At 36.5% G+C, this 144,179-nt stretch overlaps 1 protein-coding gene across 1 annotated transcript; it reads right to left on the bottom strand.

Moving 5' to 3' along the window:
• Positions 1–94,684: 94,684 nt before the first annotated feature.
• LOC149775337 (protein CFDP2-like) lies at positions 94,685–95,191 on the bottom strand. Its single transcript, XM_089943464.1, has one exon. The coding sequence runs from the start codon at positions 95,189–95,191 to the stop codon at positions 94,685–94,687; it is 507 nt and encodes a 168-aa protein (XP_089799590.1).
• Positions 95,192–144,179: the final 48,988 nt, after the last annotated feature.

The following is a 144,179-nucleotide window of genomic DNA, read 5'->3' as shown; positions in this document are numbered from 1 at the left end:
AAATTTTGGTGTTTTCGTCGGGACTCGAACTTAAATTCATTAGAACATTTCATTACTATAACTTTTAATTTTTAATTCGTGGATTAGTCTCGGATTTATTTTGGATTTGTTTCTTAAAACTGTAAGTTCTTTTTCTCATTGTTTCATTATTTTTCCAGGGGAATAAATGATTTGTTAAATTTTACAAAGCTTGTTGTTTTCACATTTTCTTTGTTACTGTTTATTAGAGCCTAAACACGTAACAGTATGTTTATGTATTTGTAAGTATGATGTGTGTATAAACACTCATACCTTTGCGTTGGATTGTAATCGAAAAGCGGTTTCTGGATAAGAGAGGTGTGTGTTTGGATGGTATTCAACAAGCGTCATATAATTTTATAGTAGCTAGAAACTTTAGCTATATGAAAGTATAAGCCAATACAACTTTTCAATGCTCCAGCATTTCACAAACGACAAACCGTCAAGCGGGTACGGTTTGATTTCATCCCTTTTGAAAGTGTTGATATCATGCAGATTATGACGTCATACTACGCATGACGTCAAAAATGATGGTAGACACAATATACAACTAAATTAATCTTTCCATATTCTTTCTTTTATAAATTCAGATTAATTACATATCCAAAACGTTGCAGACACTCTATTTCACTTTACTTCGTTATTTCTACATACGGTTGGATTTTCATTTCATGTCGATAAGACCAAAGTGGGTCGGGAAATATCGGCTAGGTAGACGTTTATTTAGGTCAACTCAAGATTGCATCCTACACGTACAGTGCGAAAGTGTAAATTTTTATATTTCTGAGACTGTTTTCTTATCGAAGAAGAGAAATCAAGTGTATAATTAAAGTTTATACTCACTTAAGTCGAGAAATGTCAGGATTTCATTATATGCTTGTCTTTTGTTATTGGCCCTGTCTTCAAATCGAAGAATCAAAATCTGATGTCTGGGAAAAACACGTAGCCAGTCTTTGATGAATATGTAGTAAACGCCAAGTCTGAGGAATCGTTCCTGTTAAAAGACGAGTATTTGACATTAATAACTGGACGTGTATTTACTATCAAATTATCCTGCCTAGTGAATAATTTCGTGCAATCCAAACGTCGTTGAGCGATGCTGTTTAGAATGCATAAGTTAAATATTTGCGCCGGACTGAACCTTGCGACTTAAAGTCAGGGCGAAAGGCGCTTTTGAAAAGGGATTATTGCAGAGAGAAGCATTCACATTATCATTACTACTCTGCATTACCTGGAAAAGCTATTTTATATAATGCAACATAAATTCCCGTCTTCCTTTATAATAGATATGTTGGAATTTTAAAACTAACAATAGCACTTTTTGGATATCTTGAATTATTTAAAGTGTTGTTCCTAGAACCACACCTTAACTTTAATACTACTACTACTACTAATAGATCTACAATTACTAGTACTACAACTACGACTAGCATGTATCTTTAATTCATATCGTGTGCTTGAATTTTCTTTGTAGTTGAGGGTTGTAGATGGAGTTTTTGCATATCTGACGCGATTATAATTAGTGAACTAGATGTTTACTAAAAGGGCTATGCACCATTTGGCCTTTGTTTGGCCCAAATATTCAGAAAGTTTCCAAAACGTTGTTGATCTGAAAATACCATGGCCAAAAGTTGTATCAACATTCGAAACAATTAAAATTACAAGTAATTACAATTACAATTTATTTCGCATGACGTCATAGGTATGTGCTCATAATGTCACACTTTGCTATAAAATAGCCATTTTGTACTAAACTTTGAGCTATTTTAAACAAATTAAGGTGGTCCACTTGCGGCAACCAAATTTATATTTTCACCAAACTTAAAGTTATGCGTGAACAACCTTTTACAAGAATATCGTTTTGGTTGCTGCTTGCGGACCATGTGAGAAACGATCCAGTTTGAGTGCATCTGAGTTCATTGGTACCTTACATCTCTACAATTGTATTAATTACATCTAAACCGACGTTTCTGCTGCAATGAACGTATGCAATTATTTTGATAGCAAAATGACTATATTTACACTGAAACAGTATTACAATACATATGGTATAGTGAAACTAGTTACTAAACATTCAATTTGGTTCAAAAACGGCATATTTTGCCATATTTTCTGCATTTTCAAACGATCTCACCAACTACCAGCGCAATTTAGAGAATGTTTTATTTTCTAACAGAAAATACTTTAAAAAATCTAACACATATGCAAATTTCAAATGTATTCTCATTTCCGCTCCTGAAAAAGAAAATAAATTAGACAATCCGTACGCCTAATTTTAAAGCCTCTTTCAAACTTAGCTACACACACACACACACACACACACACACACACACACACAATTCCTACATGTTCGTCAATGTCTACAAGAATACTTAAAAAGTTTATATATAGCAACTACTGCATTTAATCGTAGTGCGCAAATATCATATAGAAGTAATACGAACTCTCAGTGCATATACTATAGGCCACCGTCTTTTAATGAAATAATAGCTCTAACAACTATGTACTATGTGCACTTACGCGGAGGTAATTTTAAACGTCAAAACCTATTCAGTCAGACTTTTTTTTATTGCCGCCGAGTTCGCGCATTGTTTGAGATTTCTTTCAGTCTTCGGCATTTCAACACACGCATGTGTCGATTACAAACGTGACGGTCCTAATCGGATATCTTCTTTATTCCTCATACGACCTAGGATTTCAAGCAAGTACAAAATTTAAAGAAAGAATTGATCGAGTTAAAGGTACTATTGTTCCCATTTGTAAACTTTCAAATGTTAACAAGACAGGGTGCCACACAAGGAGAGCAAGAATAAACGTTACTCTAAAAAACGCTAAAGATAACACTATTCATTCAGAAATGTGAGGCATACAGCATGAAAAAGAAAAACAGGGAAAACAGATTCTAGCTGCATGCTTGATGAATGAACACGTTTTGTCCCTATCAGCTGACCTTGTTATATCGAATGCAAAAACAAAGACAAAACGTTTACGAAAGACAAAATCTGATATTGTGATGACAAATGTGCATATACTCGACAAAAGTTATAAGGTATCTATTAAAAAGTAAAATTTCTTATTTTGAATGTTCTGGTAAAGATTAGTTTTAGAATTACCGTTCTTAGGATGGTTTTGTCATTGGTTAAGATTTTCTTGGAACCAGCCAAAAACATCGAGCATAAATCAAGAGTATGTAATACGAGCGTAATCGGGGAGAACACGCATATCATTTCTAAATAAGGTATAAGATCATTTACTATCCCAATCATACTTTATCTGAAAAGAAAACCTGTTTGTTCAAATTCAAATATGGTTTTATTTCCTAATGACTCTAGTGGTGAGATCGCACATGCTCGTGGACAATGTTTCATGTTGATACTCGTGTTTTCCCGGATTGCGCTCGTGTCGTTGTAATTTACCACCGATGAGCTTCACTAGTTTTAAAAATACATTAACCAATTGAATAGTCAGTACACAGAACGAAGGCAAAATCAAAATAATTTCGACAAGCAAACATAAAACGGAACCTTTGAATGTTTCAAACTGACACTGTTGTTTTTCAGTTGAGTACACAAATATTTTTAAGAAACGACGAAATTATGCAAAATTAGTCTGTATAATTTCATGCAAAGAGCAGTCTTGCTTGGAGACGTTTTTATGATTGTTTTATTTTGTATGTCTCTGGCTCTTAGATATTTATTATGTTCGTTTTTGTTGCTTCTGACTTCCATTGTAAAGTTTGGGTATTTTACCTTAAATGGAACTTCCCCGTGTTGATACGCACAAGTTCTAATTGATGCTGTTTGGCAACACTTAGTAAAAGTGGAAATTTGTTCCACCATCGTGGTATGGAAATGATCCAGGGACACATTAAATAATCTTCTTACCCAGCTATTAAAATGATAATCTGAATATGCCCTGGAAGTACAAAAGAAACATGCAGGTTAATATTTTGACAGTACAAGTATTTATAGGTTGCTGCATTTGTTTGGGAAAATATTAACACATTTTTCCGAGCAATAATGCACAACGTTATGAGTGCGATGTTAATTAAAAACAGACTTCATATTCTCTCATAAAAATGAAGCAGCTGTTTTAATATATACTCATTTTGCATTTCTATCTATAGCTGAAAAAGAAAAAGAACAAACTACAGGAAACAATGAAAATAAATTTATAATGGATTTCAAAGTAAATACAGAACTGTAATTTTAACAATACGCAGCATCAGTATTAACACGCACACAGCACCGCCCTGTGACATTTTAACCGGGTCGCGCGCTCAGTGATTCGTTTAAACAAATCTCGTTTCAGTCTACTTAAAATTGAAGTTTAGAGTCATACTGTGAATGAACGCGCATTCAAACAATTTATGCAGTTGGTCTGGAATGTTTTTCTGTCGATCCAACTAAACTCTGATTTCTATTTATGATGAACTGGACTTCTTAGTTGGGTCAATTGCGTGCGACGTTTATATGACTAGAGGGATTAACCTTAATGTATCTGCACAGGTGTTTCTATTCTGGCTTTTAATGTTTGGAATGATAATATGGGGACAAATTAATTCTTTAATGGAAATTGTCAAAACAAATCGCAGGATTTTATATTGTCTGCTTGGGAATATCACATTAATTTGATTTTGAGTGCAGGAAGAAGAATGTGATTTCTGTCGAAAATATTGTCGAGATTACTGTATAAATTTGCGGTGCTGTCAATTCTGATTAGGACATATAACTTATAAAGTACATTTTGATGAAATTCAAGATGCAAAAAGGTAAGTATATTAATTACCATAGTTGTTAACAGGTAAAGATATACGTTTATGTACTGTCACTTGTATGCTGTTTGTTGGAGAGATCCCAGTTATTTATGTGATTTATATGACATCGGTCGCTACTATAAATCCTTACACTGTGTCAAAAAGTGAACCAGGGAATATAGAAATACTTGCGGTGTTATTACATGGATAATAATGAATAATGGATATTGATAGCGAGATATATACTGATGTCAATATATTCATTAGACGTTGGAATGTTGCCGAAGGATGTTTCATTCCAAATGCACTTTATACTAATAAGATCCATTTGAAGTTGTGGAATTTACTAGAATCCTTTTAGATGGTGAAACTTAGTGACCTATTTCGCATGTTCAATTCTGTCAATGCAATAAACTATTCTTGGCATTGAAAATGAATCCACTTTGGTTACACTGGTGACGTTTATATACTCAGTACAGATGCGGAACTTATTATTTGGTTTAGGCACAAGAATGCATGGTACACTTCAGTTACTTTTACTTCGTTCTATAAAATCATTCTCCAGTAAACACTGAATTTCTTTTTCCAAATATTCCTGCTTCAAAGGATTCATCCTATAAGGATGATGTTATATATGTGTGGAATCTGCAAAATCAACGTCATTATAGATTTTAATTATTCAAATGGAACATCATAAAACAAGTGCTCATTTTGGTAGCAGTTTAATCCATTCCTGTTGTGGTAGATATGAACGTTTCTGGTCAAGATTGTTTGATAATTCTGAATTCCGAAGATTGGTTGAATCAGAGTTACTACAGTCCGTTTGCATTTCGTCGTTTCTATCCTCAGTGTGGGATAGGTACAACTAATTTATTGAATACGTAACTTTCTATTTCTATACAACTGCTCCTTTAACATATCTGTATGGAAAGGTTATTCCTATTTTCGCCTCCTAAGTTGGCTAATGATATAATTTAATTCATCTAATTTCCTTTCGGTTGTGTAATGACGATAGCAGTTAACCCGAAAAATTAGGTTAGGCAAGAGAGTCAAAACTTTATCACAAGGCTCAACACCAATTTGATTTCGAGTTCTGTCCTACCTTAATTTTAGTTTTTGACAACTTATATCTGAAATCGCAGACATATACAAGGATATTAAGCATTGAATCTGGTTTGAAAGAAGTTTCTCTTTTAATAACTTCAATAGTCCACGGACTGTATGTTCAAAAACTAGTTCAAAATGATTAAAACACAATGATTCTTAGAATGATTCAATAACATCAAACAACAACAAACGAAAATATTCATTTCAATCCTTTCCTTTATCAAAGGAAGTTTGAAGTTTGTTCTTCACCTTTTGATGAAATCTTTCCAAAGCTTCTTGAACTTTCATGGTGATAAGGCAAAAGATTTAAGTTGTTGGATGCCCAATTTGTGCTTAACTTTTTGGAAAAATCAAGGCATAAAAATTCACCCTTCCTCAGACTGGACAGATTTGAGAAGGCCAAAAAGTGTAAAAACTTGACCAAAACGTTTAGCATGGTTTTAGTTTTCATATTTATCAAAGGAATTTGCCTCTGGAATACTTGTGGATGCACACATTATGGTCAATAAGCTTTGGTTGTTTGACTCGGTTTTAGATAAGAGACCGACCCAGTCTACCATAATTCTACGAAATGGTTCGCTAAATGCGGGAATAGGTTGCAGATGAATTTTAGATATTCTAACATTTGACAAGTATGACAAGATCTACAGTATTTAGAAACATTGCTTTAACGTTTCGGCCATAAGAAGGTTTAAAGATCTTGTGATAAGGTTTACTGACTCCTAAATGACTAGCCAATGGAGTTTGATGGGCTAGACAAAGAATTGTATGTCTATATTATCTTAAAACGACAACTTGATAGGTCACTACCTGTCACCAGCCGGTACCTCAGCTGATCACATGTTCTCATAAGGACCCCAATTTTCACAAATTAACAAACTGGTACTTGTGTGGCTTCAGTTTCACAAGTAGTTCTCTGATAGAAATAGGAGATCTCATGATTGTGTTCATGTTCGACAAAGAGTGGTTTTGTTTTGTCACCATACTTAGAATAGTTAAAAGAGGATCATTGTCATCAATACCTATTGTTTGAGCAATACCAGGGGCAGCAGTGACTAATACATGTATCATCTTGTCATTGCTTTCATTAGAAGTAGACTTCTCAGACAATGGTAAATTACCTGATAACAAAAGACTCTGAGAAGTTCCTGCGTCCCTTAATATTTTAATAGGAATATGCCTGGCAGAATAATCAAGAAGTAATGTAGTGCCTTCTTATATTCATGGTTCATAATTCTCCAAAACAGAATTAGACAGGGGCTTGTTTAACCCAACACACATATTTCTGTAAATATATTAACGTGACCTTGACCTTTGCATTAAAAACATTTTGGATAGGTCTTTATTTTGCTGATTATCTTGTAACCTGTTGCGATCAGAAATAACGCGCACTTTCTTCTTATGTCAAGTACACGTAGGAAAATATATTAATTTCGTATCAATCTTGTCAAATGTTTGATTGATAAAGGTTCTTCCAGACTGAGATTTGTAATCACTCGTTTTATACTGAGATAAACGTTTATTTAAAAAAAAACCTGAGTGGTAGACTAAATAAATATATGAAACTTTTTGAGTCAAGGAATAATTATCAGCTGTTCGAGCAGCATTATCCACCTTTACTCATCAAAGATATACCTTGACATCACTATGGATGGAGTTCTTCAACTCCTCAATCAGTATGAGCTTTCGGAGATTTTCGTAATCTTTGTCAACCTTCTTGGGATATCATTACCTATCAAATAGTTCTTTTTCCATTATAGGAGTAAATAATTCGGAAAGGCAAATATGTCTTTAATCTTTCTTGCTCAGTGCAAACGTAATGTATAATTGCACCTATTTCGTCATTAAATGCTTGCGCTTTAAAGCTGCTAGTGTTCAGTACCTTTTGCTATAGCCAGTAGCAAACACTAGCGTTTGATGCATCCCTTTTATCTCCATTCCACGATATATCGATAAATATATGGATGGACAGATGGATATTACACACCACTCGAAAATGAATTTGGTTTCACTCACTGGGGAACAATTTACCGCTTACTAGCATAAAAGGTTACACCGCCATCAGAGTTTTATCTCCACTTACCTCTCTATAGGGTTTCCCAGTATAATTATAAGTTTTGTTTTGGGGTTCAGATGGAACAGTATATCAGCGTTGGTAAGGTTAGGTTCCTTCTGGGTCATATTGGTGCTAAAGAACAAGTACTGTTTGTCACCCAGCATTCGAACTGACCCGTCACCTGTATTAAAGAAAGCACCATTCACATTAAGTTGAATGCGTTTAACGTTGACTGCACAACACGCTCTAACAACTTAAGCAACGAGCTATCTACGATTCAGGTGTTGGTTTAATGTAAAGTTTCTGTCCAGTCTACGTCAGGATTAAACATTAAACTGTGTTGAAAACAATAAAGACAGTATTTATTTGTAAACAGTGTAAGAATGCGCTGTACTAGAAGGGCAAATAATTTAATTCAGCAATAAGTGGATACGATAAATGAACCTTATGGATAACAGTGACGTTTGGTGAGTGACCAAGTACCCTTGCATATTTTGGCATTTGTGAATTGTGATGCACTCTATCAGTCTGTCCGTCGGTTTGTCCACTCATTGAGAAATTACACCTTTTATCGCAGATAAAATTAAATTAATTGATTATGGTGGTATATATTTGTCCATAAAGTAGCAGGATATGTTTTAATACGAATTTTGTCACACATTTATATATGAGAAGTTATAGCAGACACACTGAAGGATGGTCAGCCGTAAGTGGGTTAGCATGTGGATGGTGAAATATCCTCTTTTTAATAATGCAGCAAAGTAGGTCGTAAAGAAATAATGATAGGAAAAACGTTGAGATTTTTGTTGGTGAACAATCGAAGTAGTTCGAGCAAGTGTTTCGGAGCAATCCACTCATTAGTGGAATCATCCTGATATCCTAGAAGCCCATATGATAACTGTTGTTTTTTAATCTGTCATCAAAAGATTTGTTATCTCTGTGGCTGACGTAATCAGATATTATGAATGAAAAACAGTAACATCTGCGAAATTATGTCTCACAAGAATATCGTAATCCCTAATTCAAATTATGATGAAATGTTTCAGTTAAGACAAAGGCTAAGCTAAATATTTGAGCCATGAAAAAATAACAATTATAAATAATAATTATTCTTTATCTGGTAAACAAAACTTAGGTTCATGCTTTAGAAGTAAAACAAAACAAATAAATACAGATACTTCCAAATTGTGTAGAGCCACGCTATTCAATAGAATAAATTTACTGATCTTAAAATATTCACGTTTTCTTAATTGCATTCGAGAAAATTATAACCGAATTATATACTCAATAATTTATCTGATTGAGCTGAGAACACATTTTGTTATACATATTCTTGTATTCACCTGTGATAAGAGGGTGGTAATCACATTCCTTCCAACTCTCCTTGCAAGGAATTCTAGAAATGGTTGTGCCAATAGCTGATGTTGACCGTGATAACTCATCCAAGTACCTTTCGAACGTCCAGTAATCGCTTCCTGTTGCTAACAAGAAATTTATTTTATACTGTATCACACTAAGCAGAATGGGTCATATTTCAATGTGTATCGGTAAAATTTGCGTCTGATAACGATTTAGAGAGAAAGGGTTGAGTAGTACTAATGAATTCAGTAAAATTTCAATTTGTATAATACTGACTATAATGATATGTTAAATGAGCTACATTTTTCCACTATAAACGCGTGATCTTGAAAACGTGAAAATAAATCCAAAGAACAGCAATATATTCATGTAGATATGATATCGCCTGATACCAAGTCGGACCACTCCAGAAAATTACTCGCTAAACCTATACTTACTCAAAAACAAATGTATCATCGTTCAAAATGAAAGTTGTAAGTAACACTTTACATATAAACTTTCAAAGGATAATTTGACATTAGAAATTTATTGCTGGTTTTAAGTCTTCCCAAAAGTCCGGCGATTATCATTCTTAAGGGTAAGTAGGCTATGCTAGAATAGAAACATTTTACAGCAAATTCATTTTGGTGGTATAAGCATATTTTCCTAAATTATGGATCTCTTCTTTGTCCGTAGTTATATATTGTACTACATACCCTAAAACTACAAGGTGTGTATTTATTCTCAATCAAAAGACAAATCCATCTCCCAAAACCTTGGCGGACATCAAACATGACTCAAGATCAAAACTATAGTCCCTGCATTGGTTTGTCAAATCCTAATAAACCTCATGTGAATCTAACGTAAGATGAAAGAGGAACTCGCGGAGACGTATTTGTCAAATGTTATGTGCATGTTTTGGTAAGAAAGGCATGCTGTTGATTACTTATACATAAAACACAATAATGATAATTGTGGTTCGAGGCCTGTTAGCAATTTTTTTTTTTAGGTGGGCGTCTTTGATCTCTCTTTCTGAGAGAAGTACTTATGATACAGAGCTGAGACTTGACTAAGTTGTGGTCCGGACATTAGGCACTTGGTTTGTAGTCAAGTTTCAAAACATTCTGCAATAAGTTTAAAAATTTATTTTAATTTTGTAATTTTGTTGGAGCAGTCAACTTGTTACATGATGAGGTCAGAGGTAATAACCCTTATTCATGCTTAGAGTCTTTAGCATCATTTGCATCTTTTAATCCTGTTAAAATAATGGAGGGCTGTGTCAAGAAATGAAGGGAACTAATGTTGATACAATGTACAAGGAGTTAAGTTACAATGTTTGATCTAGACCAGGGCTGTAAAGTCTGAGTCAGCAATAGATGGCACGAATATCTAGCAAATGACACCACAGACTCAGTCCTGTGGTCTTTAATGATGACCGGATGGAGATAAACAACCTGGAAGTGTGTCTTCTCTGTTATATCTCTCTGCACTTTTAGAGGATATAGAAAAAAATTGAAGGAGTGAAAAGATGTTTTTGCAAGGAGCATGGTGAATTTTCTCCTTGCCTAACTGCATTTAAAGATGTAGAATAAATAGCAAAGGTATCATATTCAATTAATAACATCTATCAATATTATATTTCATGCAGGAATATAACATTCATACATGTTTGAATTATCATAACATTGAGACACATTGAGCTGACGAATTTTAATTTTAAATGTTCATAATGTTATTCTCTTAAAGCGTTGCTTGACAATAGTCCATAACTAAATATCCTGTCCAGAGAATTGTCCATCCTCACATTGAATATATGTCAACTAAATTATACATTCCTTGAAACCTGGTTGAGGGTTTCGGATCCTACTGTCCGTTATTGTAATCTGAAAGACACATATTTAACTGCTTACATATCAAATGTTCATAACTCTTTTGTCTGTCCTTTTCACAACATCTGGTCTTTATTGATAAGTATTTTAAAACTCAGATTCCATGTCCATTTGATAAAGTGCATGTTTTGCACGCGATGAATGTTGCACTCCAGAATTCTCACATTGTGTAATATATGATCTCCCAGGGTTGTTATTCAATTTGTAAATGACTAAAGAAACGCTACCAATAATATTCCTAGAACAGATCACAATGTGGCAGCGAAACAAATCAGTGATCTGTTAACTATGTCACATTTCAGAGTATATGTATACAGTTTAGTTGCTTCAAATTCTGATCTACACTGTTGCGTCTTCAAAATTTCAAAACGTAACACTTTGTCACATTCTTGCATGTCTAGGTCAGTGATTTTGTGCAATCGGAGTTACATAAAAAGATACCACGAGTTCATGGCCACTCGTCCACCTCACACGACAGAGTATCTTGCATCCCGTGAGCAGTCTCCACTATAGCATGGCAGAGTAGATTCAAGAACGTTTGGTACGTGTTTACTAAGAGTAGTCATATCTCCTGCATGCTGTTTCAAATACTCCTTTACAGTCATGTAATGATATTTGATCTACATTTTGCATCCTGGCTCAAGGCCTTCTGTGTTTTTCTTTTGTTCTGTACGACTTTTTTAAGAATCATATCCGAGCTAAAAATGTGTTGTTACAGTGTCGAAAATGATCTTCTCCCAAAAAGATCTTATCTTGCCGGTACACGTTTTACATGGGATATGGAGCTCAGAGGCCATCGTCTATTTCTTGACATTGTTTTCAATCTCCATCTGTGGCAGTATACTTTATAAGTACACCTTGGAGAGGAAGCTGACTATTTGTTACTTTTGATCTAAACGAGATAAGTTTGCTGTGCATTCCGAACGACCACCTGGGCATTGCACATCCATTCCTTTTCCCTTCAGCCTTGCTCTAGTCGATCAGAGATTATTCCGGAAATAAGCACACATGATAAACTTTTTGACAGTCATACTTTCACATACGATTCTAATAGCTTGAAAAGCATTCTGGTCGGACTTTATGCAACTTACTATGTTCGGCGAATTGTAGCTGCCATATACTCCAATGTTTATGGTACCGGGTTCATTTCCACGCTTAACATTAATACCTTTCGATGATTCAATTATATGAGCCACATCCCTTTCATTTAACCCTGACACCTTCTTTGCCACATTATTAAATGTCGTTTGCATAATACTTCTGGTAGAAGGTGGCATATTATCGTAGCCATAGTACGTCGTGCATTGTGTGTCCTGAACACCGACATGAAGTCCAATTTTAGTTGCGACTGGGTTTGGTGTCTGCTTGTATGCCTTCGCTTCCTTAATCAACTCATATCCAGGTGTTGTAAAGTCACACTTTACACAGTTAAGTATTATTTTCTGGCAGGCTCCCCATTATGTCTCCTTTGCATTGATTCACTATCTATATCTCGTATCTGCAAAGTTATGACATTATGTTGTCTTATTCAGGTATGACTTGGTACCGGGGAACAGGCTGCAGCAGTTTAAGCGTTTTGGATGCACTCTCATCGTCTAGTGTTGATACAGAGGCTCCATCACCACTTGATTTGAGTAGTCGGGAAAATAGGCTTCACTCATTCTGGCGGCAGTCCTATGCTGTGTTGAAATAGTTGCTGGAGATGAGTTCTTATTGCGCAGAGTAATGCCCTTACTTAAAGGACAATAACCTCCCTGGGTCTATATTTTTCTGCTCTTATGGTTGCATTTTATCGTTGTTTTCAGTGCTACAGTTTGCATTTATCTTATAATCCTTGATGCAGCTCCCATATTTATACGTACGTTTTCATTTACTCTCAGCTACCCTGACAACTAGGCACATCCCCGATAATATAGAGCACCTTGTGAGTTCGTTATGAATACATTTCCTTTGGGCACCCAAATTCAGTCCGTGACTTGAGAGACCTTTGACACTGCATTTGCATTGTAATTATGATATAGTGATATACAGTTGTTGAAACCATATAACATTTGATGCATGTTAGGTTAATATACCTATTTAGTTTGTGTCAAAATTTATTTAAGATATCTTAAATCTATAAAATCTTTTATACGTTGAACATACACATAACAGCTACTTACGCATGTTTCTGACTCTTAAAACATAGTTCTGAGCCAAGATTTAGTAGCAAGTTACTAAAAATAGTGAAAAATACTACACTGCATCTTTTTATCTGGTACAAACTAGTTCAATCCAGAATCATTTGGCAAGGAACAGTAGTTTCATGAATCAATTTTTGAAGATGACTGTTCTGAATTACATATTTTTACTGTATACGTGAGAAATGGAGAATACATTGTACAAAACTGAAAATGTTTACTTACTTCATTATTTACTTATCAAAAAAGAAGAGATATGCTTAAGTGCGATCGTCATCAAAAGGGTCATTGACAAAATCTCACATGGGAAAGATAACTCTCTCAGTAATAATTTTATGTGTTTATTACATTTTAATCATTTATATTGCCTCTTTATTAAATTGGAAGTATTTTGAAAGAGAAGATAACACGTTTTAGAAACAATGGAACAAATGCTTATATTGAACTATTTTTGATAACTTTCAATTACTTTTGTTTCATTGTTCTTTTTTTATTGTTACTTTTACTAAATCTATATGACACATTTCGTCATTCTGAAGGAAGCGATAACCCTTTCACTTTTAATTCTGATCTTTGCTACTAAAGTTATTTTATATATTTATTTTGAAAGGAAATAAAGCGAGATATTTCTTTCATTTTTGTTTTGGTAAAGTTTTTTAAATTAAAACTTTTGTGCCTAATGTATGGTAAACGTCTTGATATCATGAAGGAAATATAACTATTTTAGAAGCAACGGACATACTTTTAATATTTGTATTCATTTTTTTGGCATTGATTTTCAGTTAATTTGACTTATTTTAAAATATATATGTACGAACATGAAGTTTCTGGGAATAATAAATGCATTTTATCTAAATATAATTGTTTTGCAAAATTTGTATTAAGATAATATAGTAAATATATGGTATTTGCCATTTGTATTTACATCTCCATTTTATCGATATATTAGATTTTAGAGATTAGTTATTGGATTTTGGGAAGCCGGTCTTGGGGAAATAATCACCAGCCTGAGTACTTTTCTAATGAAGGATCCCAGCCAGTTCTCTTCCCTTTAAATAGATAGGTGGCAGCATAGAACAAAGCAGTCTAAAATTACTTCCGGTCTATTTCCTGCTTAACAAAAAAGCAAAAAATTTCTACCATCTTCATCTTGCTTTATAAAATAATTCATTCGTACGGATCGTAGATGTTATCTCGGCGAAAGAAGCAGTTAATCGATAGGAAAGCAAATATTATGCATAATCTGTCCGCACACAAAAAATGGAATGTGCACCATTTTGACACATTCATATCTCTAATATTAACTAATTCAAGGACCACTGAGTGATTGTTGTGAAACATTCTTTAGATAGTTAGTTGGCAGGAGAATTTAATGAAAATTCTAGACTTCCTCAGACACGATTTTAGAAATATACGAGATTCTCGTTATTTAGGTAAAATTATATACGCATTACTGTCAACGGTTCTTTTTCTCAGGTTGGAGGCATATGACAATAGGTTTTATCAAAGATGTTGTACTTGACAAGTATTTATGTAAATCATAAAAATGACAAAGTTTGTTATGTTACTGCTGTTTTCCTCCACAAACAAATTTTTGGTTAAAACAGGCAGATTATTATTATGACGACTTTGTTTTCTATTTAAAACGCGTTTAATCTGATATAAAGCCCATTGTTTTATTTTAATTTTATTCAGACAACCGATAACCAATATATTATTTGGAGGGACAAAAGAAGAAAACTTATCATGGTCTAAATAAAGTTGTGTGGTTCTTAGTGTGTTTTCAAATTTTTCAATGACGGTTTTTAAAAATGTACTGATTTAGAAAATTGCCATGGAATTTGTCGCAATAGAAAATATGATGTATTATTTTAAAAGGGAATTGTTTCTGATTACGACACACACACACACACACACACACACACACACACACACACACACGCACACACCTTGTTCATTGATGTATTAATCCTCTATTTATAAAAGACCTGACCATCCTTTTAGGCAAGTATTATAAATTTAAGTCCTTCTCCCCGTGACCTTTTAACTTAAATGCGTTCAACAAAGAAGTGCAACGTTTCAAAAATGTTGTTTAAAGTTTAAATACGAAACTGTTCCCACAGTTGATGTGCATATATTTACTTGTCTTATAAGGAGTGATTACAGTAATAAGGCAATACCTTGTTTGTTTGTTTTTTACTTATCAAGTTCTTCTTCTATACTGAATTGTTAATTACAGAATGTCATTCGCAGCTTCTGTTTAGAAGATTTGCATTAAGTTACACTAATAAAATTTTCACTAAGCCAAACTAGCAAGATTTTCGCTCTCACATTAATAGGAGGTTTTCAATCAGCCACACCAATCAAGAGATTTTCAATCAACCACACCAATCAAGAGATTTTCAATCAGCCACACCAATCAAGAGATTTTCACTCAGCCACACCAATCAAGAGATTTTCACTCAGCCACACCAATCAAGAAATTTTCAATCAGCCACACCAATCAAGAGATTATCACTCAGCCACACCAATCAAGAGATTTTAATAATTAGGAGATTATTACCAAGCCACACTAATTAGCGGATAAGAAAAAAAAGTTAATAGCATTAAGATTTGACATATAGTAGGACAGCCCTAAAGGTTTGAACAGAAGGTGTCCAAAAGAAGTAAGATATACTTTTTAATTAACCTGGAAAATAAGACAAATTGTAATTTTTTTTTGTCTTGTAGTGCTAAGGGTAGTATATGTTTCGATTTACTTAAAAGTGAAGTAAGACAATATTTGTTTTCAGCAATAGATGTATTATTGTAGTTTTGAAAGATTTTTATCGTTGTACTGATCAACAAATAAATTGTCCTGGAAAACGATAAACTCTGTGGGAAACCAAATATAGGGACCTGGTTTTTCTGTGGTTCCACCTATTGGAAAGATAACTGGATATGGACCTTCATTTCAAGGCGCAAGCGTCACATATTGATGAGATTTCATGAAGGCATAAGGCCCGGCCATAGGATGTGCGGGGCTCAAGGCAACATGCGGGGCTCCAAGGCAGCAAGCGATGAGCGGGCCCCAAGCAAACAAATTGCACTGCATAGTTGATTTCCTGAAAGCACGGGACCCAAGGCGGTTTTTTTTGTTCACCTTGCCCTAGGGCCGGGCCTAGAATGCATGTTTTAGTTTCGTAGTTGAGTTTAGGTCAGAGCCGTATAAATGGACACATATATAGTTGGAAAGTAGTTAACGGCATTTGGTGTTTGAGTTGAATTTGTATTTTATGGTAGTTAAGAACTGACGTTACTCGACGGAATTCGAACAAGGAGTAGCAATGCAGTTGTGAGGTTACCATGCAGTTGTTAAGCTGTGACGCAGTTTTGAAATTATGATACTTGTGGTCATGCATTGATTAAAGAAAAATTTGTTCATAGTCTTGGCGCGTTTTTAGAACTTCCAGTAGACAGCGATTGTTGTCGAGAAGTCCAAGGAAATAAGGGGAAAAAAGTAACTTCTAGCAAAGTTCACGCGAGTATTGTGTGTGTGTGTGTGTGATTTGGATTTTTAACGTAGCTTTAACAATTTTCAGTCATATCGCTAAGATGTCTGCAGTGCGGCAGTTTATAGTGATGTCTAGCACTGGGGCATCGTGCAGACATGTAGCTTGAAGTCCCACATAGTCACATTATCCTGACACCAAGCCATGGGCGTGCCTAAACTATTTGGCACCCGGGGGCGGACCCTTCCTTTGTCACCCCCACCAATAATTTTAAAATGTAAACACACTGAAAAATATATTATGTTTGCAAGATTTTTCAACAGTACAGTGCTGTCATAAGCAAATTGGAAATAACTTTTATTTTGCTAATTGTTCATTTGGTTTGAAAACTTATTCTGGTAATTCAACTCTCCCTATGGCACCCCCCTTTTGGCAGTCGTCCGGGAAGTACCGCCCCCTCCACACAGGACCGAACTCCTCGACCCATTGTACGCCACTGCACAATGTGCCGACCAGTCCTTACACTAACCTCTTAATGCTAAGCGCCTAGTGAGGCAGCTGTTGGTACCGTTTTTATAAATCTTAGGGATGACTCGGTCAAGGTTCAAATCCGCGACCATCCGCATCCAAGGCGGACGCAGTAACCACTAGGCCACCAAAGCGGTCTCGCGAGTGTTGGATTCGCTCGGTAAAGAGACCCCATTGCGGAGAACAATACTTAATAATTTTCTCTGAAAACAATGAGACGTAATTCATGTACTTTATTTTAAAATTGCTTTTTTGGAAACAAAGGAGTTTAGTTTTTCCATTTTGTATAAAATGAATATTAATTTCTTTAAACAAAAGACAGCTCTTTAGAGAAGACACATAAGTCTAAAATGATAACTACGATGTTGATTTGTTTATTTAAATTCTATTGTTATTACTAAATTTTCATTAAACTTCAAGATATGTTGGAAAAAAAACAAGAAAATCAACGTCCATAACCATATAAAAGGGGAATGTAACATGGATTTATTTGGAAAATATCTGACAAAATCTGGCATTAAACGATTGCAGAAAGATTTAATTTTATTTGAAAGAGAATACATTTAATCTATTTACACTTATTTATACTTTGTTTATTTGTATGCACATTTTAGGTATTTTCATTGATATTTTGCTATAAAAAAAGAATATATGTAGCATTTAAAAGAAAATATATCATACTTTTAATGTATCGGCAACAATTGCATCATGTTTAAAGATTTATACTGCATGTAAAAGAGAACATACTATACAGCTAATGTGTAACAAAATTGTATTTTGATAGATAATGCATTTAATTTATGCATAACCATTTTAATTAACCAGTCTTTATGAACTGTTATTTTTGTCCCTAATTTTTTAAAGCGCTAGAGTTTCTTACTACCATTGTGCAGACTGCGACTCCGACCACGCCTTTGTGAGCAGCATGATGCGTCTACAGCCACACATAATACAACGCTCCGAACCAAAAGGTCACCCTCGCATCAACACTGGGCAGTTGTCGGTCCCTTCCAAGGTGAAGGAGTATGTGTCCACCTTGGACCAGGCTCTCCATGACCTGCCAGAGCACGATGCCACAGCCAAGTGGAACGCAGTGAAGGGTGCCATCTACAGCACAGCCATGTCCACGTTTGCCAAGAAGGAACGGCCCAGCCAGAAGTCGTTCAACGCACATCTATCAAGGATGGAACCAATAATCAAGGACAAACGAAAAGCCTTCATAGCTTACACAAAAACCCAAACGAACGGACGCTTGCTGCCCTAGAAGTGTCTGAAGCACCTCTCAAAGCATCGATAGACAGTGCGCGAACGAGTGTTTTTAGCACCTGTGTGAAGGAATCCAGCGTAGTCCCGAATCTGGAAACATCCAAGGCATATACAGTGGCATCAAGATGGCCCTAGGCCCTACAGTGAAAGCTGTCGCCCCCTAAAATCTCTAACTGGAGAGAGGATTACATATCGTGAGCAATAGATGGCCAGATGGATGGAGCACTACTCAGAGCTGCACTGCCAAGAAACATCAGTAACCGACGTGGCTCTTAGCAGCATACAGAAACTGCCCATCATTGTGGTGCTCGACAACGTGCCCACCTTAGAGCAGCTCAGCAAAGCCATCGATACCCTCTCAAAGGACGAAGCACAAGGTAGCGACAGCATCCAGCCTGAAGCTATCAAACATGGGAAACCAACATTGCTTCAGCCGCTGAATGAGCTACTCTGCCTTTGCTGGGAGGAAGGAGCAGTCCCCCAAGACATGCGCGACGCCATTATTGTAACTCTTTACAAAAACAAGGGCGACCGCAGTGACTGTAACATTTACAAAGGGATCTCGTTCCTGAGGATCGTTGGCAAATGGTACGCACGGATCCTCCTCAACAGGCAAAAGCTTCGAGCGGACCGTGTGTACCCGGAATCCCAGTGCGGCTACAGAGCAGACAGATAGTTAACAGACATGATCTTCTCCCTCCGGCAACTCCAAGAGAAGAGCATAGACCAAACGCAGCTATTCTACACGATGTTCATCGACCTCACTAGGCCCTTCGACCTGGTTAGCAGGAAGGGTCTATTTGAACTTCTAAGGAAGATCGGCTAAGACCCCCCGACAAAAACTCCGCAGCATTATAATCTCTTTCCATGCCAATATGATGGGGACAGTCCTGTATGAGGGATCCTACTGAAACTTCATCCCAATCAACAGTGTCGTGAGGCAGGGCTGCGTGCTGGTGCCGACCCTTTTCTTGAGCTTCTTCTCCCTGCTCCTGTCCTACGCCTTCGACTCGTCCACTAATGGCGTATATCTGCACACCAGGTCCGACGGGAGGCTGCTCAACCTGGCACGACTGCGCTCGAAGACCAAACTGAGGTCGGTGCACATCATGGAGATGCTCGTTGCTGATGACGTGGCTCTGGTGAGCCAGACCGAGGATGCCCTCCAGAGAATGGGAGACCGTTTCGCTAATGCCTGGAAGTAATTCGGGTTCACCATCAGCCTGAAAAAGACAAACAGCAGCGCGCAAGATGTCACCACTGCTTCCTCCATCAAAAGCGACGGTGTCACCCTGGAAGCAGTCAACAACTTTACTTACCTGGGATCAACTATCAGCAACACTCTCTAGCTCTATGTGGAGCTTGACAGAAGGCTTGGAAAGGCAAACATTATCGTGGCCCGACTAACGAAGAGGGTGTGGAAAAGCAATGTGCTGACAGGGTACACTAAGATCTAAGTCTACCATGCCTGTGTTCTCAGCCCCTCTTATATGGAAGTGAGACCTGGAGGACCAACATGAGGCAAGAGCGCCGGCTCAACTCCTTCCATATACGGTGCCTAAAACACATCCTGAAAATCAGCTGGCAAGACCGCACCCCACACAGCGAGATCCTGCAGAGTACAAGTATCCACAGCAATGTACTCCCTGCTGAGCATACACCGCCTTCGATGGCTGGGACACGTCTGACGCACGGAGGATGGGAGGCTGCTAAAGGACATCCTATATGGACAACTGGCCACTGGCACCAGAAGAGTCGGCCGCTCTTTACTCCGTTTCAAGGATGTGTGCAAGGGGACATGAAGGCATGCGACATTTCACCCGATGGATGGGAAGTGCAGGCCGATGACTGAGGCACCTGGAGACTGACTGTCCGCAAGGGCATGGCAGTCGCAGATTTGAGATAAAGAAGAGTGCGGCAGCAACCACAGCAACTCATACTACCCAGTACGTCTACACCAACTGCGACAAGGACTGTCACTCGCGCGTAGGCCTGCACAGCCACAGCAGACGATGCCAAAACCCCAGAAACAGACGATACTTCAAGAGTGCTACTCGCATGGTCTCTCGAGACTGAGCCGCCAATGATGATGACGACGATTTTTGTAACTCATGTATTGCACTTTCATAAGCCGACATTCCCTCTTATGGCAAAATTTGTTTTCCCCTATTTTAGTAAATGTTAAATTTAGTGTACTTGGGACTAATTCAAGCTGATTTTTGGAGGACATGAAAAAAGTCTTTATGCTTAGCTGTGTAATTATATTTTGTGCATTTTCTATAAGAACAATATGTAAAGAAATTTAAGCTACAGTGCATGGAAGTAGCACAGATGCATACCAACATTTTGTCCATTGAGCATGTTGGAAACGATAAGAACTTCGCCTTACACGAGTCAATCTCTCAGAAGAATAATCTATTTGCAGAACGTCCCTATGAAATTTGCAAGACGACAAAATCGTCGGATATTCGAAAGGTATACCATGATTTTGCAATAGCATCTGTGTATCTCCGATAGTTATAATATGATGTAACTATAAAACCAGAGTTTTGTCCCAATTTTCTTGTATGATTTAACGATAGCATCTGAGGATGTCCGAATTTTATATTATTATTTAGCAATATAACAGAATATCCAAAATGAATGACTTAATGGTAATATTCAAGTTATCCAAAATATATTTACGTACTTAAGTGCAAAATTAGAGAATTTCCAAAATTTATGATATCCTTGAACGATGATATTTGACGATATCCGAAATTCATTATGAGTTGACGATAAAGTTCTAGGATAACCGAAATTGGAAATTCAATTCAGCGACAAAAATCCACAGGTATGCAAAGTTGGCAATATACTTTTAAAAATAAAAGTCCTAAGACTTCCAAAAATTATTTGATTTTGCGATAAAATCCGAGGATATCTGAAATAAATAATTGCTTGAATGATAGTATCCGAACATATCGAAAACTAATATGACAACTATAAATCCTAGAATATCCTAAAAGTATTTAACTTATCGATAAAATTCGAGTACATCCGATATTTATTATATAAATTAACAATTATTTTCGAGGATATTGAATATTAATTATATAAACGAGAAACAGAAAACATCCAACACTATTTTTTGACTTAAAGGGAACAAACATGCAAAACTGAAATTCGCGCAAACTTCATATATAATTTGCAATATGTATAAGGTTCATTTTCTGAACATTTGTACCTTTTATTCTTGCTCGTTCCGAAGAAATTTATGAAAAACCGATCATCTCTCCCGATCCGCCTTGAATAGAACAACGCGCTTCCCTCCCTCTGTAAAAATAGCGGGTGTGACGTTATTTGAGACATTGTACACACTGGCATTGTTGATAACGAATTATGGAGAACGCGCCCTTGGAAAACTCATCCCAGGTGTTAAGAGAAGTCGCCCCATGGTGGTCGGAGAAGTCGCCCCACTGCGCCTGGAGAAGTCGCTCCAAGGATCATATATGCTAATTCTGAGATGTCGCCACGTAGTTGTTAAGGCTTTATTTATTGTTGTTTTTCTTCAACTTAATAACTTATTAAATCTATAAAATTTGCAACTTTTCAACTTTTCCATTTTATCAGCTCCGCTTCTGTACTTAACGAAAATGAAGTGGTATCTATCCCTTTTGCTCTGCTCTTCAAATCATCACATGCATTTTAATTGGAAAAATAGAGCGGGTGTAAGCATGATGTGACATCTGCAGTTTTATACATGAAAGGGCTTCAACCTAATAACTAAAGTCATCCTGAGACGACTTTATGGCATGGACCTCTATAACCCGAAATCGACTGAATTCTTGCTGACCGTCAATAATCCAAAGGGTTATAGTATCATCTCTCTAACTGAACAATTTAATCTGATTTTTCATTGAGATTTGCTAACCATTGACGAATAATACTTGAACTCGATAAAAAACAACATTGACGCCTACTCAGGAAATACGGTCGCTACTGAGTTCAACATCATGGCTAATGCATAGAATTCGGACGGTTTCTGAAAGCTATCACGTACTACGCCCATCATTTAGTTTATTTCTTCTTTTTCATCAGTGTTCATAATTTTATTATTTCTCAGTAAAAATTGCCGATGCACAATAAACATGAATACGTTATTTTATTATAAATAACAATACCATGATCACGCGTACTAACGGGATTTTGTTATTTTAAATGCATATTTGAACTGCTCATCTTACTTGGGACATCATGAGAAGATCATCTTTAAAAACAAATTAAATGTCACATTTAAATCCTGGACTAAACTGAATAACATTTCACATGGTCCGAATCAGCTTGGAAGTTTGGAGAATTAGCCAGATATATGGGACGAATCAGTCAGTGATTTGTACCGAATCAGCCGGGTCCGAGTTTGAGAGTAATTACCACATTAATGAATAATGTTACTACATATAATAGATTTATCAATCAAGAAAGTTAACAGTAACATTTGTTTAAAAAGTTGTATCGTGGTGTTTCGGTATGTGTAGTTATAAGAAATCTAACGAGTTTATATGAACACACAGACTTTCAATTATAAGTGATTTATTTTTCTATTATCGACATTACACAGACATGATGAATGCAGAATGGGAAGGAGGTGTTTATTATACAAAGAGTGGAAAACAGTCTTGAACGTACGTGTGGAAGAAAAATGCATATTCATCCGATGCAGTTACATATAAAATCAAACGTGCATAATAAATTTATTTTGGAAACATTGAACGAAAAAGCGTAAACATTTCTTTAATGTTATTTCATTTAGTAGATAATTTTTTACTCTTCAAAGATGGAGGAAAACAAAGAGTAAAATAATTGAGGATTGTTCCAGAACTGCTATTATTCACAAAATTTAGAGCTGCGCATTGAACCATTTAGTTTCTAATTGACACTTCGCTGCACAAATTGAATACAACTCTTATACGTTAATCGTCTCAAATGACGTCACATCCTGTTTGTATGTAAGGGAGCTAACAAATTCGAGGCAGGTTCTTTCCGTTTGATCTCGGAATACAGGACAATATTTTGCATGAAATGTTTTTGCAAATACAATAGATGCAAAGAAAAAAATAGTCGGGATAGATTATATACACAAACTACTAAATATCCTTCTGTTTACAATAAAATTGTGCAGGTCGGGTTTTTTGTCCCCTTCAACAATCAAATACAATGATATAAAAACAAGATTTAACTTAAGGATAAAATCCGATGATATTGAATAGGTCTCCAGATGGCAAATTCAACATGGAGGTCTCCATTGGATATATCATACTCCCAGAATGCATTGCGGCAGGTGATATTGCCTTGTGATTCAACGTCAACGGACTCTCAAGGCACGCACGGCTTTTGGGAGTCTATTGGAAAACAAATCGGAAAAAAGAAAACAAAGAGGTGGATCGTATGTATTAATCGTGGGCTCCCAAAACACCCTATATCACCATACTTCGCCTCAAGGTGTCACACATTATAAGGTTCTTGGTGTGCATCTTGATAAATAACCTAATACGGAATGCATACAATAGACATCTAATTAATACAGTTTCCAGTACACTGTCGCTGCTGTCCAAGATGAAACACTTCCTACATATTTCACAGAGTTAGGTTTTATGAAAGCTATGTTTATCTTTACTTTGATTGTGTTAATGTCGTATGGGGAAACCTATGCCAAACTCATGTGACAGACTCCAAACATGGGCATTTAAAATTATTTCGACGTGAAAGCTAAATATTCCGTGCAAACAATGGATTACTGAGAAATATTGTCAATTAAATAAAAACACAAAAAACCCATAAAAAACAAACACCTCCCCAAGAATATGTATGAGAAAGTCTAAACGTATCTACTGCAAAATTTAAAATCAAGAGGGCTCTCAGTACATCCTAATTGCAACTATGATCAAACAACACTAAACTGATCCATAATTCAACCTTTTCGCCGTCTTCTTCAGGTAATACTTATAAACTTCCAATACAACACAATTAATAATTGAAGAAAGTTTTGCATAGTATGACCCATAAATTTGGAATAGTTTACCTAAACAAGTGAAATAAACAACTTAGTTAACCGCTCTTTTTTAAAGAATAATTTAAATACTGCATCTGTACGATTAATTAGTACATTCTTTTATTCCTCCACTATTTTGAATCCTTTCTATTCTTTTCACTATTTTTTCTCTGCTTTTATTTTTCTGTTTTGTGAAACTGTAAATAATTGTTCGTATTTGTTCATATTTGTCAAAACATTTGTATAAAATAAAAGGAAGTTATTTGATAAATGTATTGGGCTAATTTCGGGACTAAAAGACTTTATTATTATTATTATTATTATTATTACAACCACTACTATTACTAGCAATAATAATACTTTGTCTGTATGTCATCAAACGGTTATGGAGTTGTTTTGTTTCACACACGTACACAAGCACACACATGCACACACATACAGAAACACATCAGCTATTGGGCTGTTAATGATGATCTTATTACCAGATGGGCTATATGTGGATTGTACTCCACTTAAACTTCAATCCTTCCATTACAAATATTGACTTAGTGTCAGTCAATCGCACAACCATATGGCAAAAATCCCAAGGCATACTGTGCATTTGTGTATACTTACCAAAACGTCTATTGCTGAAGTAATTAACTTCTTTCTTATGTTCCCATGATATTTCAGGATGCTGTTTTAGGCTGACGTACAAGTCTGTGGTACCACATTTTGGACCACCAATTATGAAGAAATACGGCAAACAGCGGAGTCTGCCATCATCAGAAAAGAAACAGGGATTCTTAAAGTTCTCCAGAAATTGGAATGGTCCCTTAAATACAAAAAACGTATATAACATTTTCATTATGACCTTAAATTTTGCTTACAACCAGAATCTGAATAATACACATTTGTGACAACAACAACAACTAAAAGACTTATGAAGCTGATGCCAGGTAATTTTTTCTTCCCTGGTAATTAAGCGTGAATAGTTGACAACTGTATTTGTCTGAAGCTATTATTATGAAGATTTTAAAAGAAAAGTTGTCACATTTTCTCATCATAGTCAAGATCGCGGATCAAGGTAAAGGGTCCATCTTAACTCAGAACGATATCAAATCTACTGCGGTAACATTTATGAAGGTGTGAACCCCTAAAATCCTCTAATCATTTTATTTTTAAGCAAAGTCACTCCAGCAAGGAACAATGCCTTTCTTGTATATTATTCGTCTCTCTTTTCCTGTGCGAATTTTGACAAGGCTTTGTTCCTTAGTCCACTCTTTGGTATATAGTTTCGCGCAATGACTCGAAATATATTTTAAGTGCCTTCACCGAAGTTTGAATATGTGTGTGGGGTGGGGGTGGTGGTGTCTTAAAATAATCCCGCTGACTTTGAGTTATAAAAATGTTTAAATATCAAAGCTAAAATCGCCCGACTCGAGTGAAAAGAAGAATAATGAAAACGATGTCAGCATGACGCCATGAATTTATGAACCATGACCATGGCCGCCCTAACGTATATGCTACTTATGAAGGTACCAATAGGCTTTAAAGGTCAAAAGGTAATGGGTGAAAGTCATTATGAATTTAAATAGTGTGAACATTTCCATCTGATTTGGTGAGTCCTAACTCCTATATCGTCCAAAAACTTACGATTGGGTTATCTATGATTGTAGAAAAGACTTTATTATTTTGAAAATAAGAACATGACAGAGCAAGGCCGCTTTGACTAAGAGTAGTCAAATGAGTTTCTTGATGTGCTTTGCGCTTATACTTTATATTTGCATTCTCTGCAAGTGCAATAGAGCCACTGCATTTCACTCTGGAATATGGAAAACTCATCGCTGCTACAGTCCGAGGCAAATCCGAATTTCAAAATAAATCTTTTTCTGAGGTATATTTTTCTTATCGTCTATGTTTCATTTTATTGCACCGAAACATTTTTAATACCATCATCGATTTGAGAAATATTGGTAAACGACTAAACTAAACAGACATGATTTGTAATACTACGTAAGTATTACTGATGGACGTAACCTATCATCTGTATGTAATCACTATGGTCTCTCTTTAAATGCTTCTCTAGCAAACCAAACGAATGACTCGCTTTATAAGTGAGATAGCCTTAAAATGAAGGATGTTCCCAAAAGGCTGTATCGTAAAAGAAAGCACATAAATAGGGTTTATAATGATGAGCAATCACATTATAATCGATTTTCAATAGCGAAGAAATATATTTAAAAGAAATATTGAATATAGGATTAAATGATCTTGGTCGGGTGTTTATTAATGCGTACATTTTACCTAATCACTCATAAAGAAAATTAATCCCGAAGGGCTTTATGTTAAATGGTTGAGTGATTAGGTAAACTTAACACATCAATAAATACCCAACCTTGATCATTTAATCCTTATAATTCCAATTTACGTCATTTCTGTCATCATAACAGCAAATTTCATCAACAAAACATTGACTTTTAGGTAGCTCGAAGTTTTTTTTTCATTAGCCTCTTCATTGCACACTGTGGTCGGAAATCACAAAGGTGGGTAGGTGGGGCTTGTTATTATTATGGTGTAAGACGTTGGTTTAGATAAAGTTTCGCATAAAATTACCTGGTAAATGAGTATCAAAAGTAGCTTACCGATGTATACTAAGTTCTTGAGCTGTATCACGTCACCGATTATATCCAACCTGATTGCAGAAACTTCAGTCTATTCATAACAATTGGAATTATTAGTACTTATGAAACAGCATTTACGCAATTTAATAGGATGTATTATGTTACCCGCGTTATAAGAGGGGTAGCGGTATATTGAGTTGCTTTGTAGTATGAATCCATTATATTACATCATTCCCTGAACATGCAGAATGTTTGATAACTGCAAGAGTTGTATGAATTCAGTGTATTATCATCTCACTATTTGCGGAAGAAATTTTGTTCCGAACATATGTCTGTTTTGGTAGAATAATCGACTACATTTGCAATCCTCTTCTTTTCCCTTATCATAATTCTATTCATGAATATAAGTTATATCACAGCTTGAACTAGCTGAAGACTGCTACGATTAATTTAATCTTCCGTCTGGATAGCATTTTACACACCACTGGAATAGAGCACTGTTCTACTTCAAGAAAAGAAGAAATGTCACGTTATTTTAATGGCATTTGAGCATCTTGGTCATGCCTGTATATGTATTTTCTTCAGAAGCGAGGAATATTATGATTTTCTCCGGTCTTAAGGGCCATGACAGGATCTTTAAGTTTCAACAATTTTGCAAATATGTTTTAAACAACAACCTGGTTTGAATGGATGGATATAATATGTTATTTCAATTTCTTTGCATTGGTTTTAAATAGAGTTTATGACATCTCATTATGTCTTTTTGTATCAAATCCAGCTAACGTGTGTACATCCTTTGAAAATTGGTCTACCAATAAGATATTTGGAAAAACCGGATGTATAGTCTAAAATATCACGCAATGCCATTTATGACACCAAAAACGTCTTTATTCGTGAGTTATATTTTGTGATATGCTCTTATTGCATATAATACATTACTTACCCAACAACAGGTTAATAACAACATTGCCTTCTCTAAATCATGGATAATATATGGATCAAACAAGTTGAAAGTTTAATTACTGCAATATAGAAAGGAATGTTTTATCAGCATAACTTATTATCAGAAAAAAGGCTGGTATTTTTAATGCATAGAAGATGAAAATCACATAAACCATATTTGGTGGCTGCTTTAAATGACAAGTGCATAAAGATCACCATCTTCTTATCCATGTAAACTATTTTTGATGTTTCCAGATCTCTTTCTAATTCTCACGAATTTTACATGAGCTCGTCGTTGTTTCTATAGGACTTCTACCATCCGATTTGCCTGCATTCTTTACTGCTTGCGCAGAACTGTCACATTTTCAGTACAGATGTTATCCATGATGTCGGAGAATATTTGTAGTGTAATTGTGTACCCAGTAACATACCTCCATACTGAAGTTCTCATTTTTGTTTCGTGATAAATGGGCCATTGTAACATACGATGTTAGATCCATGTATTGAGTATTCTACATCCTAACATATGTAGGACTATCTTCTTCTATAAATAGTTTCCTGACACTTTTAAGCTCTTGCTTTGCCGCTTGGATATTGAATTTTATTACAGTTCTCGTATGGGATTTCATGACGACCCTATTGCCGTTCATGTGTTGCACTTAGTTGCTAGAGCCAAAATACTGACAATGACCTTTACCGTCCATTCTCATAAGCCGCTCTGTCATTTTACAGCCATATGATGACACATGTATGTAAAACAATTACACAGATATTCATGCACATTCATACAATTGTAATATATATATATATATATATATATATATATATATATATATATATATATATATATATATATATATATATATATATATATGAAGTGATTAGTAGATCTTACTCTCTTTTTTGTGCTGTATTGTGACCTTGACCAATACAAATATTGCTTTTTTGTCAGGTTTCTTATGTTATAATTTATGACATTTCAGATTGCAAGGTTGTAAAGGTATGTGATTTTAATTTATACGTAGAATACGGTATGGTTATAATGTGTGTAGATGTGTGTGTGTGTTTGTGTGTGAGAGAGAGAGAGAGAGAGAGAGAGAGAGAGAGAGAACCTTGGTCATCAAATACTGGTCAGACCAATTTATAATATCTTCAATCTTTTCACTTCTCTCAATCTGTCCCGAACGTTCAGCAGCTGACATTTCTAATGGATTTCTTAAATCTATGTGTTTGTCTGGAAGTCCTTGATGATGCAGTCTGGAGTCTTCCTGTTCACTCCATCTGATAAAGTTATAGAGTACCAGCATCCAGAGCGAGAGTATGAGAACAAAACACACTGTATGCTTCCACCGTCTTTTTATCATCATATCCAAAAATCCGTCGTACGCTGTAAAATATTAGAGGTAGAAATACTGTTGATATTTATTTAGTAAACTACAGTCTGTTGAATGAATCAAATCTCTGATTCATTTTGACTAATATATAAAGCTTTCGATTGTCACATACTAAGTAAATTTGGTATTCGTTTTCGTCTCTTTACTTCCTCGGCAGTAAAATATTTTCGTGTTCTTTGTTTCTTCCGCTAAATTCATCAGAGAAATGCTGAGTGATTATTGACTATGCAGAATTTGTTTGCTCAACGGTAGTAGATTGAACAAATAACGATAACTCACGAAAGGGAGTTAACAACCCTGATTACTCAGGACTGTAACATCATCATTGCAGTTCATAAAAATTACGTAGGTCCAGACTGTACTGATATAAAACCGTATTATTTTAATAACCATCTTTATCATGTTCATACATGCGAGAATTGATATAACTCATCCATAACGAGCAAACTTTGACAAGCAAATTTAATCATGTTTTTTCTTTTTCTTTCTACAATTGTAGTATTATTAACCGCTTTAGTGTACTTCATTATGGAAGTTCCTTTGATAACTGGCACCGACAAAAGTCGGTGGGATCGACACATTAGTAACATTACAGCAGACTATTTGTTTTATACTATCGCAACAAAAAAAAAACTTATTGCTCTTTTCAAATCTGCGACATGTTTGATAGTTTTATTTTGCTGTGACCATGTTGAGAATCCTGATGACATTGTGTATACTATGTTGGTAATCTGCTTAAGTTTTCGAAAGTTTCAACAGTTTTGTAAACATACTTTCGTGAGCGTCATATTCAGCCCGTAGCGTGGTTAATTTAGTATCTACGGTATTATAGTTATTGTCTACATATTTTGTGTTGCGGCATCTTCGTCAGATTTCGGGATCTCTTAAAACAACTATTTTGTTTCCATTCATGCTGAGTTCACTTGTCATTGTATCACCGGTGGATCGTACACGATTAGCAACACTTTTTGTAATTTCATTTCTAATAGTTGCGATTGATATATTCGAGTCTTTGATTCTATCACCGTCAGTGAATACTGGAATAGTATCCCTAGTAGCAACGAGAACTCTACGAACTATGTCATTCCATTTGATGTTACTCGTCTTTAAAACACCGTATTTATCCTGAAAAACAACAACTTCATCTCGGTCAACTCCAGAGAGGTTCATAATATCGGCAAGTTCATCTTTAGTTGCGTAGTTTGACAAATCAATGTTGTCGAATATTTTTCATGTCTTTGAACGAAGAAGATCTCCCTTAAATATATACCATACTATTTTAAGATCTATTTATATAATGGTGCACGACTTTATGAGGTGATAATGTTGATTTTGATATAGCGTCGAGTACAGCAATTGCTTCACGCCAGCATATTTGGGGATCGGTTATTGTTTCTGTTGGAAATGTTGAATACCAGACTGGAATTTTTATTGATTTCACGTAATTTAAATATTCTTTTGATGGAGCCAACCCATTCGAATCAAAATAAAAGAACTCCACGTGGATCAGTTGCGTATGCCACCCAATGAGTGCGAACGCCGATACTATTATCAAGATTAATATTACCTGTCTCAATATTGATTGGTTTGAAAGGTAAATGATCACGCATAAAACACCTATAAAATTTTATATGTTTAATTTCTTAGCAGCATCAAGTAAATCAAAATTTGACATTGGAAAGACTAACGAACTGTTCCTGGAACTCTCAGACCTTTTCCGTATCAATAAGGAGTTCCTAGCAATCTTAGACCCCGACCACGTCTTTTTTGTTCCTTCTCTTGTTGCTATCTTTAATGCCATTCCATCAGCGGTTCCAACAGCACCTAACGCGGACGCTTTTGCAAAAGCAATAAAGATATGTCTTGGTACAGAAACACCTTGCTGAGATGATATATTCCATGAAAATAAAACATTAATGTTGCTATGAACAGTATCCATGGTTACTGTTAATTATGACAACAATGATTTACCACCTGAATCCATTAAAGAAAGTGTTCTTTGTTCTTCAGCAATTGATGGAGTCATTACAGGCATCCATAACGAAAGTTTTGTCAGCATTACTTTACCAGCATCAGCTCCTGGATCTCGCCAGATAGCATCATCATCATAGCCCTTTCTGACAAGCACAGCCGTGTGTTTAGCCCCGAATATAACTTCTGTAACATTTCTGAAAAAATCCAAAGATGTGGGCTAGTGGAATTGCGCATGAAAATCTTCTACGATCACCCTTCAACTCAAGTCAAAGTCCTCGCATATTCTAGACTGTAATCTGGATTAAGGGAAATAATCATAGTTTCTACATCAACATGTGCAGTACCAGCAAAGTTGTTTGGTCGTGCTATTATAAATTGATCATGATCGGGGTCGTTAGAATCATCTTGTGAAAACATCATTGTCGGACCAGCTGATCTTGTATAATCATCAGAGTATCTTGCTAAACCTATTATTGCTGTAGCATCAATATTTTCCCCATCAATCATATACGTAGCACTGTCAAACAGTGCCATAATACCACTATAATTAACATCGTATACATTACCATCTGTTTTTATACTTTCACCTTCTACATCAATACAAGTCTCAGCGGGTAGAAGGCACCTGCTTGTCTCATGAACTTGTAATTCAATTCTTCCACGCTGATTTAGTTGTCGTGCGTCATAAGAATACAATTTATAATCAGGTACCGATTCATCTTTAAGGACTGGTGCGTCCATATCGAACTCTGGATCAGATATAGGCTTAAACATCGTTATTATATTCATTATCGTCAAAAACGTATTTTTTTCCTTCTATTTCTTTGGTATGGGTATTCCTGCTTCACCAGTCATCTCTGTTAGTTTTTGATTTTAAGTTTGATTTATTATTTTACTGACAATCGCAAGCATAACTTCAGTGCTGGCCAGTTTCATTGGTGGCTGTGGTTTTCGTCGTATTAATCGTGCTAGTCTTTCTTTGATTGCCGAGAACGCTTTACCGGCAACATCACCAATCGCGCCAGGAATTTTTTCACAAATAATATCGATAGATTTTATTCCTAGTTGTTTTGCAATCGGTATTGGTTTTGGGGATATCCTTCTGAATAAACTGTAAACAACATCGCCGAGCCCATCAACGTAAATCGCTTTATAAATAGGTAACAGCGAATTCATCACCCTGACCATTACATGTCTATGTTGAGCATTATGTACGATTCTCTAATTTATTATTTATTTATCTAATCACTGTGATAATCATCAAAGATTTCATCGATAAGAGACAGATAAACATCGATGTCCATGACACCGCCTGTAAATAATCTTCGACAAATATCAGCTGCTTCATTAATAATTTCTGGAGAATTATTTCCAGCATGTTTCCCTCCAATCAGAATTTTTAGTCGTTCTACGTCAGAAAGATCATTGTTGGGACAAACGATAAGACCACTTAATTGAGTAGAAAAACCACTTCTGGTTGCTCCTTCTTCCTCACATGTTGTTTGAACCGCTTTTTTCTTCCAGTCTTAAGGGTGATCTTTCTACTTTTGCTTCTTTAAGGTGCTGCTTCAATTCATCTCATTTTTGTTTTCTATCTTCTTGTTTTTTCCTTCTCTTTGCTTCATTTCTTTTTCTCTCCGTTTTCTTTCTTCTCTAGACTTCTCAAGTTGCAACATCATCTCTTGCTGCTGTGTAGAAGATTCTTGTCGTTCTATTTGTTGTTGCGGTGGAGGAAGTTGATATGAAGGCTCTTGCCGGGGAGGTTGTAGTCTTTGTTTTTGAAGTTGTTCTGAATACAATCTATTTATGTCGTTAATATATTCATTGTATGCTTCATCATCATTTCTAGCCTGGGGTTTGTTACAATACACACGATCTAGCCATTTAAAGTAACTAGCAGTTATAATGTTAACATACTCAGGTTTTAAAATTTCAGACTTCTGAGAAAAACTATTATATGCAAATCCTTCCTTGTAACTTTTTCTTTAAGTTCTTCAATAACACCTCCTCTAAATGTACTAATCAGTTCAATATTTTCTTTTCTTACTTAAGGTTTAGATGCAAGTTCTTCAAGTATTTCTTCATGTTGTGCGGCAGCTATTTCAGTTGGAAGATATCGTAAAATCTCTTTTGTTATTTTAGTTCTTTTTGCTATTTGTTCAGTATGCTCAGCAGTTTATCTAACTGATGGAAGATGACATTTAGTAGCCTCTGCAACTCTTTCAGTAACTTTTGCAACAGGTCTAAATAACTGTTATGTGCCTTCTGCAAATTCAACATGAGATTCTTGACGTTCTTACTAAAGCAACTGAATTTACCAAGATTAATTATGGACATTTTCAATTTTTGACAGTTTCACTATGAAATTGAAGTTTAACCGTGTCCCTAATAGTCCGTCTGGCTGCTGTATAAACAAAGGTGTAATTAGCATCACTACCGTCCCCGACCAGACATTTAGAAATACTTGCAGTACATCTATATAACAAGCTCCTCTCTCCATAAATCTAATTAATTGTTCTCTGGTCTCAAACTAATGTGTTCCTCATAGATCGACAGAAATTTGCCCCCTCACAAAATATATACTAATACATACTTATACTAATATATACCAACACTAATAGAGACATATACCAATATATATGCTAACACTAATATATACCAATACTAATATATACTAACATATATTTATACTAATATATACTACCACTAATAGATACTTATACTAATATATACTAACACTAATAGATACTTATTCTAATATATACTACCACTAATAGATACTTATACTAATATATACTAATACTAATAGATACTTATACTAATGTATACTAACACTAATATATAAACTTATACTAATATATACTAGCACTAATAGATACTTATACTAATGTATACTACTACTATATATAAACTTATACTAATATATACTACCACTAATAGATACTTATACTAATGTATGCTAACACTAATAGATACTTATACTAATGTATAGTAATACTATATATAAACTTATACTAATATATACTAACACTAATAGATACTTATTCTAATATATACTAGCACTAATAGATACTTATACTAATATATACTAACACTAATAGATACTTATACTAATATATACTAACACTAATATATACTTATACTAATATATACTAACACTAATAGATACTTATACTAATGTATACTACTACTATATATAAACTTATACTAATATATACTACCACTAATAGATACTTATACTAATGTATGCTAACACTAATAGATACTTATACTAATGTATAGTAATACTATATATAAACTTATACTAATATATACTAACACTAATAGATAATTATATTAATATATACTAACATTGACATATGCTTATATTAATATATGCTAACACTAATAGATACTTATCCTAATATATACTAACACTAATAGATAATTATACTAATATATAATAACACTAAAATATACTTATATTAATATATACTAACACTAATATATATTGATACTAATATATACTAACACTAATATATACTAATACTGATAGATACTAACATTAATATATATTTATACTAATGTATGCTAATACTATATATAAACTTATAATAATATATACTAACACTAATATATACTTATACTAATATATACTAACACTAATAGATACTTATACTAATGTATACTGTCATCTCACCTCTGTCTGCGTGGATTCGAGTCTCGGATTCGGCCAATGTGGGTATGTGAGAAAGCTTGCCAGTAGCTTCCCGTGGGTCGGTGGTTCTTTCCAGGGTTTTCCTGGGTTCTTCCTCCACCATTAATACTAGCCGCCATGTATAGCCGTGTGCTGAAAAATGGCGTTAAACCCTACAACAACAACAACAAAGACTAACATATACTAACACTAATAGACACTTATACTAATATATACTAACACTAACATATACTTATACTAATATATACTAACACTAATAGATAGTTATACTAATATATACTAACACTAATATATATTTATACTAATGTATACCAATACTATATATAAACTTATACTAATATACACTAACACTAACATATACTTATACTAATGTATACTAACACTAATATATACTAATGGTAATAGATACTAATACTAATAGAAACAGTTACCCTACCACGATACCATAATGCTATTAGCCTTTGTGGATTTTAGACATGAATAACTAATGGTTGTAAATGATTTGAACTATATCGAGTCGATATAGTTTGTATCGATGAAAAATATTGTTGCTCCTTGCCAACAATGAAAGAATATAATGTATATGATTTTTTAAAATTTTCTTATTATTGTAAACCCCAACAATCATTTAAACCATGAGAAGAAAAATATTGTAGTTTTTGGAAAGGGTATATTTGATGGGAGAAAATTATGTTAATCCAATATTATACAAATGTTTGTGCTTCTATCTGTTCAAATATTGAACATTTTCTTCCTGCGCGAAAGAACCAAGTTAACTTGGAAATGGAATCATTATTGCCTTATCATATTGGTAACCTGAAGGTACTAATTGATTGTCCGCTTAAACTATTCAATCAAACTATATCACCTCCAACTTACGTTAATGAAATGTGAATCTTTAAAATTTGTACATATGCTCTTTAAGACATGTCTTAGGTGTTAGAAGTACTCCGAATGATATATGATTTAGGGCGAGTCGGGAGGATACCCAATGTATGATTCACAAAATATATTTGCCAACGAGGAACTATTCTCTTTTTCTAAAGAGAAAGAAAACAGATGTCTGATATATCACCGATTTTACAGAGATCTGCCTATAACATTTTATCAGGGACTTATGTAAACAACAAATATTGTTGTAGTATAAAATATATTCTTGAATAATTGAGAAGTTCTTTAATTTTGGCTCAGCCATTAGTGTTCGAGTTGCAAATCATTCTAAACTCCAAATGAAGACATTTTGTCATTGAAACAAAATTAGAAACGATCATTATTGTCTCAACAAAAGGTACAAGTCTCAGTTTCTTAAAAAAAGCATTTAAATTTGGAAAATATCTGCCATACTTGTCCAAAACATGAAGTACTCGTAAAGTTTCGAGACTGTAATCATGGACTTGCAGTATCTTCGTTTGTTTGGGTTTGGTTTGGTCTATGTATGCTAAGCACTTTGAGGGTTGCATTATACAGAGGTTGTCGAGTAAAATTTAGAGTGCCTTGACAAGGGACATGAAAAAGACGGAATGGGGGGAGGCTCCTAGCAATGAAAGAAAAAACGTGTTATGTAGAAATGAAATAATTAGTGATGAATTCTGTTGTTTTTCTTTGCAGGTACCTTTTAAATTCCAGGCTAAATATTTTAAATTTTAAAAAAAATTATGAATGCAAATTATGCTAGATCGCACAAGTAAACACATATTCTTCATTCATATTCTGAAAAATTTGCTTTTCCCTAATCACCCATGACATGTTATTGTTATGGAATGTATATAAAGTTACACGTATGTAGGATGTAATTTGTACCATCTTGTTTTCTTCGTATGGGACTGATAAAACAACCCGAGACTATCAACTCTATATTGTTCTTCTCGTTCTAGTTTGTAGAGTGCAATAATTGTAACGTATATTTGACTTAATTTATATTTGATTTAATTTGATTGTTTGCAAGTTTCAAACCTTTTTATTTTTATTTCATTACATGTTAAGTAATGTTATTTTGTTTACTGGAATTTGATACATTCCAGAAATTAGTTTGACCTGAATGTTTTGTTGTAAACACCTAAAGCTGACATAGTTCCCGACCTCGATTAAAAAATCAGTGAGTCAAGTAAAAAACTTTCTTTTTTAAATCTTATTCTTAAAGTAAAATGATTTGTTTTTGTCAAGGTCATATGTGACTTTAGATGTAAACAGCCTCTATTTCGTTTTACCGGCATTGTGCAGTAATCATGTCTAATACCGATGTTTAAAGTGAATTTAGTTAGTTTGGGTTTAAAATCTTTTGATGTCAACATGTTTGTTTTGTTGTGACGAGTTTGGAGTTACATTTTAATTTGCATTCAAATTATTTGGATTCTAAAAGATTAATTCTTTTTCCTGGAAATATTTGAGTACTCATACAGAATTCTTAGACAAAGACATTTCTTTAAATTGTATTCGTAATTCAAACACCGGAACATTATTATATGTGGAACAACAAAGAACTGTAGACACAACAGCACAATACTAGCTACTGTATACGTCATCGCCTTCCAGTTTGGAGTTTTCGTCGGGACTCGAACTTGAATTCATTAGAACATCTCATTACTAGGACTTCTACAATTTAATTCGTGGATTATTCTTGGATTGTTTTCGGATTTGATTTTTAAAACCGTAAGTTCTTACTGATTTCATGTTTTACATTGCTTTTCCAGGGAAATAAATTATTTGTCAAATGTTTTCAAAGCTTAGTGTTTTCACTCTTTCTTTTGTTACTATTTGTCAGAGCCTAAATATGTAACATAAAATACTTATCATCTGCAGAGAGTAGTTTATTTTAACTAGCATGAACAAATTACATTATATTTACTTCTATTATTAAATGTTATTTTGAAAAGACAGAACATAATTTTGCATTGGGGTGATGAATTTTGTGCTGACAATAATAAATGAGCGTATGCAGACTTTTGATTGTACAGGCTGACATTTCTCATTGATTCCACCATGAATTTCGCAGTGGTCATCGGAATTCATTTTACGACCTGGCATATATCATGCTACATCGGTCCCGGAATAGTTTTATATATATATATATATATATATATATATATATATATATATATATATATATATATATATATATATATATATATATATATATATATATATATATAATACACCTTCGGGGAATAACAGATAAACATGTGTATACGGAAGCAATTACCATTTTGTGGTAGAGACCTACCTAATATACATTTCAAAGCTCACCTCCGCCCTAGTAGTCAGTCAGATTTGCAAAACGTTGGAAAACTGCCATAGATAACACATGCCAGTTTCAAATTTTATAGAACGGTTTGAAACTCGAGAATTACAATTAAATTAAGTTCATTAGTGTTATTCTCATACTCAACAGTGTTTTGTACACAATTATATTGACGTAGCGAATAATGGATACATCAAAATAATTTGTGGGGTCCTGAGAGCTGCATTTATCATAATCTAAATATCTTAATAAATATGTTAAAGATATCATTTTTAATTTAAATATCTTATTAAATATGTAAAAAATATAACTTCCATTTTTTACTATAACCTTCCCTTGCCGTATGTTTTACCCTTGCACTCTTTGAAACTTCTGTCGATTTAGCCAACTAAGGGATTTACAGGCTGTCAACATGTATGATTTCGTCCCAGCTGATGTGGATTTGTCGTCATAGTTACAGATCTATGGACGGATTCTGCAAGTGCACTGATGCAGTCATTATTGGTATTTGTGATATTAAATTTATCATTTCTTTCGACATCCAGTCTCTCCTGCTTTATTTTATTTACAAAATGCCACTTTATCAGAAACTAATTGCATGTTGGTGTGTGTGGTGAATTACTGTGAAATATCATGCAAACGAAACATACCTCAATTTCTTGTGTTATTTCTTCTGACTTCCTTGGTGATTTCCTTTCAGTGCAGATTTTATTCTTGAAATGCAGATAATTATGGATTTTTGTATGAAGCAATTGGCGTGTATACCACCTTGATTTTTTTAAATGTTAGAAGTAGTTTAATTTTTTTATTGTCATCAGAATCTCGCACCGTACCACGTACACCTTCCATGTGGTGTGAAATGAAAGAGGAAGTTCTTTTTAAATGATTTGCAGTGTAGATGGCTATCGATACCATATTTCATTACTTCCATACAGCTGACCTTTTTCGCAAGCTAATGCTTGACAAAGTTATCGGCCAATCAACGTTACTCATGCTAATAGGCACGTGGACGTTATAGCATAAAATAAACAAAGGCCGTTGACTCTGACACTGTGTGCTACCCAGGATTATAGTCATTAGCAGAGACCTCAGATTGCTGTTTTCAGGATTAACTGATAACTCCTAACGCAGATGTTAGCTTTCCATAGATACTCGGGTATATACATTAAGTAACGGTGTGGTTAAGCTAAAAATTGTGTAATATCGTGCACTTGGGTTAAAAGTGTCAAACTTGGCGTGGACATCCAGTGATATCGCTTAAACATTTCCTGTTGTGAAACCGAGCTCACATCTACTGCTGGGTTTAAACATACGAGGTGCAAGGTTTTATAATGATATTTGCTTGTAAATACTAGCTACATCAAGTGGTTGTCCTAAATAGTGAGTTTTAGGTCCACACAGACTTAAACGACAGATTTTAAAACGTATTTTCATAGACATTATATACCAAAAAACAAGCCATGTTCATGTTCAAGGAGTACTATTAATTCATATAATATTCCTTTCAATGAAGAAAAGATACAAGCCAGTGGTTCATTTAAAAACAAGATTGTTAAACATTTTAATAATAGACGGTCACTGAAAAAATCATCGTATATTCATCACTGGCCTAACATCAACACCAAATATTCTTAACGCAAATATAAACTTGAAACTATTTTTGATATATGTGCAGACTGGATACAGTATTATAAGACATGAACATTGTCAAGGGTCTATCCGATGAAAGAAGATTATTTATAAATGATAACTATTTGTCAATGTCGTAGCTTGACAAAACCTTTAGCATACGTCACTGGTATCCTGCTCGACAAAACATTTAGCACACATGTCACTGGTATCCTGCTCGACAAAACATTTTCACAGGTAAATAAAAACATTAACTACAGTATCATACATAGCCATTCCAACATATTTTACATCAGAAGTGAAGGTAACTTATGCTTCATTAATACACATGCAAAGACGATCTTTCAGTGTGTGACAATAATATTGAAAAATAGTACAGGTAATCGTAAAGATTATACTCTTTTGGAATGCACAAAGTATGGTCAACAAACCGTTACCTTATCCGCAATAGATACACATCCAATTCAAACTACGACAGGATGTGTATGTTGTGTTTTGTTCATTTCGTAGAGTATGTAATGTCAGTACCGCTATTCAAGCTCAGTCACGAAAACAGTTTCCTTCACATTTGCAAAGAGTCTGACCTTGTAATACCTGCACAGACTTATGCAGCTTTCATACTATGCATTGATTTATAGCACTTTGGTTTCCACGGAGACTCGCCTATCCCTACACAACCCTATTCTGCGGGATTGGGTAAATTTGGATCCCTTAACATACTTTCTCCCATACGCACCGAGTGCTGTATGAAAGGCACCTGCTTTGGTGAAGTATTCTTCACAGTTTGTGACGTTCTCGAAGAAAGACGCTGCCTTGCCTTATTGACTTTGCACAACCCAGTGGTTCTTTCATTCCAAAGTACCACTAACATTTCATGTAGCGCCGTTGTGTTATCGGAAATTTGAGTTCAGGCTTTTACTAGTGTCAGCAATGGATCTGTAACAACTGGAAATATATTGGATGTACCCCAAGCTGACTGTTTGCCTGTCTAAGTAATTAAGTTGTATCAGATCTGATGAATGCACCAAACATTGTCAATGCATTCGCTTTTCTTGCATTGAAAATCACCTTGTGGTGCTGCAACGTATATGTGGTGTTTGCCTACATCAACCTATACCCACACCTCAGTCACTGGAATGATTTATAAGCTAAGTTGGACACATGGATAACAACCGCGTATTTATCTTGTTATGTGTATCTATAATATGTCAATTCCATTGTAATGGTCGTCTGCTTATTCACATATTAAATTATAGATGATATCATTCTTAAACTCAATGCGTAGTTTCAAGGAAATTATCTCTACTCTTATTCACGAAAACATGTTCATGTGATTTTGACTCCAAGGTAGAGTGTTTTCTTGAAAATCCAGGATGACCTAATACCTTATTGCTGGCTGATAAATTACTGATCATGTTCACAAGTTTGAGTGCACTGCAAATGGGTCATCGTCCCTATTTCTGCTTCATATATTTGATTTTTAGCTTTCTATACAAGAGATGGTGTACTGAAATTTATATTCGTAGCATTTGCAATCAGTCTTAAAAGGCATTTTGTTGTGTTCAGTTGAGAGGAGTTTGTTTATTTATTTAATTCAATTATTCATTGGAAGCACGAAGTGCTCATATATTTGGATTTAATAACTGTTTAGGATTTACTGTGCATTCAGTTAAATACGTTTTTGATTATATCTTTCTGATCAATCAAAACTACTGTCATGTCAGCAAAGTAAATTTAATTATTTAAAATTTTATTGGAACTCATTTAGATTACTGTATACTTTTTGACTTGTGAAAGCCAATTTCGAACTATTTAGGATTTCATTCATTTTAATGTAAGTTAGTTTTAAATTTTTCACTTAGTATTTCAGGCAAAACATTATTTTTTGAATTTTACAAAGCTTATTGGTATTCGCTCGCTCTTTTTGTTACTTAGTTTATGACCATAGAGTCATAACAGTCTGGTGTCCTGCCCCTTGGTGCCCACTGTGTATCACATCTGATAGTTGCAGCATCAAGCGTGTCAGCCTTTTTTTTTGTGCGCATGGTTCAATGCGACTTTTGTCACATCTGCCAGATAAATATAATACTCGGTCACAAATGGTGCTGCATACCTCTTGATCCTCTACTTCAAATGAAGTAAATTGTTCTGATTGTATGTGGAACAATTTAGTTTTGTTTTCACTCATACGGAGGAAGCTGTGACAGTTACTGAGCATACTTATTGTTGTAGGAAATCTCATCAAGTCTTTAATATAGGAACATCTCCCAACAAGCCTCTGCCTTTTCCACCCATCCACCGAAAACATTAAATTGTACGTGCCTAGCCTAATTCTAGGTTAGAAATAGTTTATACTATTTATAATGCCTTCATAAACTGACAGTATTAGTTCTTCAGACCAATCCAAACAGAAATACAAGAAAACACCACCCTACCCCACTACAAACATTTCATTCATCGTGGTAAACGAATATTCAACTGTAAACGCGTGGGGATTGAAATAGTTTGTAAGCATATATCTTATTGCGGTAGGACATGGGTAAGATCAACGATTAAACCAGAGAGCTATAGAATTTATGCAAACCATTTGGAGCTCCAGATACGAATCTCTTCAACTTAACAGGAACATTCCCATGATTCTCGGAATCAGAGGACGAATCCGATTGGGAATAGGATTCTGGTGCCTCTAGTTTTTATATTAGATACAGATAATAGTATCGTTTGTACCTGGCATTTCCTAAAATCTAAGAAGTACCTCTTTAAATCCCGAGAAATTAGGATCACCTGTTTCCAAGAATGTACCTTTAATGTATACGTTTAAGCAAACCATAAAGTGTGGTTCATTTGCAGACATGTTATGCAGGCACTATATCAATAGTCTTTCAATTTTTTTTTTTTGGGGGGGGGTGGGGCTTTACTTGGAAACATATGTAGGCAGAAAATAAATCTGACTGTATCCTCAACTGATAGTAACATAATGCCCTTTCATAATTCCTCTTTTCTTGCTCCATATTAATTATAAATACAAGAGGACAAATTCGTAAGATTTAGGTTAATACTTAAGTACATGTATCCCTAGTGGATACATTCCCGTGTATCTTAAATTTCTCCAGACTAGGAGTGTCATAGACACATGATTTTAAAATGCTCCAGACTAAGAGTGTCATAGACACGTGATTTTAAAATGCTCCAGACTAGGAGTTCATAGACACGTGATTTTAAAATGCTCCAGACTAGGAGTTCATAGACACTTGATTTTAAAATGCTCCAGACTAAGAGTGTCATAGACACATTATTTTAAAATGCTCCAGACTAGGAGTGTCATAGACAAGTGATTTTAAAATGCTCCAGACTAGGTGTGTCATAGACACATGATTTTAAAATGCTCCAGACTAAGAGTGTCATAGACACGTGATTTTAAAATGCTCCAGACTAAGAGTGTCATAGACAAGTGATTTTAAAATGCTCCAGACTAGGTGTGTCATAGACACATGATTTTAAAATGCTCCAGACTAAGAGTGTCATAGACACGTGATTTTAAAATGCTCCAGACTAGGAGTGTCATAGACAAGTTATTTTAAAATGCTCCAGACTAGGTGTGTCATAGACACGTGATTTTAAGATGCTCCAGACTAGGAGTGTCATAGACACGTGATTTTAAAATGCTCCAGACTAGGTGTGTCATAGACGCTTGATTTTAAAATGCTCCAGACTAGGAGTGTCATGGACAAGTGATTTTAAAATGATCCAGACTAGGAGTGTCATAGACACGTGATTTTAAAATGCTCCTGACAGGCGTGTCATAGACAAGTGATTTTAAAATGCTCCAGACTAGGTGTGTCATAGACACGTGATTTTAAAATGCTCCAGACTAGGAGTGTCATAGACACGTGATTTTAAAATGCTCCAGACTAGGAGTTCATAGACACGTGATTTTAAAATGCTCCAGACTAGGAGTGTCATAGACACGTGATTTTAAAATGCTCCAGACTAAGAATGTCATAGACACATTATTTTAAAATGCTCCAGACTAGGTGTGTCATAGACACGTGATTTTAAAATGCTCCAGACTAGGAGTGTCATAGACACGTGATTTTAAAATGCTCCAGACTAGGAGTGTCATAGACACGTGATTTTAAAATGCTCCAGACTAGGAGTGTCATAGACACGTGATTTTAAAATGATCCAGACTAGGAGTGTCATAGACACGTGATTTTAAAATGCTCCAGACTAAGAGTGTCATAGACACGTGATTTTAAAATGCTCCAGACTAGGAGTGTCATAGACACGTGATTTTAAAATGCTCCAGACTAGGTGTGTCATAGACACGTGATTTTAAAATGCTCCAGACTAGGTGTGTCATAGACACTTGATTTTAAAATGCTCCAGACTAGAAGTGTCATAGACAAGTGATTTTAAAATGCTCCAGACTAGGAGTGTCATAGACACGTGATTGTAAAATGCTCCAGACTAAGAGTGTCATAGACACATTATTTTAAAATGCTCCAGACTAGGTGTGTCATAGACACGTGATTTTAAAATGCTCCAGACTAGGAGTTCACAGACACGTGATTTTAAAATGCTCCAGACTAGGAGTTCATAGACACTTGATTTTAAAATGCGGTGGATTCTACTACTCAATGTTTAAAACTAGGAGGTCGTTTACTGTTGGTTGTCTTATTGCAGAAACTTTCATACTGTCTTGACGTTATTTATGAATAAAACTTGGAGTGAAATTTCAAAACATAACTTTCTGCACGATACATTTTATGTTTTCATGCAGATTGTAAGGCAATAGGTGAATGTATATCATTACTGTAATAAATGACGCTGGTTTCCGCAGGCGGGAATATACCTATCAAAGTTAATTTCCGACTTTCTGCCGATTGCTTTCGGAAAGATTTAATCAAATTTCTTGATAGTTCAGCTCTTTTTCCCATCTATAATGTTTGCAACTGCTTTAAAGTTTTTATCCGTTGCATCATTTAATTCACTTTTTAAATGGTGTAAACATATAATGCCGATCTGAATGAAGAGTGGCACCAATAATGTCATGTCAAGAGCGGTAACTCTTTTGGTCTTGATTTTTATTTAGTTGCATTTTCCTGACGTGATAACCTGTTAACATACGTAAATAGACTGCTAATTTATGATTTGGTTTGTGTGTTGAATTTTATATTTCAATATTATTTTATGTTGAACCTTTTTCCTACAATATGACAGAACGTAGCCATGCAAATCATATATGCATGCCCTCCAAATTGCATGATAATTAGGTTTCGTACACGACGTCATGGAAAACATCCATGACGCTGGACCTCCTTTGGTAAAACTTTCTAGAGATTCTTTACATTTTGGTGAAAGCAACCACGTTGCGTATGAACCTGTGGAATTATCTCGAACTTAGAACGTGAGTGTAGTAATATTAATACCAAAAGATGGAAAGCCTAACAAATATCTTAAACTGGTGACTAATTTACTCTAAATGTGTGAAACTGAAGACTTAATTCAGTTTGATGTGTCAGAATGTGGACCTAATACACTTTAAATGTGTCAAACTGAGACCTAAATCACCTTAAATGTGTCAAACTGAGACCTAAATCACTTGAAATGTGTCAAACTGAGACCTAAATCACTTTAAAATGTGTCAAACTGGGCACATAATTCACGGTTGTTCATAGTTATAATAATTTAAAAATAGTTTTGATGCCCAGTTATAAGATGAATTAAATTGTTTTTGTAACACCAAGTCATACATGACTACTGATGGGCAAGTGTCAACAAGGTTTCATATTAACAAAGTATATAGACAAATAGACCCCCCCCCCTCTCTCTCTCTCTCCATATATCTTTCTTACTGTGTGTAGATATTGGCTTATAAGAAATAGTTAGAATATTAAATGCTTATGGTACAACTTAGTCTATTTTCAATATGCATCACTACTATCGATAGAAAAAATCAATTTAATCTGTTTTTGAGGAATAGTCTAAATTCTCTGTCTATGGTATTAATAGCGGAAAAGAAGAAACTTGGTTTCGAATCATAATAGAGAAAAAGTTGAAATTCTATCAGGAACATTAATTTAATTGATTCTGTATTGAACATGTCTTCGTTGCGATTAAGTTCTCAACTGTTTTATAGATTCTCCTAATTCTAGCTATCCCACCAAAATTAGAAACATGTTAACAGGCTCCTTTACAGTGTAACGCGGACATTATTACTCCGTTTGGAAAGCTGGTTTTGAAAAAAGGTCTTGCTATCTAAAAAGTTTCTGACCTAATTTTAATTTTACCAAATTCACCAGAAAATGTGCTCAGTAAATTCAATACAGTCTTTTGCTAGTTTTAAAGGAATTGAGAAAAATAGAAAAACAACAAATTTTAATACAAGGCTAATACAATGGAGTCCTAACCATTATACATGTTCTCAAATGTATACAAGCGTGCTTTAAACTTAAAGGGTGTAGCTGATTTTAGTATGGGAATTTTCAATGGAAACGTCTACCACAACTTAGATGGCTTAGCAGAATTTGATGTGGGAATTCTAAATCGAAAAGTACAATTTCAGTATCAGATATTGATGGTCAATTCTTCTTTGAACAAACGTTGTTCAATCTATAAAAAGGATTAAAATCCATTATGGATAGATCTTTTAAAGATATTTCACCTGGATATTTTTGCAAGCATATGTACAATTCCAGCAGACAGAAGAGTGTGTTTAACAAAATATGGTTTTAATAAGGTGTCATCTATATTTATTGTTTCATTAATGAAGATGGTATGTTCTGACATCTTCTGTACTAAAATCAAGGTCTTAGATATTCAACACATTCTAATGACCATAAAGTCTTTAAGAACGAAATTCAATTACAAATGGGGGTAGAGTTTACAGTAGATGCAGGTGTAAAAGTATTTTTAATTCCTTAATAAATAGTGAGCTCAGTCAGTTCTGTAACCTTTCCCATAGAACCACAAAGACCACAAATTTTAAATGGGAGATATGGATTATTTAAAACCTCGGCTAAAATGCTTTACTTAAAGTGGTATAAATTACCCCAGATGATCTTCATTCTCTGTACATGTTACATAATGGAACAACATTGCATATGTTCTAAGTCTGTCTCATACAAGAGGCATTTTAAAATGACACGCTATGAAGAGTTAATAGCAAGTGCAGGCACTGCAATAGTTGCATATTTTCAAAGAAAAATTAATATTCGAAATTAAAGAGACAAACATATTTATGAAACTACCACGTGTACAACTCAAACTATAGCAGCCAGCACTAACCTATAAGTATCAATCTACCAACTATACCGCCCAAAAGTTACAAAACAGCTATACTCAATATATTTCAAACCACCAACAATACAGCCAACATATAGCAAACAGCTCTAATCTATATATACAGACACACACATAACATACACAAGATGCTTACAAAGTCCTCAACCTTGGCACCGTTATGATTATGGGGTAAATAAAAGTTTTAAACTTTCAAAAACTGCCAATTCTAATTAAAAAGGTATACGTAAGGAAACAAATATATGTATTGTCTCAGTGATGAGGCAGGAAAACAAACAAAATTATACGACTGTTAGTAAAACAAAATTATACAATTGTAAGTAAAACAGTGTTTATTAAAATACACATTCTGATTTATTTAGAGGTGCCTCGAGCACAATTACACCGTTCTCAGGACAGTTCGTTGTATAAAGCGTTGGTAGACCTGGTTCTACATTATTCAATGTAAGGTGCTTGTTATACATAGAGAATTGCAGTAAACATGAATAATTAAACGTTGTTGCTAGTGCCATAGGAACCGCGAATCATTTAAAACTCGAGCAAGTTCTGCATTATGAGGGGCATAGAATTCCTCCAATAACTCTCTGGTCTTTGGATACATGTCGCCTATCAGTCGCAGCTTCAGTGGTCTCTGGTTCATAATCGGCTGGGACATTACTCGATCTTCTTCTGCAGTGGATAGCTGCTCTGAAAATTAAGTAGATACCTTGATAAATATATGTACCTGTCAAGTTACCTATCTAAAAGCCTGGCTTTCTACCTACCTATATATCTATCTTTCTGTTTGTCCAGTAGTCTACCTATCTATTTCGAAACCAAACATTATTATTTTGGGGTGGTCATGATATGTAACAGAACAGAGAGTGTCGTCTTTTAAGATTTTACCAGCAGTGCTTCTTGTGTTTAACTAGTTTAACGAGATTTCCAGGAAACTGGATGTAAAAGTATGCACACGTATATTAATATATTTATCATGAATATCTATTCAGAAAGCTCTGCCCTTTATATCCATGCTTCACGATTTTACCGCCTCATATGTATGTGCAATCGATTTATCTAGTGCTATTTCCTTTCATTTTCGTCGATTTATTCTTTACTGGTTAAACTTTTCATCTCATTTTACTCATCTTTGCTTATTTTGTAATCAGTGATATCTTTACTTATCAATTCAACAAATCTGTTTAATTTATCGGTAGCTGCTCGTACCGATTCATAATGTTTTAAAACCTTCATTCGAGTACATTTTTCCTCGAAGCCTTACAACTGATATCCTTAGAGAGATAGGGTAAATCCCTTACGGCTAGTGGAACAACTATATCAGTAGTTGTTCATAATAAATAATCTAGATTTTCAAATATATACACTAGATGAAACTATTTACATACATGCCTTTAACAATATCAAAACTTTGTATATAGTGCTGTATGTTTCACATTACTTGGTAGAATTCAATCACCTTGACTAAATTATACGTGATAGCTGTAATTTCTCCAGTATAAGGTTATGCCATTGTTTCACCCACAATCAGTTTACACAACAACAAAATATATCCATATTGTTATAATTTTAACAGATAAAGTCTTATTCAACAGTATCATCAGCCCTTAATGTCACATAATAAATTGTGTGATACCTTTTTTGTTTCCTTATGCATGTTGTTATTTATATAGAGAGAAAGTTAGCTGAAGTCGCACAAACTAAAGTATGATAGTCCACGTGCTTGATGTTCATAGCAATTATACGGTGTTGACAATTTACAAGCTAAAAGTCGATGGGCAACATTCTCCAGGATGCGGGCTTTATTTTTAAAGCCACACACTATGATAAAATTAACAGATTTTAACGGATGAAACCAGGTCACGGACCAGATTCTGCCCGCGATCGTAATTTGCCCACACATGTCCTTTAAGATACACAGCTGTGAATCATAATATAATAGTTACCTTTGCTTTTCTTTCGATGTCCATTGTTGATTTTGTACCAATTGTAAACTTCAATATCGTCTCTTTAAATGAATGGTCTAAGAAACTGTGAGAGCAGATTACAATATATCAAATGGTAAATTATGTTTATAATTTGTTTTTGGTTCTCTAGATTTCTTGTAAACCTGAGCTAACTAGAAAAGAAGATTAGAAGTATGTTTGGCAATTGGTTTTACAAACTGATGGTTTTATCTTGTAGTTGTTCTTTTTATTCACTGATAATTGATATTTTTAACACATGTGTATTGAAGTGTTGCATCAGTTTTACATTTTAGACGAAATTAATGATGATGATGATGATGATAATGATAATGATGTTCGTCCAACGGTGTCGATGATGACCATTCAATGTCATTGATTCACTGTGGGTGGGTCCGGAGATAGCTGATCAGTCCGATCCGGGCCCGGAAGGGTCTGTTGCAGTGGGGATATGGGTGTACAGGCTGCTGACTGGGAGTTGCGGCACTGTTGTTCCTGGATTTGCGCAGATCACATTTCTCAGCTGCGTCCACCAGGATTTGTTTCTGCTCAAAGGCTACCGCACCGGCATTGGCCTGACTGCGTCAAGCAGATCGATTCGCAGAGACAATTTTCCGGCTGTCAGGATCAATGCCTAAGTTCTTAAGTGAGGCCTTGAGGGTATCCTTGTATCTCTTTTTACCACTGTGAGATCTCTTGTCTTGCTGTAGTTCTCTATAGAAGACCTTCTTAGGTAGGCGTTCTGCCGGCATGCGGACAACATGGTCAGCCGATCGGAGTTATGTCTTGCACAGCATGGTGTGGATGCTTGCCATGCCGTCCTGAGTTAGCACCTCTGTGTCCAGCCATCTGATTTTCAGTAGTGTTTTCATGGAGCTCAAATGGAAGTGGTTCAGTTTGTAAACATGGCGGCTATAGACAGTTCAGGTCTCGCAAGCATAGAGGAGGGTGGGGAAAAGAACCGCTGCGAAGACTTTCAGTTTTGTGGAAGCTTGATGCCTCTCCTATCCCATACATTTGTGTGGAGTCTGACAAATGCTACGTTTTCTTTGGCAATCCTGGTGTTGACCTCATCGTCTATGTGGACTACTTGAGAGAGGGTGATGCCGAGGTATGTGAAGCTGTCTATCTTTTTTAACTTTTGTCCATTAACAGCGATGGATGGTTTCACGTAATCTTCTCCAGGAGTTGGCTGATGCAGAACCTAGATCTTGTTGGGTGAGATGGTGAGTCCAAAGTTGGTGCATGCTATGGAAAAAAGGTCCATACTCTGTTGCATGGCTGCCTCCGTGCTGGAGTTGAGGGCACAGTCATCTGCAAATAGGAGGTCGCGAACGTTCTCAACTTGGACTTTGGTTCTGGCTGAACAATTTTCCATCCCGATGTTATCGGAGACCTACTCCCACATTACTATCCTTGAAAGCATTCATCAACATTACGGAAAACATTAGGCTGAAGAGAGTGGAAGATTAGATGCATCCTTTGTTCACACCATTCTTAACTGCAAAGGGTTCGGAATAGTTACTCTAGTCTTAGACTCTGGCAAGAATGCCATCATGAAATTGCCTCACCATTTCAATAAAGTCTTCTGGACATTCGAATTTGGCCATGAACTTCCAAAGGCCTTCCCGGTTGGCAGCGTGGAATGATGTAGTCAGGTCCACGAAGGTGGTGTATAGCTGGATATTTTGTTCAAGACACTTTTCTTGCATCTGCCTTGCAGCAAAGATCATGTCGATGGTGCCTCTCTCCTTTCTGACCCCACACTGACTTTCTGGCAGTTTGCCATGATCATGGTGCTCTGTGAATCTGTTTAGCAGTAGCCTGGCGAGAACCTTGCCTGCGATGCAGAGTAGAGATTCCTCTATGGTTGTCTCAGGATTGGCGATTCCCTTTTCATTAGTAAATGTGGATGATGGATGCATATTTGAATTCCTGGAGTATGAGTTTCTGCTTCCACATCCCACATAACATCTCTATTAGTCTTTCCACTAGCTTAGCCCACCAGACTTGTAGATCTCAGTTGGGTTGGAGTCTGCTCCTGGCTCAATGGCCTTATGAGTTTCCATCACTGTTGAAGGGTCAGCCAATCTCTCTTTGATCTCCACCTGGGATAGACGGTTGATCGTTTCGTCGTTGATTGAATAGGGCCTATTGAGGACACAGTCAAAGTGTTCCTCCCAGCGATCTAGTATCTTCTCCTTCTCGGTTATGAGAGTGCTGCCATCCGAGCTCAAGAGTTTGGCTGTGCCTGATGTTACTGGGCCATAAACATCACGAAGAGCACTATATAAATTCTTCATGTCGTGTCTGTGGGCAAAGGCTTGATTATCATCAGCCTTTCGGCTCAGCCAGTAGTCCTGCATCGCGCGCAGTTTCTTCAACACAGCTTGGCGGACTCTGCTGAATCATCTTTCTTTGCAACGGACTTGGAGTCGATGTTGTACGCACGATGGAAACGATGATTTTCCTCTAGCATGGGCTGTATTTCTTCACAGTTCTCACTGAACCAGTGTTTGTGCTTTTGCGCAGTGACGCCAAGCTTTTCAGATGAAGTAGAGTACACGAGATGTTTGAAAGCCGCCCAGCATTTCTATACGTCGTTGGTATCAGAGTCGGTGGTTTCTAGCTGCTTTGTCAGAGCTTCAGACAGAGCTTGTTCAGTGTTGCAGGCTTTCAGCTTGGACACGCTGAGTCGCTTTGGTACTTTAATTCCCTATGGTCATCTGCGAGGTTGAATTCTAAGATTCATCTTGGAAATCAGTAGGCTGTGGTGTGTCCAGCAGTCAGCACCACACACGGCCTTGGTCACACGGATATCCTGCCTGTCATTCCTACGGACTAAGATGTAGTCAATGAAATGCCAACGCTTAGACAGTGGGTGCATCCAATTTGTTTTATTACGGTTAGAGAGATGGCAGACGGTGTTTGTGATCAGGAGATCATATGTTGCGCACGTCCTCAAGAGCAGATATCAATTTCTGTTTCAGCTGCTAATGCCATGTCTACCAAAAACTCCCTCCCACGAGATGTGGTCCGCGCCAACTCAGGCGTCAAAATTACTAAGAATAATCAGCTTGTCACTAAAGCAATCAGAGATTCCAGATCCTGGTAAAAATTGTATTTGGCTTCCTCCGAGTTTGTCATGGTTTGCGCATAAGCACTTATGAGTGTGGCTTGCTTTTTGCATGTAAGGATAGCTTCAGCATTATAAACCGGTCACAAATTCCCTTTGGTAAGACGGAGAGCTTATTCACCAAATTCGACTTGTCAGCGAAACCAACTCCAGACTCACGACGTTCATCGGGAGCACGTCCACTCCAGAAAAATATCTAGCCAGCTCCAACTTCAGTCAATTCGCCCTCATCGGCCAAGCGAGTTTCCCTCGGGGCAGCTATCTCTGTCTTGTAGCAAGCAGGTTCTCTTGCAATCAGGACAGTTCTTCTCTCCGGTCTGTCAGCCTCTGCACGATCTAATAGAGTGCGTATGTTCCACGCACCAAGAGTGAGTGGAACAATTCGGGTTTTCTTTGTGTTTCGACCGCAAGAATGGAATTCCCTTCAGCCGCGGTAAGTTGGTCGGGGTAGTTGAAGCAGTATTTTTTAGGGCACCTTTTCTGGCCCCTTCCTCAGGCTACGGAGGTAATCAGTACTACCCTGACGAAATTAGCAGGATACCAAAACCGTCTACTCCTGCACCTATCAATAATAGATTGTATTGCGTGATCTTTCATTCTTTTGTATTGTATTAATTAGGTACAGAAGAAGAAAATTGTGTATTTTGACATAAAATAGGTAGGTACTAGCAGCTGACTCGCTTGGCGCTTAGCATTAAGAGGGTAGTATAAGAACTGGTCTGCCTGGTGTCAGGAGAACGCGGCTGGGTGGAACATCATGCTTAATGTCTGCGGCATAATGCCCCAAAGCTAGACATCACCATAAACTGCCCAACTGCAGACATCGTAGCGTTATGACTAGAACTTTCTTAAAGCTACGTTAAAAATCCAAATCAGAAACACAAAACGCTTTTCAGTCTCTTGTACGTTCTTCGAAAACGTTCAGCCAGCTTGTGGTCTTTCAAAAGTAAAAGATCGTTTTCCAAGTTCCTCCCAAGTTCAGTTCTGCGTGGATCTTTGATCTTTTCAAAGGTACTTTTTCTGTTATTTGCTTAACGTGTCGCCTTAGATTTCTTCCATCTACTTTTCATTCAAAGTTGAAAGGTATATCAACATATGTGAATATTATAATATCATGTAGTCATCTTTCATTTTGTAAAATGTCCAAGTTCTCATTTGCAATAAGTGTGCCAATGAACGATGTCACATTACAAATGCATCTCTAAATGACTTGAAAATCTGTGAATCATATGACAGACGGTAATATAATCGATGACTTTAATCGATGATTAAACAATATTCAAGCTGGAGTAGTTCTGCCTGCAGAGAAATTATTTTATTTACTACAAAATGCAAAACAGAAAATCGGCTGTTTTAAAAGATGATTTAGTAGTTGGACATCTAATACAATCAGATTAGTGTTTCAGAGTAAGAAGCAAAAACTCTTTGTTTAAATGTGGAAAAATTTCCATTACGTGAAGGCTGAAACAATTGTCCAAATAAACTGTTACAACAAAAGTACGGATTATTCGAACGGTTGCAATGACAATGTCAACAGTTGGAGAGTCGGTGAGAAATTTGGTAAAATGCGCTGTTTTTCGTACTTCACTTACTCCTATTACCTCAACTTAACGCACTTCAGCCCCCCCTCCAAAAAAAAAAAATTTAAAAAAAAGAAACAAAAATATCCCAAACAAGAACATCGGTTTGAAATTTTAGGCTATTACTTGTTTGCATTAGCCAAAAGAGCAACAACAGCGTTGCCTTGAATTAATGGTAGTGCATTAGCCTTGTTATGAAATAGTGCTAGTGTTTTGAACACTATACGTCTGTTGCAGCGCTTCGTTTACTGGCACAAAAGATGGCTTTGGCATGCGTAGTGAGACAGTATAAACTGGTATATTAACAAGATTAATCTGAACAAAGGAACACATTTTATCAAGGGTCAAAATATACACTTACTTATACCAAGAAATGTCTGGATCTCACGATATATCTGTCGTTTGTTCTTGGTCATGTCTTCAAATCTAATAATCAAAATCTGCTTTCTAGGAAAAACACGTAGCCAGTCTTTGACGAATATGTAGTAAATTCCATGCCTGAGAAATCGTTCCTATTAAAAGATAATTATTGAACCGTAAGTGAACTGATAGAACTACCCTGCCAGTGCATGTTTTCATGCAATACGAAATTTGCTGAGGGATACTCTCTTGATTAAGCATTTAATAAAGGTAAATGTTTGAGAAGTAAAGAAATGGGCGCAGATGTAGCGTGCGACAAGCAATTCAAATAAGATTATTGATAAAGGAAGGATATTGAGGATACTGTCAGTATCTAGTAAAGGTTTGTATGTAAATTATATATATATATATATATATATATATATATATATATATATATATATATATATATATATATATATATATATATATATATATATATATATATATATATATATATATATATATATGTGTGTGTGTGTGTGTGTGTGTGCGTGTGCGTGTGCGTGTGTGTGCGTTCACAATCTAAGTACAATCAGATTTAGAGGATATGTTGAATGTTAAAATGTCTAATGTGTTCATTCCTAGAACCAACGCTGGGCGCTAGATCTACTTTAAGGTGTTTCTAGCATGGTAAAACAACTTTTTGGGGTGCTTTTGTCAAGAAAGAGTTTTATTCATCTTCTTTCGCTTTGTCTGTGATTTACAATAATAGGGTGTATAAGGTGCAAAAGCTGATTTTATTCGACATCCAGCTTAGCTGTATGCATAGCACTTCAACTTCGACTATCTTGTTCATACATAATCCAACATTTTTCTCGTCCTCTTTCTCGGCGGGCTTCTTGTGTTGTATTATGAAGTCAATTAATGAATTTGTATTACATGTCAAGGTTCAGTAAATTTATATCTACATAACAGAAAGAAATAAAGGAATATAGTTACCGAGGTATGCATGCTTTTGACGGAATTGCCATTTTGGACAATAGTTTCATATCTATGTTCTAGAAGTAATAATGTTGCGTCAAATGGGAAAGTTTAAAGTCAAGGCTAAGAAAAAAGCATTGTGGCTTACTATATATTTATATATAAGACAATAAACATGAAAAATAAATGTCTTGTATTCTGGAAGCAGATGATTTAGTCTATGATAATTGCTTTCTCCTATGCACTTTTCCGATACATTTGCTTTTCAATACTTTTGTTCAATCTTTTATGTCCATTTACAGTGATTCACTCATAATGCCATTGACCTTTTTATATGTAAAAACTGTATGTAATTATTTAATTTTTCCAGTCGACTCCGTTTCATCTCCTCCTGTGCTAAGTGCGATAATCAATACCGAGGTCATAATATAAATGATAGATTAAAGTTTCGTGGAGTTCATCAAGTAACTGTTACAAGTTTTGTGTTATGTTAATTCGAAATAGAAAATCTGGATTTTGCAAATAAACAGGCACTTTTTTAATCATAATATAATGTACTTGCTGGACTAAATAGAATATCTTCCAAGATGGTATCGACCAAAATTAGTACAGAAAACCTATTACTGTTTATTACACGAACTCAAACAATATAAGACTTTGTACGTTTGTACCCGACACCGTCAAATGTCTTTAATGTGCCCATAGATATACTCAATAGATTTTGCTTCAATGTTTTCCGCAATAGCTGCTAAGAATTTTCTCAGCACTTTTCTGCTTCGTTTCGGTGGTGTTGTACATCAACTTGTATGGACTCTGACACGTGAGTGTGGATGCCATCGCTATATTAATACTATACTCATCTTTCTAATTGCATTGCTGATTGTTGGATTCACCGTCTTTATCATTAGGTTCGCTCATGGACGACAAGGACTTTAAATTTTCTGCGTAATATGTGTGTGTATATATATATATATATATATATATATATATATATATATATATATATATATATATATATATATATATATATACCTTTCGTAGTCAAATTGACTTCATTTTCATTAACATCCTACCGTCCTACCGAAGCATCGACTTTTCCTCATTTATGAAAGAACATTATCATTTTTCTCTCGCTTGATCGGTCAGTATACTGTGAATATTGAATCGCTAATTGTACTTGTATTTTGATTTGTCTTTGCTTTTGTATATATGCATGTATCTATCTATCTATCGAATTATCTCATTATCTATCTATCTCTTCCTCTCTCTGTTTATATATATATATATATATATATATATATATATATATATATATATATATATATATATATATATATATATATATAATTGCTGTGTCTGTCGACGGTTAATCTCACAGACATATAAGTGGTACGAGAATAGCGAGTTCGCTTTCTGACTGATCTTCGTTTAAGGTTTCCACATCACATAGCTGTTCTCTGGCATGTGCGTCATGGTGACGTAATGGTAACGTTCTCGGATTATAATCGCAGGTTTGCAATTAGGTTCACTTGCGTGCGCGTTTGAGGTGAGGACAAGTTATGGGTGGTAAAGGCTTTGACCTAGATCATTCATAAAAAAATCTATGACAGCTATTATCATGCAACTACTAATAATTTTACAACGAAGCAAAATCGATTTATGAAAGACAATGACATCTCTGCTCATGCGATGTAAAATGCTCATATACTCAAAAACAGAAAAAGGTATCACTTAAAAATTGAAATGTCATATTTTACATGTGCATGTAGAAGCTATTTTTGTTAACCATTTCCCTCTGTGCAATGGCTTTGTCCTTGGTCAAGATATTGTTGAAATCAATGTATCGTATCTAATATGAAGGAAGGTAATGAAATAAGAGCGAATTGCTATTTACCAGACTCATGAAACGAGACAGGGCAGACAAAACATGTGCGGTCTAAATACCACACTGTTTAAGAAAAAGAAAACCTCTTTGATAAAATGTAAGCATGGTTTTCATGTCTAAGCGATTGTGGTAGTAAGATCACACACGACCTCATATGTTGATTAGTTACGATACGGGTGTTGTCTCTGCTTACGGTTGTATTGCATAATAGTAATTTATACACGGTACGTATTCTTTTAAAATATATTTAGTGGTTCAAAAATCAGCACTGATATTTGAAGGGAATCAAAATAATTTCGATAAACAATCTTAAGGTATATAAGTTGGAATGTTCTTACCTGTCTTGTTTTCATTCATTATACAATCAAAGTTGAGATCGCTAAATGAGAAATTCAGAAACGCGATGAAATTAATCAAAATTAGTATTTACAATCAATACCATGCAAAGAGTTGTTTAATTGGCTCTTTCAAAGACATATGTTTGTTTGCTGTTGTTAGTATCCTTTACCTTATAAGGAACTTCCCCATGTTTATATGCGCAACTCCTAATTGATGCTGTTTGGCAACACGTGGTAAAATTGGAAATTTGCTCAGCCATAATGGTATGGAAATGTTCGAGGGAAGCAGTAAACAATCCTCTAAACCAGCTATTAAAATAATAATCCGAATAAGCTCTGGAATTACAAAGGGAAACATGCAGGTTCATTTTTTTCACATGTTTACACAATGCTTGCAAAGTGATGATATTGGTTGATAACGAATGCAATATCTTGATAATGACTTACTAAGAGAACTAAAATAATATAACACCATTAAAGCAAGCTCCTAGATGCACGAATGAATTTAAAACTTTAATGTGAACAAATTTGTGTCTTTACACATTTTTAATCAGCGCAAAGGTAAGGTAACATTTTGCCTACATATGCATTAGCGTCCTCTGAATGAAGACTTCTCGGCTTTGGTAATTTCTTGCTGTGACCTGTATCAACCAAACATTTTATATTTATCCCTTTTATCTGCACTCCACGAATTATCGATATTTATATAAATTTATAGATCAATATTATTATGCCCCAGAAACGTAGCAGGTATCCGTCAGTGTACAGATACCAACCACTGATCGCCGGTAGATGATATAACACCTTCAGGCAGCTTTCCTCTCTTCAAAATTATCTCCATTTACCTGTCTATGAAGTTTCTCAGTAAAATGATAATATGCAGTTATCTGTACTTACCTCTCTATAGGGTTTCTCAGTATAATTATAAGTTTTGTATTGGGGTTCAGATGGAACAGTATATCAGCGTTGGTAAGATTGGGTTCCTTCTGTGTTATGCTGTTACTAAAGAGCTGGTACTGTTTGTCACCCAACATTCGAGCTGACCCTTCACCTGTATTAAAGTAAAAATAAGTTTGATTATTATCCACTCGCATTCAAGAAAGCAATGGTCGTATTACTCTTACATTTTATGAATTAAATGTTGATTGCACAACAAGTTCTGTAAACGTTTTCGACGAACTCTCTACGGCTCAGTTGTCTTCGTGATTTTGCTGCGTGTGAATAGCATTGATAAAATACAGTACGAAATAATAAAAAATACATGTGGCAAGATGCTGATGAGCCCTTCATGACCTCTGATAGCTATAAAACACCTTTTAAAACTTTTTTTTAACAAAGCTAGTTTTTTTTAAAAACAGAACTTGTTGGGTTTATTCGGTACATAATTGTGGAAATAAACACTCGCTTAACGATATTTCAGAGTTAAAGCCATGTTTGTATACGAATCATTGAGAGCAGTCTAAACTTCCAGCCTTACTTCCTAGCTGATTCATTATTTCAACTTATATTGAAAACATCAAACATCTGCTTAAAAGAAATGAAATATGTAAATGCTATGCAAGATGTCAAAGCGGATAACCCAAGTAACTGTCTAGAGTTAGTGGTGTGGTGGAATATTGAGTTTTTACGTGTATTTATAAGGTCGTAATAATAATTGTTCCAACTCTCCGAGCAAGGAGTTATAGCAGACACCCTTAGTAACTGTCTATGGAGGATGGAATAATATCCATTATTTACCTGATTAGTTGGTGATAAGCACAATTCTTCCATCTATACGAGAAAGGAGTTATTGCAGACACGGTCATGGTGGCTAGAGTGGGTGGAATACTATGTAGCATTTACCTGTGATTATCGGGTGGTAGGCACATTTCTTTACACTCCCTGAGCAAGGTACCATAGTAAAGGTTGTCCCAATAACTGATGTTGATTCTGAAAACTGACCCAAGTACCTTTCAAAGGTCCAGTGATTGATTCCTGTCGCTAACGAGAAAAAAAAAATATATACAATTTAGCAGCAAAAAAGTACACCTGAAGAGCAAACATTCTGGCATGGAAAGGATAATATTATATCAATCCCAACAGCGATTGGAAAATTTCGACTTGATATTTCTCACACAAATTAATCACTTTCAAAGATCATCATTTCCCAGAGCTATTAGGTTTACTGTCTGTCAGTGCGAGGGAAAACAGAGACAACTTAAACACTATTTTTTTAAACAAAGAAGAGTTGAAAAAGAGCATGCAATGCTATTTGCATACATCTGAACACTATTTCGAAATTAAACTTCCACATAACAAATCTTCCTCCGCTATATCTAAAACCAATAGGTAATCATTTCTAAATTTGAGACATGGTATTTTGTCAAAGTATTGTTTTATAGCAAAAGCTGATTGTCAATAGTGAATCAATATGGTGTTTTATACCATTAGATAAAACTATCTAAATCTTCCCCCTTAGTATGTGTCTATTTTTCACCTGCGATACAAATTTTACATACAGGTGTATCACTGATATTTTTGATAAGGCTGACGTCACATTTGTTATGGAGGAACAGGTGCTTAGGTCCGTGAAATTTGCGAAGCATCAAAAATTACATAAATCTGATTACAAAATCGGGCAAGAAAACATCATTTTCCCCAATGGAGTTGTAATGCTGATAACATGTACAACTCTGTGTGAAGGAGAATTTTATATTCATATGGAAATTTGAAGACACACGCCTCTCTAGAACACAATGAAAATAATTATAGTTACAATATATTGATCCAATAATGACTTTTGTAAAATCTAAACTTTTAACTTATACTCCATATTTTAAAGCATTACAGCATTCGACATTTCTTGTCATTTTAGAAAATCTTTCTAAGAGATCTATTGATTTTCACTCATAAATTAAATGAGCCGAGCAAGCATAGAAAACTACCTACAACAATTCAGTTTGGGTGCAGAAATACGTTTAATTAAATGATGCCTTTCTGTTTGGGGTCATTATATTTGTTTGCTGTGCTTTATACCTCACATTGATAAAGTCTTTATTTTCTATTGAAGACTATCTGCTGCCAGCTTCCATTACACAACGATGTGGTCTGAAAAGTGTCAAAGGGGCGAGGCTAATGTTATCGTAATAAGATAGTTAAAGAAAAATTCATATGCAGTACTCAAAACGTTGTTCAGGAAAATGTTTGGAAATTAGATAATTATTTATTTTATCATCCTCAGTAACCTCTTTGACATGTTTGAATTTCATGAAATGGTTCTAGATTAGTCTTGTTCATGAATCACACACATACACACAGGCACATACAGAGACAGACACACACCTACCCGATTATAAGAGTGACACATTTGCTATAATGACGATTTCCATTACATCACTGGTCAAGTGACACCCTTGAGACTTGTTAGACTGCTTTCCTTACATTCAAAATGAGCTCTTGTTCATCACTCTTGCAGCCATATGACAACAAACAGACTGCATACGGCGCATTATTCTTCACTTACCAAAACGTTTACGGTGGAAGTAATTAATAGATTTCTCATGTTCCCACGAAATTTCAGGGTGTAGTTTCAGACTGGAAAACAGATCTGTGGTGCCGCATTTTTCTCCACCAATTATAAGGAAATATGGCAAACAACGGAGTCCGCCATCGTCAGACATAAAGCAGGGATTCTTATAATTCCTCAGAAACTGGAATGGTCCCTTAAATATTAAAATGTTTAGAAAATTATCACAATGACTTTATATTATTTTACAATCCAAATCAAAATCAAACAATTGGCATACAGGTCAAACTGGTGCCTAGAGTTCAGGAACAGGTGTCCTTTATTTTCCTTCTATTGGATTTAGCAAGCAAAGTTAACAATATATTCTGTTTAGAATTTACTATGATGTGGAGTTCAAACTCAAATGTTTTCGTCATTTTTTTGTATTAAGGTAACGATTACAGTTCAAGGGGATCAAACGTCAGTTTTAAATCAGAATGGTATACTCAAGTTCAATATGAAGTTTCATGGTGTTAGCAGATGAAGCCATTCAAAGCATTTTATTATTAAGCAAACTAATTTCAAAGAGTAACACTTGTTCTAAATTATTTTTCGTCTCTTTATTTCTGGACTTATGTTGATCAAACATTATTAATCAGTCTACGGGCAAGCTTTGAGCTTCCGTGTAATAACTTAAATGATACTTTAATTACCATGATATAAATTTCCATTCACTAGTACCTGCAACAGGACCATTACATTTCAAGCTGGAATATAAAATGTCATCGCTACAGTAGTCTGATTGAAATCACAAATGCAATGCTTTCTGAGGCATAATTTCCTTGTTTTCCCACACTGCTTTGGTTGTTTTAAAAATTATTAGTAATAACAGCTGTTTAATAAATACAGATATACTACAAAATGAGGAAATTTAATACCAGATTTGAATTACTATTGGAAATAACCTCTCGCCTGTATATTAATACATAAATTTTTCTTTTAATTATGCACAGTTAACCACAACAGTGACATTATAAGTGAGACATTAGCCTGCAATAAGCTTTGTAGTGGTTCTATCAGAATGGAGCATAAAGACAAACAACATTGTATATAATGATGTAAAATAACATTATAATTAGTCTTCATTAGCTAAGAAGTGGAGTTAAGTCCAATAACTGAATCGCAATGATAAAGCAAAGTTCAAGCAGTATAATGGGACCATTACCATACCCAAGTTGAGTAAATATGTATAACACTTGATCATTGTTAGGCTGATTAAATTCAGTCTATTATCGTCTCTAATGTTTAATCTATTTGATGAAAACCCATGATACTACAGAGTTGAGTAAATTTTGATTATACTTGATAATTGTCAACGGCGATTAAATCCAGCCTCTTCTCCCTGTTGTGATGTTTAATCCAGGCATGATCCATTCGGTATTATACTCAATAACACACCATAACATATTCGATAAAACATCCTCATCTCTTCGGTTGGAATGACATACTTCCCCTTTAAATAGTCTAGGGATATTTGTTAGCGGTTTTTCTTTTCCGCCCGTATGCAAAATGCCATGACAGTTTGCCTAAGAGATACATGACTTCCTTATTTTCGTTAAAAAGTTGCATTTGTCCCTGATCTTTACTCGCTATTCCCATTTACTTTCAGGTAGATCTTTATGGAAATTCGTAACACATATACACACATACTAATATATATATATATATATATATATATATATATATATATATATATATATATATATATATATATATATATATATATATATATATATATATATATATATATATATATATATATATATATATATTTTGACCGTGAGAGGACACGGCTACATTACATTTCAGCTTCCTCATGCTACAATCATGTATTTCCGTCAAAAGGGTTCAAAGGTATATGTTTATAATTTACGTATATAAAATGTAAGTGAATAACGATAGGAGAGAGAGACAGAACGCACACCTTGGACATCAAATACTGATCAGACAAATTTATGATGTCTTCAATCTTTTCTCTTATCTCGAACTGTTCGAACAGCCCAGCAGTCAACATTTGTTCTCTCTGGTTCTTTAACTCAATGTATTGTTTTGGAGTACTTTGAAGAAGTATGGAGTCATCCGTTGTGTTCCAGCCGAGAAGAAACTGACGGAAGAGAAACATCCCGATCAAAAGTAGGCATGCGAAACACTCGATATAAATCTTTCGTCTTCTTATTATCATATCCTCTTGTATCCTGCAAAATTAGAGACAGAAACTAAAAATGGGAAAAATTAGGATAAAAGTCTTCGTCTGAGTATGCCGTCACTTTGCTTATCGCTGAAACGTTTTTCTTCATGACTTCAGTCTGCTTAACGTTTACCTTTGGAAATACGTTTACTACAAGAAATGTGTGGGTACGATTCCCACCATTGGATCAACATGGATCGGTCTAATTGGTGTGGCTTGAGAGAAAATACTTTGATCTATTTCCATCAGGATTATATAACCTTCTTGTCTTGTACTCCCACAAAGAACCAAAATAACACAAACAAAATGCGAGTCAAGGAACTCGTATTTAACGATATTATCATGCAAGAATAAATTAGTGTCCAATATTCCGTGTAGTTATTTATGTATTCTACATTGTTTTAAAAATTGGTTTCGGGAAACAAAATTAACAGGCTATCAAAGCCTCGATATCATGCATAAACTTGTCGTAACATTAGTACAAGGCCAAACTTAAAAGGCGTTTGTTACAAAAAAAGGTATATTTTGTTAACCCAAACCTTTTATTCCGAGACGAAAAATATATGGGACATTTTTAATAAATTGTTTGCTAATTATATAAATAAATTGCCACGAAATTGAGATTTTACTTTTAATTTGAGCTCACATAAATAAAGATGGTTTTTCCGAGGTTTAAGTAATATTTACAGCCTAGTAAACAAGGACGAAGCACAATTTTTTTTTCTCGCATTAGCTCTCTACGTATAATGAATGATTAATATGTTGGTGGTAATGAGTTAGAATTCCTTGTTAACGTCTTACAAACTGTCTGTTTTAGAAAAATAAATAATTACCGATTTTTTTTGTTATGTTTCTTTTGTGTTCTGAATACAATTATAGACAAGACTTCAATTAGCACAGTGGACGCATTATATAACTGTTAGAGGATGCCGTATGTGTGAGTGAATATTGTGTACTTACAGGTGGTATGTGACACGTGTAAGAAGTGTTATACATGAACTGTACACGTCATGTATTGGTTTGTTGAGCGACGAGCACAAGAAAACTTGTTTAAATAATTGTAATCATGGAACTATATACAATTTGCATTACTAATAGATATTTACTTTGTTTCCGATGTGTAAATCATCCCCTGAGACATTGTATTCTAATTAAGGAGCATGAAACAGAAACAGGAATTAAATAGTGCGTATTCAGACTCTACAACATATAAAACCCGTTTTGTCACGTATGAATACATATACGTATAAATCGACGTATTGGCTGGCAAATCATATCCACCATGACGTAGATGTAATCATCACTCGTATGAATCGACTTCTTGGCTGGCAGATCATATCTAACATCTCAAATATGTATTCATGGTTAGCAAATCATATCCAATATGACGTAGATGTAACCGTCATACGTATAAATCGACGTATTGGCTGGCAAATCATATCCACCATGACGTAGATGTAATCATCACTCGTATGAATCAACTACATGGCTAGCAAATCATATATATGGTTTCACCGATGTAACCGTCATACAGTGAATCAACTTCATGGTTAGCAAATTATATATATAATGACATATATGTAAGCATGATACGTATGAATCGACATCTTGGTTCGCAAATCATATTATAGAGGAGAGATATAAGCATCAATTAATACAAAATGAATTAAATCATAATAAATTGTACAAAACATATATCAATTACACTATAGCAATATTTATGCATATTAGTATTTAAATATTTTGGGGTTGAAACTAAAGATCTTCTGATAAGTAACATTTTAGCCAAAGCATGTAATGACCTCTTCTTACATAATATAATGATAACAAGGCTGTTATGAATGTACATTTTTTTAAATAGTGTTTCTTATTTTAACTGACATTTTGGGAGTAAGTTTCGGAAAAAGATAAATACAGAGGGATGGATTGAAAAATAGACTTAAAAGTGCGAAATTTCTATTACTTCCTCAGAAGGACTACTGGGAGAATTCTACTGAAAACATTGTTGGCTAGTTCAATGGCCGATGTAAATTTTCATAAAAAGATGAATACTTTGATATATAGTTTGATAAATTACTAATAATGGAGATATAAGTTTACGAATAAACTGGTCGTTTTCTCATCTAATACAGACAACAGGCGTCAGATAGAACTTCCACGCCATGGAAATGTTTGTTCTGCAGAGAAACTTCTTTCATGGAATTTGCAAAGTAACATCTAAAACACAAGACAATCTCACAAAATAATACAGAAAAGGGCGCTTTTATAAAGTTGTTTATATTTAAAACTATAAGAACACATTTCTTGGGTATTAGACATGCAATCTCAAAAAGAAGCATGTTGAAGAAAATTATCTTCTAAAGAAGTACGGTGAAGACACGCATTCTGTTAAAGAGGAATGTTGAAGACACACATTTTCTGAAAGAAAAATGTTGAAGACGAGAAATTTGAAAAAAAAAGAATGATAAAGACACGAAATCTCGAAAAGGAGAATATTAAAATTAAAAAAGTCAGAGTGGAATTTAATTCATGGTAATCACTTTAGATAATATCACAATATCCTCAATCTACAATCACCAGTCTCTAAGGAGGTAATTGATCGACTGCCCCAAGTGGAAATCAATATAGGACATGTTGATCGTCCAGTACTGGCAGAAACTGAGAAAGCAATTGACCTACTATCAAACGGCTGAGTACCTGGAGCGGATGCTATACCAGCAGCTGTCTAAAAAGCCTAATTCTTGCACATGACACAGATTTGTCGAGTCAATGTGAACCACAGAACTACAAAGATACATCCATTGTCCACTTGTACAAACGGAAAAGAAACAAAATATCCTGCGCCAACAATCATGGCATCTCTTTTCTGACACAAACCTGTAAAATCATCACCAGTAATCTGCTTAATCTCCTTGTGCATCGCATTGATCACGGGTTCCTGTCGGAATGTAGTGGACTTCTGGAAAGGACGAGGAACCACATACTTGGGGTTTACAGCTCGTTATTTCCAGAAATAAATGCCAGGAACAGAAACCAATTCTCTTCAGTATGATGTTCTCTGGCACGTTTTTGGATGCCTTCCGTGACTATGACATTGGGATTGTTATCATATATCGGACTGATGGGAATCTCTTCAATCAGAGGTGACAACTGGAAAATACCAATTTACAGCAAGTGCTTGTTCATGGTCTCCCTGAATGCAAAATCTTAGTCTGAAATGCAACAAATTATGACCCATTTTGCTTCAGCTTGCAACAGATTTGGTCTTATAAATGGCCTGTACAAGACAGCGGTGATGAACCAACCTGCCCCAGGAAAGCTTACTAAGAACCTACCATCACATTATTTGGAGAAACCCTCCTGGCAGTGGATACGTTCAACTATCTCTGCAGCATTCTATCAAGTGCAGTTCACATCGATGATAAAACCAACTCCGGAACTGCTAAATAGCTAAAGCAAGTGTGGACCTTGACAAACTATTCTCAAATTCGTGTGAGCGCAGAAGCGTAAGTCTGCAAACAAACCTGAAGGTCTACAAATTCATTATGCCGCCGACTCTGCTGTGTGCATATGAAACCTGAACCGCGTACAGACGTCATTCCAAGAATCTGAATTATTTACACATCGGTAGTCTGCGGTAACTGACGAGGTTTACATTGGCCATATTACCAGGGTATCAGAAGATCGACAGTCTCAGCCATAATGGAGCTGAAGACTTTGAACTTATGAGAATTGCAGAGGCAGGGAGAAGCGCAAACGAGCGTAAATCTCAGAACTATAGCATGTCCTCTATTGATCAAGCAACCCCATGTGACATCTCTTGTGCAGTGTGATAGGCAGTTTAGAGCAAACGTTGGCCTGATCACTCACTCACGTTCTCACAGAAATCAAACCATAACTGGTTCGATTTCTGTGAGAACGTGAGTGAGTGATCTCAGAGATGTCATTGTCATTTTCGAAGTCAAAGGATGAAATAGTTCAGGCCATAAGAACTTCATGAATTCGCCCAAAAGAAAACTCATAATCCTTTCTTAGAATAGATAATCCCTGTCACTGGTTTTTGTATTGTATAAAATGCGTTTCTTAGATGCAATTAAAAGGAAAATTATACAAAAGAACATTCAAATTGTAAAAGGTTCATTCCCTATTATCTCATTATAGTAAATACCTTTTTCAGCTTCTAGCTATTTAGATTGTGTTGTACTATTCATTGTGTTCCTTTTGATGGTTAGTCAAGGTACAACAAACAGTCTTGAGCTCTAAACATCTCTGGTTATAATATGGTTATAATATAATAGGATTAGATGCATATACAGTTTGCTAGTATCGTGACTAGAGTGTATAAAAAGCGCAAAATCGATATTTCATTACATTCGGCGTCTCTTCTTAACTTCATTTTGCGGCGAACCTGGTTAGGTTTATGGTGTAACCCTCGAATCTCATCAAATTCTTGAAAAACCATGCACAGAAAAGTTGAAACTATTCAAGTTATTTTCGGCGAACCACTCCAAAACACAATGTCTACCCAGTTTTGCGTAGCGACCCATGGGTTAAGAACCACTGACCTTAGGATTCTCTTATCCTTTGAAATTCAACACCCGTCTTTTCTGAACACGTTATTTCTATTGTATCCAAATTTGCATTCATATATATTCTATTACAAAAATTGCATATAACATTGAAGTGAGATTTAATTTTTTTAATGTATCTGCATAGTTAACAACAACATCGTATAACAACGCATGTACGTCTGACAAACCGTGTGTCACAAACATAAGATTTTCTGAATTTCTACTTACACTAGTGATCAGATCATTAATGCAAAGATTGAATATTATTTGATAAAGAATACATTCTTGTTTTGTCCCAAAATTACAACGGAAAAAGTGGAGCATATGAACGTGAATTGTTTGCCCGAGCAAATAATAAAGACTATATAGTACACGAGATTACGCAGACATTTTCTACTCACATATTTGTATGCAAAATATTTAAAAGTGCATTATGGTCAGTTGAGCCAACTGCCTTAGCAAACAATGACTACTATATCTCCCTGATAACATATTTTTGATTTTCAGCTTGAAATGTAAACACCTGTACTTATTTATATATCATTTCTTTATCTTCCGCCTAGTCGACCAGTATTTTCGTAAGTACGTAAGTTAAAATCTTATTTAATACTTTTTATTAGAAACGTATCTAATTATTTTGGATCAAAATTGCGAACATTACTTATTCATTTTGGCATTTGTGCGGAAAGCAGTGCCTGAGTAGGCTCTCGCGCTTGTCTTTTACTACTTGAGGAGGTGGATGCACTAACAGCAGCAGGCCAATTTGCATTTGTCTCTTGACACTATTATAACTTACTTATGAATCGATATCAAAATTCAGCTTCCCGATCATTAATATTGATTCCTCTTGCATCTATCTATTGTCAAGCAATGCGCTGTCAGAGCTATTCCCCCACATCGCACGCACAGGATTGTGGCACTACACACTTACGACATGCTATTAGGATCCTGCTGCCATTTCGTAAGTCGTCTGCATGCTAAGCACAAACCTCTTCAGCAAGCAGGCAGCCGCACAGGGTTGTCTTCCCAGTTTAAAGCCAACAGACATCTTTACAACAAAAAACATTTTCACCACATGTATACAACTAATACGATACGCAACAATGTTTTGCCATTGAAGGTGCCGTACAAATGAATACGTAGCATGTAAACCAGATCATCATTTATGTCTAAAATTGTAATTGTATCCTTATTCCATATCATTGGTTTTCATTGATCTACACAAGCAGTATCAGCCATCACCTGAATACGTCTGTCACATTATCTTCAATTAATATTCTATAACTTGCACTTACAACACACGAGCGTCTTCTTTATCTACATTTACCTGCACTTACAACACATGAGTATCTTTTTTTAAATCTACATTGACTTTATAGATGATGTACAATGACATATTTGTAATCTGAGCAATGTGTAATTGTGCAATTGTCATCAATCCATGTAACTTAATCACATGTTGATCATTAAGAATAATTAAAATTATTTGTTCATGTATGTTGCATATCTCTTATTTGATCGTTCACTTAGATATTTTAGTTACACGCCCGAAGACAAAACAGAAAAACATTAGCACAGTACTGTAACCGAGTGATAAATAAACAGTGCTCCTCCCGATTTAAGTCCGAATACTGTGGTCTGTCGAAGAAGATAATGACGCAAATCCTATCTGCAGTGAAGAACGGATACAATGTCGGGATGTAAATGCAATCAATGCACTGTCCATAACATGCTCATAGCAAACCACGATGAGTCGATTCTATCCCAGATTATGCAGTGTCCATCTGGTGATAGTGGTTGTGCTAATTTATTCGATTCTATCCCAGATTATGCAGTGCCGATCTGGTGATAGTGGTGGTGCTAATTGATTTTTTATCCCAGATTATGATGAAAAATCCTAACACCCCCAAAGTGAACATTAAACCATGTTTTGAATAAGTAATACTGAAGCAAAGAATAAGCACTTTCTGATGAAAGTCACAAGCATTTTTCTTATACATTGATTGGGAATCCAGATAAATTTATGAACACTCACACACGCAAGAGCAAATATCATCAGACATGACATCGAGCCGTTGAGTATCTGATCATTATTTAAAAGAGCAGCATACCCGAGGATAAATATAACACATACCCAGTTGTTCAGACTATCCTGTAATCTAAAATAATGCAGCAGCTAGAGTTGACAATGTTGCCCGATACTTAAAGGTTTTTATTGCGTGGATGCACACCCACAAGCTGAGAAAATGAAACAAAATACTATGTATAAGACATTCAAAATGAATCGGAAAATATGATCCAAATGGACCATCACAATCAAATTGTCTGGCATGGGTTATTAGCATAGCTCATCTCTCTCTCTCTCTCTCTCTCTTCTCTCAAAAGGTGAAACGTGTTTTCGACCTTTATCAGACGTTTCCTTTTAAGGCTAATAATATGTTAAATATATACAAAATGCCAACAGAGATAAATAAATAATCCATGAATTTGAAGAGAGGCTGAAGAGTTTCAATCTGTAATAATGTTATAGTAATGAAGAAAATTTAAGTCTTTTTAAAACACAGTGTCTTTTATCTTGTTTGAAAATATCGGCAATAAGTTTTCTATCAGTTTCAGTGCAAATTGTTTCCATCAATGTTCGATCCTTGTTTTTACAATGAAAGAAACGAATATTATCTCTGGAATCTTTTGATAAAGAGTTGTACATTTCCATGATTGCCCATATCGATATTTAAAAATATCTACCAATTAAAGCCAGGAAGGAATGCAGGTCTTAGCTTTGTATTTTAAATATCTAAATGTCTTATCGATGTCACATTTAGGCATTCCAAGCGTATCTATTGTCAGTTTACAGAAAAAATCGATCCACACTTGTACCATACTTTCTTCCTTATTCGCTTCAGTCGTAATTATGTAAATTGACCTGTGATGAGTAATGCCGTATCTCTTAATTAGACGTCGTGAAATGTCAACATATTTTCTGAATTTATTTTAATTGAAATACTTCTACACTCTACTATTTAATAATTGGTGAAACATTTTTACTACAGATGATTTTTGTATTTTCAGTTGAAATGTATTCGTTGCTACCCTTTAACAGTAAAGAATGATATTTCTTATTATCGTGCAACTCTTTTCCTTCATGAAACTGTATCTTGCCGTGCTTTTTCTGTTTGAATATTTCTTTACCGGCATCGGTTATGCCACCACTCCTTCGGATGGGGGAGGTCGCTGATTAGAACGATGACCGAGCTTTACGAAAGACATAAAAATGATACTAACAGCTACCTCGCTTGGCGCTCAGCATTAAGAGTTAGTGTTAGGACTGGTCGGCCTGGTATCAGGATAATGTGACTTTGTGGTATATCATGCTACATGTCTGCGGCATGATCCCCCAGTGCTAGACATCACTACAAACTGGCACACTGCAGATATCGCAGCGATATGACTGAAAAATTGTTAAAGCTACGTTAAAAATCCAACACACACACACACACACACACACACACACACACACACACACACAACGGTCCTACTATGATCATTATCAGTTGCAGCCTGAAGTCATTTGAGGACCATGCAAATCTCACTCTCTACCTGCTCCAGTCCTTTTAATTTCTTCTACATAAATACGCTTTAGGGAAAAACACGTAAATATAAGTACATGAAAGCAAGAAAACAGGAAATACCTTGTATAAGTGCCAGTTAGCGGTAGAGATTTATATTTAGTATATATTTGCACATACTTTTTTCCCTTAGTTTTAAGGACAATCTTGCATGTTACAAAATTGTTAAAAACATCGATGGATAGCACAATTTCATTATATGATAAACGAGTAAAGTGTCAACATTCGAAATTTGTTCTGGTTTAAAAGATAAAGAAACCACTGTAGAAATGTAGATTGGGACTTTAAGAAGCAAAAAATTGAACTTCTTTTTTGTTTTAAAGCAAAAGCGTGATTATAATTCTGGGTAAACATTCAGTATGATTCAAACATGATGAAAGGCAAACATTTTGTAAATAAATAAATATATAAAAAAAAAAATAACTCCAGACCATTAAGGATGATATCTCATTTACGAAATCAACAAAGTCTTTGCTTACATGGAAACATTTCATGGTATAGTCACTGTTATTGTATAACGTTCCATATGTTGCATACGTTATCATAATAATAGAAGTTATAATAAGGTCAACTGATTGATATTAGATTTTGTCAAGAAAAGATCAAGAATGAAAGTGAAATAATGCTTATCAGTTAAATCATGTTGCAAATGGGGGTCATAATTTTCCGAGCTTCAGTCCGGTTATACATATCTATGTTGATATATTTATGATTTATCCTTGGGAATCTATCGAGAAATCTTATATTGGTGAATATTTGTCTACATGTTGAATTGGTTCGCAATCATGAATCGTCTGCACTGCTGATTTAGACTTTCCAAATTGTTAACTTAATCATCCAAATTATATTGTAAATAATAATTTGAAAGATTTTCAATATAATATACTGCTAGATATTAAGAATTTAATCCTTTTGTTGTATAATATGGATTCACGGCAAAACAAGGTGTTCTTTTCATAGGTTGAGAGAGGAAACCATATTAGTATTATGTCTAAGGTATTTTATTCATAGGAGCAACTGCGCTTGAGTTGCTTAGCTTTAAGATACATTTGTGTTCACTCTACAAAGTTGCGAACCCTGTTTATGAAACCTAGTGGAAAAGTGGCTTTATGGCTTGTCATAGAATGAATTTTTATTTTTTATTTTCAATGAATAATACAGATTTTCATTCTTTTTTTAAACAAAAATATAAGTGAAGGTAGTTTGTTTCTCTCTCTCTCTCTCTCTCTCTCTCTCTCTCTCTCTCGTCACCATTTTTTTCCTGTATCACTTTGGTAATACTGAAATAATTGGTATTGTACTTAACTGACAAAATATCAATATATCAGTTTGTATAGATATTTCGATAGGTTTAATATATTGCTCTGCTTTCAAGTTTCTTTCTTTAACGGTATTTAGATTTATGTATATTATATTTATTTGTTTGCAAAGATAAGATGCTGTTCGCCTCTTCTTTTATACTTTCTGAAATGTAAGGGTATTTTTAACGAGGCGTATGAACACGTGTACTTCGTTTCTAAATTTGTAAGGATGACTGTTCTTTATTTTATGGATATATATCGTCCTCTCCGTTACATTATTTGTGGATATTTTGGGCATTGATTAAGACCTCAAAGTAGCAGACTTTGATAAAGAGATTATGTGTTTTTATTTAAGTTTATTTTTGCCCCTAAACTCAGCCAGGTAGGTTTGTGGGGGAATTATGTAAAACTTCAATAATTGGAAACTATCTCTGGTTTTTTTTTAAATCAGGTGATGAAATAAAGAAGGTGGCAAATTATCTATAGCATTGGTATATTCTAAATTCATTCGGAATTAACTAGATAACTTTGTTAAAGTAGAGAGAGAAACATCAAACCAGTTACACAGCATAGAAGAAAAATATTAGTCAACCAATCTGCTTGAATCTTTCAAAGATCTGTAGCAACGTTAAAACCAAAAAGATATTTGCTTTTATGTATCGGCAACGCTTTAGACCATAGCCACTCGGAGCCCCAATTATATTGAGAAAGATAGATGGTGAGAATCACACTTCGAACGAAAACGTATGCAAAGATCTTATGGTTAGCATGAAGTGAAGTCTCAGACTCGATGTAGTATACTTTCTACATCATTATATGGATGTAATGATAAGCATATACAATTAAATAATCCTAGGGTTGCAAGAGGTTTGTTGTAAGTTTGCTTTACCGTATTGAACCTCGTAAAATTCGCAGATATTGTACCAGTTTTCAGAGTATTGGTATTTATTTATAGAAAATTATTTATTCTTTAGATTATGAACATTTTAGTGTGTCTGTCTGTGTTTTGTCAATTCAGCATAGTTAGTAATGAGACATTGATTTGTGACCCATTGCATTATGCTTTCTTTGTAGTTCAGTCTCTCTAAAAATGCCGAACACCCTATGTCAATTAACTTCACCGCGCGATCATCTTTGAAGTTGCATAGATTACCATATGATTTATTAGGTTTTGGATACATTGGAAACTTCAGTACTGAGATACAAATGTACAGGCTACATAGTATAAAAAATTGTGTAACGAAAAAATTGTTAAAATTTAAGGATTTATCCTGAACTGGCGGCCCATCTGTATTAAACGTTTATTGCTGTAATAAATAAAGTGAACACTATCGTTTGATTAGATGTTCTACCTTAGTCTGATGATCTATTTAAATTTAAATTCTGTGTCCACCCTATTGAGTTTCATTTCTAAATGTCTGTATTACCTGACAATATTTTAAACTGCCGTATGAATGAAAAAAATTAAAATGATACATACCTTGATAACTTGTATTACTTAGTACGGTTCTCACGATTTTACTTCTGTAAATATTTTTGAAAAAAGAAAATATGTGTTTTCCTGGGCTCAGTCGTATCTTATAAATATAATCTTTGATATGTCGAATTAATGAGGAAGTTGTCCTGAAATAGTCTACCGTCTATACCTTATATTCATCGTGAACTTGACATCTTGATCGTTAACTTTACAACTGACCCCTAGGCCTTCTATAGACAAAGTTATCGATCAGTAAGAATGAAGGATACTTTGTTTACGTTTAGTGTGGCTTAACGCAATTTTTCAGCATATCATCTTCTATAAATGTCGGCCAGTATATTTATCAGTCCTTGTGCATGGTACTAGATAAGCATTCTCCCGTCTATTTCTACGGATTCTCTTTTGATTGGGTTGTAGCACTATATGCTTACTTCGAGTGTTTAATGCTGGTAGAAAACATTAATATATTCTCCAGTATTCGTTGGTGTAATGGTTTACAAGTCTTATTCAATATCGAGGTCAAATTTCATTGGGCATAGTCATAATTGTGTGTAACAATCCTTGCTCTCTTTAGGATTTTTAAAAATGTCATCATGTAAAACTCAAGAATGGATGTCCAATTTGTGTATGATTTAATCTAAAATAGGTCTAACTACATCAGTGAAAGCTACTTTCTGGGATAGATGACAGGTTCAGTAATAATAGGCCAAAAAACCACGATTTATCACAATGAAGTATTTGTCTTGGAAATATATCCGTTTTTTATTATGGAGCTCAGTTCGATGTGTTCTGATTCGGAAGTCGCACTCATTTTTAATGCACCATCTGACATTTTCTGAAGGACGACTGACACTTTTGTTGTTTTGTAAACATACAGTTTTATGAGTATCCACTATTTCCTTTGAAAGTTTTGATCTTGCACAGACTGTGAAGCTTTCCTGAAGACATCAAAGTTGACTAATTGACTCCATCGAGTGTCAGTCTGATTTTGAATTTGGTATGAATTTATTCATTTTTGTCTCTCTATTGGTATCTATAATGTTTGGGGCCACGGTTAGCAAAACTTACACTAGTGTTCTATGGCGTTCGTCAGTCCATGCGCCTAAACGGTGTCAAAATAAAGGACCCAAGCCCTAAAACTTTTGTACAATTTTAAACGGGCATTGACTCTCACGTTGGCTGCAGTAATGAGACTCCTCATATTGGAAGGGATGTAAAGTCTGTAGCTTCTTCGTAATTAATCAACATTAGATCTTTACGGAAGAGCTCCAAGTGTTTCATGAGTTGTCCTATGCTGTCAAGCAGATAAAATAGCAGTTCGATCTGCCAAGTATTCCGTCTTGTGTAATATCGGATGTTATGCCAATTTTCCTAACAAACCATTTAACATTACTTTACCAAACAATCATCCTCCTTCGTTCTTCTCCACGTATTCTAAATTCTGAATTGATTTTGAAACATCGATAATTGTGCTCCCATATTTCTGTCACATGGAATCCTTGATATACTAAAATCAGGCGTCTTTGGTATGCTTCCTCATACAACTCGTCCATGGTGAAAGTCGAGAAAGGACTTTTCAGGTCTAACTGAGGAAAACATGTGTGACATGTATGAAATAAAGATCATTGGAATTCGTACCCCGCATGGGGCTAAATTCCCGCCTTCCACATAAATATTTCCAACTTCCTTTCCTCTAGCATGGTATTCGATTTGTTTTCCCTTTGTCATAGGTAATGGAGCGAATGGCTGAGAATCAATGGCTGACCGAGCTAGTTGTTTTCTCGGACCTTAATTACTTTTGATAGACCACACGCTTTATCAATGGTATAAACTTCTTTAAAAGGGTCGATACATCTGTAATTTAGAAATAATGGTCAAAATTTTCCTCAACCCTTTAAGCTACACCATCCTTCATTATACTCTTGTTAATATTGTTAGAGTCGTGAAGTTAAGATCGTTTGGCTCAAGAGACCTTTGCGGATTTAATTTCATCTGCATTTAACTACTGTTATAAGTCAATTATAACACAGGGAGCTGAACACAAGTAGTTAAGTGGGATACTATAGGGACAATGGGACTTAGCATTAAAAAGACCCCTGGGACAATATATGGACAATGGAAATTTAACATGGAGAAAAATCGTGGGTCACTTTAGGGACAATGGGAATTTAACATAGAGTTTGGGACTGTCTAGGGACAATGGGAATTTAACATGGGAATAGAGTTTGGGTTTGTCTAGGGACAAGGGGAATTGAATATGGGATTATTTTTTTTTTTTTTTTTTTTAAAAAAAGTTTTCTTTTAAATTTAAATTTAAATTTACATTTAGAAAATGGGTAGGCAATGGAAAGGCTATCTCTTTTCGAGAAATATGGCTGGCCCTGAAAAGGGCCTTTGGGTTTATGTTAATATTAATATTAACATAGATGGCATCTGTCACATCTTCTTCTTCTTCTTCTTCTTCTTCTTCTTCTTAAACTCCTTCTAACTACCGGTCCATACACAAGTACCCTCTTGAGACATCCTTGTCTTTCTTTGTAAACTCTCCTCATCCATTGACTAGTATCTGTCCTATCAACAACAGTCCACTTGGACCTGACATACATGAGCATGTCCGTCCTAAACATCATGGAAGACACAAGGGTGGATGACTCAACTGTGGTCCACATCTTGAAGCGACGAGAATAGGTGAATCAATGCAGTGAACTGTGCTTATTTATAGGTACAGGAAGGATTGAAACGGATTGAATTCATTCACCAATCTGAACACGCGTTACAAAATTCAGTCAGCTCGCATCCAATCCGAAGAGAGCAGTCTGTGACGTCACGTGGTCTATATAGATTCGTTAGCGCTTGTGTGCAGTCAATCTATGCGACAGTGATTCAACATGACGGAAACTCAGAAAACGATCCATTGGGGTGCACCAGCAGGGGAGACTGCCCAAGGGAACCCGGACTTACTTTCAGAAGAGGTGAATTGGGATTTTGTGGATTTTCTTACCTCGCAAGAATTTGTTCCAGAACCTTCGTTACCTTCTTCATTACCGCAAGTGGAGAATTTTAGACAGAGACAGAAAGAAGAATTGGAGAAATTTATGCAACGACAAAAAGGAAGCGGAACAAGCTTTTCTCCTACAGCAACAGCAACAGCAACAAGAAGAGGTAAGAAAAAAACAACAGCAACAACAGCAAGAAGAAGTAGCAGCAAAGAAACAAGAGGGTGAAAATCAAACGGCTACGGTACTGTTGGACATTTTAGCGGAGTTAAGAAGTCTGAAACAAATGTATCAGACTTCTTTATCACGACCGAAGAGAATACGACCTTCCCGAGCTAAACACGCCAACCCTGTGACTAAGCCTGTCGTACCACCCTTAGTGATTTCAACCCAATCATCAGAAGTAGGCCTTGGCCGTGGCAAAGGCTTAAGGCAGTTAAAGTTGATTGGTTAAACTCACTCCTACACCAAAATAAAAAGGCCCTTTTCAGGGCCACCCACATTTCTCGAAAAGAAATACAATTTCAATTTGCCAATAACTCAAAAATAAACCCCGCCCATTTTACCCTTATAGTACGTGTATGTGTATGAGTGCGTGAGTGTAGCTTCTTATTTTAAAATCAAAACTCAAAGATACTTACCTTATATCATTCATGTATTCTTTTATCCATTTTTTTACAATCCAATTCACAATTCACCACAGAACACTTTAATTAAAAGTTCATTGACTTCTTCTTTCTCCTTGTTTAGTCTCTCTGTTTTTTGAATTTCTTCACCGTTTTTACCTCATTTTCTTCCCTTCTTCTTTTCTTCTCCTGTTTCTTTGCTTCTTTCAAATAGAATTGTCTTCTTTCTTCCTCTTCTTCCTCTGAAGAATCCCTCTCTTCTTCCGAAGAATCCATCTCTTCTTTTGAAGAATCCTTCTTTTCTTCTGACTCCTCTTGTTTCTTTTTTGGGCAATCTGGAGACCAATGTCCTTTTTCTTTACAATAATAACAGGTATCTTGACTTTTGTCTCTTTTAGTCCCTGTTTTTGTTCTTTTTTGATGGTCTGGACACTCTGAAGACCAATGCCCTTTCTTCTGACAGATATAGCAAGTATCTTGACTTTTATCTCGAAAGGAAGGAGAGTAGTCCGTCGGCTGGTCTGAAGAGAATTTTCTAATGACCCCTCGCAAAGCTCTGACGAAATGTTCGATTTGGTTAGTCTCTTCCATCGTTGTGCTCAGCTTGAGAGTGAAATGAATAGTGAAAGGACAAGACACACACCCTTTTTATATACGCTGGTTTGCCAAGACTATAAATTAGTCTTTGGTGTTTAAACTTGAGTCATTTGACGTTTTGCACTCAAGATGAAACGATCCTATTCATTCGAGAAGAAAGAAGAAGAAGAAAGTAAGAGGCAGAAACGTGATCTATCGCCTCGTACCAGGGCTGAAATCTTGGCACAAATTCATGCCAGTGATTTTGAAGAGGACATGAGTGAACCAGAATCCGAACCCTCTAAACCAAGTTCACCACCCTTAGTCAACCCTGAAAAGTACTATTTCATTCGAGAGACGGAAAAGCGCTCCTCTAGAAAATTTAGAACCACGGCTTACACCTACACGGTGAAGTTTAAAGATTTCAAGGCTGACGTACCCTTGGAGAAAGCAGAAGGGTTTATCACCGAGATGTGGGATTCTTTGCTCACCTCACTCAAGCGACAATGTCAACCCAAAGAAGACGATCGCTTGACACTATCCATAGATCACGACGGTTTGAAATCCCCTGTTTGGATCGAGTTTAGCAGACCTGCAGAACTAACCCCTTCCAAAGTCATGGACAAGATTCAACACGTACAACAATCTAATGACCAGTTTGACATCACCGATGGTAAAGCCACACTGAAAATGGCTCACGTCTCTCTTCCTCAAGGGACAGGACACAAAAAGATGTTATTGGTGGACGACCTTCGCAACATTAAGCGTAGTCTTGTCCGAATTAACAACCCTCAAGACCAGATGTGCTTAGCCCGTGCCATCGTGGTGGGACGAACCTATGCCAACAAGAACGACACGGTAGAATGGAAAAGAACCTGGGAGAACATTCGAAAATCGAACCGAACCAAACAACGAAACGAAGCAGAACTCCTGTTGCAACAAGCTGGCCTGTCCAAAGACACACCCTGTGGCATTCCTGAGATGCAAAAATTGCAAGATGCCCTAGCTCCACGATACACCTTGAAAGTGCACCCTCAAGAAATGCGCGGGTCTCTGTTGTTTCGAGGCCAAGACTTTAAGGACGGAAAATACATTCATGTCTATCATCACGATGACCATTTCGATACCATTACCAGTATCACTGCATTCCTGGGATACGGTTATTATTGTGAGAAATATGATTATGGTTATAACAATCGAGAGCAACACAAGCATTGTGGATTGAAATGCCCAAGATGTTTGGCCTCTCCACCCTGTCTGAGCGAAGAACCAGTGCCTTGTTCAACTTGTCTGCGTACGTTTGTCAGCCCTGCCTGTTACCAGCAACATCTGAAGACGCAAGGTTCACAGCAGAAATGTGCTTGTCAACTCTTGAGATTGTGCCCTACCTGTGGACAAGGCATACTTACCAACAATGCCAAGGCACACGTATGTCGAGGAAAGAAAAAATGTCACATTTGTCACCACATCGTGGACTTGGAACACGAATGCTACGTGCAAAAATACCAACCCCCACCAGAGAAAGAGGACGGTCACAAGAAGAAAGGCAATTTCATCTTTTTCGATTTCGAATGCATGCAAGAGACTGGCATTCACATCCCTAATTTCTGCGTGGCTCATCGAGCGTGCGAGATGTGCATTCAAGAACCTATCTTCAGTCATTGCCCTCACTGCAGCAAGATTCCTGGAGGGCGTGAAAAAATCTTTCGGGGACCAAACACGTTAGCCGATTTTGCCCAATGGGTCTTAGACCCCATCGACAAGACGTGGAGCCAAGAGGACATCGAACGTTACGGAGATTGTCATCGTCATGCCACGGTGATGGCTCACAATTTCTCCGGATACGATGGACAGTTTCTTTTGAGGTACTATACGGAACATGGCACCGAACGTCCTAAAGTGATTTTGAACGGAGCCAAAATAATTTTCATGCAAGTGGGACAAATACAGTTTAAAGATTCGATGAGTTACTTGGCCATGCCTTTAAGCCGAATGCCTAAAACGTTTGGAATGACAGAAATGGCTAAAGGGTACTTTCCACACTTTTTCAATACGGAAGCCAATCAACATGCTGTTCTACCCCATTTGCCTGAGGCTCACTATTACGACCCCGACAACATGCGTACCGAACAACGAGAAGCTTTCTACGCTTGGTACCAGGCTCACGCCTCGGACCCTTTCGACTTTCAGGAAGAAATGTTAAAGTATTGTCGTTCCGACGTGGACATTTTACGGCATTGCTGTGGAAAATTTCGAGAACTGTTCATGGAACACGGAGGGGTCGATCCTTTGAAAGAAGCTTGCACCATTGCCAAAGCGTGTTCCTTAGTGTACCGCCAACGATTCATGCCTGAAAACACCGTGGCTGTCATCAGTCCTCAAACGACCCACTATGTCAAGCGTCAATACTCGGTCAAAGCCCTACGTTGGTTACATTACTTGTGCGACAAGGAAGACAAATGGATTCGGCATGCCCGCAACGGAGGAGGCGAAAAGACCATCGGAACGTATTCGGTAGATGGCTGGGACTTAGAAAACCCCAAGATCGTGTACGAGTTTAACGGTTGCTTATTTCACGGATGTCCCGTCTGTTACCCTGACCGTGACACTAAAAATCAGTTTTTGCAACGAACCATGGAAGACTTGTACCAGGACACTTGTCAGCGACGCCTAAAGTTAGAACAGCAAGGATACCAAGTGGTGGAAATGTGGGAACACGAGTACGATCACCGTTTGAAAACCGATCCCGAGTTTAAACGCCTCGTGGAAAGTTACCAGTTCATGGACCCGCTGAACCCGAGGGATAGTTTGTACGGAGGAAGGACCAATGCCACCTGTTTGCTGTACCAAGCCGACGAAGAGAAAGGAGAAGAAATCAAATACTTGGACGTGTGTTCGCTGTATCCCTACGTGTGCAAATATTGTCGCTTTCCTGTAGGGCACCCGCAATTGTTCACGGAACACATCGACCTGAAAAACATTCGACAATACGAAGGCTTGATCAAGTGTAAAGTTTTGCCTCCCACGAACCTATACCATCCCGTCTTACCTCACCATTGTCAAGGCAAACTGATGTTTCCCTTGTGCCGTACTTGTGCCGAAACGTGCAACCAGGACCAACCTTGCCATCACAGCCAGGAAGAACGTGCCTTGACGGGAACCTGGGTCAGCGTGGAATTGTTCAAAGCTCTGGACATGGGATACCAACTGTTAGAAGTGTACGAAATTTGCCACTTTCCCAAGACACAACAGTACCACAAGGGTGACCTACTCAGAAAGGCATTTTCGCCGACTACGTGGATGCCTTTTTGAAACTGATAGCCAGCGGCTATCCTTCCTGGTGTCACACTCCCGAAGACCAAATACAATTCAAAGAGAAATACTACGCACAAGAAGGCATCTCCTTAGACCACATCGAAAAAAACGAAGGCAGGCGATCGTTTGCCAAAGTGATGTTAAATTGCTTGTGGGGTAAAATGGCACAACGACCGTGTTTACCCAAGACGGAATATTTGACAGAACCTTCCCGCTACTTCCAGATGATTCACGACAAAACCAAGTACATGAAACACGTGGACGTCGTTCGAGAGGATTTGATCTTGGTCAATTACAAAGAAGATCTGGACTTTGTACAAGACGACCCTTTTGGAAACGTCATCATTGCGGCTTACGTGACAGCTCATGCTCGCTTAAAATTGTACGAAGCTTTAGAACTGTTAGAAGAACGCGTCCTGTACTTTGACACGGACAGTTGCATTTACATCCATCACCCGATTCAACAGCACCCTGACATCGAAGGAGACCGTTTAGGAGCCTGGACAGACGAGCATCCCGACGACAAGATTCTAAGTTTCGTCAGTGGTGGTCCCAAAAATTACGGCTACGAATACCGGGACAAACAAGGAGAAGTGCACACGACGTGCAAAGTAAAAGGACTGACTCTGAATCATCGTACCAGTCGAGTGGTCAACTTTGGGGTATTGAAAGAAGCCTTGCAATCGGGAGAGGATGGAAACTTTAAAGTGACCACCTATCAACCGAACAAGATTGTACGTTTACCCACTCACCACATCGTCAGTCGACCCTTGGAAAAAGTCTATCAAATTGTATACCAGAAGCGAGGGCGACTTCCCAATCACTTCACCTTACCGTACGGTCACGTTGGTATTGGTCTGTATATGAAAAGGAACCCTAGGCAAGATCGATAGTTCATTGTTCATTGAAGTAACTTACCATGTCGTTGACGAAGAAGAAACCAGATTGGTTAGGAGTCAAATGTTGGACATCACCGAGACCAGGGTTTTGAGGCTTGGACACAAGAGGTGGCCCAGTATGCACGAGAGTTATTCAAGGAAAAAAGTTACTTTTCAACCCGTGTTAGTGACGGTGCCAGAAGAACCCGTCACCCAGGACAGGACTGTCGTGGACAGGCCTGAAAGACCCTTTCGGGAGGACACTTGTGTGACCTTACCCCTACTATAGAACTGGTTAGAACTTTACCCAAAACATGTTGTACAGACACTTGTGTTTATTCCACGTTCATGGTTATCATGTGCCTTTTATTCTTGTACTTAAGCCTTTGGCTTTTATGCATTTTTGTCTTTCGTATTCATGTTTGAAACATTCAATAAACGTGTTCTGAAAAAGTATATAAACTCTTGTCTTGTTTGTTTTTCGTGTCACAAGTGACATTTCTCACACCATGGCTACCTCTGCTGTCTCTGCTCCCTCTTCCTCTACTGTCAAAGTCATCGACGAACACTTAGATCGTGCCAGTTGGGAGGCTTTGTATCTTCGCCATCCCTTTAACATGCTCATTGCTGGACCTAGCGGTTCAGGCAAAACCGAATTCGTCAAACGTTTGATCGAACATAAACATCATTTGATCGATCCACCCCCTCAACAAATCGTGTGGTGTTACAAAGAGTGGCAATCGGCGTACAGCCTCTTGCGAGAAAGTCAAGGCGATTCCATCGTGTTTGTGGAAGGCATTCCTAAAGAAGACGACGGCATCGTCTCTGACTCCCGTCTAACCCATTTGGTCATTTTCGACGACATGTTAGGAGAAGACGAAGAAGAAATTAAACTGTGGTTCACGCGCAAAGGGCATCACCGTAATGCCAGTGTCGTTTACATCACCCAAAATTGGTTTCAACAAAGTAAAGCCCATCGCACCATCAGTCTCAATGCGCATTACGTGGTCTTGTTTAAAAGCCCTCGAGATAAATCGCAAGTGCAAGTCTTAGCCAAACAGTTAGGAACGCCTTGGCTGACTCAGGCGTACGACGATGCCACTCAAACTTCACACGCCTATTTACTCGTCGATTTGAAACCTACGACTCCCGAGGATTTGCGATTTCGTACCCACTTGTTTCACCACTGGTGCCAAGACGGAGGGCCTGTCCTGTACACGTCTCCGTCCTCGACTTCATTTCACTCCCCATAAAAAAATCTATAAAAACCTCAGACCCTTTTTCGTCTGTCTCACGCAGTGTGAACATGACGTCCCTTCAGTCGCATCTTCCCGTCAAATTGATTCGTGCCTTGTATGGCATCAGTCGAGAAAAAAATCCACAAACACGAGCTCGTGTCTTAGAAGCTAGTCTCAAAGAAGTCTTATGATGGTTCACGGTGACGGCACGTCAATTACTCCATGGAATCATTCAGATTCCTCATCAAACCAAACGCTTTTTCGATCGAAACAAAGTCGCTTTGGTCCAACTGGCCGATCCCCGCATCGACACTCAAACCAAAAAACAAATCATTTTGAAACCTGGAGGGAGCGGTACTCTAGGAGGGGTCATCATTCGCTCACTCTTAAGATGGGATCCTAATGCCCCCAAAGTTATACCCAAGACAAAAGTCCAACGAAGCCCCAAGAAGAAAAAGACCAGGTCCCCAAGGAGAACTTCTCCAGTGGCGGGACCCTCCTCTGACCAGACACCACCCCGGAAAAAGAAAAGAAGCCCCCAGAAAAAGAAAAGTCCACAGAAAACTAGTCGCAAGAGAGGCACTTCGGCCAGGACGCAACCTTACACTCGCAAACCACGACCTGCCACGGCGGTGACTGCGTCTCCGGCAGCTTCACGTTTGTCCACTTCTCCGTTAATGACACCCAGAACTGAAGAGTACTTGGAGACGTTGATCACACCAAGAACTTCTCCGTTGATGACCCCCAAAAGAACTTCCCCAGTGGCAGGACCTTCCAATTTAGTGGCAGTGGCTGCTGCTCACAAAGTACCTTCTCCCAAAATCAAAGTTCAAGAAAGATCGGGCATGTTACAAAGTTTACTGGATTTGTCCAAGCAAGAACTGGCTCGATTTAGTCCGTTGCGTACCCCTGCACGACGTGTCATGCTTGTCCTCAAACTGATACGACGTAAAGACAATCAGTGGCGACGCGTTCCAGTATAAAAAAGGCCTGTGACCAAGTCGGGTATCAGTGTTTTTTCGGTGCTCCTGAAGACTCAAAGATGTCACCCTCCAGAAAACCCCAAGGAAAGAAAAGGAAAGGACTGCCACCACGTTTAGCCAAACATGGGGACATGTTATCTGTCCTGTCCAAAGCTTCTCCACCCCTACGAAAAAAACTCATTCAAACGGCCTCCAAAGAGGTCATCGAAACCGTGTGCGAATGTTGTTTGAACGTTTTGAAAGGCACGATCCCTTTGTCCAAACACCAGAAACAATCCTTAAGCAAACATCGTCACGTTCTTCGCCAAATGGTTCGAAAGAAAATTCCCATTCGTCAAAAAAAGAAGATGTTAGTGCAACGTGGAGGTATTTTACCTCTCTTGTTAGGCCCCATACTGAACGGAGTCTTGGGAACCATGTTGGGAAGACTGGTGGGAGCAAGATAAAAAGGCCTTCGGAAGTCCCAAGATCTCAGAATCGACCCCTGACAACCCCATGGAAGGACGAAAACTAGCTTTAGTGCCTTACAAACGATGGATGGAATACCATCGGTGGCAAGAACAACGCACCCCGCATTTACCTCCCAATCCCAATTTGAGCGAGATGTCCCAGTTACAACACGAATTGCAGTCCTTGATGGATCGCCAAGATTTGTCCGAAACAGAAAAATCGCAAAAGTACGGTCAACTCTTGCAACGACTGCAACTCTTTCACCAGAAAGCTTTAGACGAAACAGCTCTACCCACTCTGAAAGATTTTAAGACCTTGATGAAAAGTCCAGCACCATCACCAGTACCAGTACCAGTACCACCAGTACCCGTGACCAAGACAGAAAAAGGAGAAGAAGAAGAAGGGTTTCAAACTCCACCAGAAAAAGTACGCAAGTTAACAACACCACCTACCTCCAGAATTGGATGGATTAAAAAGATGATGGCCACCCCTTCTTCCTCACAAGAGAAAAAGAAAGTGAAGACAGAAGTGAAGACAGAAGTGAAACAAGAACCGATATCCCCCGCTCAGACATCCTTCTCCTCTTCGACGCCTATTGCTGGCCGCACACGCAAAGCATTGCAATCCAAAAAAATACCCCAAGAGAAAAAGAGTAGCATCCTCCAAGAGTGGGTGTCTTATTAACACACCAACCAACACAAAAAAATGGAAAAAGTCTTAGCCAGCATTTACTACGATCCCTCGCATCCTGCAGGTTACGCAGGAGTTCAAAAATTGTATCGTGCTGCCAAAACTCGACTGAAAAGTCTCCGTTTACCTCAAGTGCAACGATGGTTACAAGAACAAGCTACCTACACTTTACACAAACCCATTCGACGCAAGTTTGCCAGAAGTCGCACCCGAGTGGAAGGCATCGATCATCAATGGCAAGCCGATTTAGCCGATGTCTCTCATTTGGCCAGCTACAATCGTGGCTACAAATATTTGTTTTGTGTCATCGACGTCTTTTCCAAATTTGCCTGGGTCGTGCCCTTGACTTCCAAATCGAGCAGCGAGTTAGTGCGAGCCCTGCAACGAGTGTTGAAACAAAGCGGTCGTCACCCTCTTCGATGGCAAACGGACAAAGGTACAGAATTTCTGAACCAAGCTTTCCAAAAAGAATTAAAGAAACGTGACATTCATTTTTTACCACCGAGAATCCCGAAACCAAAGCCAGCATCGTGGAACGTTTTCAACGCACTTTGAAAGAACGCATGTGGAAATATTTTACGCATCACCACACTCTGAAGTACATCGACTTCTTACCGCACCTGGTGCAAGCATACAACCAATCTTACCATCGAAGCATCGGACGTGCCCCGCAAGACGTGACTCCCGAGAACGAAGTGTTGGTGTTTGAGCACCTGTTTGGTACGTCCCGGACGAGGGCTGTCCCCAAGAAAAGTGGAGAGTTGGCCGTAGGAGATTGGGTTCGCATTGGCAAAACCAAACGCACTTTCGACAAAGGTTACTTACCTAACTGGACGACCGAATTGTTTCGCGTCACTGGACGAGTGCATGGCCGTCATCCTGCCGTCTATAAATTGGAAGACATGAACGGAGAAGTGCTCAAAGGAACGTTTTATTTGCCCGAGTTACAACGTGTCACCAAAAAAGAAGACGACGTGTACGACATCGAAAGCATTCTCGAACGCAGAACCCGTAAAGTGGGCAAACGACGTGTCAAAGAAGTCAAAGTACGTTGGAAAGGATATCCGCCCAGTTTTGATTCTTGGATCGACGCTTCGCAAGTCATCGACTATAAAAAGAAGTGACCATCATGCCTTTTCACACAGCAGACGCAGCTACGTCGACCACTCCTCCTTCCCCTAGTTCTTCTGTGCAAGATTTACAAAAACAACCCTTGTGGGTGTGGTGCGGAGAACGAGTGCCTAAAACGCAAATCGTCTTTTTCTGCCAAATCTTCGTGGTGTATTGTGTCATCGGGGCAGCCATCGCCAATTTGAGTTTGCAACAAGGAGACAAACAATTGTGGACCATTTTATTGAGCAGTTGCATCGGTTACCTGCTTCCTAATCCCTCCCTGAAATTCACCTCGAACGGGAACCCCGGGAACCTTGTGTCCAGTGCCAGTGCCAGTCACCACTTCAATCACAACCAGAACCCCATTTTAGACGGAGACACGCCTCTGACGTCCAGTAACCCCTCGGACAGCCACAGAACTCTGGAATTATGAGTCACCAAAACCAATTTTACTTAACTTTACCCAGTGACAGTTCCATGGAGGTGTTTCCCAAGAACACGTTGTGCTGTTACACGGCCAAATTACCTCAGGCCATCCAGTTAGATCACGAAGCCCATTGGGAAGTGGCTTTAGTAGAAATGATTCAACCGACCCAAGTCCTCAATGTCCTTCCCAATCAAAATTTTTTTGATGTGGAAGTTCATGACGAGCAAATGCAACAGTGGATGGATAGCAATGTCAAATATGACAAGAAAACCCGTACACAAAAGTACACCACCTATCACTTGTTCATTCCCCCAGGCTATTATTTTAGTGGTCAACATTTGGTCAACACCATAACCTCCAGGTTTAATGTCGTGTTTCTGAAAGCTTTGGAGCATGTCAACAAAAATGTCACCATGGAGTACCACAAAGCAGCTCGTCGCTTCTTGATGAAATTTGAACGAAGTAAAATCGTGTCCATTTTATTTTGTCCTGAATTGTTTGACATGTTGGGCGGAGACATGGACATGAGAAAGGCCATGCTCAAGAAAAACGAATTACCCATCGTTTACGACAACGAGTCTTTTAGCAAGTTATTTCGTGCCCCGGTAGAACTGAACCAAGGACTGAATTTGATGTTCGTGTATTCCGATGTGGTGGAGTACAACGTGGTGGGACACACCTCCGTACCGTTACTGCGTGTCATTCCTTTCAAAGTGGATTCTGCCACGAACGCTGACGAGGAAGGTGGAAACACTTACCACGTCCACCGCGAATTTGTCCATCCTCACTATTTGCCTGTCAGTAAGTCGTATTTAGACACGGTCAACATTGCTATAAAAGGAGATCTGGGACAAAATATTCCATTCACCAAAGGAAAAGTCACGGTGAAACTCCATTTTCGAAAACGGTTCTCTCACGACTCGTAAGTAAGTCATGTATCCAGTGTACCGAGGGGTTGCTCGACAGCGAGGACACGGCTTAGGAGACATGTTAAAATCGGCCTTTCGTTCGGTGGCCCCGGTGTTGAAACCGATGGTGACACGCGGATTGCACGCCTTGAAAGATGCGGCACTGACGCAAGGCAAAGAATTTCTCCAAAATGTCATCATCGACAAACAAAACCCTAAAGAAGCCTTCATGAGGGCAGGCAAAAATGTCTTGCTGCAAACGGGCAAAGACATTTTAGGCCAACGAGAAACACCTATAAATGCCCTGCACGCTACCGAGTCAGGCATTCAGCAAGGACAAGGCAGAAAGAGACGACGAAGAAAACACCCTTTCACCAGACTTCAAGCGAGAAAGGCCAAGAAAAGAAGAACCGTTCGAGACTTAGACGTTTTCGATTATTGAGAAAAGAGACAAAAAATGATGCACCGAGAATCTTGCGCTTGTTCCAAGACGGAACTGGATCTGTTTGCCATGCCCCCTACCATGATGACCATGCAAGAATCCCAGTGGGTGGAATTTCACCCCGTCTCCTCACTGACCGATTCCGCTCCCATCGAGTTTGAAATCAAAGGACAGCCCGAAGATTACATCGATCTGAATAGCAGTTACTTGTACCTGAAAGTCAAAATTCTAGATAAGACTGGAGGTGCTATAGACGATGAAGCAGTAGCTCCCGTCAACAATTTCATGCATGCCTTGTTCAGTGGAGTGGACTTGTACTTGAATAACAAACTGGTCAGTAGCAGCATGGATACTTACCCTTATCGTGCCTACCTGGAAAATCTCTTGACGTACGGAATAGATGCCAAGAACACTCATCTCAATGCCTGTGTGGTATGGGAAGCTGACTAACCTACCAAGTTTGAAATATTGGAAATTGATGAAAAGAAAGACAACAATGATGGATTTCTAGAACGAAGAAAGAGAATCACGGGAGCCGACACAAGTTTAGAACTGATGGATCGTTTGCATTTGGACATGTGGTTGCAAGAAAAGTATTTGCTGAACGGGGTGGAGGTCCGCCTGAGACTGAATCGTAGCAGTGCCGCTTTCCATTTGATGGCTGATAGTGACGGTTACAAAACCAAAATCCTAGAAGCCAGACTCTACGTACGCCGTGTGGAAGTGTTACCTAAAGTGGGAAACGACATCAGTCAGACGTTGAGTAGAACGACCGCCAAGTATCCCATACGACGCGTTGAAGTGAAAACCTTCACCATTCCCAAGGGACAGCGATCCATGATCGAAGATCATCTGTTCCAAGGACAGTTACCCAAACGTTTGATCGCTGGTATCGTCGAGAATACAGCCTTCAACGGAGCTGCCGAAAAAAATCCTTTCTCCTTTCAACACTTTGGCGTGTCCAAAATCGAAGTCAGTCGCGATGGCAAGACCTTGTGTACCCGACCTTTCGAACCTGACTTTACCAAGAAGAATTACTTGAGATCGTACTTGTCCCTGTACGAAGCCACCGGACAGTTAGGAACCAATACCAGTCACGGTATTACGTACGAGGATTATGCAGGAGGCTACGCTTTGTGGGCTTTCGATTTCACTCCAGACCAAGGCAGCGACGAGGGACATTTCCACCCTATAAAATCCGGCCAGATTCGTGTGGAAATTCAGTTTAAAGACCGAGACCCTGATGAAACGGTGAACGTCATCCTGTATGCAGAATTCGATAATACCATAGAAACCAACAGTTTGAGAGAAGTCATCCTCGATTACTAGAAACCATGGAAGACTGTTATCCCTCTTTACCTAGTGGAGAAACTTTTAGTGTTGGATTATTGTTAAAAAATGTTAGAGTTCTTGTTGTTTAGTGTTAAGTGATTTTTGAATAAAAAAATGTTGTGTTTTGAAAAAAATTGTTTGATGTTATATTGTTGGATTATTGTTAAAAATGTTAGAGTTGTTGTTTAGTGTTAAGTGATTTTTGAATAAAAAATGTTGTGTTTTGAAAAAAAATGCCTTTGTCTTTTGTTTAGCTATAAGAATGTTGGATTGATGCTCTTTCATTTCTTACTATCCCTCTCATGACACTCACTAAACGTTGCGACTCAAAAACCGTGTGGGGGATGTTTTCCTTCACGTCCGCGCTTTAACTTTAAGAACCGGGTTGTTTCCAGTCTAACCATCCATTGTCGACTCATCCTCCTAAGAAGATGTGCTCCAAACGAGCTAAACTCAACGAAACCTACGTGAATTTGCATAGGGTCAGACACAGTCTGATACCGAAGCCAGAAGAAATAGAGAATGTGAGAATGTTAAAAATCACTGAAGACCTGATAGAAGAGCTCTTCAGAGAAGAAATGAACAGGGAAAAAGAAGAATGGACAGAGAAGTACAGACTTCAGAGACAGCAGCAACAACAACAACAAGAGCAGCAGCAGCAGCAACCTGAACCTGACAGAGGCTTTGTCGATTGCCGTATCGACACCAAAGAGTTCTTCTTTTCTTTCCGAAGAAGCAGACCTATCGCCAGAAAGTCTATCCTCAGAGGACATCGCATTCTTAGAAACTAAAAAAGAATGCCATAGCAAACAAAAAAAAACAGCCCTTTTCAGGGCTACCCAATACTCCAGAAAAGAAATAACTATCCATTTGCCAATGTGTGTAGGTAGAGTAGTGTGAATATAAACACTAACTCTTTATTGATAGTGAGAGTGTATGTGTTTGTGTGTTTGTAAGTGCTCACGTATGTTGGTGTGGATAGTAGATTAATATGATGTCATTTTTGGTGTTTGAGGTGTATATTTGGAGTTAGATTGGATTGCTTTGCGTATGTAAATAGTCTATTGAAGTGATTTATAAAAAATTTTAAAATAGTGATGGGTAACATAAAAAGTGAGTGAGTGTTTCTTTTAGGTCCGCGCGTTGTTGTTATGGGTTATAATCTAGGTAAGGTCCATTTTATGTTATTAGGGGGATGTTTTCAATCACGTCCGCGCTTTCAGTATAAATTGAAACTCGCTCGGCAGTCTAGCTACCCTTGTTGATTGATCAACACCGCCAGAAGAATGAACACCAGAATTGTGAAACTGTTAGAACTCCAGATGCACCTGGAATATGCCAGGCGCATATTAAACGAACTAGCAGCGGAGGCTATCGTAGAAGAAGCAAGAATAAAGAAGGAAGAGGAGGAGAGAAGAGAGAGGGAAGAAGAGGAAAAGAAAATAGGAGAGAGGATGTCATACAATATTCCCGAGACAGAGGATTGGGGTGCTGAAGCGAATCATCCCGCCTCTGCACTCTCAAGACAAAAAGTAAAAGGAGACTGGAGTCAAAGATGCGTGTGTGGCGCCAGGCCAGGAAGGTGCAACCATTAGATAGGTGCATCTAGAGTTCAAAAAAACCAAACAGCCCTTTTCAGGGCTACCCAATACTCTAGAAAAGAAATAACTATTAATTTGCCAGTGTGTGTAGGTAGAGTAGTGTGAATATAAACACTAACTCTTTTTTCATTGTGTGAGGGTATGTGTTGGTGTGTTAGTGTTTATAAGAGCTCAGGTATGTTTGTGTGAATAGTAGATTATGGGTTTATTTATTGTTTCTTAGCGTATGTGAAGAGTATAGTTTGGGTTTTATTATATGAAATGAAAAAAGTAGGGGGATGTTTTCCTTCACGTACGCGCGTTGTTGGGTCATGATCTAGGTAAGATCAATTTTATGTTTTTAGGGGGATGTTTTCCATCACGTCCGCGCTTTCACTATAAAACTGACAGTGTTGGTCATTGGAGCCCATTCTACGGAATAACGGAAAGAAAATGGTAGCTGTATCTGACCTGTTCAACAACTTGAGACACTGTTATTACTGGATAGTAGATGGAGTATATGTTGTAGAAAGAGTAGAAAAGGAATGGAAATATCCAGTTACAAGGGATTTTGTGACCAGACAAGTGAGGAGTCTGAAACTAGCTATGGATCTCCTTGACGGTATGTTACAAGAAGAAGTGAAGAAAATAAGAGGATTAATTAACCCTCCCTATGTAAGAGTAGGTGGCTTGAAGGAAGCTCTAGATAATACAACATTAGTAAGATGCTTCCTACAAGATATCTTAGTTTGGAGTGAGTGGTCTTTTGTGAAATGGGGTGTTGACCAACTTATAAAAGCTGAGGAACTTATGAAACGAGTGCTGACCCAAGAAGTAGAGAACATAAAGGAAAGGTGGACTAAAGAAAGAAAGGAAGAACAGAATAAGAAGAAGAAATTAGAATTCGACCAACTGAATAACAACTGGATGAAAATACAGGCCAAGTTCCGAGCCATGGGTCACCCGGACTGGATGCCGGAAACAGAAAAGAAAAAGAAGAAAGGAATGATGGACAAAATAAGAGGATGGTGGAAAAAGTTAAGAAGTTAAAAGAAGAAGAAGAAGAAAAACCCAAAGGCCCTTTTCAGGGCCAGCCATATTTCTCGAAAAGAGAATGACTTTTCAATTGCCTACCCCTTTTTCTAAAAAAAATTTTAAAAAAAAATCCCATGTTCAATTTCCCTTGACGCTATACAGTCCCACCCTGTTTAAATTCCTTTGACGCTATACAGTCCCACCCTGTTTAAATTCCCCTTGACGCTCAACAGTCCCACGATTTTTCTCCATGTTAATTTCCCTTGACGCTATATGTTCCCACGATTTTTCTCCATGTTAAATTTCCCTTGACGCTATATGTTCCCAGGGGTGTTTTTAATGCTAAGTCCCATTGACGCTATACTATCCCTATTCACTACTTATATATATATATATATATATATATATATATATATATATATATATATATATATATATATATATATATATATATATATATATATATATATATATATATATATATATATATATCTGTGTGTGTTTATTTATATCATCTTTTCCTAATGGCAGAAACATAACCCAGATATTGTTGTGCAATCAATATTTTATCTACTGTTTGAAGGGAATTTGGGCATGTTAATGCGGTTTTGAGAGATTTCTGTATTGATTTCGTTTTTCTATGCTAAATTTGGGCCATCATTAATGGTTTGAATGTCTTCTTTCTTTCTTAGATTAAGGTCGTGTATGGCCATTCGGTCCAGTACGACCATTTTATGCTAGCACGGCTGACTTCGTAACTTTTCGTCAAGTGGTAAGCAAGTCAGTGCTGTCATTTGACAGTTTAACATATGCACAATATATTTCCCAATCGTACTTTAGGGTGGGAAACAAAAGCAAACCACGCGACGACACTTCGGCTGCGTGCAAGCATGCACCTTGGGGATTACTTGATATGTTGAGTTGGAAACAGGAGCAACCACTGGACGTTTTACTGCTGCAGCTCGATTGGCATGTCTGGACGCGGAAAATGAGAAGGCCTGCTGCAGTTCCTGAGCGTCAGAGGCAACTTTCTGAAATGCCATAGACTTACTATCTGTCAAATTCTGGCCAGTTATCTACATAGGGCAGTTCCCTACTAACAGTTGTGTGTAAGCCACGTAATGTAGTTAGTATCACGCTTAACAACTGTAAATGTTCTTATTCCGTATGAATTTAGAATGTTGTTTACATAGTGTCATGTAAGGAGGTAACCAGCAGTTGTTTTGTGCTTGTTAGAACATGGACCAGTTGGTATGCTTTCCTGCTCTTGTTCTTTTTCAAGTTTCCTTCAATATCTTTGGACGTTTCTTCTATCCAGTTCTCTTTTGCTTTTTTCAAGCTTTTCTTGACTTCCCGGTTGACTGCCTTGTACTGCTCTGCCCCTTTTGTATCGTTCTTTTTCATCTTTAGTTCTCTTCTCTTGTTACACAGGTTCAGAACCTCAGCTGTGACCCAGGGTTTCTTGACTGGGCGATGTCTACCGAGGATATCACTGTCTGTTTCGATCGTTGCTGTATTGAAGGTGGTGATCATCGTGTCCATATCGGTATTCTCAGCATCGAGGATAGCGAGCGGTGCAAAGTTCCCACCAATCATTGCCTGGAAGGCTTTTCTACTTCGGGATCCTTCAATTTCTCAAGATCAAATTTCATTCTTGTGTGGTTCTCTTTCTTGAACTTCTTTAGATGTAGCCTGAAGGTCATCATCACCAGATCATGGCCACTTCCTATGTCCGCTCCGGGAAACTTCTAGTTTTGGCGATGTTTATACTTGACTGTAGGCTCCTCTTCACCATGATGTAGTCGATCTGATTGTAATGGTCTCCGCTTGGTCTGTGCCATGTCCATCTTCTGGATACTGTGTGCTGGCCGAAGGTGTTTGCCAGCATAAGGTCGTTGGAACTAGCGAATTTCAGGAGCTTCAGTCCTCTCTCATTTGTCTGAGCATTGCAGCATAGCCCACATGTTCCTTTCCAGTTCATGCAAGCGTCCTTGCCTATCTTGGCATTACAATCACCTTGCACAACCAGAATGTCTTTTTTCGGTGTTTTATTCATAATTTCTTGTAGCTGGTCATAGAAGTCTTCCACATCCGCGTCATCATAGTCTGATGTTGGGGCGTATGCCAGTATTATGGTAATGTTGAATGGAGTTTCCCTGAGGCGGATGGTGATGAGCCACTGAAGTACAGTTTGTGTCCTTCCAAGGTAGTTGTTTCTCCAATGTTCTTCCATCGTGTCTCACAGAGTCCTAAGATGTTTCAGCGGTATCCGTTCATTTCATATGTAAGCTCCTCAAGCATTACTGTTGCTCTCAGTGATCTCACATTCCAGGTGCCAATGGTGATGTTGTTCCTGACACGAATCTTGCTGATCTGAGCACCAGTCATATAATTTCTACCTCCCCCCTGTTGCACGACGGAAGGCGCGGACCTTGTTGAACCGGGCGACGATCGAGCCAGTATGGGATGGGTAATGGTTATCATTTTTCATGTGGTGTGTCTAGGGCAGCTGTCGCCTGGCGGAGCCCAACCCTCTCCAGGCCTGACCACAGTCAATTTCCTCCAACTTGGTGGCTCGCCTTGGTCACGAACACGTAGCCGTTGAGCTGTTTGGCAACCTTTCCGCTTGGCCAGTGACTTCGTCTCGGAAGTTCTTCCGCCCATGTTAACATTGCACTATTTATCCATAACGTGAAAACTCGTGGAGGGCGGAAGCGTCTACCTTCCCGTCCAAGTCTAGCGGGTTACATCCTTACAGGACAAAAGCCAGAAACTGCCTCACAGAAGAAACATATATTCTGAAAAGATGGACAGAGTACTGCGCTGAACTTTACAACCACCGAGCCACAGTAGATCCAGAGGTACTGAACGTCTCTACAGCAATTAACAACGACAACCACCCTATCATACGCGAAGAAGTATAAGCCGCAGTGAGATCACTGAAAAGGTGTAAGACAGCAGGAGTGGACAACATCTCAGCAGAACTAATCCAAGCTGGGGGAGAAGCAATGATTAGCGCTCTCACAAACATCTGCAACAAGATCTGGCAAACCGGAGTATGGCCATCGCCATGGACCCAGTCACTGATCATCACCCTCCCCAAGAAAGGCTACTTGTCAAAACCACCGTACACTCAGTCTGATAAGCCATCCAAGCAAAGTCATGTTAAGGATACTGCTGAACAGACTAAAACCACAGGCTGAAAAAGTCATTGCCAATGAGCATGCGGGGTTCAGAGCAGATCTCAGCACAACAGAGCAGATCTTCAACGTCAGGATATTGTGTGAGAAGTACCTCCAACACCAGCAAGATCTGTACCAGGTCTTCGTGGATTTCAAGAAGGCGTTTGACAGGGTAGGGCATGCAGCCTTGTGGGCGACCATGAGACTGTACAACATCACAGTAATAGAGCACCTCTATGACAAGGCCACCAGAGCAGTATACTTCAACGGTAGCATAGGGGACTGGTTTGTAACGACAGTCGGAGTCAGACAAGACTGTCTGCTCTCTCACACATTATTCAACATCTTTCTGGAGAGAATCATGGCAGACGCGCTTGATAAGCATACCGGGACAGTTAGCATCTGATGCAGAACAACCATCAACTTACGTTTTGCTGATGACATTGATGGACTAGCAGGAAATGAGCAAGAATTAGCTAGCTTAGTAGAGAGTATTGACAAAACCTCTGAAGCCTATGGCATGGAAATTAGTGCAGAGAAGACCAAAACTGATGACCAACAACATCAAGGGCATCAGTACTGACATCAGGGTCCAAGGTTCAAAGCTAGAAACAGTCCACAACTTCACGTATATGGGAGTAACTGTAACAGATGAAGGATATAAACCTGAAATACTCTCCAGGATTGCACAGACAACATCAGCGCTGACAAAACTGAAGCCCATCTTGAAGGACAACAACATCGCACTCAGCTCAAAAGTCAGACTGATGCACTCACTGGTGATCTCCACATTTCTCTATGCCTGAGAATCATGGACCATAACAGTGAACTTGAAGGAAAGGATACAGGCTACAGAGATGAGATGTTTCCGAAAGATTCTCGGCGTCACATACAAAGACCATATCACCAATGAAGAAATACGGCAAAAGATAAGACAAGCCATTGGACCTCACGATGACTTCCTCATCATAGTGAAAAAACGGAAACTGCAGTGGAATGGGCATGTCTCACGATCACCAGGACTTGCCAAGACAATCATACAAGTGTACATACATTTTCCGAAAATTCAAGATACAAGAAAAATCGGGTGTATATGACCCAAATGATATCTGTAGTCTTAGTTAGAAGAAAAAATGTTCTTTTTCCTAACGATGGATGATTGGATCGTGTTAGGATATTAATTTGCATTTTGCGAAATCTGTTTCCACTCAAAATGAAAACCCTTATTTATAATGGACAATTTTGACAAGTAGCCCTTTAAAAGACTGATGGTTAACCTCTAGGGCGGGAATAGCAGTGGTCTCAGGTGTTTGGGCAGCACAAACGAAAGCTTGGTCTGCCTATATGAGATGTTTGGGTTGATCAGGTCAGCTATGATGAGTTCGTCCAGCGGTGGTCATAACTTGATGGGATTGGCAGGTATATCGTAAAAATCTAACCAACGCTATGGGTACTGGACAATATTTTTCACCAGTGAACTTATATTTGTCCGCTATTATAGAAAATTTGTATTGGCTCTTCTTTTCAGCCGTGCCTCACTTTAACTTTCTTGTAGGCATGGATGACTGTTCTTAGATTATTTATTTTTTGAGTGCTGATGTGATAACATTCTATCAATTATTGACATTCTCATTCCTCATTTATCATCCCAGTCGCGGCCGTAGTCTACGGCGGTATGACTTTGCACTATTGGTATTCTATTGGACTTTGTCGACGCTGCCTTTTCCTTCTGTACCTGAGGTAGTCCCATGTTTTTCTTATCAGACTGTATGGTGTTGTTGTTGATTGTGTAATTTGGTCCTTTGTTTCTCTAATTCTCGCCTTCTCGTTACCTCTTTTTCTTTAGGTTGCCTTTTCTTCTTATCGTATCTTCTGTTCCTGGCCCCCTTTTATGCTATGCTTGGCATTGGTGGTCGCATCCCAGATTCAGTGGTTGAAATTGGGGTGGTGTTGCTTTTATCTAGGGGGAGGGATTGTTGACTGGCTTCAGTGACAGGGACGCAAGGTGACTACCGTGTCTGTGTATCCCGCTCCCTCTGTTGTCCTTGCGTTTCTCCTCCCTATCCCAGTCTTTTCTGGGGGCTCCTTTCCCAAATGGGGTTGTTAAAGTTCTCTCACAGATTAGTAATAGTGCCGTTTGTTTTCGCTTGGAAACGAGTGATGAAATCACACAATCAAGCTATGCAACATGAACTATACTATCCAACACCCCATTAACACTATCTTAAATCTACACATACTAGCTATCAGGCCAAAGGAATATGATGTAAAAGAAGGGATGAAATCACTCAAGCATACTATACAACACACCAACTATACTATCAAACAGCTCTTTCACACAATCCGAAACGCAGCACATAGTTTTTAAAAAACGACAACTACTTTCAGATGAAATGAGTATTATGCAAAATGAAGGGATGAAATCACCTAAGACTGTTATTAACACACTTACTGTACTACCCAAAATTAAAATTGAAAACGATAATTTTGCAAAAATAAACCGAGAGAAAATGAAATGTGGAAACTTAATTTAAAATGAAAATTCAAAGCGAAAACCTGAAAATGACATTTGACAAACAAATAATTCAAGATGACTGAAAAACAAGTATCTAAAAATGAAATTTTAAAATAGACCTTTACAAAAGTAAAACCTGAGACAGTGAAATCTGAGAAACGTAAATTGGAAATTAAAACTGAAAATGAAATTTATGAAACAGATCTGAAGAAAAAAAATAAAAAAATAAAAATGGAAAAATTGGAATTTAAAAAATGAGAACTGATCATGAAAGGGAAAAGTCAAGTTGAAAATGAAAAAGAGAATTTGAACAAAGATAAAAAAAAATGGAAAGTTGAAATGAAATTAAAATTAAAAACTGAAAATAAAATAATTGTAAAACTAAATTTACAAATGAAGCTGAAAATGAATAATTGCCTGTGAAAAAGTTTGAATCATGAAATTTGAAAATATATAAGATTGAAATTCGAAAATGAAAATTCAGAAAAATGAAATTTAAAAATGAAAATCCAAAAATTAATGATTTGAGAAACAAAGTTTAAAAACTAAACTTTAAAAGTGAAAGTTTGATAAAGAAAATTTTATAATTTAAAAATTTAACATCAAATTTTGAAACAGAAAATTAACATGAAAGCGGAAAATGAAGTTAAAGAAATGAACATTGAAAATAAAATTTAAAAATTGAAAGGTTGAAATAAAATTGAAAATAAATATTAAAATTATGTAAATTGAAAAATCCAAATTTGCAAACAAAAACTGAAAACAAGAAATAACAGATGAAATATTTTAACAAAAAGTTTGACAAACCAGAAACTAAAGATATAGATTGTAAAATGAAAATTTATTTAAACTGAAACTGAAAACGAAACTGGAAAACATGACAAAAATTCAAAAGCACAGAATTTTTGAAAAAACCCTTACGTTTCTTGTCTGAGCGTGTACATATTATCATTTAGGGATAAGGTGTGTAAGCATTCCCACCCATGTGTATAGGTGATATTATCTTTGAGTGCCACTTCATTCCTCCTTTTTACATCCTAGCTTCTCGAGTGATAGTATATTTGCTTTTCTGTTAGTATAGATTCTATACATTCTAACACGTTTCCTTTAGCTAGTCAATATGGTGATGTTTCATAGTAGATAAGTGGGTGTTGGGTACACTATCAGCGTATTGGATAATAAGGATGAGGTATTGGTTGCTCCAAGGCGTATTGATGACATAGTGTGGGTGTACAGTAGTAGCTAACTGGATAGTGAATGGTAAATAACGAGGTGTTGGGTACTGAAAACTGAGTGTTGATGGTATTGTATGGCTTTTGTATAATAGATAACTACGTGATGGATAGCAAACAACTGAGTGTTTGTCACTCGAAGCGGTGTTCCGGTTAGTAAGTGTAATTTTAAAATTAAATTTTCATTTAGAGGGCATAGAGAACCATAGTGTTAAACATACGGACCTTTTTAACATTTATTTTATGTTAGCGGTCATAGAGATCCAAAGCCAAAATTATATCCACAATGATAATTTAACATCTTTAAATTAACTAGTGACACATAATTCTTATGTGTTACCTACTTACTGGAATTAGGACTCGCAAATTAATTTCCGTGGACTAAATTTGTCGCATGCCCATTCTTTTTATAATTTTTTGGACATAAAACTCATCTTAGCTTTGGACAACAGGAATGTTGCCAATATATATAATTTATAGTTTAGAATTTATACAATATTTTCCTTACCAATGATGCATACTTTATCACAAGTGCGACGCATACATTTTATATTTTTTAATTTATTTTATTATGAAGAAATCATCTGGAAGAAGGATATACCTACACCAGATTTGTGGGTAATATGTTAGTATCAATCTAAGTTTTGGAAATGTACTGTTTACGAAAAGAACAACTGCATACTTCATAAATAAATGTTTAAACATTTGTATCAGAAAAGCGTATTATTTTGAAAACGTTCAAATTTCAGAAAGAAAGCTGATCATTTTGAAAACGTTCAAATTTCAGGAAGACAGCTGATTAGTTCGAAAACGTTCTAATTGCAGGAAGACAGCTGATTAGTTTGAAAACGGTCAAATTGCAGGAAGACAGCTGATTAGTTCGAAAAAGTTCAAATAGCAGGAAGACAGCTGATTAGTTTGAAAACGTTCAGATTGCAGGAAGACATTCTTGAACATGAACAGTTTAGAGACGCACATGCATCTGCGACAACGCATGTAAAACTACTTCGTACAGATACAAATATAAGGGAAAGAATAATTTTTAATCTTGGCCAATTTTGACAAGAAATATCGGATAATTATCAGCGTTCAATAAAGAAAAATTTCGTAATTTTGTGCACATTTTAGTGAGCGATCTGAATATAATCTTCTGGAGTTTCCTCAGCCTCCGCGCGAGTCCAGAAATTTTGGCAATTACTGATATTAGTTTTGGCTAATTAATAAAATACGGATATTTTTTGTCGCCGTTCAATTCCGGTACAGTTTCGGAGTTTTATTGCTATTTTAGTCCTGGTCAATTTTAAAACATCTGACTATTAGTGCTTCTTTTAGTCTCAACGTAACTAATTTTCTCAGTCTCCGATAGATCCGGGACATTTTCGTAATTTTAGTACTATTTGTAGTTTAAGCCAATTTAACACAATGTTCCGGCATATTTATCATTCTCCGTTAAATTCCGTTAATTTCAGCAGTACTTTAGTCACCTCCATTTTATTGTTATTATGAGTTGGTTTGCTTGGTTTTAGCTAATCATGGCATCATTACAATGATCTAATTTGAGATAAAGATCTAGAGGATATTTTCTTTTCCTACGTTAATATCGGATTTGTTTCATCGTATGGTACGACTTTGTGATATTTTAAAGAGTGACCACGTCACGAGTTGAAATATAAAGCGTTAATACCACAACATGAAATATATCCGGTATTTAGGTAGGAAAATAACATTTTCTTTTTATTTTTCACTGAATTTGCCCCGGAATCGAAGTTTAGAAGATGAAACTAACTCTTTCGTACAACACCCTCACCTCCAACGACTTTTCGTAAATTCACCTCATTTTCATTGGTTGATAATATAAATAGGATTGTATTGACCTAATTTGTCGATTTGAATGACAGTTTCGACAGTATTTTGAAAGTATAAATATTGTAGAAAAACTAGTATCGAATAATAATAAATGTTCTGTAGTTGAGCAATGTAGAACAGAACAATTTAGAAATTCTTACTTTGGACTGGAATCATCTGAGTGACAGTGTTGTGTGTACGCAAACAGTGGAGGGCTTCATGATATCTCTTGAACAATACTACTAACTTTCTAGATGGCTCTCTCTTCCGGTGCAAATTTACGCCGTAACTGGCCCTGTACTGTACACACTCAGATTCTGATTCAGACAGTTCGTAAACTATTTGTGCCTCTCTGAAAACAAAGCAAGTCCGAGGCAGATATATATCGCAGCGGGTTTATCGTCCCGGTCAAGGAGGTAAGGGGAAATAACTTCAGAGAGACGAGAATGGCGTCAGGTAAGATTTCTTCATTAAAGATTAATGTCCATATCTTACAGGTGAGACAGTTTCTATTTGCTCTAGCTCACAAAGTACCCGTTTGTAGGCACATACAATCAAGCATGCTGTGGCATCATGGGAAATCTTTTATTTTCACATGTGAAAAAATAGGAATGAAAAAAATTTCAAAATTATTTCGCCAATGTGTTCTATTTTTCACACTTAAGTCTATAAAAAATTCTTTATTTATTGACGTTGGATATACGAATATAATCATTAAACAACATGTACCTAGTACACACTGTTTGCTGGACAGCATATGTGTCATCTGAGATAGCCACTTCCAACACTGCAGCAATGTGACCCTAGTTAAGGTCAACCACTTGTAACAATGTTACCACTTTGACCGCATAATGTCATTCCCATGTTAGAACTATGGGCGTTTATCTAATTATGATATGATGCTCAAGTGCCCCCCCCCCACCTCCCGTTACCCTATGGGAGCTTATATCGACCCATATACCCCCCACCCCCATTGTTCCAAACAACTACTCACATCTAGGTACTCTACAAAGTGAATAGTTAGTAATACGCATCAGAAGACCATGTCATAAAAGGCGGTTATGACTGCAACTGATATCGTCTGCGAAATCACTAGTTTAAAATCAAACAATAGCGTAAAGCAATAAATACAACAGGCTCATCAATAAAATAGGAGGGAAAGTTAATAAAATTTTACACCGCAAATAGAAATGAATTTTCAACTTTTCTATAAAACAAACGTTTGAAACTTTGTAGAGATATCTTGATTTTTGTATTTTTATATCCTTGGTGCAATATTTAAAAAAATCGGTAGGAGGGTACAAATAAACATGCTGTGTGTGTGTGTGTGTGTGCAAATACTATAGACCGGTCGTCACATAATGCGCTGATAGAATTAGTCGCTGAAAGGTGTGCGTTACGCACAAACAGAAGTCACGGTAAACACGTACACAGGTAAGAAAGTACTTGAAAGCTAATGCTAGAGCCAAAGGAACCTAGAATCATTCAGAAGTCTGGCAAGTTCTTCATTGTGAGGAGTATAAAATCCGCGCAATAACTCCCTGGTTTTGGGATACATGTCACCTATCATCTGCAGGTCAGTTGGTCTCTGGTTTAACTTCGGCCTGGAGACTAATAGATTTTCTTCTGCAACCGTCAACTGCCCTGCAAAATAACGGAAATACATAGATAACTATTTGAATATATATATATATATATATATATATATATATATATATATATATATATATATATATATATATATATATATATAACTACTTACTAGTCTGTCTATCTATTTATCTAATTATCTATTTTTGTCTATCTATCCATCCATCCATCCATCCATCCATCCATCCATTCACCCATCCATCCATCCATCCATCCATCCATCTATCTATCTATCTATCCATCCATCTGTCTATCTATCTATCTATCTCTCTATCTGTCTGTCTGTCTGTCTGTCTATTTTGTAATGATAATTATACTCGAAAATGGTTCTCATATGTAACAAAATAGAGTACCGTCTGTCATCAGTGTTCGTTGACTGACAAGTTTTACCATATTTGCTAGGAAATTCCTATCGTAGCATATATTACAGAATGTTATCCAATGACTTCTGGTTAAGGCTAGCAACTAATAACCCGTTAACACCATATATATTAGATTATAATGTAAGTTCAGTTTGCACTATAAGCCTGTACGTAGCTATGCAGTTCTGATATACACAAGTGTTTAACTTATCCAATCAAAATGTAGTCTCTAAATTATACAGTGATTATATTTAGAAATTTGTATAACTTTAGCTTCGAGGTTAAGCGTTTGTACGTGGCTACGCGGTTCTTGTCTCCCTTGCTTTAGCGAAGGCAAGAATTGGGTATTACTCATTCTGCATAATTTAAATAGGGTCATAAGTTGGGTGTCTATCGTAATAGACTGCAAAATAAGCAAGCACCGCCCTTTCACAATCATACACCGCGTTTACAGTATTTATTTTCTAATCCTAATGCAGAAAGTTATTAAATTTAATTTATTTTGTGTGCTTGACCTTTTTTCATGATTTAGAATAGAACCTTGGTGTTTACCTGACGTTTGTCTTGTTAGTAAACCAGAAATAGGTTGTTTACATGAGTTTGAGGTTTTGAGAAAGCCGTCATTATGGCTATAGAAAGTTCTAGAAAATGAATCTGTTTACACTTTGGGGTAATTTTCCGTTGGGATGGTTGAGTTATTGCGATTTGGGTCTGGTGGGGTTGTATTATGATATAGGTCAGATTTGGATGTATTTCAACCTAGAGCTGTTAGGATGTATATAAAAAGAAAGAAGTAAACAATTATTCATTCCTAATCATATTTGAATATGAGTTTGCAGAAGTATTTACTGTTGTGCTTATATTTCAATTGTGGTATTTACTGTTGTGATTATATTTCAATTGTGTTGATTTATTTATTTATATTATTCATTGGAATTACTAAGTGTCCATTTACACTTTGGACTAAATCATTACTTTGGGATTAATGTGAATTCATTCAAAGACATTCTGGATTATATCATTGTGATACAGCAAGACTATTGGCACATCGGCACATTCAAGGCTAGTGGTACACCAGCACATTTAAATCTAGAATTCATTCGAAACTCTCTGTACTTATAGGTTACTGCATTTGTATGGGAAGATTTGAACAAGTTTTTCTGAAAAAACTGCACGACCATGCGAAGTACAGTATTGTTCAGATAAAAAACCAGTTCATATTTTCCAGTCAAATGCAGTTACCCTTTTTATTATATGCTCCTTAAGTTTAACTACCTAAGGCTTAATAATACAAGACATAAAAGGAAACAGTGTATAACATGTCAGTCGTATTTGATGAACTAGGAAAGTACACTTTGAGGAAATTCAAGATGCATAAATATAAGTGTACTTGTTACCAGTCTTATTACCAAGTAAAGAAAATATGATTATGCCCGGTCACTTGCATCTCGCTGTTGGAGTGACCCCAGTTACAGCGTTACAGTGTATCATACAGCGTGTCTTCTTTCGCTAGCCTAACATAGTCTCAAAATAGTTACACGGGGAAAATTGAAATGCAGTTGTTGTTTGATACTCCATTTACCCAGCGGAAATAATACTTTTTGTCGTCTTGGATTATTGGACTCGAGGCTCTTGGTTTCCTACCAAAACCTTTAATATATTTAAGATCAAATTACAGTATTATCAATTAAATCCAAAATGATTCCAAAAGTTCTATCACAAGTAATGCCAAATCAAATGTTCCGAATGAATTGCAGATCCTAGAATGTACTGGTCGGCCCAACAGTCCTGATGTATTACAATATCATTGTACAGAACTCCGTTTTTATAAATTCACTATAGTCCCAGAATAATATTTTAGTCAAAAGAGCACTGTGAAGTTCCAATGATTAATCCAAACAAATGTCTCCACTCAAATTATATCTAAGCACAACATGAAGTACATATGCAGAATGATTTTAACATAAGAACATCTTAATAAGAATCCGAAATAGGAATGAATTAATTGTTCAGTTCTCTCCTTATATACATCTCCAAGAGTCTATTACATCTATATGTTGCAATATACCCCACGTGACAGACCTTACTACTCAATTTAATATTTCACATTACCTACTCACGTCAAAACCACCTGACTTTGTTTTTGTCCGTTTAATGGGATAATTAGCACAATGAGGTTTTGATACGTGATAAACAAATGCCACCGATAAAAACAGTATTGATGATCACGGTGGTGGTGGTAGGAGTGATGAAAAGAATATGCAAAAAGAATACGGAATCTATAGATGATGATGGTGTAGTAGTAACAGTAGTAGTACTGGTAGTAGCTGTAGTAGTAGTAGTGTCGTCACCACCATCAGAATTCCCCACTCTGTTGTGAAAGAAATAATTTAAATTTACCTTACCTTTAGCAATATTTGGTGACACAATTTACCGCCATGAAGAGCCACACTCAGTCGTCAGACATAGCTATCTAATTCTACATGCATATATGTAAAAAAAAATGCTGACGAATATTATAATCTTCAGTTATGTTCCCATCTCTCTAGCTGCTTGAGTTCTTTTGTCAAAGAACGAAGAAATCACAGGTATACAAATGCGAAGACTTTTAATACTTGCTGAACGACACGTGTGCCTAAAGATAGTATAGTGTATTAGGAACTACTTTGTAAACAAACCATGTACACTCGTGTAGTAGACGATTTAGGTTTTGGCAGATTAAATTTGTTTGTGAATGAACTAAAGCAGCTGTTTCGTCTATTTGAAAGTATTGATGGTAAAGTTATATATATGGACGAGTTCACTGTCAGAAACGAAACTTTCAAAGAAGCAAACGAATTAACATTCGCAATTTCAACAACAAACGTGAGAGACGCAGTAATTGCAGATACTGTTCTGATCATTGAAACAGTTATTTTGGAGAATATTCATATCTTCTCGCAAATAGAATGGTTAAGGCTATGACGAGTGCTCTCTAAGGTCTAAAAATATACCATTGAAAAGCATACTTAGGTCAACTGCTATCACATATCTTTCAGAGATGTACCATTTTAGAAGTCTGTCAAATTACTAGATTCGAGAAAAATCAATATATTGTCTTTGAGTGAGGCGCTTTCTCTATATAAGGAGAGTGTACACCTTGTCAATAAAATGTTTTATTCAAGACGAATCGATCTCACCCTACAGAGAAGAAACCAGAAGCAACCAACATACGACGACGACTTTCGGTGTCGTCTCAAGACATATGCTAAATAAAGTGTTAGCACAAGAGCATGCCATTGATTTTGAGAACGACATGAGTGATCCTGAACCAATATCATCTACCTCTTCAACAAGACCAAGTGAGTCACGATCAATCAATAAAGTCGTTCGACATCTGCCAAAGATTATTTTTAGTTACGAAATACCCCAAAAGTACCCTTCTCAAAAATTTCGAACGATGCTTAAAACTACACAGAGAAATTTAATGAGTTCAAGTCTCAGCTGACACCAAAGAAAAACAATGGGTTTCATTAGAGAGTTATGCATAATGAGAGACACTGAAGTGACAATACGAAGCTTGAGGTTATCCACCGATCAAGACAGTTTGAAGTCTCCCACCTGGATTGAATTTAGCACACTGGCAAAATTAGCACCTTCCAAATTACAGATAAAATTTGGATATATCCAACCATCCAGCGACGAGTTTAACAGGACCGATGTAAAAACAACTCATCACATGACACACGTTCCACATCTTAGAGGTAGCGGACCTCGCAGAAGAGTTTAATTGGTGGATGAAATTCGCAGTACCTAATGCAGTATCGTTCAGATCAACAATGACCAAGATCAAATGTGTTTAGCCCGTGCCATTTTAGTGGGTCGAACTTATGCCGAGAAGAACGATACCGCAGAATGGAAGCGATTAATGGAGGGCATTAGACAATGGAACAGAACCATGTTGTTGTTGTTATAGGATTTAACACCATTGTTCAGCACAAGATAGGCTATGCATGGCAGACAGTGGAGTAAGAACATATGAAAGCCCCGGAAAGAATCACCGACCTACGATAATCTACTGGAAAGCTTTCTCACGTACCCACATTGGCCGAACCTGAGACTCGAACCCATGCAGATAGAGGTGAAATGGCAGTGATCCGCAACGGTGAGCGCCTTAGACCACTCGGGATGTATCGGACAGAATAAAACAACGGAGAGAAGCAGAACTCCTTTTACTGCAAGCTGGTATTTCCGAAGAGAACTTTGTGTGGAATTCATAAAATGCAGAAATGCCAGGACGTTGGCAATTCTTTATACGCCGTAAGTATACCTCTTGCATTCTGAGGACCCGATTTCCCAGACAGAAAATATGTTCACTTGTATCATGGCTAAGACCATTTTGATGCACAGAATGTCTTGGATACAGTTACTACTTTACTACTGCGATAAATGTTACCAAGGATTTTCAATTCGGGGCCAACACATTAATAGTGAAGAGAAATATAATGGGTCTTTAGCTTCCAGACATTGCATTCTTAAAAAAAATCATTGCTTATCGTGCTAGCGAATATTTGTTAGTCCATCCTGTTACGAGCATCGCATGAAACAATTGTGAACAACATAAAGTGTTTACGAAGTATTGTAATTGTGGATTCTTGTTGGCCATGTCATGCCAAATTGTTTGTGGGGGAACACTACCGCAAAGTCCGATATCGCCCAAGACGTAATACTTTGTAGACCAAAGTTGCTACTTTCAACCTGAAGACGATAAAGGAATGCTCATGAAACACGCGGAAATCCTACGTGAGGATCAGATTCTGGTAATTAACGAAGAAGTTGCAAAATTATGCACACAATCCCGCGGACGAGTTTGGAAATGTCATCATTGCAGCATATGTGATAGTCAATGCCTGTTTAAGATTGTATACTCTTTTGGAACATTTAGGAGATTGAGTTCTTTACTTGCACACCGAAAGGCATCGATGGACCTGGTAGCTATCGCTCAAGTATTAAAGACAACCATTTGGTTCAATTAGGAGCATCTAACCGATGAACATCCAGAACACATTATTTTAAGTTTTGCCATTGGTCGACCTAATAATACAGTGATCGACATGAAGAAATTTGTAGACCTAACAAAACAGAGACCGACATGAAGAAAGCCAATGCAAAGTCAAAGTACTGACAATGAACTATCATTCCAGGCAAGTAGTGAACTTTCACGTGTTAAAAGAAGCTTTACAGTCCGGGCAATATAGAGTCTTTCACGTGAAAACGTTGAATCTTTCACAAAAGTGTACATTCGCAAAGTCACCAAATCGTCAGTCGATTTTTAGAAAAATGTTTTCATGTTATGTACCAAAAGCGAGTGCGACTTTCAGACCACAACACCTTACCTTACGGATACGCCAATCACCAGGATGAAAAGTTCCAGCAAAATAACGTTCATTGTAATACAAACTCCGACCAAGAAAGATGTATTGAACACATCAATAGAGTGAGGGACCCAGTGTTGACTCCAAGTTAAATTTTGAGTACAAATCGCTTTCAACGATAATGACATTTGTCATCAGTGTTTCAGCAAATCCCGTGGAAGGAAGTCAATGACAGTGTTCAATACTTACTGGATTAATTGCTGTTAACAGAAATGATTTCAGTAGATGGCATGATTACATTGAAGTTTTGTACGCTCTGTGTTTGTGTTTGTGTATCAGTGAGTACTTTTCGTTTGCAAATATATTCGTTGTGGACAATTAATGAAGAGTGCATGCAACAAAGACATGAATGCCACCGGTTATCTGTGCACTAAAAATTCAATGAGTTAAAAGTGTTGAGAAGAGTGAGGAAGAAAAATTGCTTATCTCCGAGTGATGACGACATTTGTCATACTTTACCCATTCTTCATACCTACCGTGAAGTGTGTACAGCTAATTGGTTACACTAGCAGATTTACGAATGGAAAGATGTACGTGAGTTGAAAATTCTTTGCTTAAAATTTTGTCTAAATTAGGTGGCTAGTTATGTCAAGAACATTGCAGGTCAATGATGAAATAAAATAATTATGACCAGTACATGCAACGAACAGGCTACCAAAACGTTATATGCGTAAGTGAACCTTATTCTGACAAAAGTGCTGCAATTTAGGATAAATACTTCTCTGCCAATATGTGCAGAAAGGATTCGACGCGATATATCGACTATCATGCTTACTAAGACGTTTGTTTGATTTCTGTTGGTAATCTCCAAATTATAAAAGCCATTGTTATGGTTGCATCCACCATTCCCAAAGTAATTGACGAAAAGCGAGATCACCAAATTTGGGAGGCATTGTATATTCATCATTTCCTAAACATGTTGATTGCTGGACCTAGTGTTTCAGGAAAAAACAGAATTTGTCAAACATTTGATAGAAAAAAGTCACAATTGTACAATATTGTTTTAACGTATTGTGTGGTATTACAAAGAGTAGATATCAGCTTACACATTACATCAAGAAAGTAAAGGAGATTCCATTTTATATGCAGAAGGGATTCCTCACTAAGACGATGGGATAATATCTGATATGCGTCAAACACATCTTGTTATCTTCAATGACGTGTTAGGAAAAGATAAAGAGGAAATCAAAACGTGGTTTACATGAAAAGGACGTCATCGTAACGTCAGTATTATCTACATCACTCAAAACTTATTTCAAGAAAGTAACGGATTTGGCATCACCAGTTTCAATGCCCAATATGTTGTATTATTTGAAATTCCAAGACATAAATCTCAAATGCAAGTATTAGCAAACAGATAAAAACTCTATGGTTGAATCACGTGTATGACAATGATATTCAAACACCATATGCTCTTTACCTCATCGTTTTAAAAGCACCAATATCGATTATTTGAAATTTTGTACAAATAAACACTGGAATATTTTTCAGTGCTCACCAAATCGATTGTTCCAATGCGAAAACAAATCAATGAAAGCACCCAAAGTAAGCATCGATACCGTGTTCGAATGTTGTTTGAACGTTTTAAAAGGAACTGTGCCTTTTTCAAGATTCAGAAACATCGATTAGGAAACATCTTCACGTCATTCGCCAAATGGTAAAAAAGAAAAGATCTATCCGTCAAAAGCAAGAAAAAAACATATCTGGTTCAACAAGGTGGATTTCTACCCATGCTGATCGGACCCTCGCTAAAAGTGGCTGATGCTTTCTTGTGATCTATTGATGGACTTCGTTTAGGAGAAGTTATGAGATGAGGAAAAGAAAAGAAGGATACAAAGGACACAAGTTTCTGGAAGGACATCACACTTGTGCCTTTGATATTATGAAAAGACGAAAATTAATTTTAGTTCCATACAAGCAATCGATGGAATTCTATTGTTGGTACGAACAGCCGATACCTCATTTACGTTCTAATCCTAATCACGCAGAAAAATAACACTTACAACAACAATCATTGATGGCTTGAACCAATATATCGGAATTATTTTCCTGTGAATTGTACAAAGAACATATGTATCATGTGTACCAAGGAATCGCACGAAAATGATAACATAGTTTAGAGCATGTGCTAAAAATAGTGTGGTACAGATCTTAAAAGAAATTGTGACGCGAGGATTGAAAGATGCAGCTCGGACGCAGGTAATGAATTTCTACAAACGTCCTCATCGACAAATAATGTCCTGAAGAAGCCTTCATCAGACCTGGAAAAATGTGTTGCATAAAGCTGGAAATATATGTTGGGTCACAGAGACAACCCTTTCAATTCACTTAAAGCTTTTGGTCAAGGCAATATTTCTTCCTCTACGCAACATCAAGGAAGGTCAGAAAGAGACGTTGAAGCCAATTCAGAAGAATAAAAAATGAAGAACAGGAATGATCAGAGAATTGGATGATTTATTACTAACAAAGAAAAGGAAAAGATGACGCACCAAAATTTTGCGGATATTCCACGTCATAACTCGATCTGTTTGCAATGCCACTGACGATGATAGCTATGCAAGAATCCCAAATGGTATAATTTCGACCTGTGTTGTCATTACCCACCTTCGCGTCAATCGAATTTAAAATCAAAAGAGAAGCCAAAGATTGCATCGATCTGAATAATTGACACTTGTACCTGAAAGAAAAATTGCTTGAAACTTACAACAGCATTCATGCCCCCAATACTATGATAAATTCGTTGTTCAGCGAAGTGTATTTGTAATTGAATAACGAATTCTTGAGCACAAGCATGGGTGCTTATACCGAGCAAGCTTACTTGGAGAATATATTGACGCACTGAAAAGTAGTCAAGAGTACACATCTGGCTGCTTCGATGGTATGGAAATTCTGATATTTTGGAAAATGTTAAAGATACAGAGTTTAGCGAATATCGAACCACAACATGTCGAATTCATTGACCACCCAAAAGAAAATCGAAAAAGGATGCAGGATAGAAAGGAGGGATTGTGTGTATTTTGATATGTGGTTGCAAGACAAATATTTGTTGAACTGAATGGATGTTCGTCTGAGACTGACTAGAATTAGTACCGTGTTGCATTGGATGGCTAACGCTAAAGAGTATAAAAACTAACATAAAAGAAGCCAGACATGAAGTGTGTTGGTCTTACCTGAAGTGGGAAATGACATTAGTCAGACTTTGAGTAGAACGGTTGTCAAATATCTTCCATGACAAGTGGAAGTGAAAACCTTCACCATTGCCTCTGAATCCGATTCAGTATCGATCATGTTTTAAAGGAATGCTGCCATGACGTTTGCTCGCTGGCATCGTCAGAAATGTGGCCCTTAACGGAGCCATCGATCAAAATCCTTTTGAGTTACAACAGTTCAACATGTCCAAGAGAGAATTCACCCGAAATGGGAAGACGTTGAATACCAGACGTTTTGAACCAAACTTTGCCCAGAAAAATTCCTCGAGTGCTAACTTAACACTGTTGGAAGCCACAGGACAGATATGTACCACAACAGCCAATTCTGTGTATTTTCTTCATTAACGCAGGCTTGTTTTTCACTTACAACATTTGGAGAGTTGTTTTGATCGTGATTTCGCAGGAAAAGTATGCTAAAATAGAACGATGGTTTTGTGAACGCTATGGCTATCTCTTTTGCACAGGTTCCCTAAACATATGCTTGGAAAATGGAGACCAATGAGACTACTTTTAGGGCTCGTGGTCTTCACCAAAACATCTTCGCGAGAAAGAACAAGAATGGGTACATTAATATGCGTCTTGTGGCGCCCGATTCAGAACTTATAGACTATTCGAGGTCACACAGATCTCCAGAAAAGAGAGATACTTTTCAATGGCCAATTTGTGTGAATTTTTGTGTTTTTGTCTATTTCTACGTTTACAATAAAAACTTAAATACCGTGTGATAGTATAGTATGTTTCTGTGTAAGGGAATAGTGTGTTCATAATCACTATGACCTTTCGGAGATAGCATATTTCTATGTGTATGAGGGTGTATTATGTTTATGAATAATCTTCCCGTTAGTTTATATGTGACTGTGTGTATATTTCATTCCTCTTCTTTTAAATCATGCCCCAATCTTTTATGACAGTATTGTTATGTATATTTGATTTAATTTATATTTAATTTAATTTAATTGTCGGTTTGAAACTTTTAAATTTTTTATTTCATTTTATTACATGTTAAAGTAATGTAATTTTGTTTACTGGAATTTGATATTTTCCAAAAATTAGTTTGACCTGACTGTTTTTGTCGTAATAACCGAACTTTCTATCTGAAAGCTAACCTAGTTCCTGACCTTGATTGAGAATTAAGTTAATAGCTGTTTTTTTTATATAAAAAATTTGTTCTTAATGTGTGAATGATAATAGTGAAATCGAGGCTGACTGTGACTACGGTACTATTTACGTAAATACTTCTACGCTGTTCCCGAAATTCTGTAGCTATAAATCTCATCCGGGAATCTGTCGTCTCAAGTTAATGTATAACTTTTGTGTTTAGAGAAATTAGTCAGTCGGGCTTCTAAACACTGGAAAGTAAGGTGTTTTATTTTTGCTGTTGTGACCAGTTGAGTTATATTTTAAATTTGTTTTCAAACTATTTGGATTCTAAAAGATTAATTCGTTTCTCTGGGAATATTTAAGTGCTCATACAGAATTCTTGGACAAAGACATTAATTTAAATTTTATTCTGAATTCAAACACCGGAATATTATTGTCTGTAGAACAGCAAAGAACTGTAAATACAACATCCTATACTGGCTAAAGTATACGTCATCGCCTTAAATTTTGGTGTTTTCGTCGGGACTCGAACTTAAATTCATTAGAACATTTCATTACTATAACTTTTAATTTTTAATTCGTGGATTAGTCTCGGATTTATTTTGGATTTGTTTCTTAAAACTGTAAGTTCTTTTTCTCATTGTTTCATTATTTTTCCAGGGGAATAAATGATTTGTTAAATTTTACAAAGCTTGTTGTTTTCACATTTTCTTTGTTACTGTTTATTAGAGCCTAAACACGTAACAGTATGTTTATGTATTTGTAAGTATGATGTGTGTATAAACACTCATACCTCTGCGTTGGATTGTAATCGACAAGCGGTTTCTGGATAAGAGAGGTGTGTGTTTGGATGGTATTCAACAAGCGTCATATAATTTTATAGTAGCTAGAAACTTTAGCTATATGAAAGTATAAGCCAATACAACTTTTCAATGCTCCAGCATTTAACAAACGACAAACCGTCAAGCGGGTACGGTTTGATTTCATCCCTTTTGAAAGTGTTGATATCATGCAGATTATGACGTCATACTACGCATGACGTCAAAAATGATGGTAGACACAATATACAACTAAATTAATCTTTCCATATTCTTTCTTTTATAAATTCAGATTAATTACATATCCAAAACGTTGCAGACACTCTATTTCACTTTACTTCGTTATTTCTACATACGGTTGGATTTTCATTTCATGTCGATAAGACCGAAGTGGGTCGGGAAATCTCGGCTAGGTAGACGTTTAGTTAGGTCAACTCAAGATTGCATCCTACACGTACAGTGCGAAAGTGTAAATTTTTATATTTCTGAGACTGTTTTCTTATCGAAGCAGAGAAATCAAGTGCATAATTAAAGTTTATACTCACTTAAGCCGAGAAATGTCAGGATTTCATTATATGCTTGTCTTTTGTTATTGGCCCTGTCTTCAAATCGAAGAATCAAAATCTGATGTCTGGGAAAAACACGTAGCCAGTCTTTGATGAATATGTAGTAAACGCCAAGTCTGAGGAATCGTTCCTGTTAAAAGACGAGTATTTAACTTTAATAACTGAACGTGTATTTACTATCAAATTATCCTGCCTAGTGAATAATTTCGTGCAATCCAAACGTCGTTGAGCGATGCTGTTTAGAACGCATAAGTTAAATATTTGCGCCGGACTGAACCTTGCGACTTAAAGTCAGGGCGAAAGGCGCTTCTGAAAAGGGATTATTGCAGAGAGAAGCATTCACATTATCATTACTACTCTGCATTACCTGGAAAAGCTGTTTTATATAATTTAACATAAATTCCCGTCTTCCTTTATAATAGATATGTTGGAATTTTAAAACTAACAATAGCACTTTATGGATATCTTGAATTATTTAAAGTGTTGTTCCTAGAACCACACCTTAACTTTAATACTACTACTACTAATAGATCTACAATTACTAGTACTACAACTACGACTATCATGTATCTTTAATTCATATCGTGTGCTTGAATTTTCTTTGTAGTTGAGGGTTGTAGATGGAGTTTTTGCATATCTGACGCGATTATAATTAGTGAACTAGATGTTTACTAAAAGGGCTATGCACCATTTGGCCTTTGTTTGGCCCAAATGTTCAAAAAGTTTCCAGAACGTTGTTGATCTGATAAAACCATGGCCAAAAGTTGTATCAACATTGAAACAATTAAAATTACAAGTAATTACAATTACAATTTATTTCGCATGACGTCATAGGTATGTGCTCATAACGTCACACTTTGCTATAAAATAGCCATTTTGTACTAAACTTTGAGCTATTTTAAACAAATTAAGGTGGTCCACTTGCGGCAACCAAATTTATATTTTTACCAAACTTAAAGTTATGCGTGAACAACCTTTTACAAGAATATCGTTTTGGTTGGTGCTTGCGGACCATGTGAGAAACGATCCAATTTGAGTGCATCTGAGTTCATTGGTACCTTACATCTCTACAATTGTATTAATTACATCTAAACCGACGTTTCTGCTGCAATGAACGTATGCAATTATTTTGATAGCAAAATGACTATATTTACACTGAAACAGTATTACAATACATATGGTATAGTGAAACTAGTTACTAAACATTCAATTTGGTTCAAAAACGGCATATTTTGCCATATTTTCTGCATTTTCAAACGATCTCACCAACTACCAGCGCAATTTAGAGAATGTTTTATTTTCTAACAGAAAATACTTTAAAAAATCTAACACATATGCAAATTTCAAATGTATTCTCATTTCCGCTCCTGAAAAAAAAAATTAGACAATCCGTACGCCTAATTTTAAAGCCTCTTTCAAACTTAGCTACACACACACACACACACACACACACACACACACACAATTCCTACATGTTCGTCAATGTCTACAAGAATACTTAAAAAGTTTATATATAGCAACTACTGCATTTAATCGTAGTGCGCAAATATCATATAGAAGTAATACGAACTCTCAGTGCATACACTATAGGCCACCGTCTTTTAATGAAATAATAGCTCTAACAACTATGTACTATGTGCACTTACGCGGAGGTAATTTTAAACGTCAAAACCTATTCAGTCAGACTTTTTTTTATTGCCGCCGAGTTCGCGCATTGTTTGAGATTTCTTTCAGTCTTCGGCATTTCAACACACGCATGTGTCGATTACAAACGTGACGGTCCTAATCGGATATCTTCTTTATTCCTCATACGACCTAGGATTTCAAGCAAGTACAAAATTTAAAGAAAGAATTGATCGAGTTAAAGGTACTATTGTTCCCATTTGTAAACTTTCAAATGTTAACAAGACAGGGTGCCACACAAGGAGAGCAAGAATAAACGTTACTCTAAAAAACGCTAAAGATAACACTATTCATTCAGAAATGTGAGGCATACTGCATGAAAAAGAAAAACAGGGAAAACAGATTCTAGCTGCATGCTTGATGAATGAACACGTTTTGTCCGTATCAGCTGACCTTGTTATATCGAATGCAAAAATAAAGACAAAACGTTTACGAAAGACAAAATCTGATATTGTGATGACAAATGTGCATATACTCGACAAAAGTTATAAGGTATCTATTAAAAAGTAAAATTTCTTATTTTGAATGTTCTGGTAAAGATTAGTTTTAGAATTACCGTTCTTAGTATGGTTTTGTCATTGGTTAAGATTTTCTTGGAACCAGCCAAAAACATCGAGCATAAATCAAAAGTATGTAATACGAGCGTAATCGGGGAGAACACGCACATCATTTCTAAATAAGGTATAAGATCATTTGCTATCCCAATCACACTTTATCTGAAAAGAAAACCTGTTTGTTCAAATTCAAATATGGTTTTATTTCCTAATGACTCTAGTGGTGAGATCGCACATGCCCGCGGACAATGTCTCATGTTGATACTCGTGTTTTCCCGGATTGCGCTCGTGTCGTTGTAATTTACCACCGATGAGCTTCACTAGTTTTAAAAATACATTAACCAATTGAATAGTCAGTACACAGAACGAAGGCAAAATCAAAATAATTTCGACAAGCAAACATAAAACAGAACCTTTGAATGTTTCAAACTGACACTGTTGTTTTTCAGTTGAGTACACAAATATTTTTAAGAAACGACGAAATTATGCAAAATTAGTCTGTATAATTTCATGCAAAGAGCAGTTTTGCTTGGAAACGTTTTTATGATAGTTTTTTTGGATGTCTCTGGCTCTTAGATATCTATTATGTTCGTTTTTGTTGCTTCTGACTTCCATTGTAAAGTTTGGGTATTTTACCTTAAATGGAACTTCCCCGTGTTGATACGCACAAGTTCTAATTGATGCTGTTTGGCAACACTTAGTAAAAGTGGAAATTTGTTCCACCATCGTGGTATGGAAATGATCCAGGGACACATTAAATAATCTTCTTACCCAGCTATTAAAATGATAATCTGAATATGCCCTGGAAGTACAAAAGAAACATGCAGGTTAATAGTTTGACAGTACAAGTATTTATAGGTTGCTGCATTTGTTTGGGAAAATATTAACACATTTTTCCGAGCAATAATGCACAACGTTATGAGTGCGATGTTAATTAAAAACAGACTTCATATTCTCTCATAAAAATGAAGCAGCTGTTTAATATATACTCATTTTGCATTTCTACCAATAGCTGAAAAAGAAAAAGAACAAACTACAGGAAACAACGAAAATAAATTTATAATGGATTTCAAAGTAAATACAGAACTGTAATTTTAACAATACGCAGCATCAGTATTAACACGCACACAGCACCGCCCTGTGACATTTTAACCGGGTCGCGCGCTCAGTGATTCGTTTAAACAAATCTCGTTTCAGTCTACTTAAAATTGAAGTTCAGAGTCATACTGTGAATGAACGCGCATTCAAACAACTTATGCAGTTGGTCTGGAATGTTTTTCTGTCGATCCAACTAAACTCTGATTTCTATTTATGATGAACTGGACTTCTTAGTTGGGTCAATTGCGTGCGACGTTTATATGACTAGAGGGATTAACCTTAATGTATCTGCACAGGTGTTTCTATTCTAGCTTTTAATGTTTGGAATGATAATATGGGGACAAATTAATTCTTTAATGGAAATTGTCAAAACAAATCGCAGGATTTTATATTGTCTGCTTGGGAATATCACATTAATTTGATTTTGAGTGCAGGAAGAAGAATGTGATTTCTGTCGAAAATATTGTCGAGATTACTGTATAAATTTGCGGTGCTGTCAATTCTGATTAGGACATATAACTTATAAAGTACATTTTGATGAAATTCAAGATGCAAAAAGGTAAGTATATTAATTACCATAGTTGTTAACAGGTAAAGATATACGTTTATGTACTGTCACTTGTATGCTGTTTGTTGGAGGGATCCCAGTTATTTATGTGATTTATATGACATCGGTCGCTACTATAAATCCTTACAGTGTCAAAAAGTGAACCAGGGAATATAGAAATACTTGCGGTGTTATTACATGGATAATAATGAATAATGGATATTGATAGCGAGATATATACTGATGTCAATATATTCATTAGACGTTGGAATGTTGCCGAAGGATGTTTCATTCCAAATGCACTTTATACTAATAAGATCCATTTGAAGTTGTGGAATTTACTAGAATAATTTTAGATGGTGAAACTTAGTGACCTATTTCGCATGTTCAATTCTGTCAATGCAATAAACTATTCTTGGCATTGAAAATGAATCCACTTTGGTTACACTGGTGACGTTTATATACTCAGTACAGATGCGGAACTTATTATTTGGTTTAGGCACAAGAATGCATGGTACACTTCAGTTACTTTTACTTCGTTCTATAAAATCATTCTCCAGTAAACACTGAATTTCTTTTTACAAATATTCCTGCTTCAAAGGATTCATCCTATAAGGATGATGTTATATATGTGTGAAATCTGCAAAATCAACGTCATTATAGATTTTAATTATTCAAATGGAACATCATAAAATAAGTGCTCATTTTAGTAGCAGTTTAATCCATTCCTGTTGTGGTAGATATGAACGTTTCTGGTCAAGATTGTTTGATAATTCTGAATTCCGAAGATTGGTTGAATCAGAGTTACTACAGTCCGTTTGCATTTCGTCGTTTCTATCCTCAGTGTGGGATAGGTACAACTAATTTATTGAATACGTAACTTTCTATTTCTATACAACTGCTCCTTTAACATATCTGTATGGAAAGGTTATTCCTATTTTCGCCTCCTAAGTTGGCTAATGATATAATTTAATTCATCTAATTTCCTTTCGGTTGTGTAATGACGATAGCAGTTAACCCGAAAAATTAGGTTAGGCAAGAGAGTCAAAACTTTATCACAAGGCTCAACACCAATTTGATTTCTAGTTCTGTCCTACCTTAATTTTAGTTTTTGACAACTTATATCTGAAATCGCAGACATATACAAGGATATTAAGCATTGAATCTGGTTTGAAAGAAGTTTCTCTTTTAATAACTTCAATAGTCCACGGACTGTATGTTCAAAAACTAGTTCAAAATGATTAAAACACAATGATTCTTAGAATGATTCAATAACATCAAACAACAACAAACGAAAATATTCATTTCAATCCTTTCCTTTATCAAAGGAAGTTTGAAGTTTGTTCTTCACCTTTTGATGAAATCTTTCCAAAGCTTCTTGAACTTTCATGGTGATAAGGCAAAAGATTTAAGTTGTTGGATGCCCAATTTGTGCTTAACTTTTTGGAAAAATCAAGGCATAAAAATTCACCCTTCCTCAGACTGGACAGATTTGAGAAGGCCAAAAAGTGTAAAACTTGACCAAAACGTTTAGTATGGTCTTAGTTTTCATATTTATCAAAGGAATTTGCCTCTAGAATACTTGTGGATGCACACATTATGGTCAATAAGCTTTGGTTGTTTGACTCGGTTTTAGATAAGAGACCGACCCAGTCGACCATAATTCTACGAAATGGTTCGCTAAATGCGGGAATAGGTTGCAGATGAATTTTAGATATTCTAACATTTGACAAGTATGACAAGATCTACAGTATTTAGAAACATTGCTTTAACGTTTCGGCCATAAGAAGGTTTAAAGATCTTGTGATAAGGTTTACTGACTCCTAAATGACCAGCCAATGGAGTTTGATGGGCTAGACAAAGAATTGTATGTCTATACTATCTTAAAACGACAACTTGATAGGTCACTACCTGTCACCAGCCGGTACCTCAGCTGATCACATGTTCTCATAAGGACCCCAATTTTCACAAATTAACAAACTGGTATTTGTGTGGCTTCAGTTTCACAAGTAGTTCTCTGATAGAAATAGGAGATCTCATGATTGTGTTCATGTTCGACAAAGAGTGGTTTTGTTTTGTCACCATACTTAGAATAGTTAAAAGAGGATCATTGTCATCAATACCTATTGTTTGAGCAATACCAGGGGCAGCAGTGACTAATACATGTATCATCTTGTCATTGCTTTCATTAGAAGTAGACTTCTCAGACAATGGTAAATTACCTGATAACAAAAGACTCTGAGAAGTTCCTGCGTCCCTTAATATTTTAATAGGAATATGCCTGGCAGAATAATCAAGAAGTAATGTAGTGCCTTCTTATATTCATGGTTCATAATTCTCCAAAACAGAATTAGACAGGGGCTTGTTTAACCCAACACACATATTTCTGTAAATATATTAACGTGACCTTGACCTTTGCATTAAAAACATTTTGGATAGGTCTTTATTTTGCTGATTATCTTGTAACCTGTTGCGATCAGAAATAACGCGCACTTTCTTCTTATGTCAAGTGCACGTAGGAAAATATATTAATTTCGTATCAATCTTGTTAAATGTTTGATTGATAAAGGTTCTTCCAGACTGAGATTTGTAATCACTCGTTTTATACTGAGATAAACGTTTATTTAAAAAAAACCTGAGTGGTAGACTAAATAAATATATGAAACTTTTTGAGTCAAGGAATAATTATCAGCTGTTCGAGCAGCATTATCCACCTTTACTCATCAAAGATATACCTTGACATCACTATGGATGGAGTTCTTCAACTCCTCAATCAGTATGAGCTTTCGGAGATTTTCGTAATCTTTGTCAACCTTCTTGGGATATCATTACCTATCAAATAGTTCTTTTTCCATTGTAGGAGTGAATAATTCGGAAAGGCAAATATGTCTTCAATCTGTCTTGCTCAGTGCAAACGTAATGTATAATTGCACCTATTTCGTCATTAAATGCTTGCGCTTTAAAGCTGCTAGTGTTCAGTACCTTTTGCTATAGCCAGTAGCAAACACTAGCGTTTGATGCATCCCTTTTATCTCCATTCCACGATATATCGATAAATATATGGATGGACAGATGGATATTACACACCACTCAAAAATGAATTTGGTTTCACTCACTGGGGAACAATTTACCGCTTACTAGCATAAAAGGTTACACCGCCATCAGAGTTTTATCTCCACTTACCTCTCTATAGGGTTTCTCAGTATAATTATAAGTTTTGTTTTGGGGTTCAGATGGAACAGTATATCAGCGTTGGTAAGGTTAGGTTCCTTCTGGGTCATATTGGTACTAAAGAACAAGTACTGTTTGTCACCCAGCATTCGAACTGACCCGTCACCTGTATTAAAGAAAGCACCATTCACATTAAGTTGAATGCGTTTAACGTTGACTGCACAACACGCTCTAACAACTTAAGCAACGAGCTATCTACGATTCAGGTGTTGGTTTAATGTAAAGTTTCTGTCCAGTCTACGTCAGGATTAAACATTAAACTGTGTTGAAAACAATAAAGACAGTATTTATTTGTAAACAGTGTAAGAATGCGCTGTACTAGAAGGGCAAATAATTTAATTCAGCAATAAGTGGATACAATAAATGAACCTTATGGATAACAGTGACGTTTGGTGAGTGACCAAGTACCCTTGCATATTTTGGCATTTGTGAATTGTGATGCACTCTATCAGTCTGTCCGTCGGTTTGTCCACTCATTGAGAAATTACACCTTTTATCGCAGATAAAATTAAATTAATTGATTATGGTGGTATATATTTGTCCATAAAGTAGCAGGATATGTTTTAATACGAATTTTGTCACACATTTATATATGAGAAGTTATAGCAGACGCACTGAAGGATGGTCAGCCGTAAGTGGGTTAGCATGTGGATGGTGAAATATCCTCTTTTTAATAATGCAGCAAAGTAGGTCGTAAAGAAATAATGATAGGAAAAACGTTGAGATTTTTGTTGGTGAACAATCGAAGTAGTTCGAGCAAGTGTTTCGGAGCAATCCACTCATTAGTGGAATCATCCTGATATCCTAGAAGCCCATATGATAAATGTTGTTTTTTAATCTGTCATCAAAAGATTTGTTATCTCTGTGGCTGACGTAATCAGATATTATGAATGAAAAACAGTAACATCTGCGAAATTATGTCTCACAAGAATATCGTAATCCCTAATTCAAATTATGGTGAAATGTTTCAGTTAAGACAAAGGCTAAGCTAAATATTTGAGCCATGAAAAAATAACAATTATAAATAATAATTATTCTTTATCTGGTAAACAAAACTTAGGTTCATGCTTTAGAAGTAAAACAAAACAAATAAATACAGATACTTCCAAATTGTGTAGAGCCACGCTATTCAATAGAATAAATTTACTGATCTTAAAATATTCACGTTTTCTTAATTGCATTCGAGAAAATTATAACCGAATTATATACTCAATAATTTATCTGATTGAGCTGAGAACACATTTTGTTATACATATTCTTGTATTCACCTGTGATAAGAGGGTGGTAATCACAATCCTTCCAACTCTCCTTGCAAGGAATTCTAGAAATGGTTGTGCCAATAGCTGATGTTGGCCGTGATAACTCATCCAAGTACCTTTCGAACGTCCAGTAATCGCTTCCTGTTGCTAACAAGAAATTTATTTTATACTGTATCACACCAAGCAGAATGGGTCATATTTCAATGTGTATCGGTAAAATTTGCGTCTGATAACGATTTAGAAAGAAAGGGTTGAGTAGTACTAATGAATTCAGTAAAATTTCAATTTGTATAATACTGACTATAATGATATGTTAAATGAGCTACATTTTTCCACTATAAACGCGTGATCTTGAAAACGTGAAAATAAATCCAAAGAACAGCAATATATTCATGTAGATATGATATCGCCTGATACCAAGTCGGACCACTCCAGAAAATTACTCGCTAAACCTATACTTACTCAAAAACAAATGTATCATCGTTCAAAATGAAAGTTGTAAGTAACACTTTACATATAAACTTTCAAAGGATAATTTGACATTAGAAATTTATTGCTGGTTTTAAGTCTTCCCAAAAGTCCGGCGATTATCATTCTTAAGGGTAAGTAGGCTATGCTAGAATAGAAACATTTTACAGCAAATTCATTTTGGTGGTATAAGCATATTTTCCTAAATGATGGATCTCTCCTTTGTCCGTAGTTATATATTGTACTACATACCCTAAAACTACAAGGTGTGTATTTATTCTCAATCAAAAGACAAATCCATCTCCCAAAACCTTGGCGGACATCAAACAGACTCAAGATCAAAACTATAGTCCCTGCATTGGTTTGTCAAATCCTAATAAACCTCATGTGAATCTAACGTTAAGATGAAAGAGGAACTCGCGGAGACGTATTTGTCAAATGTTATGTGCATGTTTTGGTAAGAAAGGCATGCTGTTGATTACTTATACATAAAACACAATAATGATAATTGTGGTTCGAGGCCTGTTAGCAATTTTTTTTTAGGTGGGCGTCTTTGATCTCTCTTTCTGAGAGAAGTTCGTATGATACAGAGCTGAGACTTGACTAAGTTGTGGTCCGGACATTAGGCACTTGGTTTGTAGTCAAGTTTCAAAACATTCTGCAATAAGTTTAAAAATTTATTTTAATTTTGTAATTTTGTTGGAGCAGTCAACTTGTTACATGATGAGGTCAGAGGTAATAACCCTTATTCATGCTTAGAGTCTTTAGCATCATTTGCATCTTTTAATCCTGTTAAAATAATGGAGGGCTGTGCCAAGAAATGAAGGGAACTAATGTTGATACAATGTACAAGGAGTTAAGTTACAATGTTTGATCTAGACCAGGGCTGTAGAGTCTGAGTCAGCAATAGATGGCACGAATATCTAGCAAATGACACCACAGACTCAGTTCTGTGGTCTTTAATGATGACCGGATGGAGATAAACAACCTGGAAGTGTGTCTTCTCTGTTATATCTCTCTGCACTTTTAGAGGATATAGAAAAAAATTGAAGGAGTGAAAAGATGTTTTTGCAAGGAGCATGGTGAATTTTCTCCTTGCCTAACTGCATTTAAAGATGTAGAATAAATAGCAAAGGTATCATATTCAATTAATAACATCTATCAATATTATATTTCATGCAGGAATATAACATTCATACATGTTTGAATTATCATAACATTGAGACACATTGAGCTGACGAATTTTAATTTTAAATGTTCATAATGTTATTCTCTTAAAGCGTTGCTTGACAATAGTCCATAACTAAATATCCTGTCCAGAGAATTGTCCATCCTCACATTGAATATATGTCAACTAAATTATACATTCCTTGAAACCTGGTTGAGGGTTTCGGATCCTACTGTCCGTTATTGTAATCTGAAAGACACATATTTAACTGCTTACATATCAAATGTTCATAACTCTTTTGTCTGTCCTTTTCACAACATCTGGTCTTTATTGATAAGTATTTTAAAACTCAGATTCCATGTCCATTTGATAAAGTGCATGTTTTGCACGCGATGAATGTTGCACTCCAGAATTCTCACATTGTGTAATATATGATCTCCCAGGGTTGTTATTCAATTTGTAAATGACTAAAGAAACGCTACCAATAATATTCCTAGAACAGATCACAATGTGGCAGCGAAACAAATCAGTGATCTGTTAACTATGTCACATTTCAGAGTATATGTATACAGTTTAGTTGCTTCAAATTCTGATCTACACTGTTGCGTCTTCAAAATTTCAAAACGTAACACTTTGTCACATTCTTGCATGTCTAGGTCAGTGATTTTGTGCAATCGGAGTTACATAAAAAGATACCACGAGTTCATGGCCACTCGTCCACCTCACACGACAGAGTATCTTGCATCCCGTGAGCAGTCTCCACTATAGCATGGCAGAGTAGATTCAAGAACGTTTGGTACGTGTTTACTAAGAGTAGTCATATCTCCTGCATGCTGTTTCAAATACTCCTTTACCGTCATGTAATGATATTTGATCTACATTTTGCATCCTGGCTCAAGGCCTTCTGTGTTTTTCTTTTGTTCTGTACGACTTTTTTAAGAATCATATCCGAGCTAAAAATGTGTTGTTACAGTGTCGAAAATGATCTTCTCCCAAAAAGATCTTATCTTGCCGGTACACGTTTCACATGGGATATGGAGCTCAGAGGCCATCGTCTATTTCTTGACATTGTTTTCAATCTCCATCTGTGGCAGTATACTTTATAAGTACACCTTGGAGAGGAAGCTGACTATTTGTTACTTTTGATCTAAACGAGATAAGTTTGCTGTGCATTCCGAACAACCACCTGGGCATTGCACATCCATTCCTTTTCCCTTCAGCCTTGCTCTAGTCGATCAGAGATTATTCCGGAAATAAGCACACATGATAAACTTTTTGACAGTCATACTTTCACATACGATTCTAATAGCTTGAAAAGCATTCTGGTCGGAGTTTGTGCAACTTACTATGTTCGGCGAATTGTAGCTGCCATATACTCCAATGTTTATGGTACCGGGTTCATTTCCACGCTTAACATTAATACCTTTCGATGATTCAATTATATGAGCCACATCCCTTTCATTTAACCCTGACACCTTCTTTGCCACATTATTAAATGTCGTTTGCATAATACTTCTGGTAGAAGGTGGCATATTATCGTAGCCATAGTACGTCGTGCATTGTGTGTCCTGAACACCGACATGAAGTCCAATTTTAGTTGCGACTGGGTTTGGTGTCTGCTTGTATGCCTTCGCTTCCTTAATCACCTCATATCCAGGTGTTGTAAAGTCACACTTTACACAGTTAAGTATTATTTTCTGGCAGGCTCCCCATTATGTCTCCTTTGCATTTATTCACTATCTATATCTCGTATCTGCAAAGTTATGACATTATGTTGTCTTATTCAGGTATGACTTGGTACCGGGGAACAGGCTGCAGCAGTTTAAGCGTTTTGGATGCACTCTCATCGTCTAGTGTTGATACAGAGGCTCCATCAACACTTGATTTGAGTACTCGGGAAAATAGGCTTCACTCATTCTGGCGGCAGTCCTATGCTGTGTTGAAATAGTTGCTGGAGATGAGTTCTTATTGCGCAGAGTAATGCCCTTACTTAAAGGACAGTAACCTCCCTGGGACTATATTTTTCTGCTCTTATGGTTGCATTTTATCGTTGTTTTCAGTGCTACAGTTTGCATTTATCTTATAATCCTTGATGCAGCTCCCATATTTATACGTACGTTTTCATTTACTCTCAGCTACCCTGACAACTAGGCACATCCCCGATAATATAGAGCACCTTGTGAGTTCGTTATGAATACATTTCCTTTGGGCACCCAAATTCAGTCCGTGACTTGAGAGACCTTTGACACTGCATTTGCATTGTAATTATGATATAGTGATATACAGTTGTTGAAACCATATAACATTTGATGCATGTTAGGTTAATATACCTATTTAGTTTGTGTCAAAATTTATTTAAGATATCTTAAATCTATAAAATCTTTTATACGTTGAACATACACATAACAGCTACTTACGCATGTTTCTGACTCTTAAAACATAGTTCTGAGCCAAGATTTAGTAGCAAGTTACTAAAAATAGTGAAAAATACTACACTGCATCTTTTTATCTGGTACAAACTAGTTCAATCCAGAATCATTTGGCAAGGAACAGTAGTTTCATGAATCAATTTTTGAAGATGACTGTTCTGAATCACATATTTTTACTGTATACGTGAGAAATGGAGAATACATTGTACAAAACTGAAAATGTTTACTTACTTCATTATTTACTTATCAAAAAAGAAGAGATATGCTTAAGTGCGATCGTCATCAAAAGGGTCATTGACAAAATCTCACATGGGAAAGATAACTCTCTCAGTAATAATTTTATGTGTTTATTACATTTTAATCATTTATATTGCCTCTTTATTAAATTGGAAGTATTTTGAAAGAGAAGATAACACGTTTTAGAAACAATGGAACAAATGCTTATATTGAACTATTTTTGATAACTTTCAATTACTTTTGTTTCATTGTTCTTTTTTTATTGTTACTTTTACTAAATCTATATGACACATTTCGTCATTCTGAAGGAAGCGATAACCTTTTCACTTTTAATTCTGATCTTTGCTACTAAAGTTATTTTATATATTTATTTTGAAAGGAAATAAAGCGAGATATTTCTTTCATTTTTGTTTTGGTAAAGTTTTTTAAATTAAAACTTTTGTGCCTAATGTATGGTAAACGTCTTGATATCATGAAGGAAATATAACTATTTTAGAAGCAACGGACATACTTTTAATATTTGTATTCATTTTTTTGGCATTGATTTTCAGTTAATTTGACTTATTTTAAAATATATTTGTACGAACATGAAGTTTCTGGGAATAATAAATGCATTTTATCTAAATATAATTGTTTTGCAAAATTTGTATTAAGATAATATAGTAAATATATGGTATTTGCCATTTGTATTTACATCTCCATTTTATCGATATATTAGATTTTAGAGATTAGTTATTGGATTTTGGGAAGCCGGTCTTGGGGAAATAATCACCAGCCTGAGTACTTTTCTAATGAAGGATCCCAGCCAGTTCTCTTCCCTTTAAATAGATAGGTGGCAGCATAGAACAAAGCAGTCTAAAATTACTTCCGGTTTATTTCCTGCTTAACAAAAAAGCAAAAAATTTCTACCATCTTCATCTTGCTTTATAAAATAATTCATTCGTACGGATCGTAGATGTTATCTCGGCGAAAGAAGCAGTTAATCGATAGGAAAGCAAATATTATGCATAATCTGTCCGCACACAAAAAATGGAATGTGCACCATTTTGACACATTCATATCTCTAATATTAACTAATTCAAGGACCACTGAGTGATTGTTGTGAAACATTCTTTAGATAGTTAGTTGGCAGGAGAATTTAATGAAAATTCTAGACTTCCTCAGACACGATTTTAGAAATATACGAGATTCTCGTTATTTAGGTAAAATTATATACGCATTACTGTCAACGGTTCTTTTTCTCAGGTTGGAGGCATATGACAAAAGGTTTTATCAAAGATGTTGTACTTGACAAGTATTTATGTAAATCATAAAAATGACAAAGTTTGTTATGTTACTGCTGTTTTCCTCCACAAACAAATTTTTGGTTAAAACAGGCAGATTATTATTATGACGACTTTGTTTTCTATTTAAAACGCGTTTAATCTGATATAAAGCCCATTGTTTTATTTTAATTTTATTCAGACAACCGATAACCAATATATTATTTGGAGGGACAAAAGAAGAAAACTTATCATGGTCTAAATAAAGTTGTGTGGTTCTTAGTGTGTTTTCAAATTTTTCAATGACGGTTTTTAAAAATGTACTGATTTAGAAAATTGCCATGGAATTTGTCGCAATAGAAAATATAATGTATTATTTTAAAAGGGAATTGTTTCTGATTACGACACACACACACACACACACACACACACACACACACACACACACCTTGTTCATTGATGTATTAATCCTCTATTTATAAAAGACCTGACCATCCTTTTAGGCAAGTATTATAAATTTAAGTCCTTCTCCCCGTGACCTTTTAACTTAAATGCGTTCAACAAAGAAGTGCAACGTTTCAAAAATGTTGTTTAAAGTTTAAATACGAAACTGTTCCCACAGTTGATGTGCATATATTTACTTGTCTTATAAGGAGTGATTACAGTAATAAGGCAATACCTTGTTTGTTTGTTTTTTACTTATCAAGTTCTTCTTCTATACTGAATTGTTAATTACAGAATGTCATTCGCAGCTTCTGTTTAGGAGATTTGCATTAAGTTACACTAATAAAATTTTCACTAAGCCAAACTAGCAAGATTTTCGCTCTCACATTAATAGGAGGTTTTCAATCAGCCACACCAATCAAGAGATTTTCAATCAACCACACCAATCAAGAGATTTTCAATCAGCCACACCAATCAAGAGATTTTCAATCAGCCACACCAATCAAGAGATTTTCACTCAGCCACACCAATCAAGAAATTTTCAATCAGCCACACCAATCAAGAGATTATCACTCAGCCACACCAATCAAGAGATTTTAATAATTAGGAGATTATTACCAAGCCACACTAATTAGCGGATAAGAAAAAAAAGTTAATAGCATTAAGATTTGACATATAGTAGGACAGCCCTAAAGGTTTGAACAGAAGGTGTCCAAAAGAAGTAAGATATACTTTTTAATTAACCTGGAAAATAAGACAAATTGTAATTTTTTTTTGTCTTGTAGTGCTAAGGGTAGTATATGTTTCGATTTACTTAAAAGTGAAGTAAGACAATATTTGTTTTCAGCAATAGATGTATTATTGTAGTTTTGAAAGATTTTTATCGTTGTACTGATCAACAAATAAATTGTCCTGGAAAACGATAAACTCTGTGGGAAACCAAATATAGGGACCTGGTTTTTCTGTGGTTCCACCTATTGGAAAGATAACTGGATATGGACCTTCATTTCAAGGCGCAAGCGTCACATATTGATGAGATTTCATGAAGGCATAAGGCCCGGCCATAGGATGTGCGGGGCTCAAGGCAACATGCGGGGCCCCAAGGCAGCAAGCGATGAGCGGGCCCCAAGCAAACAAATTGCACTGCATAGTTGATTTCCTGAAAGCACGGGACCCAAGGCGGTTTTTTTTGTTCACCTTGCCCTAGGGCCGGGCCTAGAATGCATGTTTTAGTTTCGTAGTTGAGTTTAGGTCAGAGCCGTATAAATGGACACATATATAGTTGGAAAGTAGTTAACGGCATTTGGTGTTTGAGTTGAATTTGTATTTTATGGTAGTTAAGAACTGACGTTACTCGACGGAATTCGAACAAGGAGTAGCAATGCAGTTGTGAGGTTACCATGCAGTTGTTAAGCTGTGACGCAGTTTTGAAATTATGATACTTGTGGTCATGCATTGATTAAAGAAAAATTTGTTCATAGTCTTGGCGCGTTTTTAGAACTTCCAGTAGACAGCGATTGTTGTCGAGAAGTCCAAGGAAATAAGGGGAAAAAAGTAACTTCTAGCAAAGTTCACGCGAGTATTGTGTGTGTGTGTGTGTGTGTGATTTGGATTTTTAACGTAGCTTTAACAATTTTCAGTCATATCGCTAAGATGTCTGCAGTGCGGCAGTTTATAGTGATGTCTAGCACTGGGGCATCGTGCAGACATGTAGCTTGAAGTCCCACATAGTCACATTATCCTGACACCAAGCCATGGGCGTGCCTAAACTATTTGGCACCCGGGGGCGGACCCTTCCTTTGTCACCCCCACCAATAATTTTAAAATGTAAACACACTGAAAAATATATTATGTTTGCAAGATTTTTCAACAGTACAGTGCTGTCATAAGCAAATTGGAAATAACTTTTATTTTGCTAATTGTTCATTTGGTTTGAAAACTTATTCTGGTAATTCAACTCTCCCTATGGCACCCCCCTTTTGGCAGTCGTCCGGGAAGTACCGCCCCCTCCACACAGGACCGAACTCCTCGACCCATTGTACGCCACTGCACAATGTGCCGACCAGTCCTTACACTAACCTCTTAATGCTAAGCGCCTAGTGAGGCAGCTGTTGGTACCGTTTTTATAAATCTTAGGGATGACTCGGTCAAGGTTCAAATCCGCGACCATCCGCATCCAAGGCGGACGCAGTAACCACTAGGCCACCAAAGCGGTCTCGCGAGTGTTGGATTCGCTCGGTAAAGAGACCCCATTGCGGAGAACAATACTTAATAATTTTCTCTGAAAACAATGAGACGTAATTCATGTACTTTATTTTAAAATTGCTTTTTTGGAAACAAAGGAGTTTAGTTTTTCCATTTTGTATAAAATGAATATTAATTTCTTTAAACAAAAGACAGCTCTTTAGAGAAGACACATAAGTCTAAAATGATAACTACGATGTTGATTTGTTTATTTAAATTCTATTGTTATTACTAAATTTTCATTAAACTTCAAGATATGTTGAAAAAAAAACAAGAAAATCAACGTCCATAACCATATAAAAGGGGAATGTAACATGGATTTATTTGGAAAATATCTGACAAAATCTGGCATTAAACGATTGCAGAAAGATTTAATTTTATTTGAAAGAGAATACATTTAATCTATTTACACTTATTTATACTTTGTTTATTTGTATGCACATTTTAGGTATTTTCATTGATATTTTGCTATAAAAAAAGAATATATGTAGCATTTAAAAGAAAATATATCATACTTTTAATGTATCGGCAACAATTGCATCATGTTTAAAGATTTATACTGCATGTAAAAGAGAACATACTATACAGCTAATGTGTAACAAAATTGTATTTTGATAGATAATGCATTTAATTTATGCATAACCATTTTAATTAACCAGTCTTTATGAACTGTTATTGTTGTCCCTAATTTTTTAAAGCGCTAGAGTTTCTTACTACCATTGTGCAGACTGCGACTCCGACCACGCCTTTGTGAGCAGCATGATGCGTCTACAGCCACACATAATACAACGCTCCGAACCAAAAGGTCACCCTCGCATCAACACTGGGCAGTTGTCGGTCCCTTCCAAGGTGAAGGAGTATGTGTCCACCTTGGACCAGGCTCTCCATGACCTGCCAGAGCACGATGCCACAGCCAAGTGGAACGCAGTGAAGGGTGCCATCTACAGCACAACCATGTCCACGTTTGCCAAGAAGGAACGGCCCAGCCAGAAGTCGTTCAACGCACATCTATCAAGGATGGAACCAATAATCAAGGACAAACGAAAAGCCTTCATAGCTTACACAATAACCCAAACGAACGGACGCTTGCTGCCCTAGAAGTGTCTGAAGCACCTCTCAAAGCATCGATAGACAGTGCGCGAACGAGTGTTTTTAGCACCTGTGTGAACGAATCCAGCGTAGTCCCGAATCTGGAAACATCCAAGGCATATACAGTGGCATCAAGATGGCCCTAGGCCCTACAGTGAAAGCTGTCGGCCCCTAAAATCTCTAACTGGAGAGAGGATTACATATCGTGAGCAATAGATGGCCAGATGGATGGAGCACTACTCAGAGCTGCACTGCCAAGAAACATCAGTAACCGACGTGGCTCTTAGCAGCATACAGAAACTGCCCATCATTGTGGTGCTCGACAACGTGCCCACCTTAGAGCAGCTCAGCAAAGCCATCGATACCCTCTCAAAGGACGAAGCACAAGGTAGCGACAGCATCCAGCCTGAAGCTATCAAACATGGGAAACCAACATTGCTTCAGCCGCTGAATGAGCTACTCTGCCTTTGCTGGGAGGAAGGAGCAGTCCCCCAAGACATGCGCGACGCCATTATTGTAACTCTTTACAAAAACAAGGGCGACCGCAGTGACTGTAACATTTACAAAGGGACCTCGTTCCTGAGGATCGTTGGCAAATGGTACGCACGGATCCTCCTCAACAGGCAAAAGCTTCGAGCGGACCGTGTGTACCCGGAATCCCAGTGCGGCTACAGAGCAGACAGATAGTTAACAGACATGATCTTCTCCCTCCGGCAACTCCAAGAGAAGAGCATAGACCAAACGCAGCTATTCTACACGATGTTCATCGACCTCACTAGGCCCTTCGACCTGGTTAGCAGGAAGGGTCTATTTGAACTTCTAAGGAAGATCGGCTAAGACCCCCCGACAAAAACTCCGCAGCATTATAATCTCTTTCCATGCCAATATGATGGGGACAGTCCTGTATGAGGGATCCTACTGAAACTTCATCCCAATCAACAGTGTCGTGAGGCAGGGCTGCGTGCTGGTGCCGACCCTTTTCTTGAGCTTCTTCTCCCTGCTCCTGTCCTACGCCTTCGACTCGTCCACTAATGGCGTATATCTGCACACCAGGTCCGACGGGAGGCTGCTCAACCTGGCACGACTGCGCTCGAAGACCAAACTGAGGTCGGTGCACATCATGGAGATGCTCGTTGCTGATGACGTGGCTCTGGTGAGCCAGACCGAGGATGCCCTCCAGAGAATGGGAGACCGTTTCGCTAATGCCTGGAAGTAATTCGGGTTCACCATCAGCCTGAAAAAGACAAACAGCAGCGCGCAAGATGTCACCACTGCTTCCTCCATCAAAAGCGACGGTGTCACCCTGGAAGCAGTCAACAACTTTACTTACCTGGGATCAACTATCAGCAACACTCTCTAGCTCTATGTGGAGCTTGACAGAAGGCTTGGAAAGGCAAACATTATCGTGGCCCGACTAACGAAGAGGGTGTGGAAAAGCAATGTGCTGACAGGGTACACTAAGATCTAAGTCTACCATGCCTGTGTTCTCAGCCCCTCTTATATGGAAGTGAGGCCTGGAGGACCTACATGAGGCAAGAGCGCCGGCTCAACTCCTTCCATATACGGTGCCTAAAACACATCCTGAAAATCAGCTGGCAAGACCGCACCCCACACAGCGAGATCCTGCAGAGTACAAGTATCCACAGCAATGTACTCCCTGCTGAGCATACACCGCCTTCGATGGCTGGGACACGTCTGACGCACGGAGGATGGGAGGCTGCTAAAGGACATCCTATATGGCCAACTGGCCACTGGCACCAGAAGAGTCGGCCGCTCTTTACTCCGTTTCAAGGATGTGTGCAAGGGGATATGAAGGCATGCGACATTTCACCCGATGGATGGGAAGTGCAGGCCGATGACTGAGGCACCTGGAGACTGACTGTCCGCAAGGGCATGGCAGTCGCAGATTTGAGATAAAGAAGAGTGCGGCAGCAACCACAGCAACTCATACTACCCAGTACGTCTACACCAACTGCGACAAGGACTGTCACTCGCGCGTAGGCCTGCACAGCCACAGCAGACGATGCCAAAACCCCAGAAACAGACGATACTTCAAGAGTGCTACTTGCATGGTCTCTCGAGACTGAGCCGCCAATGATGATGACGACGATTTTTGTAACTCATGTATTGCACTTTCATAAGCCGACATTCCCTCTTATGGCAAAATTTGTTTTCCCCTATTTTAGTAAATGTTAAATTTAGTGTACTTGGGACTAATTCAAGCTGATTTTTGGAGGACATGAAAAAAGTCTTTATGCTTAGCTGTGTAATTATATTTTGTGCATTTTCTATAAGAACAATATGTAAAGAAATTTAAGCTACAGTGCATGGAAGTAGCACAGATGCATACCAACATTTTGTCCATTGAGCATGTTGGAAACGATAAGAACTTCGCCTTACACGAGTCAATCTCTCAGAAGAATAATCTATTTGCAGAACGTCCCTATGAAATTTGCAAGACGACAAAATCGTCGGATATTCGAAAGGTATACCATGATTTTGCAATAGCATCTGTGTATCTCCGATAGTTATAATATGATGTAACTATAAAACCAGAGTTTTGTCCCAATTTTCTTGTATGATTTAACGATAGCATCTGAGGATGTCCGAATTTTATATTATTATTTAGCAATATAACAGAATATCCAAAATGAATGACTTAATGGTAATATTCAAGTTATCCAAAATATATTTACGTACTTAAGTGCAAAATTAGAGAATTTCCAAAATTTATGATATCCTTGAACGATGATATTTGACGATATCCGAAATTCATTATGAGTTGACGATAAAGTTCTAGGATAACCGAAATTGGAAATTCAATTCAGCGACAAAAATCCACAGGTATGCAAAGTTGGCAATATACTTTTAAAAATAAAAGTCCTAAGACTTCCAAAAATTATTTGATTTTGCGATAAAATCCGAGGATATCTGAAATAAATAATTGCTTGAATGATAGTATCCGAACATATCGAAAACTAATATGACAACTATAAATCCTAGAATATCCTAAAAGTATTTAACTTATCGATAAAATTCGAGTACATCCGATATTTATTATATAAATTAACAATTATTTTCGAGGATATTGAAAATTAATTATATAAACGAGAAACAGAAAACATCCAACACTATTTTTTGACTTAAAGGGAACAAACATGCAAAACTGAAATTCGCGCAAACTTCATATATAATTTGCAATATGTATAAGGTTCATTTTCTGAACATTTGTACCTTTTATTCTTGCTCGTTCCGAAGAAATTTATGAAAAACCGATCATCTCTCCCGATCCGCCTTGAATAGAACAACGCGCTTCCCTCCCTCTGTAAAAATAGCGGGTGTGACGTTATTTGAGACATTGTACACACTGGCATTGTTGATAACGAATTATGGAGAACGCGCCCTTGGAAAACTCATCCCAGGTGTTAAGAGAAGTCGCCCCATGGTGGTCGGAGAAGTCGCCCCACTGCGCCTGGAGAAGTCGCCCCAAGGATCATATATGCTAATTCTGAGATGTCGCCACGTAGTTGTTAAGGCTTTATTTATTGTTGTTTTTCTTCAACTTAATAACTTATTAAATCTATAAAATTTGCAACTTTTCAACTTTTCCATTTTATCAGCTCCGCTTCTGTACTTAACGAAAAAGAAGTGGTATCTATCCCTTTTGCTCTGCTCTTCAAATCATCACATGCATTTTAATTGGAAAAATAGAGCGGGTGTAAGCATGATGTGACATCTGCAGTTTTATACATGAAAGGGCTCCAACCTAATAACTAAAGTCATCCTGAGACGACTTTATGGCATGGACCTCTATAACCCGAAATCGACTGAATTCTTGCTGACCGTCAATAATCCAAAGGGTTATAGTATCATCTCTCTAACTGAACAATTTAATCTGATTTTTCATTGAGATTTGCTAACCATTGACGAATAATACTTGAACTCGATAAAAAACAACATTGACGCCTACTCAGGAAATACGGTCGCTACTGAGTTCAACATCATGGCTAATGCATAGAATTCGGACGGTTTCTGAAAGCTATCACGTACTACGCCCATCATTTAGTTTATTTCTTCTTTTTCATCAGTGTTCATAATTTTATTATTTCTCAGTAAAAATTGCCGATGCACAATAAACATGAATACGTTATTTTATTATAAATAACAATACCATGATCACGCGTACTAACGGGATTTTGTTATTTTAAATGCATATTTGAACTGCTCATCTTACTTGGGACATCATGAGAAGATCATCTTTAAAAACAAATTAAATGTCACATTTAAATCCTGGACTAAACTGAATAACATTTCACATGGTCCGAATCAGCTTGGAAGTTTGGAGAATTAGCCAGATATATGGGACGAATCAGTCAGTGATTTGTACCGAATCAGCCGGGTCCGAGTTTGAGAGTAATTACCACATTAATGAATAATGTTACTACATATAATAGATTTATCAATCAAGAAAGTTAACAGTAACATTTGTTTAAAAAGTTGTATCGTGGTGTTTCGGTATGTGTAGTTATAAGAAATCTAACGAGTTTATATGAACACACAGACTTTCAATTATAAGTGATTTATTTTTCTATTATCGACATTACACAGACATGATGAATGCAGAATGGAAAGGAGGTGTTTATTATACAAAGAGTGGAAAACAGTCTTGAACGTACGTGTGGAAGAAAAATGCATATTCATCCGATGCAGTTACATATAAAATCAAACGTGCATAATAAATTTATTTTGGAAACATTGAACGAAAAAGCGTAAACATTTCTTTAATGTTATTTCATTTAGTAGATAATTTTTTACTCTTCAAAGATGGAGGAAAACAAAGAGTAAAATAATTGAGGATTGTTCCAGAACTGCTATTATTCACAAAATTTAGAGCTGCGCATTGAACCATTTAGTTTCTAATTGACACTTCGCTGCACAAATTGAATACAACTCTTATACGTTAATCGTCTCAAATGACGTCACATCCTGTTTGTATGTAAGGGAGCTAACAAATTCGAGGCAGGTTCTTTCCGTTTGATCTCGGAATACAGGACAATATTTTGCATGAAATGTTTTTGCAAATACAATAGATGCAAAGAAAAAAATAGTCGGGATAGATTATATACACAAACTACTAAATATCCTTCTGTTTACAATAAAATTGTGCAGGTCGGGTTTTTTGTCCCCTTCAACAATCAAATACAATGATATAAAAACAAGATTTAACTTAAGGATAAAATCCGATGATATTGAATAGGTCTCCAGATGGCAAATTCAACATGGAGGTCTCCATTGGATATATCATACTCCCAGAATGCATTGCGGCAGGTGATATTGCCTTGTGATTCAACGTCAACGGACTCTCAAGGCACGCACGGCTTTTGGGAGTCTATTGGAAAACAAATCGGAAAAAAGAAAACAAAGAGGTGGATCGTATGTATTAATCGTGGGCTCCCAAAACACCCTATATCACCATAGTTCGCCTCAAGGTGTCACACATTATAAGGTTCTTGGTGTGCATCTTGATAAATAACCTAATACGGAATGCATACAATAGACATCTAATTAATACAGTTTCCAGTACACTGTCGCTGCTGTCCAAGATGAAACACTTCCTACATATTTCACAGAGTTAGGTTTTATGAAAGCTATGTTTATCTTTACTTTGATTGTGTTAATGTCGTATGGGGAAACCTATGCCAAACTCATGTGACAGACTCCAAACATGGGCATTTAAAATTATTTCGACGTGAAAGCTAAATATTCCGTGCAAACAATGGATTACTGAGAAATATTGTCAATTAAATAAAAACACAAAAAACCCATAAAAAACAAACACCTCCCCAAGAATATGTATGAGAAAGTCTAAACGTATCTACTGCAAAATTTAAAATCAAGAGGGCTCTCAGTACATCCTAATTGCAACTATGATCAAACAACACTAAACTGATCCATAATTCAACCTTTTCGCCGTCTTCTTCAGGTAATACTTATAAACTTCCAATACAACACAATTAATAATTGAAGAAAGTTTTGCATAGTATGACCCATAAATTTGGAATAGTTTACCTAAACAAGTGAAATAAACAACTTAGTTAACCGCTCTTTTTTAAAGAATAATTTAAATACTGCATCTGTACGATTAATTAGTACATTCTTTTATTCCTCCACTATTTTGAATCCTTTCTATTCTTTTCACTATTTTTTCTCTGCTTTTATTTTTCTGTTTTGTGAAACTGTAAATAATTGTTCGTATTTGTTCATATTTGTCAAAACATTTGTATAAAATAAAAGGAAGTTATTTGATAAATGTATTGGGCTAATTTCGGGACTAAAAGACTTTATTATTATTATTATTATTATTATTACAACCACTACTATTACTAGCAATAATAATACTTTGTCTGTATGTCATCAAACGGTTATGGAGTTGTTTTGTTTCACACACGTACACAAGCACACACATGCACACACATACAGAAACACATCAGCTATTGGGCTGTTAATGATGATCTTATTACCAGATGGGCTATATGTGGATTGTACTCCACTTAAACTTCAATCCTTCCATTACAAATATTGACTTAGTGTCAGTCAATCGCACAACCATATGGCAAAAATCCCAAGGCATACTGTGCATTTGTGTATACTTACCAAAACGTCTATTGCTGAAGTAATTAACTTCTTTCTTATGTTCCCATGATATTTCAGGATGCTGTTTTAGGCTGACGTACAAGTCTGTGGTACCACATTTTGGACCACCAATTATGAAGAAATACGGCAAACAGCGGAGTCTGCCATCATCAGAAAAGAAACAGGGATTCTTAAAGTTCTCCAGAAATTGGAATGGTCCCTTAAATACAAAAAACGTATATAACATTTTCATTATGACCTTAAATTTTGCTTACAACCAGAATCTGAATAATACACATTTGTGACAACAACAACAACTAAAAGACTTATGAAGCTGATGCCAGGTAATTTTTTCTTCCCTGGTAATTAAGCGTGAATAGTTGACAACTGTATTTGTCTGAAGCTATTATTATGAAGATTTTAAAAGAAAAGTTGTCACATTTTCTCATCATAGTCAAGATCGCGGATCAAGGTAAAGGGTCCATCTTAACTCAGAACGATATCAAATCTACTGCGGTAACATTTATGAAGGTGTGAACCCCTAAAATCCTCTAATCATTTTATTTTTAAGCAAAGTCACTCCAGCAAGGAACAATGCCTTTCTTGTATATTATTCGTCTCTCTTTTCCTGTGCGAATTTTGACAAGGCTTTGTTCCTTAGTCCACTCTTTGGTATATAGTTTCGCGCAATGACTCGAAATATATTTTAAGTGCCTTCACCGAAGTTTGAATATGTGTGTGGGGTGGGGGTGGTGGTGTCTTAAAATAATCCCGCTGACTTTGAGTTATAAAAATGTTTAAATATCAAAGCTAAAATCGCCCGACTCGAGTGAAAAGAAGAATAATGAAAACGATGTCAGCATGACGCCATGAATTTATGAACCATGACCATGGCCGCCCTAACGTATATGCTACTTATGAAGGTACCAATAGGCTTTAAAGGTCAAAAGGTAATGGGTGAAAGTCATTATGAATTTAAATAGTGTGAACATTTCCATCTGATTTGGTGAGTCCTAACTCCTATATCGTCCAAAAACTTACGATTGGGTTATCTATGATTGTAGAAAAGACTTTATTATTTTGAAAATAAGAACATGACAGAGCAAGGCCGCTTTGACTAAGAGTAGTCAAATGAGTTTCTTGATGTGCTTTGCGCTTATACTTTATATTTGCATTCTCTGCAAGTGCAATAGAGCCACTGCATTTCACTCTGGAATATGGAAAACTCATCGCTGCTACAGTCCGAGGCAAATCCGAATTTCAAAATAAATCTTTTTCTGAGGTATATTTTTCTTATCGTCTATGTTTCATTTTATTGCACCGAAACATTTTTAATACCATCATCGATTTGAGAAATATTGGTAAACGACTAAACTAAACAGACATGATTTGTAATACTACGTAAGTATTACTGATGGACGTAACCTATCATCTGTATGTAATCACTATGGTCTCTCTTTAAATGCTTCTCTAGCAAACCAAACGAATGACTCGCTTTATAAGTGAGATAGCCTTAAAATGAAGGATGTTCCCAAAAGGCTGTATCGTAAAAGAAAGCACATAAATAGGGTTTATAATGATGAGCAATCACATTATAATCGATTTTCAATAGCGAAGAAATATATTTAAAAGAAATATTGAATATAGGATTAAATGATCTTGGTCGGGTGTTTATTAATGCGTACATTTTACCTAATCACTCATAAAGAAAATTAATCCCGAAGGGCTTTATGTTAAATGGTTGAGTGATTAGGTAAACTTAACACATCAATAAATACCCAACCTTGATCATTTAATCCTTATAATTCCAATTTACGTCATTTCTGTCATCATAACAGCAAATTTCATCAACAAAACATTGACTTTTAGGTAGCTCGAAGTTTTTTTTTCATTAGCCTCTTCATTGCACACTGTGGTCGGAAATCACAAAGGTGGGTAGGTGGGGCTTGTTATTATTATGGTGTAAGACGTTGGTTTAGATAAAGTTTCGCATAAAATTACCTGGTAAATGAGTATCAAAAGTAGCTTACCGATGTATACTAAGTTCTTGAGCTGTATCACGTCACCGATTATATCCAACCTGATTGCAGAAACTTCAGTCTATTCATAACAATTGGAATTATTAGTACTTATGAAACAGCATTTACGCAATTTAATAGGATGTATTATGTTACCCGCGTTATAAGAGGGGTAGCGGTATATTGAGTTGCTTTGTAGTATGAATCCATTATATTACATCATTCCCTGAACATGCAGAATGTTTGATAACTGCAAGAGTTGTATGAATTCAGTGTATTATCATCTCACTATTTGCGGAAGAAATTTTGTTCCGAACATATGTCTGTTTTGGTAGAATAATCGACTACATTTGCAATCCTCTTCTTTTCCCTTATCATAATTCTATTCATGAATATAAGTTATATCACAGCTTGAACTAGCTGAAGACTGCTACGATTAATTTAATCTTCCGTCTGGATAGCATTTTACACACCACTGGAATAGAGCACTGTTCTACTTCAAGAAAAGAAGAAATGTCACGTTATTTTAATGGCATTTGAGCATCTTGGTCATGCCTGTATATGTATTTTCTTCAGAAGCGAGGAATATTATGATTTTCTCCGGTCTTAAGGGCCATGACAGGATCTTTAAGTTTCAAGAATTTTGCAAATATGTTTTAAACAACAACCTGGTTTGAATGGATGGATATAATATGTTATTTCAATTTCTTTGCATTGGTTTTAAATAGAGTTTATGACATCTCATTATGTCTTTTTGTATCAAATCCAGCTAACGTGTGTACATCCTTTGAAAATTGGTCTACCAATAAGATATTTGGAAAAACCGGATGTATAGTCTAAAATATCACGCAATGCCATTTATGACACCAAAAACGTCTTTATTCGTGAGTTATATTTTGTGATATGCTCTTATTGCATATAATACATTACTTACCCAACAACAGGTTAATAACAACATTGCCTTCTCTAAATCATGGATAATATATGGATCAAACAAGTTGAAAGTTTAATTACTGCAATATAGAAAGGAATGTTTTATCAGCATAACTTATTATTAGAAAAAAGGCTGGTATTTTTAATGCATAGAAGATGAAAATCACATAAACCATATTTGGTGGCTGCTTTAAATGACAAGTGCATAAAGATCACCATCTTCTTATCCATGTAAACTATTTTTGATGTTTCCAGATCTCTTTCTAATTCTCACGAATTTTACATGAGCTCGTCGTTGTTTCTATAGGACTTCTACCATCCGATTTGCCTGCATTCTTTACTGCTTGTGCAGAACTGTCACATTTTCAGTACAGATGTTATCCATGATGTCGGAGAATATTTGTAGTGTAATTGTGTACCCAGTAACATACCTCCATACTGAAGTTCTCATTTTTGTTTCGTGATAAATAGGCCATTGTAACATACGATGTTAGATCCATGTATTGAGTATTCTACATCCTAACATATGTAGGACTATCTTCTTCTATAAATAGTTTCCTGACACTTTTAAGCTCTTGCTTTGCCGCTTGGATATTGAATTTTATTACAGTTCTCGTATGGGATTTCATGACGACCCTATTGCCGTTCATGTGTTGCACTTAGTTGCTAGAGCCAAAATACTGACAATGACCTTTACCGTCCATTCTCATAAGCCGCTCTGTCATTTTACAGCCATATGATGACACATGTATGTAAAACAATTACACAGATATTCATGCACATTCATACAATTGTAATATATATATATATATATATATATATATATATATATATATATATATATATATATATATATATATATATATATATGAAGTGATTAGTAGATCTTACTCTCTTTTTTGTGCTGTATTGTGACCTTGACCAATACAAATATTGCTTTTTTGTCAGGTTTCTTATGTTATAATTTATGACATTTCAGATTGCAAGGTTGTAAAGGTATGTGATTTTAATTTATACGTAGAATACGGTATGGTTATAATGTGTGTAGATGTGTGTGTGTGTTTGTGTGTGTGTGAGAGAGAGAGAGAGAGAGAGAGAGAGAGAGAGAGAGAGAGAGAGAGAGAGAGAACCTTGGTCATCAAATACTGGTCAGACCAATTTATAATATCTTCAATCTTTTCACTTCTCTCAATCTGTCCCGAACGTTCAGCAGCTGACATTTCTAATGGATTTCTTAAATCTATGTGTTTGTCTGGAAGTCCTTGATGATGCAGTCTGGAGTCTTCCTGTTCACTCCATCTGATAAAGTTATAGAGTACCAGCATCCAGAGCGAGATTATGAGAACAAAACACACTGTATGCTTCCACCGTCTTTTTATCATCATATCCAAAAATCCGTCGTACGCTGTAAAATATTAGAGGTAGAAATACTGTTGATATTTATTTAGTAAACTACAGTCTGTTGAATGAATCAAATCTCTGATTCATTTTGACTAATATATAAAGCTTTCGATTGTCACATACAAAGTAAATTTGGTATTCGTTTTCGTCTCTTTACTTCCTCGGCAGTAAAATATTTTCGTGTTCTTTGTTTCTTCCGCTAAATTCATCAGAGAAATGCTGAGTGATTATTGACTATGCAGAATTTGTTTGCTCAACGGTAGTAGATTGAACAAATAACGATAACTCACGAAAGGGAGTTAACAACCCTGATTACTCAGGACTGTAACATCATCATTGCAGTTCATAAAAATTACGTAGGTCCAGACTGTACTGATATAAAACCGTATTATTTTAATAACCATCTTTATCATGTTCATACATGCGAGAATTGATATAACTCATCCATAACGAGCAAACTTTGACAAGCAAAATTAATTATGTTTTTTCTTTTTCTTTCTACAATTGTAGTATTATTAACCGCTTTAGTGTACTTCATTATGGAAGTTCCTTTGATAACTGGCACCGACAAAAGTCGGTGGGATCGACACATTAGCAACATTGCAGCAGACTATTTGTTTTATACTATC

Source organism: Sinohyriopsis cumingii, chromosome 19 (genome assembly GCF_028554795.1).
Source record: "Sinohyriopsis cumingii isolate HCF-2022 chromosome 19, ASM2855479v2, whole genome shotgun sequence".
NCBI classification, from domain to species: Eukaryota; Metazoa; Mollusca; class Bivalvia; order Unionida; family Unionidae; genus Sinohyriopsis; species Sinohyriopsis cumingii.
The sequence above is the reverse complement of the archived record's forward strand: the minus strand, read 5'-3'. Positions and strand labels throughout refer to the sequence as shown.

Bases quoted from the DNA above. Each gene is read 5' to 3' on its own strand.
- LOC149775337 (XM_089943464.1), bottom strand. From the start codon at position 95,191: ATGGAAGAACATTGGAGAAACAACTACCTTGGAAGGACACAAACTGTA.